General features: G+C 38.5%; 2 protein-coding genes and 1 long non-coding RNA gene across 4 annotated transcripts; all 3 read right to left on the bottom strand.

Annotated features, from left to right (window-relative positions):
- Positions 1-38704: 38704 nt before the first annotated feature.
- LOC120473341 (uncharacterized) lies at positions 38705-109015 on the bottom strand. 2 transcript variants are annotated; one of them, XR_005621575.2, is made up of 3 exons: positions 108880-109015; positions 39494-39591; positions 38705-39366 (listed from the first exon to the last, which is right to left on the bottom strand). It is a non-coding gene; the product is annotated as an uncharacterized LOC120473341 (long non-coding RNA). The 2 variants fall into 2 exon arrangements; XR_016150744.1 differs by lacking the exon at positions 108880-109015 and adding an exon at positions 46608-46921.
- A 5075-nt stretch (positions 109016-114090) lies between these two features.
- Positions 114091-120140, bottom strand: igf2b (insulin-like growth factor 2b). Its single transcript, XM_039663169.2, has 4 exons — positions 119951-120140; positions 118735-118885; positions 116491-116672; positions 114091-115021 (listed from the first exon to the last, which is right to left on the bottom strand). Exons 1-4 carry the CDS (start codon positions 120017-120019, stop codon positions 114785-114787), a joined length of 639 nt encoding a protein of 212 aa, XP_039519103.1. The 5' UTR covers positions 120020-120140; the 3' UTR covers positions 114091-114784.
- A 2187-nt stretch (positions 120141-122327) lies between these two features.
- Positions 122328-136350, bottom strand: th (tyrosine hydroxylase). The gene is made up of 13 exons (XM_039663117.2): positions 136137-136350; positions 135013-135216; positions 133427-133601; positions 133260-133348; positions 133109-133176; positions 132980-133030; positions 132752-132897; positions 129673-129808; positions 127690-127759; positions 127532-127588; positions 127356-127451; positions 127136-127269; positions 122328-125097 (listed from the first exon to the last, which is right to left on the bottom strand). The coding sequence occupies exons 1-13, from the start codon at positions 136218-136220 to the stop codon at positions 124938-124940; spliced, it is 1470 nt and encodes a 489-aa protein (XP_039519051.1). The 5' UTR covers positions 136221-136350; the 3' UTR covers positions 122328-124937.
- Positions 136351-144179: the final 7829 nt, after the last annotated feature.

Raw genomic sequence — 144179 nt, 5'->3', positions numbered from 1 at the left:
GAAAAAGCAACCGAGCTAAAGCGAACCGAGCTGTGCCGAGCCGAACCGTACTGAGCCGTGCCGAGCTGTACCAGCAGTGGAAAAGTGCCAAAACTACCTTGTAACCAATCAGGTCAACGTGTGATCGACAACGAGTGGATCTCTGAGCTGGAGAGAGTGAGTGAGTGGAGGTGGGGCTCATTTGCATATTTATAGAACGACGTATACTAAACGAGGGAAGGATGTAATTACATTCAAGCTATTTTAAGGCATGGCAAAGTTTCTTTCAAGTTTCCTCCACTTTATTGTCAGCTGAACCTCTTTGCCCTTCTTGAAGTCAGCCATTAGATTTTATGTTAATAAATTAGGTCACTAATAAAATCAAGTTAATAATAATACTAATAAATACAATTTTATCAAATCTGATGTCGGTTAATGGTCACATGACATGACATACAAATAAAATCTTTTTTACTAAATGTTTTATTTTGATTGTCTTTATTTAAAATGTTAATATTTCATCAGCTTAACAGCTTTTCATTGAACTCACGAATCCTCCACAGATCCATCATGAACCCCAGTCTAGGAAACCCTGATGCAATGTTACATTTAAAGGAGTCCTTGATTATGATTTCACGTTTTTAATTTTAGTTAGTAATGTTGCTGTTTGAGCATAAACAACATCTGCAAAGTCCATTGCAGAGCTAGGAATTTGCTTTTAAAGAAATCACTTTTCAACAACAAATGGCTGGCAAGGACTAAAATAAGCTTTTTCCCGGGTTGCTGACATCACGAAGGTTTACACAAACCCTGCCCCGGCAACACACAACAAAGGGGGTGAGGCCATGTTAGGCTGCTTTAGAGAAGAGGAACAGTTGTTGTTGCTGTTTTTTACACCCCGGAAAAAGTTTGTCCTAAGTCTGACAAAGTAAGGTTAAAGATAAATTTAACACTCTTCCAGAACATTATAACCTCAATGTTTGTGTGCTGCATATTTTACCAAGAACAGCTTCCAAAACAACTCCTCGATATTTAGTTTGTAAATTAAAATATATTTGTTGAGACAATCTATATCTATATAGGATAAACAATCTATATTTGAAAACCAAATGTATTTTATTGATTAAAATAAATGTCAAAAATAAAAAGAAATAGTTAACTTAAAGGTTACTTTTAACCCAACTGGCTTTCAACCCTATGCTTGGGGTTAAAATAACCCACAGTTGGAAAGTTGCTACACCCGTTGGGTTATTTTTAACCCAACATTATCAAGTGAGTTGAAAGTCACCACCCCTGAAAAGTCTATGAGTAATTCACACGCTGCTAAGTCTTGACAAAATAATATGGGGTCAAAGGTTACGGTCATAGGTGCTGGGTACCACACTACAGCTTTAATGAAGTGTAAGGGGCCACAAGGTACAACAATATGATAAAATGAGGAAATTCAGGTCACTTCTCAGGTCACGATTAAGAAAACATCTGTCAATCATCTTTATCTTAGATATTTCTCCTAAAAATAACAACTTTAGAGCTTTAAATGAAAGCTTCTAGCACATTGGCTGGTGCGTTTTTTCGAGGGACCAACATCTGAGAAGCAGGAGAATGTCTGGGAAAAATAACAGGGTAATTGTGATTTCTATTTCTCAAAACATAATGACTTTCAGAACTAGATTGTGCTTGTTTTTCATCCTAGCCGTGTAGCTGACCTGAGGGAGCGCAAAAAAAAGCATAACACGTCAATAACGAACGTAAAAGAGTGCAATCAGCTGCCCCAGAGACGTGGCAAATGCCAAACCGGCTTTATGTTTCCTTGATTATAATCTAGACGCTGAATTATGACAAATACAGATTGCCTTAATAGAAAAGCCATTCGGTGTGTTTTTCTTTCTGCCTTGTTTTCAAGAAATGCTGTTAAAGAGATGGGCTAACTTGTCACATTATGTGTATTGAGCTCTACACGGAGGTCCAGCTTGCTTCAATTAAAAGTCATAAGCGGCTGGTTTTGATCGAGATCCTTGGCAAAGCCAAGGTGATTCCTTTCGTAATGAAAAACAACAGAGGCCTTACACTCTAAACACTGTTAAAGAATAATAGCCCCTCTTGAGGGAAAGTAGCTAGCTCTCACACCACTTCCTCAGGAGTTTTCTTCCTTTTAGATTATATTGCAAACAAATCGGATACATGGATGGAATGAATAAAGGTTGTGTGGCGGAAGAAAAAAGAAACAGCTGTTGGGGTCTGGGAGCAAGATGTCGTTTGTGATGTTGGTCAGGGGAGATTGCTGGGTCTTTGGAGGGTTTCCCTATGAACAACTGTATGATTAACAAAAGAGAAACAAAGACTTATGAGGTCACCTCACAGGGAAACAAATTTTCCTTGATCTTTTTGGCGGAAAGAAAAGCTTGGTGGAGGAAAATACGCTAACTTTGAGAACTTAAACCTTCCTCCCGATTCCAAAAAGAGCATCTAATAGGCTGCCAAAACCACTTGTTTTGAACTTCTGCAGCGTCTTGACGTCATCGAGATACATCAATGACCATCCATGTTTACACAACAATTAACGTCTATTGCGTGATTAGAAACTTGGTCACAGTGAGGTAATATCATTAGAAATATATCCTTGGAGGAGTCATGCAGTTTCATACATAGTATGATGGAAAGGATTGATATTTTTTAATCAATACTTTATCATTTATTTAGCACTGATGCATTAAATTGACCATTAAAGGAGAACTCTGGCGCAAAATGAACCTTTGGTCTAATAAAACATTGGCACCTAGTCACTCGTTCTCTGAGATTTGTTTTCATGATAATCGAATGTAAAGAGTTTTATCTCTAAAAACTGTTTAGCGTATAATGCTAGTATATGGGGGCATTTACTAATAAAAAGAAATCGCTAGTTTGTACCACTAACAAGACTCAAAATAGTCCCACACTAATACAGTAACATAATGAGGGTCCCTACATGCAAAACGAAGCATTGAGAACTTTAGAAGTGTACAGACCGTTTAATAAGAAGATACTTTATAAAGACAGTTCACTTCGTGTATACAGACAGGAGCCATCTTGGAAAACAGTCACGATAAGTCAAACCACGAACGGCGTGCTGAGTGAGCTGAACTGTATGAAGTTCAGCGAAGCCTTTGTGTTCGTTCCCATAGTAACCCTTGTTTTTTACCATTGTTACCATCATTGCCTACACCTGTTCCTCATTAGCCCCTTGGTTTCCTTGTTTATTTAAACCCATGTGTTTCAGTTGTTTTTTTTCGGTCATTGATCCTGTATGTGTGTTCCAAGTTGTTTTTCTCCTGAGTCCTGACCTCTTTTTATGTGGGTTATGTTCTTGATTCATTCATGTGGATTTTACTCTTGTTCCAAGATTGGATTATCTAGGTTTGTGTTTTTTGTTTTGTTTTTTCAAATAAATTTTAGCTCGGATTTGGATTCTCGCTCCTTGTCCCTGTTCACACATTACAATCGGAATGATTTCAGAAAGGACAATGTGACACTGAAGGCTGGAGTAATGATGCTGAAAATTCAACTTTGCATCACAGGAATTGATTTTTTTTATCTAGAATATTTTAAAATATATAAATTCAATAATAAAAAAGTTGGTAATTTTTACAGACATTATTTTATCTAATTCAGAAAATCTACATACATACTCTGTGTATACACTCACCTAAAGCAGTAATTCTCAAAGTGTGGTCCGCGGACCACTAGTGGTCCGCCATCGACCCCTAGTGGTCCGCGAAAAGATGACCTAAACTAGGCAAGTGTTTACAATATCGTCACTTTTTCGCACGTACCAGTGTGATCAGTCTTCTTGGCTGATCCCTGGAGTGTACGATCACACCGGTGTGATTAGAACGTTCAGTGCATCACGTCAGCAACTGCAAAATTCAAACTTGCTCTCGCGCGCTGGCTGGCGCTAAGCCAGAGACGGACGCACTCAGAGCTGTCATAGAACACAACTATTGAGTGTTTTCAATGTTTATTTTAGGTTTCAGACATTTAAATATACAAGTACTAACAAAACAATGATTTTGAGTTTGTAAAATACACACTGATGTCTATGGAAGCGGCAATAATCTTTTCAGTTATAATAAGACAACAACACGTTTTATTCATATCAGATACACATTGTGTAAGTAGCTTTACATTTGACCCTATTCTTCTCCCAGTTCACCAGCCACTTACTATCATGTATTTCGTGAGAAGTGGAGGAATTGACGTTGTAAATCCAACAGATCTGATTCTCTGAACTGAAAAAGAAACTAAAAGCTCAACTAACGCGATCTTTATAAAGATGTTTAAACAATGTCAAACCCATCCACTTGCACATATTTGACAATCGGAATATCAGTGTTTCATGTTATAGCTAATACATTTATGAATATTTTTAACAAAAGATGAAAAATTACACAAAAACAGATCATCCTTCATTCCGCGCTCTGTTTTGGTTGTGCTGTGTCACGTGACAAGCAAAGACGCGTCACCATGGAAACATTAAAGTGGCAAGTTCTAAATAACGGTCGCCTTGAAAAACTCACGCTGGGGGGTCAGTTGACCCTATGTGACACTATGGGGGGGGGGGGGGGGGTGTTAGAGTGGGATTTTGTTAGGTGGTCCTCAGAAAAAAAAATGGAAGATAAAGTGGTCCTTGGGCTGAAAAAGTTTGAGAAACACTGACCTAAAGGAATACCTGTTCAATTTCTCATTAATGCAATTATCTAATCAACCAATCTCATGGTAGTTGCTTCAATGCTTTTAGGGGTGTGGTCCTGGACAAGACAATCTCCTGAACTCCAAACTGAATGTCAGAATGGGAAAGAAAGGTGATTTAAGCAATTTTGAGCGTGGCATGGTTGTTAGTGCCAGACGGGCCGGTCTGAGTATTTCACAATCTGCTCAGTTACTGGGATTTTCACACACAACCATTTCTAGGGTTTACAAATAATGGTGTGAAAAGGGAAAAACATCCAGTATGCGGCAGTCCTGTGGGCGAAAATGCCTTGTTGATGCTAGAGGTCAGAAGAGAATGGGCCGACTGATTCAAGCTGATAGAAGAGCAACTTTGACTGAAATAACCACTCGTTACAACCGAGGTATTCAGCAAAGCATTTGTGAAGACACAACACACACAACCTTGAGGTGGATGGGCTACAACAGCAGAAGACCCCACCGGGTACCACTCATCTCCACTACAAATAGGAAAAAGAGGCTACAATTTGCAAGAGCTCACCAAAATTGGACAGTTGAAGACTGTAAAAATGTTGCCTGGTCTGATGATTCTCGATTTCTGTTGAGACATTCAGATGGTAGAGTCAGAGTTTGGCGTAAACAGAATGAGAACATGGATCCATCATGCCTTGTTACCGCTGTGCAGGCTGGTGGTGGTGGTGTAATGATGTGGGGGTGTTTTCTTGGCACACTTTATGTCCCTTAGTGCCAATTGGGCATCGTTTAAATGCCACGGCCTACCTGAGCATTGTTTCTGACCATGTCCATCCCTTTATGGCCACCATGTCCCCATCCTCTGATGTCTTCTTCCAGCAGGATAATGCACCATGTCACAAAGCTCAAATCATTTCAAATTGGTTTCTTGAACATGACAATGAGTTCACTGTACTAAAATGGCCCCACAGTCACCAGATCTCAACCCAATAGAGCATCTTTGGGATGTGGTGGAACGGGAGCTTCGTGCCCTGGATGTGCATCCCACAAATCTCCATCAACTGCAAGATGCTATCCTATCAATATGGGCCAACATTTCTAAAGAATGCTTTCAGCACCTTGTTGAATCAATGCCACGTAGAATTAAGGCAGTTCTGAAGGCGAAAGGGGGTCAAACACAATATTAGTATGGTGTTCCTAATAATCCTTTAGGTGAGTTATTGTTTCAAACAGGTTTCTTGTTAGCAATTGGTCTAATACTAAATATCGCGCCATTGATGTTGCCATGTCTGGTCAAGCTGTTCAACAAAACTGTAAGTAATACAAATAATATTAAAACAAATGTATTATAAGCACCCTTTGCATGAAAAGAATATCCTTGCCATTGCATAAGAGCCTTCATTTTTTAATTTCACAGGCAATTCTCAGGAGGTCCACACATCACGTTTTGCAAGCGTGTCAAAACTCGAGAGTTCAAATTCCAGATCAACCGTAAACCTCATCTGAATCCACACTAAAATGTTGCGCACATTTAAAGCAATTGAGTTATTCCACCAAACCATAAGGCATTCGAGAGGAAACACTCGGACAACTTTTATAATAGCAATTCTACATCTGCAAAAGATTTGAAGGGGGTGTGACCAGGATTTCCACTTAACTACAGTGAGGAGCATACCAGCACAGCACTCAATTATCTCTGACAAATTCCAGTGATTCATTGTCTTATCAGGGAAATTACGGCAATTGCCTATCTGTCTCCTCTTTTCAAAGAATGGCCAATCTGCAGGAGACTGAGCCGAAGCGCACATCACAGACGCATGGACTTGGCATCCTCTCCATCGCTTTTATCTGGTAGTCTCAACCGTATCAGAGATTGGAAGCGACTCCATAAACAGAGCTAGGGAGGGATAAAGGGTTTGTTCATCTGTGTCCTCAGCCAAACGCAGAGGCCCGTTGATGAGCCATGTGGCTTTTAGATAGACGGTTGACATCAGTTCCAAAACGCAAAGAGAGAGGGGGGGATATAAAACATATAAATGTCTCGAATGATTGTGAGTGACTCTGACGTTTATTCAGTGTGAGGCGTGGCAGCAATTGTGGCGGTTACCCCTGCGTGACCTGATCGGAAGGGAAAAAGTAGTCAAACGAACAAGAAAAAGACGGGATATGTTATTCCATAGGTGCAAAAGCTAGTTGTGATGGAAGTCCGATTCACTGCCACGAATAGTTCAGAACAGTTCTGCAGGTCTTTTACGTTAACGTGTGGTCTCTGACGTCATCCGGCACGTTCATTTTATTTACATTTCTGTAGATCAAACAGTGCTAGCAAATGCCCAGATAGCAAACTGACATTGAATCAACGTGGAAACATGACATTGAAACAACGTTGATCTGACATTGTTTTGCTCATCGAATTAACGTTGAACCAACGTCAGACGCGTCATTCTTCAAAACTAACGAAAACTCAACTTGAATTTTCGATTTTCATTTAGCTTTGAAGAATGCCGCGTCTGACGTTGGTTCAACGTTAATTCGATGAACAAAATCAACGTTGTTTCGATGTCATGAGAGACGTCGTTTCCACGTTGATTCAATGTCAGTTTGCTGTCTGGGTGGTCATGGGTTTTAATGCATGAACTGATGAGAATAAATACCTTGAATGAGTCACTTATGGATAATATTGTATAATTTCATGTGCAGCCATCAAGGATTAGCTTACTGACAATAATTTAGAAAAAAGTGTTTGTACCTATATACAATAAACCATTTTGAATTCCATGTGGAACCATGATTAAAGGGATAGTTCACTTTGAAATTAATTTTTGATATGTTTCAGCTTACCTCAAGGGCATCCAAGATGTAGGTGTCTTTGTTTCCTCAGTATTTTCAATTTTGATATTTTTAGGTCTAACCGTTGTTGTCTGTCAGTCATATAATGGAGGTTTATGGGGTCCACCTCAAAGAGCATGCACAGAGAAGTCTAAATTAAACATGATTTAATGACTCGTAAATGTAAGTACACATTGATGGCCTAAGACACGAAACGAGCGGTTTGTGTGAGAAAATGAACAGTATTTATATCGTTTTTACCTCTTGTAACCACAGCCACGTCCAAGTGATGTGAGGGCGCGGGCGCTTCGGTCTACGAAAGTGCCGGAAGTGATCTCTCACACGGTTGCGAAAAAAAAAAATCAACGTTGTCTGTTGATATTGAAATCGTCTTCCATTGCAATTTCCTGTACATCTAAATATGACAAAACAAAGACACCTACATCTTGGATGCCCTTGAGATAAGCTAAAACATATCAAAAATTAATTTCAAAGTGAACTATCCCTTTAAGTTCTGAAAAAAAAACTAAAATTAATTTAAAATAAAATTTGACTTAATGAAATAAAACTTGATTCTGAATATCATTCAAAAGCAACAATCACTAAAAAAAAGTTGGAGTTTTCCCTTAATGTTCGCATAACCAATAAAAAAAAAGTTTGTAAAACATTAAAAAAATATGTTAGGAGAACAATGTGTTCACAGCTTAATGGGATTGTTAGCAAGACAGAACACATTTTTGTCATTAAAGTGAATTATTTCTCCCCCCACGATAAAATGATGGATTTGAAATAGGTCCTTGAGTGAATATGATCCGAGTTAAGAACTACTTTTCGATTCATGAACATTCCAGTCTTATCACTTTATCAACTCATCAACTTATCACTGTTTCAGTGTGAAAGGTTTTTCTCCCACCACCCAAACTTCCCAGCTGACATATTATATTGAATTCCAGAATCCTGTTGTCCAACAAGCTTGTTATCACACTGTTAATAGACTCTAGTGACAACTGTTTAGCTGCCATGTCTATGTGGGCTCTTTCACAAACCCTCACTTAATTGCTATTGAATAGTGTTTATAACTCAAAATACCAGAATAAACGGGAGGAATTTGTGACCAAAACCAATTTTTTTTTTTCATCAGTGACAGCTGTTAGCATGAAAAGTTGCGGATGATGCAGAGAAATAAAGAATTGATGTTCCTGGCAGAGGAAGACCTCTCAGCTCCGGGGAGTAGAATGAAAAGGTCCTCATGAAATATTAAGAACAATCTGAAATCCGGCCTGAAGCGAGTGAACAGGAAGTGAAAGTCATCAGAAAGTTTGTCAAGGTCTGTGTGTGTGTGCCAATGCTATTTTATATGTTGGCACAGAAGGCCCAGGGTTTAGTACTTAGCAGCGAGACAACAGTATTACAGACTTTGCTTTTGATAATTATCCTGGCAAAAATAACACAATAACAAGAATATAAACATATAAAAAGTCCACCTAATCCCATTTAAAAACCATTTTCGTGCAAGTTGCAGCAGGCTTACTCATGATCAAGGTATTGCATGTCAAAATCTTGTATAATCTGCAGGCTAAGCAGAAGTAAGGATACCTCAACAAAGTCCCTTTCAAGGCAAGTTGTAAACAAATACATGGTGATGTTTGCATCACATAACCAGCTCCATTTGTTTGGTTAAAGTTGCTTGGTAGCTTACCTGGTACAGCATCAAGGCCCGTTCACACCGAATGCAAACCGTTTATTCTAGCTTAAGTTTTTAATCCTTCATCAGTTGACAAAATCGTTCTGAAAGTGATTCTGACGATAGTTTATCTGTGCCGTTATCGTTACAGCGGTGGTGTGGACTCTGCTGTTCTTTAATAGTGAGAACCATTTTTAGTTGTTCTCTTTATAGTTATCGTCCTTGGTGTGAACAGGCCTTTACACTTGCGATGAGGAGCAGTCGGGTACGAGTCCTGTTAGGCATGACGTTAAAAGAGCTCAAAGACTCGTAGAACTTTTCTTAACACTATCGGTTATGTTTAGGGTAGATGTTTCATTATTTATAAGTTTTTAAAGGGATACTTCACCGTTTTTTCATAATAAACTGTTATTCCCTTAACTAAGAGGAGTTGATGCATACCTCTGTCATCTCAGTGCGTGCGCTCAATCGTTCTGGCGTGCGAGACACTTTGATAGCACTTAAATTAGCCCAGTTCATTCAATAGGGGCCAAGCAGAGAAGCGACCAAACACCTCCAGGTTTTCCCTATTTAAATACAGTTACACGAGTAGTGCAACTCGACCAAGAAGGGTGACACAAAATAAAACGTTGCGCTTTTCCAAGCGTGTAAAGTGGATAACTATAATGTATGGCAGAATGTCACAGCAAGTGATTGGGAGCACTTCGACTCGGCGTAACACTACATAAAAGCTGGGATAAAATACAACCAACAGAACATTTAAAACTGAATCAAAAAGTTAAAACAAACATCTTTTGTTTTAAGAAAACAGTTACAAACTGAAACAGGAAGTGCTTCTGGACCAGTGCTGTTTACATCTTGTGAAATGGTCTATATGGACTCGGCACAGTAATATCTTCACTCTGGAGGGGGAGAGGATTTTTCACGAGTGATGATATTACTACTTGCACTTGCTGTGGTATTTCGCCATACAATATAGTTAAAAAAGTGCAGCGTTTTATTTTGTGTCACCATCCTTGGTCGAGTTAAGCCTAGTTCACACTACATAATTTTAAGCCCGATTTGCAAATCGTTGAGTCACCGACAAGTCAGGGTGTTATCGCGTGCAAATCGCTGGAGATTAGCGGACGATTAACGCTCGCCAATCTGTTAGTATGAAAGAGCCAACAACGCATCAAAGACAGCTCGCAGACACCTCGCAGACAGGTCGCCGAGCTCAAAAAAATATCTAGCATGCTAGATATCCAGAGCTGTCGCGCGACTCAATCTCAGTGATGTCATAAGCTAGAGCCAATCAGAGCAAGGTATGGGTTGAGGTCACCGGGTAAATACGCGAAATGCGCGATTTTCAAACAAACACGTCCAATAGGAGTTTGCAGAAAGATCAGCAACATGTCAAGAAAGCAATGGACTCAAGATTTAGATCAAAATTGACACGAACTGTGGCAGGAGCATGAATGCCTTTATGATGTTGGACATGAGATGTACCACAACCGCATCCAGAAAGAGAAAAGGTGGACAGAAATCACAAACGCCCTCAAACAGTGAGCAAAATGTTATTGGAAATGTACATTAAATCTTACTGTAATTCTGTTTGTTGTGATATATTATATTGTGAAGAAAGAGGATATTCAGTTCAAGGATTTAATTGTCATATTCAGTTTGAAACAGAGAATTAAAACAAAAGAATTAGTGGGGGTGCATAACTGAGAATTAATGAATAATGCATTTTCTTTATTAATTCTAGACTTTACTGTTGAGGACATTAAGATCAGGGCCGTATCCCTGCGAACGCTTGTAGATGAGATTGAATTGGGTGACAGAGTTGTTGTCAAGTCCTGTAGTGCGTCAGCTCCAGTTGCGGATCAATCATGATGTGTCGTTTGGTGTGAACGGCTCAACAACTTGAAAACTCCTGATTTCACAGAGAGCAAGTCATGTAGTGTGAACTGCACAGTTCAGCCCGATGTTTTGAAATCATGTAGTGTGAACTAGGCTTTACACAACTCATGTAACTGTATTTAAATAGGGAAACCGTGGAGGTGTTTGGTCGCTTCTCTGCTTGGCCCCTATAGCTTGTTTTCACGTTGCCTTGGCGCGAAACGCAGATGAAGGGCAGGAAGTGATTTTCTACATTAGGAAGCACTATAACACACTCAACATGCCTATGTTTTGTGTCGTTTATGGTTGCTCAAATCGATCAAACCATGAGGAGTTTTTATCGTGTGCCCAAAATTGTTGTTCATAAGGGTGGAAAAAACAAGAAATTGACAGAAAAACACTGGGAGAAATGCCTTGCAAACCCAAGTGCGGTCGGGAGGAGCCGAATGGGAAAATGCCTGTGTGTGTGTGTGTGTGTGTGTGTGTGTGTGTGTGTGTGTGTGTGTGTGTGTGTGTGTGTGTGTGTGTGTGTGTGTGTGCAGTGATCACTTCGTCAAATGGGAGTTAATACATTATTTATGTGGCTTATAATTACATTATTCAGGTGTTTAAATACACTTATGTGGCTGTTCGTGTAACGTACCCGTTTCCAAACTTTGTAAAGTCAAAGTATGTCTGTAAGACGAGTTAGTTGCTGACATCTACAGCCTCGATGGCAGGCAAATCTCTCAATTCAGTTGTAAATCGGTCCTCATAACGTAAGGATCACGTCCAACATATGTTTCGATTTTCTGTTTATATATTTCTCTTGTAATAGCGTCTAAAGTAGTACAGCACGGATTTTCCTCCATCTCGTTCATTCCGCTCTTCACTCCTTGCCCTCCATCTGCATTCCGCGCATCAACACAATCACATGACTGCAAACCAGCTATTAAATGAACTGGGCTAAGCTAAGTGCTAACAAAGTGTCTCGCGCGATTGAGTGCACGCACTGAGGTGACAGAGGTATGCATCAACTCCTCTTAGTTAAGGGAATAACATAGTTTATTATGAAAAAACAGTGGAGTATCTCTTTAAGGAATAAAATTATTGTGAAAAAATATCTTTATGCCTTTAAACAGCTGGAATGTAACTACCCCCTTGCTTCATTTAGTATAGGCCTACGTCGTTCTATGAATATGCAAATTAGCCCCGCCTCACGCACACCAGCTCAAAGATCCACTCGACTCGGCCAACTTACTGAGGTAAACAATGCTGGTATCACTCTTAAAGGGGTCATGAACTGGCTTTTTAAAGTTTATTATATTGTTGTCTGAGGTCAACTTATAACGTTCGCTTGGTTTTTGCATTCAAAAACATCAAAATGAACAAGTAATAGGCTATTTTGTACCCAGGTTGTGAGCCTAAAAACAGTCGGTTTTTATGGGCGTGTCGCACTGAAGACTTGCAAGTAAACACCCACTACTGCGAGTGGAGAACAGTTTTGCATATTATAATGAGCTTAACTCACCCGTCGGCGGTGCACATGGGGAAAACGTCCAATGTAAAATGGCAACCGGAATGATTCACCCATACATGTTCGACCCAGAGTCCATGTGTTGCACCATTCCTGTCAGATCCAATATAGACGGCACAGCACCGTTCTTTTCTCTTAATCGGTCTGCAAATCCAGTCTTGTTTACAAAACAATCCTCAGTGAAACGAAGCGAACAGACGACGATGTTTTACCTCATCAGCTGGAACGTCATTAAAAATAAAGTTTATCCATGAAGTCCTATTGGAATCCAGAGGAAGCTTATGCAGCGACTGTCTTGCATAACCAGGCACTGCACAATATTCTGTATTGCTCAGTAGCGATCCAGTTTGTCATCACGAGGTAGGCATGTACGTTACTTAGCTATGTGTGTAATGCGGGAATCTGTGGGCGGGGCTAAACTTGATGTGTTGAAGCAGGCGTTGATCTTCTGCGGGGGTGGTGTTTTATCCTCTTTGTCGTCATAGTTCCCCACTTTTAAAAACAAGTCGTTTTCAGAGGCTGTGTCAATAAAAGCTTTTATTGGACTAACAAGGACGTTTTCAGTTCTGAAACTTAGAGGATATTCTTATAATATGATGACCTCTTAGATGTCAAAAGCTCAAGGAAAATTTGATTTCTCAGTTCATCACCCCTTTAACAACGTTAGACACATAACGGGAATTAATTATGATTATAGCCTTATGGCTTGACTACATTATCAAACAGGTAATGTGTTTGTTACACAAACCGTGTTCCCGTTCACCATCTCAGAGTCAGTCAGCCTTTTAACAATCAGAAGAAACGCTCTGAACAACTCAAAACGTGAAAAGGCAAAACTGTACATTATTCACGCTATATTTTTAAAAGTAAACGACTTTTCATATCCACAGGAAAATAAACTAGAATAGGCTTTATGCGGAGCGTCACGTGACCAAACCGGAAAACAGGTCTCATCGCATCCGCTTGTCATAGAAAGTGTTAACGGCCGTAAGAACTGACTACGATATCTATGGATTTTTAAGGTAATCAGCTAACCTACCTAGTTCACTTTGTTATTGGCGTTTTATTCCATTTAAATATCTAAACGTTACTGTGAAGATGAAAAAATATAAAACGTTTAAATATCAATCTGCATATGTGAGGTACATTGGTTATGCTAATCTTTGCTCGCTCCTTTTTTTAAGTTATCTTGAGTAAAACCGCAAAAAATTTCATGAAACACATACAAAAGACCTGGACCGGAAGCGATGAGACCTGTTCAAACAGAATGCGGAAGTAAGTTGTGCATAGAGCCTATACCCTGCTTCTCTTGGCTTTGTTTGAAACGCAAGAAACACCCATTTCAAACCGTGTTTTTGAGACTGTCTTGGGTTCACTGCAGTTATAAGGAGAAAACACTCCGCAATTGTGTTGACTTGTTAATGTACTCATGGTTTGTCTTTAAGGACATTAATAACACCACATATAAATAACATTCAAAACTTGATTTTCACTATAGGTGGACTTTAAAACATGATATAGCATTAAACGTTTTTAACACCACTTACAAACAATATACCAAAATGTTGAAAAGATTTACGTTTCTTAAAGAACCAAAATCTCAAAGACTGCTCCCATTTCATTTAAATATCTCAAACCTGCAATAAAATCTTACATAAATGGTATGATAAATGTTGTTTATGATAAAACACATTCATGCTCATGGTACAGTTGCATTAACTGATCTAATTGTAAAGGTCAGAAAGGGTTCAAAATGGTGATGCAAACTAAATAACTGATGAGTGATGGGTGGGAAATCCACGTGCATATCCTGACGCAAAATGCCTACATGTGCAATTCAATCAAAGCCCCTTTAAACAGTCCTTGATTCATACGATCTTCACACCAAATTTCCCCATCATTACATTCATTGTGTGAGGATCAATGGGCCTATATGATTGGACATGTCTCAGATCCTCAGAAGAATTTTAATAACTGCTGGCATTCTCACAAGCACCAGAACCGCCGAACAGAGGGGGTTGGTTGGTTTGTGGAGAGTCCATTTATGCTAATTTAAATGTGTTTTTTTTCTGCATTCCAAATGAATGCAAAATTATGGTTCTGAAACTTTGCAGATTTATGAATTCAGACAGCTAAGTTTTGTATATCGTTATGCATGATGCAAAATCCAAATTGTATTTGGATGAAAAAAAAATGTATCCAGTCAGGATGGAGTGACCTTAAAGTTCCAGGCACGGAATATCCCTGACTTGGTGAACTCTTCATCATAGTGCCCAGAGAGTAAAGTGTGCCAAGGCTTTCTTGCTTACAAGGTCAGAGAGCCAGTGAGGGAGAATAAAGGCTTTTTTGTCTTTAACAGCTAACAAGCTTTTGTGACACCATTTACTGTGGTGTTCATTATGACAAACAAAGATACTCAACTAATTGCTGTTGAACCCCTCAGGGTCAAGTTCGCCAACAGTGCAGTGTTTCACGGTTCTCCTCAAAAGTGACCACATTAATGTATTTGCTGCTTCATTTTCTCGTTTTTGACATTTCGATGAGTGGAATACAGAGGAGGTTGTTTGATGATTAATTGTGTCTCACATGTTGGGAATGCTAGTGGGATTGACCAAAAACATTCCCTCGAAAGAACCATGCTACTGATCGGCACAAAGGCCAAAGGAAATGATGTCATGTCAACAAACGCTTGTGGTAAATGGTCTTCATCTTCAACAATGCAAGTACTCAACAGCACACTTAGCAGGGGACTTTTCTCTAAGGATGAGTTGCCTCAAAAGAAATGTGGACATAAAAAGAAAAGTATGAGAGAAAACAATGTAGAAATGACTATTGTTTAATAAAGTAATGTTGCCCTGTAGCCTGGGAAATCCCAGACAACTTCCGGCAAATTTAGATTTGCTCTGAAAGTTAGTCTGGCAAAGAGCTCATTCAAGCCCATTTCCAATACGTTGAAATCGAGGCACCAATCAGAAGCGTTGGGGCGGGCTTTACACGATGATGACAGCGCTGGGATTGTGAAGCAGATTTTGTAGCGTACATTACAAAGATGGATGCCGCCGTCGAACATCACTCATTCGGATCCTCTATCGTGTCTGTTTTAAGCGATTTGAACGTTTCCTTTTCGTTAAAAACCGAGCAAAGAACAACACTCGGAGATGTTTCTCCGCCGCTCTGCATATGCCATCTCCTTCATCGCCCTGATTGGTTTTAGGTCTATCCGCGACGTCCATTGGCGACGCCCTTCTGGAAATAACTATGAAGCTTTGCCAGACCATAACTCAGTTACAACTGAGAATGTTCTGGTTTTAACCAGTCTAGTTGCCCTGCTGAAAAATCCAACATAAACCAGCATTTCACATTGGTCCAGCGGTGTGTTTATGCCGGTCTATGCCGGTCCACTAAGGACCAGTATGGTCATGCTGTTCTCAAGCAAACCTGAGCAGGTGTAGCTGGTCCGCCAGCAGCCCTGTTTCCCATTCTGGTGGCCAGCAACCAGCATCCCATGCTGGTCCCAGCATGCAAAAAGTAAAATAATGTGCTGGTGACCAGCAATGCTGGATTTTAAGCTGTGCATTTCTGTTTCAGACTCTCTTTTTCCATTAAATAAAAATAAAAATAAATAAACCCCAAAAGAGTAGCACCACAGAGATCAGAATACAAAAGTGATATATTTCAAAAGATTAGCATTTTCAGACCCACCAAGAAGAGCATGTGTCAACAGCTTGGCCAAGGCTCTTCCCCTCAGAAAAACGTTGCATCAGTATGACTAAATCAGTAAGCTGAACTCGAACAAGAACAGTTTGCTTCCAAAATCTTGTATTCTCGGAGTACAGTATGTACTTTTTAATGAGGAATTACTTTGCAACCATTAAAAAAAACCAGGTTTGTTTTACATCAGCACTCTTACCTCTGACCCTCAAGGTCCATTTTTTCAGAGTTTAGCTCCAACCCTGATCAAGCTCAGGGTACAGTGTTGGCGAAAATCACTTTTCAAAAAGTAATGCGTTACAATTTGCTTTATTCCCTAAAAAGTAACGAATTGTGTCACTTGGTTACTTTATGGAATAAAGCAAATTGTAAAACCATGTGATATGTTAATTTTGAGTAATTCTCACCTGGGCTTGCTTGTTTTTCATAAAAAAAATAAATAAATAAATAAAAAGCGTTCAATTTTGGCAAAGTGGTAAAGCAAACTCACACAGTAGAGGGCGCAACTCAAACAAAACTTTCAGCTGTGCTCCCATTCCAACATGACTTGCGTAAACATACACACCACTTTCAAGTCAAGTGGCGTGTTATCTATACACACTTTGAGCTATCCGCGTGTATGCGTGTATGTCTATGCCGTTAAATGTCCGAGTGATTCTGCGTGTATGTACACGCCATTAAATGTCGGAGCGAAACAAAGCTAAATCTAGATCTACATCTGGGGAGCGATATTTTTTTCCTAGGATGGTATGGGAAGACTCATAAATGCTATTAACCCCAGTGACAGGTAGGTTTAGGGACAGTGTTGGGGTAGGTCATATATTTATATATACAATAATGTAACGTTAAGTCAACGGCGTTCATAAACACGCTGAAAATCGATTATGCGTGTTGATAGCACGCCAAAAATGGAAATACGAATTGGCGTCTCATACATACACCATTTCATGAGATCAGTCTGCCCATTCAGGGGTGTGTTTCTCGTATAACGATGTAACTCGCTGCGTCACTGCCATAGTATGATACATCGCTGAAGAAATCAACTAGCTAGTCACGACTGTTTCCTAAAACCATATTGTCGCAAATTGGTCGTTCAACCACGTTGGTTAAAGATGTCACTCATGTTGAGGAGTAATAACTTATTTTAATGAATCTGTTTGAGATCAAATTAATGCTAGATCTTAGATGCTATAAGTTACGGACATTGCACCGAGGACTAGTTCTCTTTTTCCTCAGTTATTTTGCTTTTTCAAATTCAAATCATAGGCTTGTTCGTAAAGCACATTCGCATGGAAACGGTGCTTTAAATCTACAAACTAAAAGACATTTGTAAGTATTGTTAATAATAACATATATAGATTGTACTGAATGTCAGCTTGCTTTCTTTGCTCAAGATAAGGATGAGTCCACATGTCATGCAAACAAGAAACTATGCTTCTAAACACAGGTCGAGAGCTGTCGTTCAAAATACACTACTTTGCGATGCTGTTTGCGAGTGTTCGTTAGAACAGCATTTCGGGAAAAACCGACTACTTGAACTATGCTGATAACAATGGAACTTGCGACCATAGTTGGCAAACGATGCTTTTGGGAAATCCATCTCTGGATTGCAGAAGAATAGGACGCAGGAGCAGAAAGTTCAACACTTCAAGCAATAAAATGAAACACAAATGTGGTCTATCTAAAGTCAAGTAATTTTTACTTGTATGGTTAAATTGGATCATTGAAGGTCAGCAACTTTCAAACAACAGAAGGAAAAAGACAGGTAAGTGGATTAATAGATGTTAATTTCAGCAGAGGGTGAAAACGATAGCGGGAACCAGGTAACAGTGAGTCCCCAGACAGCAACGTAGTCTTGACCACATCTGGGCCATGTGGAATCCATGTGTGCCGGATCTGGGCAAACACCATGTTGCTGTCTGGGTCTATAACAGCAGCAATAATCAGATGGCAACTTAGCTGGATGATAATGGAAGTTGTGTCTCTTTGCAGATGGTGGAAGAAGATTGATGAGCTGGATCTGGACAAAGGAAGACAGAAGTGGCGATCTCAGGTTAGTATGGCTGGTAAGCGTGACAAGCTTGGTTGCTCCGTCTTAGGATAATGACAAGACCAGATGTGAGGGTGATGCAGGTTGATATAGGGTGTGTGGATGAGGGCGTGCAGGTGCAGTGAATCAGTATTCGTGTGATTGGGAATGAGTGGGTGGATCGTGGTGATTTGGTGATGATTGGTATTGGTGGTGTGGAAGCAGCAAAGCAAAGACTTTGGTTAATAAAGTGAGATTAAAACATTAATTATTACAGCATACGTAATATTCTGAGTTTGAATTTCACTGATTTTATTCATTTTGAGGAATACTGAATCTATTTTTTTGTGCAAGTGAGATGAGTAAATGCATGTTTACATTAGTGTAGAACACAAAAAGCATCATATTAACAGCGCACAGACAAAACGCCTCTGCACTTACTCCCTATTTCTCTCAAAGTATTGGACAGAAGAGTTTAGTCAGTCAATAAATGGGAAAACAAATTAACTTGTGTTACTTATTTGGAAAAAGTAACTACTGTATTGTTGTACAAATATTGCAACTTGACTAGTTACTTGAAAAAAAGTAATCTGATTACTCCGAGAATACAAGATTTTGGAATCTTGATACAATATGTACTTTTTAATGAGGAATTACTTTACAACCATTAAAAAAAAAAACAGGTTTGTTTTACATCAGCACTCTTACCTCTGTCAGTTTAGTCAGTCAATAAATGGGAAAACAAATTAACTTGTGTTACTTATTTGGAAAAAGCAACTACTGTATTGTTGTACAAATATTGCAACTTGACTAGTTACTTGAAAAAAAGTAATCTGATTACTCCGAGAATACAAGATTTTGGAATCTTGATACAATATGTACTTTTTAATGAGGAATTACTTTACAACCATTAAAAAAAAACAGGTTTGTTTTACATCAGCACTCTTACCTCTGTCAGTTTAGTCAGTCAATAAATGGGAAAACAAATTAACTTGTGTTACTTATTTGGAAAAAGTAACTACTGTATTGTTGTACAAATATTCCAACTTGACTAGTTACTTGAAAAAAGTAATCTGATTACTCCGAGAATACAAGATTTTGGAATCTTGATACAATATGTACTTTTTAATGAGGAATTACTTTGCAACCATTAAAAAAAACAGGTGTGTTTTACATCAGCACTCTTACCTCTGTCAGTTTAGTCAGTCAATAAATGGGAAAACAAATTAACTTGTGTTACTTATTTGGAAAAAGTAACTACTGTATTGTTGTAAAAATATTGCTACTTGACTAGTTACTTGAAAAAAGTAATCTGATTACATCTCGCATTACTTGTAATGTATTACCCCCAACACTGGGCACATCATGTGATCAAAATTGACCATTAAAGGCCAATTTATACTTCTGCGTCGAGGGTACGCCGTAGTGTACGGCGTTGGCTTCGCACGTAGGCGACGCCGTCGTGAGCATTTATACTTCTGCGTTCAGGTATTGGTTGCTCTGCAGTATTGCTCCGAAACGCTAGTTGGCGGCGGAGGGTTTTAATGTTCCACTGTGTTTAGATTTCTCGCGGCTAGGTTACTACAAGCAATAGCGACTGAAAGAGAGTGGATCATGTTGGAGTTGGAGCTTATTGGGGTGGAAAAACAGTTCATTTTAGTGAAATTACTAAAACTGAAAGGCAGAAATGACAGAAGACGTCGGAGGAGATGGTACGTGTGGAAATGCGTGAGAAGGTACGTGCGGAAATGCGTAGGAGGAAATGCGATGCTACCAAGCCGACCAATCACCGATCTTGCAGTCCGCGTCGTCGCGACGTGTAGTTACATTTTTGAAGAGGTGCGCGTCAGGCAACGCGGAAGGGTACGCGGTATGGGACGCGTCTGTGCGTATGCTACGCCGTACCTACTGCGCGAACCCTACGCAGAAGTATAAATTGGCCTTAAGGGTACGTTTACATGAAGAAGTTTTCCGCTTACAGACGACACCACAATCCTTATTCTCATGGATCCACGAAAACGACAAAATCTGTGTATTCTGCTGCCAGGCCATTAGATAGCGATGAAACACTATCCTGAACACGTAATACGCATGTGCATAATGTCAGCGTCTTCAGAGATTCATGTTTTTGTTGTTTAGACAGAGACAGTTTTCAAAAACCTGCCTTATGTGGCTGTTGGACATTTTTAAAGGGTACATATCATGCTTTTAAATCATTAATTTTTACTTATAAATCATACATTTGTGGTCTATATAAAGCATAACTGCAAAGCTTGGGTCTGAATTCCTCATTATTATAGCTCCACAGGCCCCTTTTCTACCCCTTTTCTGATGCGCTTCTGTGAGCAAGTCGTTTCGAAGCGGCCCCTTTAAATAAAAAGGAGTTTCGTCTTTCCCCGCCCGCTCTCCAGGTCGCTGAGTTCACGGTCAGTTCAACTCCCCGCGTTCGGCCATTATTGTAGTTTGATAAGAGATATATGATTACTATAGCTTCAAAGAACATTTTTATTCACACGTTAACAAAATGTCAACAACGGAAGACTTGTCCATCAAGCCTTACATATTCGAGCCAGAGCGAGCAAGTTGAAAAGATGACGACAAACCTGCAGAACAACGTCTTCATATGGATGCAGTGGTATGTAAGTTAACTATGTTGCGTTATTAGTGAAAGTCGACTATTTCTCTTGTTAAAACAAGTACACTGACAAGATAAATGACTGCGGTCTGATCTTACCACTAAAAATCTGTATTGATAATAATATGACAACTTACGTTTAGAAAGCGTCAGAAAACACAGCAGCTAAATGATAGAAGGAATTGACCCCTCATTCAGACGAAGTCGATCGGCTAACCCTTCTGTATACTGGCGGAGGTTGTTGAAGTGGGAATCCTTGAAGTGCTTCAGGTCACTACATCCTACAACCGAACATTTTGACTTGCCCTCTCGTAACTTCTGCATCATTGAGGTTGGACTACAAAATCAGAGCGAGAAATAATAATGGCGGATTGCTCGAAGTGTTGGACCGGTAGTCGATGTCCTTATTTGTCAGTTCCGCTGCAAATACTGTGACGTAATTGTTCAAAAAACGTAAAACAGAAAAATCTGAACAGGTTGAAAAATATGACCAAAACAGAATATAAAGATATAAACGAAGCACCTGAAGAGAATAATTTCATCTTTTCTGTACTTATAAACACTCCAAATATACAAGAAAATGCATTTAAAGTCCCCGTGAACCGGAAGTTGCAAATGATTTTTCTCCAGTGCTGTGACGTATTTCCAAGTGAAACGGAATATTGAACAGAGGGCAGGGTTTTACTCTAGCGCTCCTCCTCTCCATCTCTCGCTCATAGCAAACTAACGGTTTGAGGGGAGTGGTTAAGCGTTTCCCCAACCTAACTGTGAAACCTACGTCATCAGAAAAAGAAACCGTTCCAGACCGGAAGTAACTTTTCAGATTTTGATTATTTTTAAATATATATTTACTTGCACTAATTAATTATTCACCACAAGACTAGTAATATGCGCTAACAAAGTAAATAGGTTCAATTTTGATTTCACAGGGACTTTAAGGGCTAAAAAAGTGGATTTTGCATGATATTATGTGCCCTTATATTTTGAGCCTTGTTAGTGGTATAAACTAGCGATTTCTTTTTACTTAGTAAAAGTTTTTAGAGATAAAACTCTTTACATTCGATTATCATGAAAACAAATATCAGAGAATGGTTGACTATGGTACCAATGTTTTATTAGACCAAAGGTTCATTTTGCGCCGGAGTTCTCCTTTAAAGAAATGTTTACCTGGAAAGATTAGAAGTGTTAGAAGTCTGCCTACAGACCTTTTTGCCAATTTTCCTTATAAAGAGAGGTGAGGTGTGAGCTGCGCAATGTGCTGTGTCTCGGATATTGCTGTTACATATGCAAGACAGAGTTCAAACGTTAATTCTCAGGAGAGCTTTTTGCTTTCTTGAGGGGTAGATCAGACCTGCTGGCACCCGCCTTACACCAGCAAAACTCAAAATTCAGAGAGGCCCATGAGGTGAATGTGGTTTTATTAGACAGAAATGTTGAGGTATTAAACTAATCAGAGTTGAGTATTGGTGATGTTCAAGAGAAGTAAATATATTGGGGATCACCAATAAATACTAGAAAAGTGAATCACAGACATTGGAATTTTGTCCTTTGTTTAGCTGAACTTTGCCTAGCAACACAAATTCCTAATGCAGGCCAGAGTAAACGAACAACCTTCTCAAAGTTATCCCCTGCTGGCTTCTCCTTCAGTTTATATGATTTAGCCTAAGTAAGCAAACTAGGTTTGCTTACTAGTGTTGCTCCAGACAAATGAAGCACCTGTGTGTCTATGGAGGTCTGTGTATCTGCTTTGAACTACTGTAGTTATCAGGAAAATGCATCAAAACATCACATTGAGTCTATGAACTTTTCACAGTCCTCCAGTTCCCTACTGATGTCAGATTGGAGCTCAATTAGTTCATATTTTCCAATTGTGAGTTGTAATCCATGAAAAGTCTATTATATGGTTTATAGATGTACTACAAGTCACCTCATAAATAGGTCATCTGTCTGCACTGCAATGTGTCATATGCTTTTTTTCTGCTTTTATAATGACTTCTTTAATGAGTCCTACTGATCTTTCAGAAAAACACCACAATGATTTTCCAATAAAGGCCTTTTGCCTCTGAGCAAGCATGAGAGAAACAAAAGCTGTTTGTCCTTGTGGGAAATGGGGAGCTCTTCCCATTACTCAAAGGATTTATTCATAGTTTTATTGGAAATTAGACTTCCTGACTAGTACATTCAGTGTTCGTATAATCAAACAGGTCTGCCATGTTCTTTGCTTCTCAGAAAACATAAAACAAATACTATTTCTGAAATCATTGTTGCTCTATTATCTCAATGAAACACGTACACAGGCTGGACATAGTTTACAGAGTCCAAACAGTGACCCCAAAAATTTGAGACACGTGAACCATATCCATAATAAATGTGGTTTACAACACATGTGGTTGCATTTGTTTGCAATGATATTGCTTTGATATTTTACTTTGCATGCAATACAATTGGAAATATAGCTGCAAGCAGTAAGCATGGCTGCAACAATTTGACAAACTGCAACAATAACTTTTTTAGATTATTTTAGACAAAATGGCTGAAAAAAATCACATATACAATCACTGTAATATGATTAACCAATAGGTGGCGCTGTTATCAAATTATTATTGTGTGATCAGTGTGAGGTGACAATGACATAACAAGTTTAGTGTCGATATGCCAGAGTGTTGCAGAGTTGCAGCCTAAGAGTAAGCTTTGGCATCATGCCAAAACATTCGTTGATGCTTTATTCAAGAACAGTGTGGTCTGTCAAAAAGCGTTTGATAGCTTTTTGTCAGCATTTTTCTGGAGATGATCTGAACCAATTTTGGGTTAAATTGGACCAGCAGTCTTGGAGGAGTTTTAAAAAGTAGGTTTAAAAAAAAAAATGCAACAAAGCAAGTTTGATCAAATATGGCATAATTGGTATCATTGTTATCGGTATGACTCAAGGAGTCTATAAAGATCAGTTTCATTAGAATAGGCTAAATTAATCAAAATCTTTTAACCAGGGTGTGGCGCTGTTCTGACACTTTTTGAGTACATTAGCGGCTTATTCCTGATGACACATACAGACTTTCTTAATAAATCGCTAATGCATTAATGAAATTCAGCAATTAGTGACAGTAATCAAAATGGCCGACGCCAAAAATGGTCAATATGGGAAAATTGGATATCATTCAACTCAGTATGCTGCACTGAATCAAAAGAGACCTGGTTAATATTTTTGGGGGCAAACCGTTCAAAGGTTACTTTCAAGTCAAGTGGTGTGTTATCTATACGCATTTTGAGCCACCCGCGTGTATACGTGTATGTCTATGCTGTTTAATGTCCGAGTGATTCCGCGTGTATGTACATTTCCGAGCAAAACGAAGCAAAATGTAGATCTACATTTGGGGAGCGATATTTTTTTTCCGAGGATGGTAACGGGAAGACTCATAAATGGTATTAACCCCAGTGACAGGTAGGTTTAGGGTTGGGGTTGGGGTAGGTCATAGATTTGTAATGTAACGTTAAGTCAACGGCGTTCATAAATACACTGAAAAGCGATTATGCGTGTTGATAGCACGCCAAAAATGGAAACACGAATTGGCGTCTCATACATACGCCATTTCATGAGATCAGTCTGGAGGTTGCCATTTTTCATATCTCCTGACCTGAGCCAAAACCCTGCATGTAGTGTCTGGTCATGATTAGGGTTGGGTATCGTTTGAATTTGAACAATTCTGATTCCGATTGCGATTCCTTGTTTCGGTTCCGGTTCCTAACGATTCTCGATTCCGATTCTTTTAAGAGGCAGGGTCAAAAAAGTTTAGCAAACCTTGCTAACCAACGGCCTTTCTGAAAGAAATAATCCTTTCTGAAGGAAATACTCCTTCTGTAAAAATACTCCTTTTGTCACAAATTTTGCATTTTGCCGAGATTTCGTTATTTTTAGAAAAGTGAAGCCACACTTTGGATCGACAACGTAAGGTACTCATGTTCGTCTCGCGTGGTTATGCCGACACTTCCGGTAGACGCTTCTTCGTTGGTGTTGTTCAGCTGTTTCTTCTTCCGCTCGGCGGACTGTAAATATCGAAACTAGGAATCGAAATTTTAACTTCTGAACGATTCCGGGAAAAATGAAAAGTTAGTCTCGGTTCCAATCGATACTCGATTCTCGATACCCAACCCTAGTCATGATTGGTTTGTTGACATGTACCAAGACTCGCCTCCACTCGCCTTGAGGAGATTTAAAAGTGATTGGGGGCAGGATTTAAAGCACTTGGATCATCATAAATCAGCTTATGTTTTCATCAAAATCTCAATGACTATGTTGCGCAGTTTTCATTTCCTTAAAAGTGTGGTCAGATTTAGCCTGACTATGTCAGAATTCGTACTTCCACTCAATTTATTTTCGTTTCTGTACTCAGTCTGAGACAGTGATGTCTTTTAGTTTTCCTCCGGCCTGAAAACAGCCGGCCCAATCAATGAACAGAGGGCGAGCAGAGAGCCGTGACGTAGACGCGTTTAAGATTGGAGAAATCGAAAACGACCGCGGATATGGAGACATGGGATGCAATTCGCTCTGTTGTGGAGAATATTCCCGGCATTTGCAAACTGGAGCCCGACCAAGAAGAGTGTTTGTTAACATTTTGAATGGAGGTGATGTTGTGGCCGTACTCCCGACAGAGGGAATATCTCGGTCTCCTTTATCTGTCGAGCTCGAACTAGCACCCTTTTGACAGGTCAGTGTCTCCTTTCTTTTCCAGTTCTTAAATGTTGCCATGCTGTAATCTTGCACTTAAGTTGCAGCATTTCCGACAGACTCGAAATGAACAAAGAGCTGCATCCTAACAGAACTAATCCTAACTTTGACAGTTGGCTGCAAATATTTTCCTGTTTCTCTCTACTGTCAAATATTAGTTTAGAGGCCCCGATTGTGCCGTGGATGCTTGATTTACTTCACATAATCTACAAAAGTTGTTCACAGCCATGTGCACTCGGTATTTCGCTCGATGGTTTCGTTTTCGCATCATATAACTTATGTGTTTACAGGTTTAGTTTGATGCGGCTGAGCTGGCGCATAATCAAACGTTATGTGATTGTCAAAACCAATGATTTTAAACTTCAGACCATAGACATATACACTAGACCTCACCTTGGATACGGCAGTTCATTAGAACGAATGTGTCAATAGAGCCGCCATCTTGAAACAGGGGAGCCCCTCCACTTTAATGCATCAGCGTCAATGTAGTAGACACAGGTCTAACGCAAATAAAATCACCATAAATCATCATGAATGCGATTTTTCTTGTTTTTTTGGTTTGTTCCAACGGTCAGACATGCATTTATCATTTTTTTTTTTTTAAAAACATTCTTCCTAGTTCAGATTTCATCCGTGAACATCATACGCTGCACAAAAGTCCGCCACCATCAATGAATTCGAAGTAAAGGCAGAGATAGCAGCCTTACCTAGCTACTTCCTATGACAAGACCCCTGTTCCAAGATGGCGGCGGTTTTGACGCATGCTTAGAGCCCCAAGGTGAGGTCTAGTGTATATGTCTATGACTTCAGACAAGCACCCCCCGTGATAAAGAAAACCCCTTCAATGATGCCACTCCAGACTCTGCCTACGAAGCAAAGCAAAGTAGCAGAGTTTGGTATTACCAAGCTAGATCAGATTTGCAAAGTTTCAGCTAAATTTAATGGGTGAAAAATATCAATTGACTATTGTCGATAGTGTAACTCACTCAGAAGTCTCTTTCAAACCAAGCAGTTTTTTTATTGGTCAACGGAGCAAATTCGCCTGACCAACTTGAACCCGATGCGAAATCTGCATGGGGAATACTTATAGTATATAATAGTACTGCTAGAGTAACAGGACGATTATGTGTTTCAGTGTCTATCTGGAGCTGCTGTCCTGCTAGTGACTAACAAACAACCAACTCTTGCTTGTACTCTTCAGTACTGTATGTTCATTTTTTGTTCTTCCCTGTCATTCACTTGTCATCTTCGCTTTATTTTTTCGTGAAGCATCAATTTGCTCTACTTAAGCTGTGATAAAGAGACACTTAAAACGCATGTTTGTGGATTTTGGGGGAGGAGCAATGTTTAGTTTCATTTCAAATATCAAATAACCGTAATGTACATTAGGGTATTATACCGCATCCTTTGTTGTTATATTAATGTTTACTGCATTATTTTAGTGGGTGTGTGTGTGTGTGTTCTATGGTGTTTTGTATTTGTGATACAGTAAACCATCTACACTCTGTATATATATCAGTATTTACCTTGGCTTGTGGAAAAACTACTTGCAAGGAACTTTGCTAGATACCCTGCTGAAAAATCCAGCATTGATGGTCACCAGGAGTCAAGTCAAGTCACATTTATTTATATACAGGGTGCCCACGGGGTTTTAAAAAGTATTAAAAAGTGATAAATCAAAATTGTCAAATTTAAGGCCATTAAAAGTGTTAAATGTAGTCTGAGAGGTATTATTTTTTAAAAATTAGTTTTTTTTTTCAGACTATCAGATGTCCTATTTTGTGTTTGCGTTAGTCTGTATAAATATGGGCTTTAGCTTATATGGGCACAATCAAAGATCTTTCATCTCTGTCTATGTTTGATGCTGACGTCATATTCAGTGGCTGGACGATATATAGAGGCTATATAACCCTGATATAAGTGATCACCGGGATTTAGACCTACCTATATTGTATTTATAAAGCGTTCACAGGCAAATTTGCTTTAGCCTATGTAGATCTATATATTGCTTTTATTTCCCTTTTATTGAAATCAGGCAAACATAAATGTCAGGCAACACGATTGCTGGCTGCATGTCAATATCCATGGATCACTGGATCTTTAGAAAGTTGTTAGGAGTCCAACTATATTGAGTCCAACATTTAGTTTAAATTGATCAAATTGTTAGTTTGGTAACACTTTAGAATACGGTTCCTTCGTTAATGAATAACTACACAAGAACTAATGAGTAACATTAACAATCTAGTAACTATTATTAACTGACAAGAAACTGATTAACGAACTAGTAAGTAATAGCGCACAGACGAAAGTGGTAGTTCACTATTAAGTAATCAATAACTACTATTTTTTTAATACTTCCCAGAGAACTACTGAAAAAGTTTATTAACTATCTAGTAACTACTATTAACTAAAAGAAACTCTTATTAACGAATTAGTAAGTAATAGCTCACAGATGAAAGTGTTACTAGATACTTCTGTGGGAATTACTAATTATTTGGATTCGTATTATAAAGTGAAGATCGTTGGAACGAACTAGTAATGATTTAAGTGTCACTACATGATCTAGTCATGATTTGTGCAACCGTTTGAGATTTTTGGTGAACTTTAGTATACTTTTAGAAAATGTCTTTAGTATCACTTGAGTAATTACTAGTTAGATCCAATGATCTTCACTTTATAATACGAATCCAAATAATTAGTAATTCCCACAGAAGTATCTAGTAACACTTTCATCTGTGAGCTATTACTTACTAATTCGTTAATAAGAATTTCGTTTAGTTAATAGTAGTTACTAGATTGTTAATAAACGTTTTCAGCAGTTCTCTGGGAAGTATTAAAAAAATAGTAGTTATTGATTACTTAATAGTGAACTGCCACTTTCGTCTGTGCGCTATTACTTACTAGTTCGTTAATCAGAGTTTCTTGTTAGTTAATAATAGTTACTAGATTGTTAATATTGTGTTACTCATTAGTTCTTGTGTAGTTATTCATTAACGAAGGAACCGTATTCTAAAGTGTTACCAAACTAACAATTTGATCAATTTAAACTAAATGTTGGACTCAATATACTAGTTGGACTCCTTTCGTTTAATAGTTTCCCCTATTAAATCCAGTCACGCAACAGATCTTTTGCCCCTCAGTCAGGTTGAGGGGGGTTGTACCGGTGGGAAAGTGATGTCAATGCATTCCCTCTATTGTTTGGTGTGTAAAAAAACATCAATGTCAACTGGATGGGAGCTAATGCACTTCGGCCGCAAATGCAATCCACTAAACACAAAAATGGAATGCGTGCTCTAAATCTATTCATTTTTGTATGTTATAAATGTTAAAATCTGTGTAATAGAAAGGTCGCTGGTTAACACTTGCAATTCAGTGTCGTGATGGTTTTAAAAAAAATTCTGAAGGTAATAAAAAAAAATTGAAAAAAATTTTTTTTTTTATATTAAAAAGTAGTAAATTAAACTTAAGGATTACTGTATATACCCTGATCTAGCGCTTTTTACAATAGAGATTGTTTCAAAGCAGCTTTACAGAGATAACAGGAAAATAATGCAAAAAGTTTGTTTCCACAAGAAAATGATGTCTCAATCCAGCTTAAATAAGTTCAGTGATGTTTCATTTTTGTTTAAAAAAAGTTATTTAGTTCATTTATAGCCGCTCTGGAGTAAACCGTGATTTCATTGTCAAGCTCAGTTCAGTTCTTGCATAATAGTGACAGTGCAGGCAGATCAATATTATTGTTTAATATTAAATGTTAAATTTTATGTCCCCAACTAAGAAAGCCAAGCCAATGTCAACAAAGGTGATAAAAGGCGAAAGTGGCAAGGAACCAAAACTCTATCAGATGGCAGAATGGAGAAAAAAACCGTAGGAGAAACCTGGCTTAGTTGGGGGGCCAGTTCTTCTCTGACCAATGAACAAACAGTTTATGATAATGATTCAGGAAGCATTATAGGTCAAAAGTCAGATTGGTTTGAAACGATCAGAATATTATCCAGTTGGTTGAAGATCGGAGTCACACTGGTATGGAGACGAGTTTATTGAGGATCAGTGTCGTGTCGATGAGGCCTTTCACAGGGGAGAGTCTAGTTGACACAATCTCTGCTGACATTCAGGGATGCGTTGTGGTCGTGTCTAGGCGCAGGTCCTCTGTCTGGTCTGGATACGGCCCGTATTCAGCTGACTACATCATGCGTCGTGGTCATGTCTAGGCGCAGGTCCACCATCTGATCTGGATACGGCCTGGATCCAGCTGATTACAGTAAATCTCGGAATAAGCAGAAAGACTAATATTAGCGCAGATGCCATTCTTCGTATGATGTAACGGGTACATCGGGTGTTATAGGAAGTGTTCCCGGCTCCGGCTGACCTAATTTACAGTATGCAGCCTAAAGGTCCTTTCACACTGGACGCGATTTTGACGCACAAATAATTTGCGCGATGGTTTTATTTTTTGGTCAGCTGTTTGTTTAATGAGTGCTTCCGCACTGAACGCGAATGTGCTGCGGCGGAAAAAACGACTTTTATTTATTTCGCTTCGATGTCGATTTTTTTTTTTACTTTTAAGGCGAAAGAAAAGGCTTCAGCCAATCGCGTACAAGGAAACAAAGGTCACGTGACTGCAACATTGACGGATCTTCTGATTGCTTTTGTGTCGAGTTGTCTGTGAATGAAAATCTGAAACTGGTGGGACGTTGTCCTCATTCGTTCGTATCGAGTCCAACCGGGTGTTTACAAGGCTTTTCAGTCCATTTGAGCCTTCAATCCATTTACTAAAAGTGTTTATTTGATTGCATGTAAACGTAGCCCCTGATGAATGGGACAGCTCACCTTAAGCAGAACGCCATACGCCTCTGCCATATGTTTCTAGCTCCGGTAGCATAACGTTACTCTCTGTTCTATAAGATTGGGTGCACCCAAAACCTTCTTTTCTGCTTTTAAATAAAATGAAAAGCTTGTCTTCGTTGGATGATAATGATGGTGATGAAGAAGCTATGTCCTACAGCAAGTCATAGCATTGTCCCGCATTTTATTTGTCTGCATCCTTTTATTTAATCGTCCTTTAAATTACAATTCTACAATAAAAAAAATGTAACAAGAAAACAGAAAATGTGCAGCACATACGTTACTGGAGCCATCACAAACAAACTTTTCGTGGACAAAACAAACTCTTTCGCTTTGATGAATGCTGTGCAGACAAGGAACCGCGCAACTGTGGACCTCTTTTAAAAAGTGAACTGGTGAAAGTGAGCTACACCTGCCAGTAGTTACTGACATATGTCCATAATTAATGAGAAGGCCCTATCGAAGCTGCCAGATCAGACAAACAATCTAAATTCAAGATGCACTGATCGAATCCGGTAAGAACGCATTCATCTTTAATCTGTCCTAATGGATTTATGTGCTTATTTGGAAATGTGCTATTTAGCGATTGGGATTTTTTTTTTTTTTTTTTTTTAAGCCTATTAACAATTTAAAGCATCATGTTAACATCACTGCAAAAAGACATCTAATATAAAATATATATTTATTCACCAAGTAGGTTATAATAATAAGTATATAGTACGTTTTCTCCCTAGTGTTTAAAATCAGGTCTACTTTCCTGTAACAGAGCAATAGCCACTAGGGGTTTCATCAACTAGTCGACTAGTCGACTGTCACAACCACTAGTTGGCGCTGTTGGCCTTAGTCGACTAGTCGGAAACAAAATGATGACATATATATAGATATATTTTTTTTGTTAACTATCCCTTTAAATACAAGCGGCAGTATAAGGCGCACCTTCAATGACCTATTTTAGAACATTTTTCAAACGTTTGACTGGGTTTGCAATGCATTATGCATCCACTAGATGTGCTAAAGGGAATGCAGCGAGTGCGCGGCGTCGGAGGTGAGGCGTTTATTTAAGCGTGAGCGCGCGGGGCGGGCACGTAACTTACATTCGCAGCCTGCTGACAGCAGTGTCTGTTCGTGTGTGTGTTAGAGAGAGCGCTCGTGAGCGGGAGATATTTTATACGAGGTTGAACTGGCCGTGTGACAAAGCGGGCATAAGATGGACACGAGCGCGAGCAATTGATCCATATATAATGTGCTCCGGATTATAAAGTTTGAGAAAAGGCCGGATTGAGAAAATTAAAGGCTTTTAAGTGCGCTTTATAGTGCGGAAAATACGAGTAGCCTACTACTCTCGCTTTTAGACCAGCACGCGACGTGTTTAATATAGACGCATATTAGCACCAGATTTTCTCTCAAATGTTTGCTTTCACTTTCTATATGGGGAGGCTGCACTTTAGACATAACCAATTCTGTTTATGTAAAAATTGTGTGTATTTAACAGTATTAGCATAATAAGACTTGAAAGATAACTTAGTCCAGTATTCAGGCGCTGTTTGACAGGCTTCTAATGCCTGTGAGCGTCGGGGATATGCCGCGCGCTCAGGAAAGCGCACGTTAGAACAGCGCGTGAATTAAATGTTTAACCAGCAAGGCTTATGCAAACAATGAACTTTTGTGAATTGCAGTGTCCCGTACCTATTCCTTATTGTGTGATGTGTAGGCTACGTCGCGTTGTACAGTTGAGAGACGCCAGAACTGATAGAATGCACTGTAACACGATACTACTACTACCATATTTCTTCAAAAGCAGATCGTGGAGTCATTTACTATTCGTGTTGTCGCACACCCCTAGAATAAACCATTTAACGACTAGTCGACTAGTCGTCGACTGTTATGCAAAACTAGTCGACTAGCAAAAATCAGTAGTTGTGAAACCCCTAATAGCCACCCTATCCTCGACAGGTAACCTAGGTCACCCTCGCCTCGACATGTTTTGGAATGTTGAAGCTCAGAACGTCGCAAATTCGCGTCGCTGCTGATGTGAATGGTTTTGACGCAAACTATTCCCACGCGAACTATTCGCTTTTTCGTTACATGTCCGGTGTGAAAGTGCCTTAATAATCATTTAACTGATTTGAATATTGGGGATGTATAATTTTATATGTATGCCCAGACTGATCTCATGAAGTAGCATGTGTATGACATGCCAATTCGTTTTTTCCATTTTTGGCGTGCTATCAACACGCATAATCGCTTTTCAGCGTGTTTATGAACGCCGTTGACTTAACGTTATTACTGTGTCTGTATATATAAATATATGACCTACCTCAACCCCGTCCCTAAACCTACCCATCACTGGGGTAAATGGCATTTATGAGTCTTCCTCTACCATCCTAGGAAAAAAAAAAGATTGCTTCCCAGATATAGATCTACATTTTGCTTCGTTTCGCATGGACATTTGACGGCGTGTACAGACACGCGGAATCACTCGGATGGGCATAAATACATGGAAATGTATTTAAATACAAATACAAAATACTGTGTGGAAAAATGTATTTAAATACAAATACAGTATTATTTTGTATTTTGAAAATACAGAAAATACATGTGAAATTGGCAATTCAGTGCAGGCATCCCTATTAGGCTGAAATCTATCTGGGCCTATTCTGAATGCCAACAATTATTTAGATGTGTGCAACTACTTAGAAACTTTCGTTTTCATTTTAAATACCTCTTGCCTTCCCCAGCCCTGTAGGAACAAAACTAAAAAAAAAAAAAAAAAAAAACTAATTTCAAACATCTTTATTATGTTTTATCACCACCATTACCTCGCACTCAGTAACAAGAACTCAATAACAAAAAGTCAATTATATTTTAAATAACTGATGGTACTGATGTAACTGATGTACTCCTCCAGGTGATGTACCTATGTGTTTCAGACATCCATCTATTCGATTCCCTTTAGCACCACCAGCTTTTCAAAAAGTTTGGGTTTAAGACGTCGTCTGTGTGGCCTATTGATTAAACGGTAACACTTTATTTGAAGGGGTGTGCATAAGACTGACATGACACTGTCATAAACATGACACTTTTAATGCAAAGTTGACATTGTTTAAAATGTCTTTGTTATGACAACTTGACATTAACCAAGACAAAAATGTCTTGATTATGACAACTTGACATTAACCAAGAAATCATAACCTGTCACAAATATGTCATAACAGGTCTAATTATCAAACTTAAAGAAGTTATTTAGCTTTGCGTTAACATTACATTACCCTGTCATATGTGGTTGGTTTTGACTTTGGCCGTCATGACACCATTATAACTGTAACATGAATATTTTACTTGTCCTCAAGTAAAGTGGAGCACATTGTACTAGTTATAAAGATGTCATTAAGGGTTATTACACTGTCAAATTTTTTAACAACAGTGTCATTAATATTTCCCCTTACCTCAAGTAAAGTGGAACACGTTGGACTAGTTATAAACATGGCAGGTTGACAGGTTGACAAATCCTTCCTCTGATCTTCTAGGATTCTGGCCCAAAGTATTTTGAGTATTTTGAAAATACAAAAATACTCAAATGTATTTAAATACAAATTACATTTGATTTTTTCCAAAGGCTTTAAAATACAAAATAGTATTTTGTATTTCAAATACGTATTTTAAAGGAACACTCCGACTTTTTGGGACTTTAGCCTATTCACCTTACCCCCCAGAGTTAGATAAGTCCATACATACCTTTTTCATCTCCGTGCGTGCTATAAGTCTGTTTGACGCACCCACCGCTAGCCTAGCTTAGCACAAAGACTGGATGTGAATGGTTGCAGCTTTCATACTAAATCCAAATGAGTGACAAAATAACGCAAACGTTTTCCTATTTACATGTTGTGGTTTGTATAGTCACAGAGTGTGCAAATATCAAGGCCATATGAGACACAGACATCTTTTGACCGTATAAATACTATATTTTCTGAAGGGGAAGCACTGCTACTTGGGCAGAGTGATAACAATCACCTGAGACGCACCGTGACGAGGAGCAGAGAGTTCGCTTCGCTCAGCGTTGAAATAAAGAGTCAGCAATTAATAACGTTAGATAGAAAAGCATAGTTTATCATGGGTGTTTGTTTGCTTTATTGTATGAGCTGTGACAATAAACAGGGGAGACCAGGTAATACAGTACCATGTTTCATTGATTTCCAAACTAAAAACGCACCCAGATTTATAAATATCACATGAATAAATAATTATTATTACAGGAATCAATATATTTTAAATGCAATTTATTAGCTGAACCAAATGTATTCAACAGTAGCCTATATAATATACAGTATTGCATTACTATAGGATAGAATAAGGGGAAAGTAATAGCACAAATTGTTTTTGCACAATGAACTCACAGCCTATTGTACCCTTTTGCACGCTCAAGTTCGTTATTTCCATGGTTATTTCAAATTTAGGCTACTAGGCGCGCCACTCGCAGGGTGCAAGTTCAACGCGCGCAACGCGCTCGTTTTTTTTCCCCAAGCGCGTCCGCACCGCATCAAGATAAAAACATATTCATACCCTAATCATATAATAGTGTCACTAACGTTACATTAGATCTGGCTAAAGGCACTGTTACAGTAGGTCATCTAAAAACATAACGGAACACTTACCTCAGCCGCAGGTCCACTTGTCCTGTCTGTGCTATCGATGGGATATGGCCGTATCCTTCAGCACATTATGGTCCGTGTGGCAAATTCCATTTTTTCAAAATAGTCGTCCTCATTGAAATGTACCGAGCAAACATAATGTCCCTTGATAATCTTAGGTGTGTTTGGATAAATATCCAGAGTAAGTTAGCCATTTCTTCATCCAGTCAGCGTTTTTAGTTGGAATTCTGTGAACCATGGTATTACCTCCCCTGTTTACAGTCGCAGCTATTTACAATAGAGCGAAAACCCATGACTCTAAACTACGCTTTTACTATTTATAAATTGCTGACTCTATTACCCAAACACCGAGCGAACTCTCCGCTCCTCACCACGGCCGGCGTGTCTCCGGTGATGCGGTTATTACGCCGTCAAAGTAGCAGTGCTTCGCCTTCAGAGAATAGTTCCCAGGTTTTATACGGTTAAAAGATGTCTGTGTCTCATTTGACTTTGTTATTTGTACATTATGTGACTATACAAATCACAACATGTAAATAGGAAAACGTTTGCGTTATTTTGCCACTCATTTGGATTAGTATGAAAGCTGCAACCAGTCACATCGAGTCTTTGTGCTAAGCTAGGCTAGCGGTGGGTGCGTCAAACAGACTTATAGCACGCACGGAGATGAAAAAGGTATGCATGGACTTATCTAACTCTGGGGGGTAAGGTGAATAGGCTAAAGTCCCAAAAAGTCGGAGTGTTCCTTTAAATACATGTATCTGAAATACTGCCCATCCCTGCGTAGACATACACGCGGATAGCTCAAAATGCGTAGAGATAACACGACACTTGACTCGAAAGTGGCGTGTATGTTTACGCAAAAGTCATGATGTCATGTTGGTATGCCAGGTCAAAGAGATGTGATTTTAGTCTAGATTTGAACTGACAGAGTGTGTTTGCTTTCCGGACAACGTTAGGAATATTGTTCCAGTGTTATGGTGCTAATTAGGAAACCGCCTGCAGTCGATTTTGATATTCTAGGTATTATCAACTGGCCAGAGTTTTTGAAATCGCAATAGATGTGAAGGACTATAATGCATTAAGAGTTCGCTCAAGTACTGGGGAGCTAAACCAATTAGTACTTTGTAAGTAATCAGCAAGATTTTTAAATTTATACGATGTTTAATAGGGAGCTAATGCAGTGTTGACCGAACCGGGCTAATATGTTCATACTTCCTGGTTCTAGTGAGAACTATACCTACTGTGTTTTGGACCAGCTGTAGTTTGTTTATTATGCATGCAGGGCAACCACCCATAAGAGTATTACAAAAATTTAGATATATATTTTTTTAAGATGGAAGAATGCTGTTTTACAGATGCTAGAAAACTGGCTTTCAAATGAAAGATTGGTATCAAAGTAAACACCCAGGTACTAATGACGAAGACTTGGCAGAGCAGACATCAATTGTTAGACAGAATTCTAGGTTAGTGTGTGCAGGGTTTTTGGCCTCTCTTTCAGTAGCTTAGTCGGTATAGGGTCAAAACATACCAGAATAAGGTATGTTTTGCATGCTGGTACCAGCATGGGTTCCTGGTTGCTGGTTTGCTGGTCCCCAGCATGAGAATGAAGCAGGAGTGCTGGTGGACTAGATAAACTAGCTCAATTTCGCCTGAGAACAGCATGACCACCAGCTAGACCAGGAATATACCAGCTCCAAACAGAATAACCCAGCTTGGACTAACATGTAATTCATGACAGTTTTTAGTGGATTTTTCAGCTGGATGGCTGGCTGGCTTGATGGATGGATGGATGGATGGATGGATACTGTGCCTAAGTAAATCAACATAATAGAGACTAATATAACGCTAATGTGAAATTGGTAATCTTATTACTTGTTAGATGAGCAGAAGTAGAAATTGATGTAAACAAGTCTCAACTGGTGAAGCAGAGTTTGTGTGCTGATGTCTTTTGGCGCTGTTGTGGTGAACATTTGCATTTCATGTCTTTCCCTCCATAAACAAACTCCCCCTTCCCTTCTGTACACTTGTAGTCCATATCTCAATCCAGAAAGAGTGTGTGTGTGCTGGGAATGGGGTTAGCGGTCAGTCTGACCCAATTTTCTGCATGAACACTTTCCTTTTGAACATTGCCAAAGTGAGGATTAAAAGTTAGTTTTAAGTTTGACATTGTAGTATGGGTTAGATTAAGGCTAAAGGTCTTAATGGTTTAGCAGAAAATGGTTTAGCATGAAAGGTCCCGTTTGTCAATTTCCACATTGAAGTTGAATATAAAGGCCTATTACATGTTACAGTTACATGCTAAAGTTGAGTATTTGAGGTTCAAACATATAACTCCAATTATGAGCAATAAAAGTGATGTTTGCTTTTGGAACCAATGCTAATAATGTCTGAATTGACCTTATTCAGAGCAGCGCCATGACAGGTATGAAAGTGAGGCTGTGAGGGATAGACTTACCGTGTTTCCAGTGGCATCCGCTGTAAAAAGCTGAATAAAGCGGCTGGATTACTTACAATTTTCCACAGCTTACATTATCGGGATTTTTTTGTCAACTGACATTTCTTGGAAAGATATTTTTCCAGTGTTTCATGAGCAGAACAATCCGAAAACACATTAAATAACAGTACAGCCCATTGAAGAGATGCAAGTCTATCCCTCACAGCCTCGCTTTCATTCTCATTAAAAATCAAAGATGGCGCTGCCGTGAATAAGGCGTATGTCACGTTATTTTCAATGAATGCATTACCACCCACCTTCTCTTTTAAATGAATAATTGTCATCTCTTACTCAAGAGGAAAGATATTGCACTCATATGGAAGATCAGAGAAGATCCAAATTTATGAGTAATTATACGATTTATAACTCGTAGTCACGTCTGACACATCATTCAATGTGTTATTCATCATATCACTGTTGCAAAACAAGTGTCAGTATTTGTTTTTCACACACGGAATTAAACACACTTTTCTCACACTGGATCATGGAGGACCTCCATTACACGAATTGACACATTGACCTCCAAACAAGTATGGGGACTGCGAGGCCAGGATGAAAGGCCCCTATTTGGGCACTGAGCTCATTTAACTCACGTTGTGTATGATGTGCGGGGGGCCCCATGGCCCAACATGGGGGAGAGGGTCACATGGTGTTGGGGCCTCCAACAGCTCAAGGGACTTCTGCGTGAGAGAGGACATGCACTGCCAGCCTCCAACGTTGTGAGTAAAAGGGACCTTTTGGGTCAATCCTCATTAAAAATGGAAGCAGTTTTCATCTTAGCAAGCCAAAATGACCCACTGTGAACTTTTGTCCACTTCCTTTCAGATGCAGTTCTAGCGTATACCAGGGCAATTAGACAAACGTTACAACGGTGCTTCATTTTAGAGGCGGGAACGACGAGCTGTCTCATTGGTCTGCCAAACCATCAAAATCTAACTCATGCATTTCAATAGGATGTTTAGAGCCAAAAAACAAACAAAAAAACAATGCATCTCAGGACAGATGGCAAAGAAATACCAGGCTTTCAGTCAGCAAACAGTAGTTAAGAGTTTTTTTTAATGACTGAATCAGTATTAATACAATAAGCTGTCGGCTACTGGGACTCGAGATGCTCAATGCCATATAAGAGTGACCACAATAACAACAAGGGAAAATCTAGTTCTTAGAAAGATCGAGTTCTTAGAAATGTTTTAATGTTGGTTTCTCTTACCGATTTCAAGGTATGTTTATATTTAATGATTCTAAAAACTGTCATGCGGTGTAACGGATATGAGCAAGATGGCACTGGTGTTTGAGTCTAGATGTCTGTCCTGTGTGTTGTTGTCGACTATTTTAATGTTATTTTTTAATATACTAGGTCTACCTCATTAATCTATGGCCGTCAAATCCTGCTTAAAATTGCAAACTTAGTCTCTTTTTCGACTGATGCCGTATGGAGTGGAGTGTGTTAAAGGCCTGTCGACGTTCCTCGGAAGAGGCGCAGCAGGAGACAAGGGAAGCAAGCAAGTGTTGCCTTCAGGGTAAAGTCAGGTCTGGATTTCTATTCACCGGTGTTTGAGTGTTTGAGACTTTTTTCTGGCTACCATGTGGCAAGGTGCTCATTGGAGCTGCCTCATCAGTGGATTCGACCGATTGTGTCCGGGTTGCTGGACGAGCCTGTGCATCCTGTTTCTCCCCAGATTCGCGGGGAGGAGTGAACCATGAAGTTCTCCATCTGTTAAATCAAGTTCGCCATTAGCCTAGCAAGATGGCATTATCAATGTTCGTTCTCTGGTCAATAGGACTTTCATAGGCCCCTTCCTTAGACTAAATCCTGGGGAAGCATATTCAGCTGATCCTACCTGAAGACGAAGGCAGGGGTGGAGCCTACCCCAATGGATGGACAGGAGCCAACCTGGTGGTGGCGGGGGAGGATGGAGGGGTACGTCAGCATCATCAACTGTGAACATAAAACAGAGAGTTCAGTGCTTTTATTCGCCAGGTGTCAAGCAATGATTGGCCAGACCTATTTTTATGAATGAATGATGCGGCATTAAAATTTTCCTGGTAGAACTTAATGCTAAAAGCTCTCATTTCCAGGCTGGAGAGTTGTGTTGGATTGTAGATCACTGTTTTAAAGTGGTTTTGTTCTTTTTTAACAAACAGATGTTCAATGTTTCTATTGGTCAATATATTTCTTCTGTCCTCTTGCATGCGCTGTACCCAAGGGATCAATTCTTGGTCCGATTCTATTTTCAGTATGTTGCCTATGGGTGCTATTTTTTAATAAATATGTCTTTAATCTATTTTTAAGTGTAAATGTAGTGTAATTTCATTGTTATCCTGATGCCACTCAGTTGCATCTTCCTTTGCAACAAAAAATACAAAGAATATTTAGGACCACTTTAGCCTGTTTAAACGAACTACAAGTACTGTATCATTATAAGAAACCATTTGGTGCTAAATCAAAACAATCCTGAAGTTAATTTATTTGGTAAACTTTAAAGTGTCCTTAACCATCTTTCTTGCTATATAACACCTTGTGAAAAAACGTCTCGGTTACGTATGTAACCCTCGTTCCCTGAAGGGAACGGAGACGTTCCGTCGGATGACGACGAATGAGATTTTCGCTTAGAAAGCCTATCAGCTTCAATCAATATAAAACGATCCAATGGCAAAGAAATGCCATGGGTCTGCAGAATTTGCATGGCGTAACTCCGCTCACCTCTGCCTTATCAGCTGTGGGTATTTAAGGAGGACGCTGAACGCAAATCAGGCATGTTTCTTCGCTGAGGTCTGGCGATCCCCGCAACACAGCGGAAGGTGGCAGGAAGACGTAACGAGGGTTACATACGTAACTGAGACGTTCCCTTTTGTTGTCACTCCGAGTTCTGTCGGATGACGACGAATGGGATTACCAGTCTAATCTCGCCACCTTCTCAGCTGTCTTCCAGTGCCCTGCGTAAATCTGAGAACCCTGTCACACTTAGCTTGGCACGGACGAAGGACTCCTATTTAGCACAGGAATACCAAGGTACACTGGGAAGCATATTCCATAGTTTAGAGGGAGATATGCAATTATTGCCAACCCGGGGGGTGGGCGGACTTAGAGAATACACATATGAACCGAAGGATGCATATGGGGAATCACTGGGGTGTCCAGCCGCAGGTGGAATATTTCAATCCCAGGAGTGGCAAGGTGGCTTGCCGAGGGAAAGACACACGCTCAGAGAGGCTTGCAGTGGAAATACACATGTGGGGGTCTCTCAGGGGAGGGAACCTGCACACGGAAGACACCTAGCCGATGCCCAGGCAATAGACACTGGCGCCAATATCCAGGCCGGGGTCTCAGGATCACTTGAGAGTAACCCGGCCCGAATTCCAGGCACGCGTCCTCAATGGAGAATGCGTGCAGGTCCCCTACCCTCTTGATGGAGGCCAATGCAGTCAGAAGCGCTGTCTTCATTGACAGGAACTTAAGCTCAGCTGACTGCAAAGGCTCAAATGGAGCACTCTTCAGGGCAGTTAGAACCACTGAGAGATCTCAAGAGGGCACGAGAGGAGGGTGAGGAGGATTCAGTCTCCTCGCTCCTCTCAGGAACCTGATCAGGTCGTGCTTCCCCAAAGACTTACCATCGATAAAGTCATGGTGTGCGGCAATAGTGGCGACATAGACCTTAAGGGTGGAGGGAGACAGCCTTCGCTCCAACCCTTCTTGAAGGAAGGAAAGCACGACACTGATCGAGCATCTCCTGGTGTCTTCTCGGTGAGAAGAGCACCAGTTGACGAAGAGGTTCCACTTCAACGCATAGACGTGTCTAGTGGACGGCGCCCTAGCGGAAGTGATGGTAGCCACCACCGTTGGTTGTAGGGTACTCAAACCTGCCTCGTCCCGACCAGGAGCCACACGTGGAGGTTCCAAAGATCGGGACGAGGGTGCCACAGGGTGCCCCGTCCCTGAGAAAGGAGGTCCTTCCTCAGAGGAATGGGCCAAGGGGGTGCTGTCGCGAGGAGATTGAGTTCGGAGAACCAGGTCCGGGTGGGCCAATACGGAGCGACCAGAATGACCTGCTCCTCGTCCTCCCTGACCTTGCACAGGGTCTGCGCAAGAAGGCTCTCTTGGGGAAACGCATGTTTGCGGCCCTGCGGCCAGCTGTGCGCCAGTGCATCCGTGCCGAACGTGCCCTCGGTCAGGGATAAATACTGGGCGCAATAGGTCGAGTCGTGAGAGGCAAACAGATCTATCTGTGCGTCCCCGAACTGGTCCCAAATCAGCTGGACCAACTGGGGATAGAGTCGCCATTCTCCAGGCTGAAGGGACATTCTCCGGGCTGAAGCCGGGACACTTCGTCGGCTGCACGGTTCAGGGCTCCGGGAATATGAACGGCACGTCGTTCTCAGCGCGCTCGTTCGTAAGCTGCACTGACATGACGACCGAGTCGATATCCGTACCGAGAAAAGAGATCCTCTGCACGGGGCAAAGTTTGCTCTTTTCCCAGTTGACCCGAAGACCCAGACGAGCTAGGTGCCGGGGCACTACATAGGTTCCTGTGTTCGCAAACCTGATCTCGAGAGTGAGCTAGGATCAGCCAGTCATCGAGGTAATTCAGGATGCGAACCCAGTGTTCTCGGAGGGGAACAAGGGCTGCCTCGACGACCTTCGTGAAGACGTGAGGAGACAGGGCTAGCCCGAAAGGGAGAACCGCGTACTGGTATGCCTGCCCTCCGAAAGCAAACCGCAGGAACGGTTTGTGTCGAGGAAGAATGGAGACATGGAAGTAGGCGTCCTTCAGGTCGATCGCTGCAAACCAATCCTGGGGCCGCACGCATTCAAAAATGTGTTTGGCAGTGAGCATCTTGAACGGCAGCCTGTGAAGGGAGCGGTTCAGCACACGCAAGTCCAGGATTGGCGGTAACCCACCGGTTTTTCTTGGGGACAGTGAAGTACGGGCTGTAGAAGCCGGACTCCATTTCAGCTGGAGGGACAGTCTCGATCACACCCTTCGCCAGCAGGGTAGCAATCTCCGCTCTCATGATAGGGGCATTGCCACCGACCAATGTGGAGCGGACTCCCCCCTGAAGCGGGGAGGAGACCGCGCGAACTGAATCGCGTAGCCGAGCCTGATCGTCCGAGCGACCCAGCGGGACAGTCTGGGAAGCTCTAGCCAGGCTCCCAAAAACTGTACCAGCGTGGTCATACGGACCACAAGCTTCCCACCTGAGGTGCAGCGAAGCAGAATGACTGGCCCGGACACGGACGGTGTAGCGGCCCGATGTGGGTACACAGTCATTGACCGCGTCTTGATAGAGGAGACCAGGGGAGGACGAACGTCCCACGGGGGTCTGCTCTGCCAGGGGGCTGGCGACAGAGGGGGATGAGAGTGGTACGGTCCGAGGACGGCTCGCACTGTCATCCGACTCTGGGACAGAGGAGGACGAGGGGTGCACGACCCGGAGGCGGCGCACCGTGTCGTCCAAGAACTCTGTGTGCTCAGGGATGAGTGTGCTACTTCTTTCTTTAACCAATTCAGGATGCTACCCACCCGTGGGTGAGCAGCGGGAAAGAACAAAAGATTCTCCCCCGGCCCTCCGGGGGAAGGAGTGGTCCTGCTACCATCTCCTGTGAAGTAGCACTTATCGTCCCTGAGCAGCCCGTCTCAGGAGCGCCGCTTGGCCCGGCGTTTAGCGGGGCTGGAGAGGGCTGGGGCGTCTTCTTGCGACTTCCTCCACGACCGGGCCCGGGTGAAGGCTGCTGCTTGGGCCGGGCGGGAGGGGCGAGAGTTGTGGGAGGACACCCTCGGCGGCGAAAAGTCTGTGGCGCCTGCCCGGCCGACTGGGGCAGGATATGCTTGATGGCCTCAGTCTGTTTTTGAGCAGTCAAGAACTGTTGGGCGAAGTCCTCGACTGCACCGCCGAAGAGGCCGGCCTGGGACATGGGGGAGTCGAGCAGCAGGGACCGCTCGGCCTCCTTCATGTCAGCCAGGTTCAGCCACAGATGTCTCTCCTGGACCACGGCTGTGGACATCACCAGACCCAGAGAGCGCGCGGTCACGTTCGTCGCCTGGAGGGCAAGGCCAGTGGCGGCGCGCAGCTCATCGAAGAGGCCCGGGTCTGTCCTGCCCTTGTGCATGTCCCTGAGTATCTGGGCCTGGTAGACCTGCAGAATAGCCATGGCAATAGCCAATAGCCGCCGAATCCTCACTCGACGAATCCTGCCCGCCTTGTGATGCCGCGACAGACATCGCATCATCCTCTGCAACGCCAAAGGAAACCCGGGGAACATCCGAAGATGAACCCGTGAGCGCCCCCTGGACGTTGGATGGCATCGTCACGGGAGGGGAAGGTGTAGAGCACGGACGTATAGTCGGCGCATGGTTCCACACCGTCACCCTCAGATCACCCTGGCCACCAGCTGAAGTACTAACTCTATTTCTAGAGTCAGTAGATCGGGGTGTGGTTGAGGGGACTCTCACTCTCACAAGCTCATTGAGTCTCGACTTTAGTGACGCGATGGTCATGTTCCCACAGAGAGAACATGACTCATCCACAAGCGCTGCTCTAGCGTGATCAATGCCCAAACACACTAGACAGCGATCGTGACCATCAGAGTCAGAAACGAGTCTGCCGCATCCAGAAGTGCACGGGCGAGGCATCTTTAAAAAGACGTGCCACGCGCAAGCTCTTTTTGTGAGAAAAACTCGGTACCCGTACCGGGTACCCAGTACAGTACCCGGTACTCAAGCACCTGGGGAGAAACACACTCTCTGGCAATCACAGCACAGACAGCAGGAAGCGCAAACTCGCCGGGAAATTGCCGTCACACCAACACAAATCTCTCTAAGAAGCTGACAGTCTCTGTAGAGAAGTGCTTGGGGAACGAAGAGTGAACTTGGCTCCAAAGCGAAAACATGCCTGATTTGCGTTCAGCGTCCTCCTTAAATACCCACAGCTGATAAGGCACAGGTGAGCGGAGTTACGCCATGCAAATTCTGCAGACCCATGGCATTTCTTTGCCATTGGATCGTTTTATATTGATTGAAGCTGAAAATCCCATTCATTGTCATCCGACAGAACTCGAAGTGACAACGAAAGGGAACCCTATGTGTTCTTTTTGAATGGAACCTGAAATTTGAGAAGCAAATTAGTGCTGTGGTCAAATTTTGTTTTTTACATCTATGACTTTTAGAGAAAATTAAGTCTTCTTTCAGCTAGACATTGTGAAGAAATCATTTACTTATGTTATCTCGCCTAGACTATTGCAACTCTCTATACTGTATAGTAAGTCAGTCCTGTCTAATGCATCTCCAGATGGTTCAAAATGTTGCTGCCCGGGTTGTTCACTGGCAGACGAAAGTTCGATAACATTACAACCATTCTAACTTCGCTACACTAGCTACCAATTCAATTTAGAAATGTTTTAAAAATGCTTTTTTTTTCACTACATAATCAAGCACCTACATATCTTTTATATGTAAGTGATCTCCACCCACAAGCCAAACAGGTCCTTGAGATCTAGAAATCTTGGTATCCTTCACTCCACTTCAGAGTTGTCCTAGTCTCTGGAATAACTTACCAATTTCTGTTAGGACGGATTCCTCTTTACCAAGTTTTAATATTACTTGCTTAAAAAACATTTACATTCAACAGCTTTTAACCATGTATAACTTATATACTGTATTGTTTGTATTGTCTTTCTATTTTGTCTGACTTTACATGTATTGTGCAGCACTTTGGGTCAACCATGAGATTCAAACATGCTTTATAAATAAATGAAGAAGAAATAAAGAATCAGTTATGTTCAGTTAGTTTGTTTTTATGGACTTTCGGTTTGTTTTCATTCTTCAAATGTGTTCGTTTGTTAGATTTTCCCGCCACTCATCAGTAACCATGGACATTCTTTCATCACAGCGCCACCACCATGTATTTAGCTCCTCTCTGTTCACTCAATTTCGGTGTGTTTACTCCATGTTTTATGCACTGTCAAACCTTCTGCCTGTCCCTGTGTTTGTTGTAATATTAAAATCACTTTGTAATGGATACTGTCTACATTCGTCTGCATCTTTTTTGTCTTGTGACAGAAATACTAAGTAAAAAGTAAAAAATCGTGATTAATCGTTTGACAGCCCTAATTAAAACCTGAATCACCCTTTCCTCACCAAATTAACTTAAAATTATAATTAAGTTATATTTTCAGAGAATTGCTGACCTGCGTGATATGCTGTTCTATGATAGAATTTCCTGTCTTTTTTTTTCCTGAAAGTTGGTTGGACTGTGAGAAAATAAGACAAATGTTTTTAAGATATTAAACATAGCATTTAGTTTTATTTTGTAGTTTGAGAAAAACAATAATAAAATTGTAAAACAAGTATTACAAATTTAATTAAATAATAGAGTTATGCCAAGCTACTTAAGAAATTATTTTCAAGACTTTAATTCCTTTAATAAGGCCTTTTTTCTTCATAAGATCAGGAAAGTTTCAAAATTTAAGAAAATAAATAAAACATAAAAAATGTATTTTAATGCTGAATTTAAAAATTAAAAACAGATTATTAATTTACTTATTTGCATTTAATTTTTTAAAAACAATAAAAAAAGTAATAATGTTGTAGTCAACTTTCTCCTTGTTTGCTAATGGATTCTGAGTGGGTGCTGTTGTTTTGAGTGGCTGCTAGGGTGTTGCTAACTTATTGTTTTCAACCCCGAGTCAGTAAAGCCTACCCTCCAGTCTCTATTATACTCTGGTCTCCAAATATAGAGTTTTATAGTCCGACAGGCGAAAATTGGAGGTCTGAACGCTTTTAAAATAGCATCCCTCTCCTCAACAAGCCGCACGATTTGAGTCGTAGCTCCATGAATGAACAAAATCTGGAACCAATATCCATGAAATTTAAGCTCAGAGTCAGTGTCCTGTTTTGCCTCTCTAGCAATGTGCATCAGATTGATGCAACCGCTACAATATAAACTCTTGTGACTTACCCTATTATCTAACTTTGAGGGCTTAAACCTTCCTTGAAGGAGGTCTGAAACCATTCATAGCTTTTGAAAAACACAGATGCTTCCAAAACACGGTTCACAAGTTTATATTGTTGCACAGAGTCAGACGGATAAACAGTTTTCAAGGGCACGTCGCCGTAATACCGGACGGATTGTTTCTGAAGCTCGCTGGGGGATGTCAAGGCAGCAGGTCTGGGTTCGGGCAGACATCCCTCTCTTCTGCTCTTTTCCTCCACCGGTTATGCGATACTTGTTTTTGGGGAGAAAAACAATGAGAGTATTTAGTCAGATGTCACGCAGAGTCTAGTTTGTCTCTTTCGCAATTCAAACCTTTGTTCATTGGGGCTTTCTCTACCCTCCCCTGGTAGCTCAGCTTCTCTGACTCAATGTGTGTTTTCAATTACAAAGCTTCAAATCGGGTTTTTTTTTTTTTTTTTCCCAAACCGGAGAATCTTTCAAATCATTGCTTCCTTATACATTTGTTACCACATGAAAAACGCAGAAAGTGGGGGAGGAAAAAAAAGGAGGAAGCAGCAAATGAGAAGGGGGTCCCGATAAGGACGCCCGCCGCACAATGAAGCTGTTGTTTTCATCAGGTCATGTGTGGTTCTCTTAGTTTGATCTTTTGTCCTCGTCTCCGACCGCCGCCACTCACGGCTCCCGCTGCGTACGCAAACTCTCCGAGGTATCAGAAGAGAAGTCTTTTCCAGGAGACTCTAAGAGTTCCTTTGGGCAAGGCTCAAATGGATTTTCTTTGGAAACTATGCCTTTGTTGTGTTTATTGTCTGCTTCGCGGCATTACCTGTGACTTGGACGTCTTAGAAAGCCAAATCTCCTGTAATCACGCCGAAGAGGATTGCTCTGGAAAACAAAAGTACTTTGCAATAAGATCTTACGGTCTTGGGAAATTCAGGAGATAAATCACAGAGGGTCCATATTTTGAATACGTCAATTTATGTCTTAGTCAAAACAAAGAAAACCTGCCTACACCTCAGTTTTCTAGGGATAATTAAGGGTTGCAGAAGTAGCAGAAATGTCATAATTTCAGCATTGCAGGTAATGAGTTTGCTTTGTTTGGGCCCTGGATCTTTATCAAGGTTTATTTTCCAACTTCGTACAGTAAGTCTGAGGTGCAGGTAATCCAAATGCCGGCTGAGCCACTGAACAGTGTAAAGAATCTTAATCCTCTTATTCGAATTAAACATTTCAGGTTTTATGATCTAGCCAATAATTTTGCACCACGACTATAGTGGAGGAAAAACAAGAAAACCAACATGCCCGCATTCCCTCTGAGAACGTATGTTGGAGCCGGTCCCTTGACAGTCGGCTCCATTTTAACATCCAAATAATCCGCTGTCCCTTGCGTGGGTGGATGTAATCTACAGAACATTTCTTACCTTCAAACTTCCACATGGGAAATTAAAATATGTCATAGAGGTAAGTAGATTAGAAAGGCCTGGTCAAATCTATTTGCAGTAAGTTATTCAACACAGCTTTGGGGTGGGCTAACTTCCTAGAGAACAGGCTGTACAGGTCACTGATGGGCTTAACATTTGCCCCTACACTCAACAAATGAACTGGGGACTCCAGCCGGTGGGTGGGCCAAACCCTTGACAGTTCACATAAGCACTTACCCACATGCTCAAGGCTTCTGCAATGGTCATCTAGGCCTTATAAGCACTTGGCCCCTGCCCGATCCAGGTAAATCACTCTACCAAGGAGGCGTCGTTTCCTTCTGATCAATTAGGAGGGAATCCATTAAACAAGTGATTACTACTACAGATCCTCTTTCTGGTATAAATGAATGATATAAATAGTGTCTTTCAACCCATCTGTCATTTCTGTAGCTTACTTGAAGCAGATGTGAGGGATTTTGTTGACGTAATAATACTTTCTCAAATCCCGATTTTATGTTTGGAGACCGTAGGCCAATCGTGGAATATTTTCAGCGTGAGACTGCACACCCACAGTCTGATGCATATTGAGCACACATAACTGGAAAGCACTTTCACAATCTGGCAAGCTGTAATCTGATTGGCTGGCTTCCACGAGAAAGAATGCAGGGAGGTTTTTTCATCAATCTCCTTGAAAATAAGACTATGTTTCCAAGGTACTGAGGGGATGCAGTAAACTCTTTTTATTTTTCCAAACTTTGCCCGGGTAGTACCATCAAATCATCTTCATAATCCAAAAATATAGTGTTGTTACATTTTTGTAATACAAAATGTTTGACCAAATTATGTTAATTATAATTTAAATCGTTGGTATTTAATACAATATCAAAAAAACTCAAGTTAAGGCAATAAATGGTCAATTTATGTTTTTTATATACAGTAAAAAAAGAATGTATACATTCCAAAGCTCTACATGAACGACATGAGGGTGTAATTAGTGACAGAATTTTTAATATTTAGTAATTTGACTAATTTATTTCATTTTTTTTTTTTTTGACTGCAGTGACACGATTAGATGAAAATAAAATCTTGAACTAAACTTAGCTGGATGAGTTGCTCTCTTTTATAGAGTTTCTTTATAATTGAATCGACTTTGTTTCATAATTTACCAAATTGAGAAAAAAAAAATCAACACTTATTGAACTGAAATGAACAAAGAATTAATTGGCTTCAGCTGCATAACAACACTATTGTTGTCATGATTCCTTTCTTGAGTTCCCCTTGTCTTGTGTGGTCTTTTATTGTTTTCTGTTTTGTGCCATGTGGTTGTAGTCCTTTGTAGTATTTCATGTTGATTAGTCTCCCCAGGTGTGTCTTGTTTCCTCATTTCCTAGTTAAGCTTGTTTGCCCCTGTGTATTTATAGCCCTTGTGTTTCACTTGTTACTTGGTCAGTGGCAGAGGTGGGAGTAAGTCACTAAATGCAAGTCTCAAGTCAAGTCCAAGTCTTAACATTGCAAGTCAAAGTCAAGTCAAGTCGCAACTTGGTCATCAAGTCATACCAAGTCGCACACAGGCCAGTTTTACACATTTTTTAACTCTGGGACTTTTATTACTTCATTTAGACACAGAGGGCTGATGTGTTACAAAAATAAATCAATTAACTTGTGTGTAATAAATAAAATATCATTAAGAAGCAAATGCTTTAAATGCTCTGAAATAAAAATAAATTAAATGAACAAGAATTAATAAAAGTTTTCCCATCTTGTAAAAAAAAAAAAAAAAGATATTGCATTCTAAATTAGTACTGTGTGCCAAAGTTTGTATGTTCTCACTCTAAATATCCATTTGATTCCATAACACAAAATATTATATGGAAATTAAGAAAACAAATCTAATCATTTGTGTTGTCAAGATACCAAAATTATTGTTTCGATACCGATACCAAGTCAAGAATCGCGATTTCGATAAAGGAAAAGTATTTCTTACAGGGCGTTTCACATGCACATCCTTTGCGTAGGTCTGTGCTCTTTAAATGCTGTCTGACAAACATGCTCATGCTCTTCTTATAATCATACAGCCTATAGATCATTTTAGCTGATGTTTTGTATGCTTTATTTTTGCAGCTTGCAAATTATTTATGCTATCTATGAAAGTTGGGGGGAAAGTTATACAGTTAATACAAAAATAAATAAAACATCTCCAGTTAAATAGCAGATAAATAATTTATTTCGCTATTAAATAAGAGATCTACTGTAGCGCTAAAATCTGTTGTTTTTTAAACCAAGCGGAGCGCTCTTTTTCGCTGCTATCATTGCATGGTCTTTTGCAGCTCGCGCACCGTCTTCATTCAGATGCGCGCTTTAATCTATCGTGTCACAGAGTCTATTGCGTACAGGCTGCTGGATGGTGTATTGCTAAGAACTTGCGAAGTATAACTATCAGACCGGTCCTCATGGTCTCGAAACACTACCGGCCCACCGGGGAAAGTCCTGAATCTCCGGATTGCCACTCCGCTACTGACCGGCGGCCACAGTATCATCATTTAAATGATTTAAACCCAGCTATTTTTTTAAAACGTGGGTCGTTGTGACTGACGTTCTCAACTTTCAATATTTCTTTCTCCCGCCCGCAACATTTATGTTTCGTCCCGCTCCTGCCCGCAAAAAGCCTTTTTTCTGTACCTCCAAATACTTTCTAGTTAGCCTAGCCTGTGTCGTCACCATACACAATAGCATAATTGCTCCTGATAAATTACTTGTTATTAAGGCATTAACACACAAACCATTGTTACAACATAAAAGCAAGCAGCTCCTGCGTGCATGGTTTGGCATGACTGTGCGCTCCTTTAATGATTCTTAAAAAGTTGACAGTTCATCGCGATCGCACACACCTGTTATTATCAATGAAGCTTTCATAATACATACACTCCGTTGGTTATAGAGGATTTGCCAACATACAGAATTCAGCACTGAACAAAAAGTCAGTTTTGAGCGGTGAGGGAAATCTATCGTAAATGCTTCTGATTGGCCATTGCGTTCAAGAAAACAACACACGTCTGTGATTGGCTACATAGCTCAGCGCTTTATTCTCCCTCAACCTGCACACACAGAATGCATTACCGCCTGCGCTCGGCGCTCCCTCTTATGACGCATAAAAAAAACACAATAACAGATTTTTTTTTTCCACAAGTCATTTCAAGTAAATAGGCACAAGTCCGAGTCAAGTCTAAAGTCACAGGGAGCAAGTCTAAAGTCAATTCAAGTCTTTTCAGAGATCTAGTCAAGTAAGTCTCAAGTCCAGAAAATTGCGACTCGAGTCAAGTCATATGACCTGAGTCTTCCACCTCTGGTCAGTTGTTGTACATGTTATGGTTGCTTTCGTTCCTCGTGGTTTTGTTCCTTTGTTCTGTTTTTTTCTGTTATTATTTCATTAAAATTCTTGCATTTAGATCCTCACCTTCGCCTCTGTTCCTCAGCACGCAACAGAACAACTGACCAAGTAACAAGTGAAACACAAGGGCTATAAATACACAGGGGCAAACAAGCTTAACTAGGAACTGAGGAAACAAGACACACCTGGGGAGACTAATCAACATGAAAAACTACAAAGGGCTACAACCACATGGCACAAAACAGGAAACAATAAAAGTCCACACAAGACCAGGGGAACTCAAGACAGGAATCATGACATAGCTCCCCACTTAAGGAGCGGATTCCAGACGCTCCTTAGTAAACAGTCCAGGAGGGGGGTAGATCGGTAGTGGCCTTGGTGGAGGGATGGAGAGCCAGGCCTGTGCAGGGGAATGGGACCAAGATATGGTAATGGCAGACCTGGGTCATGGACCATGGGTGGACCTGGGCTGTGGAACGTAGGTAGCGGAGCCAGCAGCACAGCCAACTAGGGTGGAGCAGACAGTTCAGGGGAACAGGGCGGAGCAGGCTGTGCAGGTGGCCAGGGCGGAGCAAGGAGTTCAGGGGACCAAGGCGGTGAAGACCCCTCGGGCAGCCAGGGCGGAGTAGACCCCTTGGGCGACCAAGGCAGTGATGCCTTCTCAGGACCAGACGCCGGCTCGGGACCAGACACCGGCTCAGGAACAGACACAAGAACTGTAACATCCACAAGAACAGACACAAACACAGGAATAAACACTGGCTCTGGCACTGGAACAGGCACTGGCTCTGGAATAGACATTGGCTCCAGCTCTGGAACAGGCAACACACACTCTGGCTCGGGGACTGACAACACACACTCTGGCTCGGCCATCTTTTCCATAGACACTGGCTCGGAGGAAGTGACGTGAACAGTCTCTGGATTGGCCATCTTGTCTGTTAACACTGGCTCAGAAGAAGTGGCGTGAACGGTCTCTGGCTCGGCCATCTCGTCCGTAGACACTGGCTCAGAAGAAGTGACGTGAATAGTCTTTGGCTCGGCCATCTTGTCCACAGATACTGGCTCAGAGGAACAGACATGAACAGACTCTGGATCGGCCATCTTGTCTGTAGATACTGGCTCGGAGGAACAGACATGAACAGACTCTGGATCAGCCATCTTGTCTGTAGATACTGGCTCGGAGGAACAGATATGAACACTGGCTCTGTAGAAGTGACGTGAAGCGTCTCTGGTTCGGCAGAAGTAACGTGAAGCGTCTCTGGCTCGGCAGAAGTGACATGAAGTGTCTCTGGACTGGCAGAAGTAACATGAACAGTCTCTGACTTTGAAAACAGTGAGACCAGTGAAAACCTCAGAATAGCAGCTGATCGGACAGATGTCAGTGGTGGATCGGTCAGCTTAGACGCCAATCCTCTCCACCCTCGAACGGGTCCAGTGGACGCAATTCACCCTTTGGCTAAGCCACGCCCTAGAATGTAGATTGACCAATCACAGTGCAGCCAAGAACGAGCTCCCACACAGACTCCGACACTTTTTCACAGCGCTCCATTGACTTTCAACACAGGCGTCTCATATTTTTGGTCTCGGCAGGCTATTACCGTCGAAGTTTTATCCAAAATATGGTTAAACGTTGTGCCTCGGGCATTTGCAACACAGATACGTGTTTCCCAGAGAGGTTGGAGGGGGGTGTCCGTTTTTTCCCTTCCCAAAACCGAAGTAAAATCCTGACAGTGACAAGTGTCGTGTTTGGATTAAACTGTATGGACGTCCTCAGTCAGCTAAACCCCGCAAAGATCAACAAGCACATCTTTTTTTTACGTCTAACCTTACTGTGAGTGTGAAGTTATACTAGTTAGACCGTTTTATAATGTTTTAGGTTATGATTTCAGTTCTCATACCGGTTGTTGATACGCTAGCACACGCTGCTAATAAATGCAATGTTATACAGTACTCGTGTAGTCCGTTTGCTTTGTAATAACGATTATAGAAGTGAATAGAGACCTACCCAGCTTTACATGAACAGTGTTGCTCCCTGATATTGTTAGTCCCAGCCTCCGTCTCGATTAGTAGGAAATGCAGTGGTTCATTTTTTGACTGTGACTGGTAACGTTATGCTTTGCCTCTATTTGGATGCCTTGTTGTTTCTTGCGTTTCACCTGTATGTCTTGAATATCAACGCAGTCTCATCCCAAAAAGTCATATAACTGACGTTTTGGGACGTCTTTTGACCATACGTCAATATTCGCCTTTTTAGGGTCCCCTTAAACGTCGGTAGATGAGGTTATGGGATCCTAACTCTACCCCAGACCTAAACCTAACCTGTCACCTAACTGACGTTAAAGGTAAAGCGTCAGTTGTATGACGGCCCGGGATCGCCATCTACCGACGTTTAAGGGGGCCCTAAAAAGGCGGATATTGACGTATGGTCAAAATACGTCCCAAAACGTCAGTTATATGACTTTTTGGGATGAGAATGTGTTGTGAATATAGCCTTCGAACACATATTGCAGCCCCTTTTGCCTACTTCTATCGGACACTTTATTTGCTGCTTTATAAAAGTTTGATAACATTTCAGCAGGAAGAGATGTTACAGCATAAGCCATGCAGAGCGCAGATGAAGTTTGACGGATGTAGCAACAGTAACTAAGGTGGGCGGGGCTTAGCCAAAGGTGAATTGTGCTGGCTGCTGGTGCAGTCGGCAGTGGACCATGCTTCACGACCGACAGAGTTTTGGCTGAATAGCCTCCCCTCAAAAAAAGTTTTAAGGGTGGATCCTCCTCAACTTCACCCACGGTGAAGGAAGATCCGCACAGCTGCAGAGCCATATACAGTATATATATATATATATATATATATATATATTGGGCCAGGGTCCAGCCAGTATTGTCCTCCAGCATCATTAGGGTGATGTTCTCATCCAGTCCGCTCCAAAAATGGTCGTCATCTAATGGTGCTAGATAACAGCAAGCCAAAAACTCCTCCACATACCTTTCAATGGACTGACCATCCTGAAAAATGGAGCAAAGCAGTCTAACAGGATCCTGTTTACTTTCTGCTAGATCTATATTTTGGTCAGTTGTTCTGTTACGTGCTGAGGAACGGAGGCGAAGGTGAGGATCTAAATGCAGGAATTTTAATGAAATAACGAGAATAACGAGAAAACGAAAAAGTGGCGTTGCGTCATCACTTTTTATTCTGCATTTAGACAAGTGTTTTGTGTGGGAAATCCGTGTGCAAATGCTGATGCAAAAATGTGTGTAATTCAATGTAGTATGCACTTCAGGCGGCTAGGAGTGCATATTACAACAACACCAAGTCCACGCGCCTGCATACAACCTTCACTTTCAAGCAGACTTTTGTGTTTTTACCATTTACATGGGAACGCGGCGGTGGAGCGTTTTTAAGATTTCCACTCTGGAGGGTGGTTTCACTTTTTTGCGTTTTTAAGCCCCAAAAACGCCGTCGCCGTGTAAACGAAAGGCACATCCGATAAAATATTTTTACGTTTTCACCCGCAAGAGTTCTCGTGTAAACAGGGCCCAAGTAACAAGTGAAACACAAGGGCTATAAATACACAGGGGCAAACAAGCTTAAGTAGGAAATGAGGAAACAAGACACACCTGGGGAGACTAATCAACATGAAAAACTACAAAGGACTACAACCACATGGCACAAAACAGGAAACAACAAAAGACCACAAAAGACAAGAGGAACTCAAGACATGAATCATGACAATTGTCTTCTCTAGAGCTGCAAGTTCTTTAGAGCAGAAGTTGAATAAAATAAAAGGGACTTGACTGGAAATACAGTAGTCAACATTTGAAGTGGACAAAAACCTTTCATCAAAGTTATACATGAATTATGAACAATACCCAGTCTTGTCTTAGGACAACTTTAGTCAACATTTGAAGTGGATCAAAAAAGTTTAAAAGTTGTCCTTTTTGTTTAACTCTGTCAATGTTTAGCTTTATGCTAAGCTAAAATCCTATTTCAACACCCTATAATGCGCCTGTTATTAGATATCCGTTAGAATGTAGTGTCCCAATTCAGAGGCAGCATCCTATGAAGGACGCCGATTTCAAAGTGTCCAATGTCCATCGAATGTCACTTCAGAATCTCGACGGAAGTAATATGTCAGTCGGGGATATTTCGCTTACTGTTTTTCGAATACCATGTATTTCTAAATATACCTGATTTTTCATATCAACAGAAAAAAATGTACCAGGATAACCTGGCTGGCTTCTCTTGAGACTCCCTGCTTCTCAGCATATTTAACTATATGCTAAATCTCGCCCCCATCGTGTCAGGATTGGTTGCAACATATTTGGCACGTAGAGAACAACTGCAATTTCAAACAAGGTTTTTGAGACTGTCTTTGGTTAACTGCAGGTTTAAAGCAGCATTCTGTTATTTTTGAAATTCTGCTCTCGGGTTCCCCCTACAGTTGGGAAACAGTATTGTCTTCTACCACTGTCGTAAAATCTGTCATGGTTACACAAGTGCATACACGTGTGCATTTGTTGACAAGCGATACCCCGAACTCTGCAGAAGGAAGGAGTTCTCACATCTTGGGCAGACTCCAGTGTTGCGTGTGAAATGTCTTCATCTCAGCTACATTGGCATATATTTCAGCATGTCTTATGAATATAGTGTCATGGGCCTTATTTTTATCGAACGTCAAAAGATCGCGTAGCTCACGTTTACAAGCCAGCGTCTTTAGTAACGTTAGCCTATTGGCTACTGTTTTACATAATGGATATGCTAATTCAATTCAATGTTTAATAGCCATGTCGTCAATATTATAATATCAAGCTACCATTGATGAATCTGTAAATTTGAAAAATTGATTCGGATTATAGCCTGAGGCAAGACACTTTCACCAGAAAAATAAGTACCAAACATAGACCGATTATTTTGTTCATCTAATCGTGTATTATTTACTTGCAAGACTGTAGCCCCTACCAAACTCAGTAATCAGTATACTTTCACGTCTCGAGCTGGCGCGAGCTGCCCGCCCCGGCTCTACGGGGGTGCTTGAGTATGTTAAGCGCCCTCAGAAGAAAGCAACGCAGTCCTACATTGGATGCGGTGAGGGGCGAAGCTACGCAACACATTACCAACAGTAAACTGATCTCCCGCACGCTCTGTTTCTGACGCACTTCACATTTGGTTTTACTTGTTGCTTCAGCCATGACAACATACAGAGGTAAAAAGAAACGCTCGTTGGGCTCTCGCGTCGGAATTTGAGGAAGCGATGTATGCCGTAAATCAGTCGAATTATGTAGTTCTTTTTGTGCTCGGTTCCTACCCGCTCCCCGAAGTTACAGATTGCCAGTGTAAAAGCGATACAGACCACGTCAGGCTATGGCAGACCTGTCATTCAACCTATTGTAAGTCGATGTACCATCTCAAGGGTTTTGGAAAAAATATTATATAGGTTGAAAAAACTACATAGTGCTGCTTTAAGGAGAAAATACTCAACAATGGTGTTGACTTATGAATTTGCACATGGTTCGTCTTAAAGCGTATTAAAAACTCCACATAGACATATAAACAACATTCAAAACTTGATTTTAACCACAGAGGGGTCTTAAATGTCAAAAGGGTTGAGCTTAAAACTGTATTTGTAGTTTCCTGGCACAAAAAAAATATCTCAACATTGTTAAGACACAACTGGCCAGTTCCTGACATAGCGCAGCTTTCACAGATATAAACCAGAGTCAGGATGTTGACTGGATGATTCACTAAAAACCACACAAGACTGTCTATCCACTCCTGACCAAGACACACACAGACAAAAATGGCCACTAATGTTGTCGTTCAGCTGTGAGATGCGCTTGTGGTTGCTTTTGCAATGTCTTTGGGTTGGCACAGCCCCACTACGATAAAAGGAGGCCAGTTCTACCTGGAAGAACACTCAACTGTCTCCATCCGTGTCACGTCTGGTCTGACCAATGTGGCAAAACCACTAAAAATATCAAATGCCACATAAAACGGAAACATTTGTCTTTCTACTCATTCTTAACTGCATGTTGTAACACTCATTGTCTGCTTTTCCATAAGTCAGTTCACCCCCACAGTCTGAAATGATTCATTAGACTCCATGAAAATGTTCACAGCTTCTTAAAAGGTGAGTGTAATTGAGATATGTCAATCCTCATTGGCTGTAAGGGCCTTTAATGCCATCCAGAGACAAAACGAGTCATGGCTGAAGTCCCACAAGGAATATTTCACACATTCAGAAAGGATCTTTACTCACAGCTTCCCTGGTTCTTATGCGCATTGGTCACACTACATTAACACATTACATGAATTTGTCTCTTTTTTACAATCACTCTTTATATATCTCTTACATTTACTGGAAATGTTTTTGGCGAGTCCTAATCCAACATTTGGGTCCACTTAGGGAAAAATTATATGTGGCCAGATGCAACAAGATTAAAGAAGTCTATGAGAAATAAACACAACAAAACTTCAGAGTAAAGATCGCACTTGTAAAGGGGGGACAAAGTAATTTGTTTTAAGGCTGGTTGGTAGCAAATAACAACCAAATGGTCCACAGTCATGTAATCACACAAGTGTTGAAAGATCCTTTTCGATGATTATTTCACCACTGATTAAACGAATCAGATCGACTGCCGTTAAGCTGTTAGCTTACTTGGCATCATGCTTTGAATAAATAACATTCCTTAGAGATAAATCACGTACCGTTGACCGCAAAAGCATGTTCATGTCCCAGTTGAATGCACAGAAATGTGACAAACAAGATTTGAATAATTAATCATTACAGGATCAGACGTACAGCTGAGTCCTGGACCGTATGCAACAATGACATGAACAACATCGCTTAAACAGGAAGTAGAAAAACAACAGTGCAATTACACCGTCGAAGATCAAAGCCAGTTATGTAAGAGAGAGTTGATGGTTCAAATGCGTGTCGTTACTAAGCCGTGAAATGACTCCATGGCGAATATAATTATTGTAAGTAATTTGTCTTAATCAGGGTTGCGCATTTAAATCCCGTTCCATTTTCAATAATGAATTTAAATTTAATTTGAATTAAGGTTGCAATCAGAATGCAGAATTTCAATGTCAGTTAAAATAAAAATTCAGGGAAATGTATACAAAAACATGATTATCAACGCTACTATCGGCAAAACCTTTCTTACATAGTTTGTTTTGGTTTTTTTTTTACTTCAAATTTTGAGAATAAAACAACTAATTACCAACCAAAAAAAAAAAAAAGTCCTATTTAACTTATTCTTTATTCATGAGCAACAACTACATTTGTTTTTCTCTAATTTTCCTCTCTTGTCTGTTGATTTTTCTTCAAAGCTTATTTTAACCAGTAATTTACATGCTAATTAAGTAATAGAATTGTTAATTAAATATTTGGTATTGATATTATGTTACTTTAATTGTATTTACCAATAGGGAAAACACTACATTTCCCAGAATGCTTCAATTTATTTTTCAATATATTATAAAATGTGCAGAAAATAGATTAGATTGCAATGTTTTTTGTGATTATATTAAATTATACTACAGGGCTGTTGAATGCTTGATTCTGATTGGTTGAGAACGTTCTAAGGTGTGCAATTATTTTCAGGGAAACGCACGGCTAAAGTATACAGCTTGATGTGCAATTTTCGATGTCTAACTTCAAAATCAATGGACACATACAGTTGGACACATACAGTAGCCTATCTATGATAGGCTAAATAGAAAATTAAACTGAATAGGCTGTATAAATAAATTAATAGTCCTGCTGCACGGATTAACGTAATTATTCCAGATAATATAACAAATAAATAATAATTGATAGGCCCATTATAGAAAACAAGAAAGAACGAATGAATTAAAACAAATTTAATTAATTGATAAATATAATAATAATAAGAAGAAGAAGAAGAATATTGACGCACATGCTTTTCTGTCTCATTATTTCAACATCTCTTTCTCTCTCTCTCTCTCTCCCTCTCTCTAATAACTACATTAATAACTGCATAAAGCATGAGGCCAGTTATGAATGTACTTTGATACTTATAACTGATCACACCCAAACGCGAGTTTAGCGCGTTCCTTCTGTGATCACAGTCTGCACTGAAAAAAAAAATTGGAGTAGGATTTACTTGAAAAAACCTAGGCAACTTTTTTTCACTCAGAACATCCTAGTAAATTTACAAAGATTTGCCAAGTAAAAACCTAAACATATTTATCAGTAGCTTTAATTAGAAATCTTGAAGTTAAATTTACTCAGCGCAGTCTCATCCCAAGACGGGACGTCTTTTGACCAAACGTCAACATCCGCCTTTTTAGGGTACCCTTAAACATCGGCTAGATGACATTATCGGATCCTAACCCTACCCCAGACCTAAACCTACCCCTAAACCTATCCCGTCACCTACCGACGTTAAAGGTAAAGCGTCAGTTGTATGACGCCCCGGGATCGGCATCTAACTGACGTTTAAGGGTACCCTAAAAAGGCGGATGTTGACGTATGGTAAAAAGACGTGCCAAGACGTCAGTTATATGACTTCTTGGGATGAGACTGTGCTAATTTACTTGGAATATGGAATTAAGTAAACTTTACAGAAAATAAGTTTAACTCGATTAATATCGATTTAGTTGAAATTATCTTTGTCTTACATTTCACTAAAACAATAATATTGTTAGTCTAATATCTAAGTTTATATTACATCATGTCAGATGTAAAGCATCATGCAAAGACCTCAATACTTGGTAGCCAATACACAATGTATTTTTACACAATGTAATGTACAAAGTCTCATTTTGAGAATTGAAATGTCACATGTCGAAATGTCACAAAATGGCAAGTTACTAATACTGACAACAAAAATCAATGATAAAACAGTGTAAATACAGCTGGAAACCAGTGAAAAATGAACCTCATTAAAGGTCCAGTGCATGATGGGAATCAGAAAAGTTGAGTAATTTATACTTAATTCAAGCGAGTAGAAATTAAAGTGTAAATAGCAACTCAATAAAATTAAGTACTGATGTGGAATTTACTTACTTTTTTTAATTCTTGCCTGAACTAACTTTTTCATGTAAATTACATTTTTCAGTAGTATTTACTTCACCCGAAAACATTTTTTTACAGTGTGTGTTTACAGTTGGTGTTTAAGACCTGCTACAGTCGATGGAAACAGTCGGTCTTCGAATATTTCAGCGAGTCGTAAGTATGCCCCCCATCATTACATTAATCTGCGATCAGTGGCTCAAACTTCCGTTATACCTCTAAAATGACGTTTTGGAATTAGCAACGGAGGCATGGTATTAGATCTGCGTTTTAATGACAAAACTTGACAAACGTCTTGATATCCATCATCTGAACAATGTTTTGAGGTGTGGTAACTGTAGTATAAGCGGAATAATTGACTTCAGGGCGTTGGATTGTTAGAAAAATAATGCACAGCCACTCCGCTTTGTGTCGTGACCACATTACCACCTCGGGCTCTGCACCAATATGACATTGGCTGTCATGAGGCCATTATAACTGAACTGAACTGTGTGATGAATATTTTTTGTGGTCTCAACTACAGTGGTACTAATTGAATTTGTCATTAAAAAGTTATAATGTAACCAACCACATCATAGTTGAATGTAATGTTAACCAATAAAACTAAGTGGTTTCTTAAGTTTGATAATTAATCTGCTATGTCATGTATATGACATAGCACTTGACTTAGTACACTGTAAAAAATTTGGAGTAGGATTTATTTGAAAAAAACCTTGCTAAACGATCTCACTCAGAAAATGCTAGTAAATTTACAAAGATTTGCCAAGTAAAAACCTAAACATATTTATCAGTAGCTTTAATTAGAAATCTAAGTTAAATTTACTTGGAATGTGGAATTAAGTAAACTTTACAAAAAATAAGTAATTTTAACTCGGCTTGTAAAAGGTTGATTAATACCGATTTCCTTTGCCTTTGTATTACATTTCACTAAAACAATTATCTTGAATTTTATTAGTCATTTATAGTATGTTCTTTACTTAGATCATCTAAGTAATTTATATATACATCATGTCAGACTTTAAGCCTTATGTGAATGCAAACACCTCAATACTTGGTAGACAATACACAATGGTGGTAACATTTGATGGATCGTTTATGTGTTTGAATGTGTCGTTTTAAGCAAAAAATGTACTCGAAATGTCACAAAATGGCAATTTACTAATACTGAAAACAAAAATCAATGATAAAACAGTGTAAATACAGCTGGAAACCAGTGAAAAATGAACCTCATTAATTATTCAAGGTCCAGTGCATGATGGGAACCCCAGTATCAGAAAAGTTGAGTAATTTTTACTTAATTTTATTGAGTTGATATTACACTTTCATTTATACTCGCTTGAAATAAGTACTGATATGGAATTTACTTAGTTTTTTAAATTCTTGCCTGAACTAACTTTTTCAAGTAAATTACATTGGGTTTTTTCACTAGTATTTACTTAACCAAAAAACCATTTTTTTACAGTGTAATGTCAAGTTGTCATGACAAAGACACTGACAGGTTAAGATGTTATGGTTTATGTCAAGATGTCATAACAAAGACATCTCAAACAATGTCATATTTGCATTAAAAATGTCATAACTGAGCGAATGACACTTAATGACAGTTGTCATGAACATACATAAAATATGTCATATGTCATGTCATGATTATGAAGATGTCATGTTAGTCTTATGCACACCTCTTCAAGTAAAGTGTTACCCAAATGTCACATCTTTTTCGTCAGCACCTGACCAATTAATACTAGCTCTTTCCTTTTCTATTCTATTAGTTTTGTTTGTCTGATAAAAAATAAAAATAAAAAAGGAGGAACAGTTCTGTATGGGTCTTCTGAGTGACTCCTGAAGAAAAAAAAGTATTGAAGACTAAATCAAACAGCATGTTATGGTCTTCTTAAAAACACAATGAAATATACTTTACAATAACTGTTGAATTATGCGTTGTCAACACATTTTGTTTTATGCAGGTGTGTGTGTGCACGTCATGAGTGCTTCCACATTAACTGCCGTCTATAAAATCGATGTCATTGTGACTTCAAATGTCAAAATACTCTATAAACAGAGGACTTTTATTTAATTTAATGCTTGGTCAAGGAAAAAATTTTTATTTCAGCTGTCCACAGGTCTGGACTGAAAACTAACAAAGAATGAAGATGGAAATGTATGATCCTACAAATGTTTATGTGTCCCAGGCAGGACATGATGACTTCTCTGAAAACAAGACACGTCAAACATGGATCTTTTTTTTTATTATTATTATTATTATTTTTTTTTATGGATCACATTTTAATAATGAAGCAAAGCAATTATGGTCAACTAAATGCAAAGCGTAAACAAGTTACAACATGTGGCATGTGATCCATTTGCACTCGATACAAATAAACAATTACTTTAGCATTCTTGAGGATTTGAACATGGTTCAACAGTCTGGAGTAACCCAGATTTACTGTGAACCCATGCACCGACTGGGAAACCACACCATTTCTTTAATGTCCTCCACATAGACATTCTTTTAGGTAAAGGGGACTTCTTTAAATTTGGTTCAATTCTTTATTGAATATGTTTTAATAATAAATCATTGATGGTGTGTAGCAAGGGTCGGTCTTAGGCCCCTTTTGTTTCTCGATTATGATTATTTATCATGTGTTTTTTTTTTATTCACTGCTTTCTCCGTCTCTCATGTTGTTTTCTTACATGTCTGCATTTCTTTTTGAAAGCACATTGAACTAAAAAAACCTTTGCCGTCAGTCTTAAAGGAACAACTGATGTATGTTATTAAATGTTTGTAACAAAAAACTGCAGATTGTAGCACATTGATCAATTTAGATACCAGTGGATAAAAACTCTATTAAGACAAATTTAATCTAGCACACATTCAGAAAACAGTGTGTGTGTGTGTGTGTGTGTGTGTGTTTACATAATATATGTGGGTGCACCATGTATAATTTATATATATATATATATAGAAATGTAAATATTTTGTATATAAATAATATTTTTTTTTCTTAAATATACATGCATGTGTGTGTGTGTGTGTATATATATATATATATATATATATATATACACATACACAAAATAATTATACACAATGCACCCACATTTATGTAAAGGCAAACTTTTATTTTGTATGTGATTAATATATATATATATATATATATATATATATATATGTAAAATGTGTAGTGTATTAAATCTGTCAGTTCCTTTAATTCATGGTTTGATTATTCTTGTGTCATGCATACATTTATATGATTTATTTGTCTTTTCTCAACATGATATTTGAAATAAATTTTGAATTATTTCTGTATTTCTGTGCATTCCCTAAATAAATTATGCTATTTTCCATCCTGAACGCGTTATACAAAAATTAAAGGTTAAATTTTAATGCTTCCTTGGGGGAAAGCATATTATCAGTAAATGTCTTGTATTTCTATAGCTGCCAAGTTTCATGTTTCTCTCATTCAGTTTGAACTTGTTGACTTTGTCAGTTGAAATATGTTCCTGTTCACCATTCAGATTGGTTCACTGAGTTTATGAATGACTGTGTGATGTTGGACCAATCACAGTCAAGGACAATTTTTGTTACTTTCACTGGAAGTTGATAATCATTAGAGATTGGAGGTTTGCCCTTCTGAATAAACCCATTTCACGGTATAATCAAACATCCAATAAATAATCTCTAAATTTGGGTAGATGCCTCATTTTTAGGAAGCAAATACTTTGCACTCCATATGCAAATAATATTAATGAATATGATGATGATGATGATGATGATAATAATGTTGACTATTCACAAACAGTGCACAGTAGCTTTTATTTATTAAACCACATATTGATGAAAACATGATTGTAGCAGTTTGATTATAAATAATACTCATGTATTATTTACAGTGGCTAAACAGCAAAAAATAAAATAATTGTATTTAATTTCACTTAAAAGCTGTAAAGTGACAAAACTAAACACCAATATACATAACATAGCCTATATTTATTTTCTTTTTGGGGGAAAATTAATACTATTGATTTTAAAATATATGAAATATCTGATTATTATAATGTATAAATGTATAAAATATCTGACTATTTTAATTGGGAATAAAAAAAATAAACTCATTTGAATGTACAATAAATATTATCGCCAAGAAATATACCTCATATTATTTAATGATATTAATACATTTCATTAAAAAATTAAAAATGTAAATACCTTTTTAGTAGTTTTTATTTTTAATGTATTTATTGTATTATATATAATGTTTATTCTGTATGCATTTCATATGATTTGTTTACATTTTTGCTAAACTAATTTTGATAAGAAGTTATTTTTGTTGTAAAGTAATTGTTCATTTTTTACAATGGAAATGTATAGTAATAAAAACAAGGGATACATCTAATAAATGTGTGGTGAAGAACATGCAATGTGGATAACTGTACGCTGTGTGCTGCTTCAAACTAGAAAGAGTATTTCATAACGTAATTCTGATGTCAATGCTCTGCTGTAGTGTTTGAGTTGAGCCCTTATCTGTGCTCTTTCTCTTAAAGTTATCTCTACCGAGTTAAAATGTTACAGATCCATTCGCCTAAAACATTGACTGACCAAATGTCAGTCTCCATTAAGTCCTCTTAAAATTGCCAGCAACCACAGAATGAACAGCAGTTTGAAGATGCAATGTCAATATTAACAAATCTTTGTCATTTTCAGTGGAAATATGCAGAGTGTGTAATTTACTGACATCTAAAAGTTGAATGATGATGATAAGAACATCAGGCATTCAGGGGTGTGGTCCTGGTCAAGACAATCTCCTGAACTCCAAACTGAGTGTCACAATGGTAAAGAAAAATTAATTTAAGCAATTTTGAGCGTGGCATGGTTGTTGGTGCCAGACGGGCCGGTCTCAGTATTTCACAATCTGCTCAGTTACTGGGATTTTCACTGCGACTGATTCAAGCTGATAGAAGAGCAACTTTGACTGAAATAACCACTCGTTACAACCAAGGTATGCAGCAAAGCATTTGTGAAGCCACAACACACACAACCTTGAGGCGGATGGGCTACAACAGCAGAAGACCCCACCGGGTACCACTCATCTCCACTACAAATAAGAAAAAGAGGCTACAATTTGCAAGAGCTCACCAAAATTGGACAGTTGAAGACTGGAAAAATGTTGCCTGGTCTGATGAGTCTCGATTTCTGTTGAGACATTCAGATGGTAGAGTCAGAATTTGGCGTAAACAGAATGAGAACATGGATCCATCATGCCTTGTTACCGCTGTGCAGGCTGGTGGTGGTGGTGTAATGGTGTGGGGGTTGTTTTCTTGGCACACTTTAGGCCCCTTAGTGCCAATTGGGCATCGTTTAAATACCACGGCCTACCTGAACATTGTTTCTGACCATGTCCACCCCTTTATGGCCACCATCCACCCATCCTCTGATGGCTACTTCCAGCAGGATAATGCACCATGTCACAAAGCTCGAATCATTTCAAATTGGTTTCTTGAACATGACAATGAGTTCACTGTACTAAAATGGCCGCCACAGTCACCAGATCTCAACCCAATAGAGCATCTTTTGGATGTGGTGGAACCTCCCGTTCATTCCCTGGATGTGCATCCCACAAATCTCCATCAACTGCAAGATGCTATCCTATCAATACGGGCCAACATTTCTAAAGAATGCTTCCAGCACCTTGTTGAATCAATGCCACATATAATTAAGGTCGTTCTGAAAGCGAAATTGGGTCAAATACAAAATTAGTATGGTGTTCCTAATCCTTTAGGTGAGTGTATATATAAATATACATGTACCATCCCACTGAAGTAGGAACTCTACAAGACTCCTGAAGGTGTTCTGTGGTATCTAAAACCAAGTTAGCAGCAGATTCTTCAAGTACTTTAGGTTGCAAGATCAAGCATGTGCAGATCTTGTAGGCTCAGAACATCCCACAAAATCCTCAATTAGATGAATATATGGGGAATTTAGAGGCAAGGGCAACACACTGAACTCTTCATCATCATGTTCCTCAAACCATTCCTGAACAATGTGTGCAGTGTGTCAGGGTGCATTATCCTGCTGAAAGAGAAACTTCCACCAGGGAACACTATTGTCATGAAGGTGTTTAGGAAGGAGACACTAGTCAAATTTAGGTCCACATGAATGTACGAACATCACACTCCCTCCCACCAGCTTGATGTTTTCCCACAGTGTATTCTGGTGCCATCACTTCCTCAGATAAACAGCCCACATGTACTCTGTCGTCCATGTGATGTAAAGGAATACGGCCCTCATCGGCAGGTGAACTTCTGTCGCTCACGTGCCTATTGTGAGTGCTTTCGACGGTGGACAGGGGTCATCATAGGCACTCTGATTGCTCTGTGGCTACATAGCCCCATACGCGCAGCGTGATGCACTGCGTATTGTGACACATTCATCTCATAACCATCATTAAATTTTTGTTTGAGTTGGCTCAGACCAGACTTTATTGGTTTTGTTGCCCTCATGCATTGATGAACCTTGGGCGCCCTACACCCTCTCACTGATTTTTGGTTTGTCCCTCCTCAGATCACTGTTGGTCAATTTTCACCACTGCTGACCGGGATCAACCCCCAAGCCTTCGCATTTCAGATATATTCTGACCCAGTCACCTTGCCATAATAATTTGTCTCTTGTCGACATCGCTCTGATCTTTATTCCTGCCTATGTCTCCTGCATCCAACACATTGATTATGATAACTTATTGTTTGCTTACCATCTAATCCACCCAGATCTTAAAGGTTCTCTAAGCGATGTGGGGCCAAAACATTTTTTGTCACATACATCAAACGTCTCCTCACTATCGGCTAGCTGCCTGTCCCCTAAACACACTGTAAAAAAACGCGGCCTCTGTAGACACCACAGGCTCCACAAACGGCAACAAAAACAATCATCTCTCACCCGGACCACGAAACCTAACAAACAGTGTTCCAGCCAATCACTGGCAAGAAGTATTTGAGGGTGGGTCTGGGGGGTTAGTGCGCGTGCACATGAAGGGTGTGTGTGTGTGAAGGAGAGCAAAGCATCAGAGGGAAGTTTGAAAAATGGCCGACACACGACCAAAGAGACGTCGTTCTGAAGAGTCGGATAAAGAACGTGCGAAGTTCCGAAGTTACATCGGTAGCAAAGCTTTTGAACGATGGCGAGAACTCCGGCGGCAGAAGGGCTTCCAGTCCGACATTCAGGTTGCTCTGTTTTTGCTGGACAGGTGGGTAACGTTAAATTGTTTTTTTTATTCTAAATTGACACTTATGTTCGCCAAACCCACACAAGGATATAATTAGCTAGAACTATGCAGTCAGCGAAATGCACGTTCACAATTATTTCAGGAAGCACGGAAGGGAGGGGGAGGAGATGAGATGCGGAGGAGGGAGGGTCTAGCTAGCCTCCGATTTGTTTGAAAATATTCCGAACGTCAACACCCAGGATCGCTTAGACAACCTTTAATATGTGGCCTTGTGAGGAGATAATCAACAATATTTGCTTCACCTGTGACTGGTCAGCATGTTTTGGTTCATCACTGTACATACATCATTACTTTCACAGAAATGTGCATCTCAATCATTTCATGTCACTTCCGGTGTGAGTACGGAAGACTTTGTCTGTTTTGGTCTTGTCTTCTTATTTAAAACGTGTTTTATACAGTCATGAAAAAAAATAGACTTCGAAGTGTCTTCAACTGAAAACGCTTTGAGCTTGGGAAAAGCGCATATAAATTAAACATATTATTATTTTAAAAAATAAATAAATAAAATAAGAAATCTTGGGTGGATTATTCCAAGATAACCCACCAAATTCCACCAAACTTGCCATGTCATTCAAAAAAAAAAAAACCATTAATAAATTAATAAACAGACACAATCATAAGGGTCTAAAATATAACGTTGATATATTTGGGCATGATAACGTTAATGGTTCCTCAACGTAACCTCAGTTCCCTGAAATAACGGGAGCAAGCATTATGGAGGGAAACTCCTGCAGCATCCACCACACGGTTCACTTCCATTGCGTCAGTTGTAAAATCTGGAGAAGGTGGACGATGAGGACAAACTGGCCGCGGCACAGATGTCTGCGATAGAAATTCTGCTGGACCAGGCACAGGAGGAGGCCATTCCTCTAGTGGAGTGGGCCCTAATCCCCAATGGGCATAACAAATCAACACAATCGCTGCCACAGTCCATCGGGAATGTCTTTGCTTATAGACTGGTAGACCTTTAATGTGGCCTCCGAAGCTGACAAACAGTTGCTCTGATTGCTGAAATTGGCCAGAGCGTTCAGTATACATCCTCAAAAACGGTTAAGGTGCCTGCACGTCTTTCGCGAGTAGAAGGGCTGAGAGCGATATCACCTGTGTTCTAAACAGGGGGGAGAGCACTTTGGGCACATAGACTTTCCTTGGCCTAAGAACAACTTCACAATCATTAGGACCGAACTAAAGACACGAAGAGTCTCCAACTCGCTTGACATACTAGTGCTAGCAGGAGGGCAGTCTTTAGCAAGACTCAAGTTAGTCGAATCGAGCGGCTCAAAGGGAGGACCCTAAGGACTGTGGAGAGGTCCAAGGATGGGACCAAGCAGGGGCGGGAAGAGTTCAGCCCCCTAACCACTTTAAGGAATTTAACGACTAAGACACGTTTCCCAATTGACTGGTAGGCCACTGGGGAGCTTTCCGAGCTGAGCAAGAGCTTGAGAAAAGGGACCATTTCTGGGCATATAGACCTTATGTAGCCCCTTTTCAGCACTGCTCTCATTGTCTTTTGTCTTTCGGTCTGCATTTTTACAGCAATCTTGCGTATTTATGAATGAGCGGCTCGTTTTAAAATCTTCCCGGTCGACTGAAATTTGTTAAGGCATGCTTTAAACATTACAATCCTCATGATAACTTTGGTTAACTTTACAGTAAGTAAATCCACTTCAAAAGACAGCAGCACTACTGGAAAGCAAGACCATAGAAATATACAGAGCGGCCGCAAAAATGGAAGTTCAAAGCAAAGTTATAAAGATGGCTGCACCCTTGTTTCTCTGGTGCGTAAGGTCTAGGCGCCTTGTAATAGAGTCCCTCACCTTTGTTATCGTTCTCATGACTCCTTGGGGAAGGCCTGACGACTCCCATCCAGAGGCCAAACATGGGCGTTCCGCAACTCCAGATAGGGGTGGCATATTGACTCCTTCACTTGGGAGAGAAGGTCTCTCCTCAGCGGTATTGGCCACCGGAGTGAAGGAATTAAGGCGCCATATCGTTTTGAGTCAGAAGGTGGAGTCTCCATTTGCCCGTGGAAGGTCTGCTGTGAGATGGCATGTCTGGTCCTTTGTTTAAGAAGCCTGACACATGAACCACACTCACTGAGCTGAGGTTCTTCTGAGCCCATAGAAGTCGGCTCGCCACTATGTGTAGAGGGCGAGACCTCCTTGTTGGTTTATAAAGGCAACCACCATCTCGTTGTCCAAACCGTGAGACGCGTCTACGCACTACGTAAAAGTACACAGAGCTAGAGAGAGTCCGAACGAAAGGACTGTATACTGGTGTGCCACCCCCTTGAATGCGAATCTCAAGAAAGGTCTGTGATGGGGGGATCTGGATATGAAAGCGTCTTTCAGATCCACAGATACAAACCAATCCCTGGGACGAATTTGCGCGAGGATTTGTTTGACATCTCAAATTGAGAATGGACTTGAGGCCGCCATCCTTCTTGGGGACGAGGAAGTATCGGCTGTAAAAGCCTGACTTGCTGCTTTCCATGAGGAACTCTCTTCATGCCGCCTTTGTCTAGCAGAGAATGAACTTCGCGTCTGAGGACATCGGAGCTGTCGTCTGACTCCAAGGTATGAATCAGGTCTAACTGCAGCCTTGGGGCAAGGCCGCTTTGGGAAAGGGTAGCATTTGGCCAAGTGGAAGCGTGGTTTGATTTGCTCTTTTAAGTTCGCCGGATTGCCCAGGGAAGACGCTGCGTCAGTTTGCTTGCAGAGCGTCCGCTTCGATCAGCCTGCTGAGCGATGAGGATCAGTTGTTCGCCGAGCAGTCAGCTGTAGCAGAGCGCTGCTAAGTCAACTTGCTTGCAGAGCATCTTAAACCGCTACGAGGGCATGATTCAACGGCGAGAAGAGGCGAGTTCAGACTTCTTCGGAACAGCGGGATCTTCACGCTGAAGGAGAAAGATCTGACGAGTGGGCATTTTTGTACGACTTTATAGGCAGCAGAACCCACCTGTTCTGGCGGGCTGAAATGCAATTTGTCTGTGAAAGTCAAAGACATGAACCAATAAGGCATCAGAATTCGGAGAAAACAGGAGTTACCCCCCATAAGCGTCAGATAACTGATGCAATGCGAGTGAACCACATCGAAAGAGAACGAAGCATGTTGGTTGGACCACACTAATTGGCTTTATGCCCAGCTGCACTACTTCCTGAACTTCAGCCAGCTCCTTGTTTCCTGTCTGCCATTATTGGCCAAATTTATTAATTCATTCAGGTGTGTCTGATTATTGTTGCCATGACTACTGAGGTCAGGTACACCTGAATCAATCAATTTGGCCAATAATGGCAGACAGGAAACAAGGAGCTGGCTGAAGTTCAGGAAGTAGTGCAGCTGGGCATAAAGCCCATTGTAATTTGGCAAATTAAAAATATTCAAACATTACTAATATATTATTAATATATTTTAAAACAAAACTTATTCACTGCTTATTTAGACAAAAAAATCATAATGTTTTACTAAGCTTCATAAAATATATCAAAATGTATTTTAATACAGAAACTGAAAATATTCTCATCATACGAGATGTGTATTTAACTTGTAAGTTATAAAATAACTTATTAAAAGTATAAGAATTGGCTTTTAACTTCTTTTAGAATAGTTTTAGCCAAAGTAATTATTTTCTCCTAATATGTCATTATACTTGTATTAGCAATATGGACTTTTTTTGTTGCTGTTTTTTTTTTTGTAGCTTGCAATATGTGGGCACTATGAACTGCTATTGGGTAAAAAAAAGGTGTTTCGTTTCAAACAAAAACAGCAACGCAGGTTTTAAACAACATGAAAGTGAGTAAAATAATGACAGAATATTCTTTTTTAGGGCGTGAAATGCTTACATACATCTCCTAAATGCTAATTTTGACATTGTTGTGGAACACACCAGGTTATTCATAACCTTAAGGCTAATCCTAAAACCAAAAAAAAAAAAAAAAACTTTGATGTCAGGGGGCCTTTAAGACCCAGGGTTTACACCAGGGGAAAATGGCACAAAGAGATGTACAAATGACAATTATTATTTGACGTAAACTGGACAGTAACACCCAGTTTTCACTAAGAAGATACAATGTCTGTTTGTGCACGATCGTCTTTATGATAAAATATCAAGGCCATTTAATTCGATTTTCAAAGGGTCATCAAAAGGATTCACTTCCTTTACTGTAATCTACTCAGGAGATCACTTTATGAAAAGCATTATGCAAAGCATTTGATCCCTGTGCGTCTCTGCCCAACCTACCATATGTCAACAGGATGTTAGTCTCCCTAGGGCAATCCAGGGGTGAATGAGAGCATTTTTACAGACTGTTCCTTTTACTGAGAATTGTCTATGAAAACTGGCCCAGACACTGGAAATTCAGAGGTGTAGACTGTATTTTGCGCGCCAAAAAAATTGTGCAACCGATGGTAGGTCTTGCCTTAGACCAGAATGTGAATTAAAACACTGGCATGCTGGTATTTAAAGACACGCTGTGTAAACGCGGGAGCCAGACTGCCCAGGCGGGAATTTTGTGGAGACATGTTCAGAACCACGGACAGCGCATATTAGTTTGACTGCTGAAGGATACACTAGAGCTGTCTGTCAGGAGTTTGACTTTGTTTCCATGGGAGTTATGCAATGGGGAAGAATTTAAACATGTTAAATAATTCAACAGCGAGAAGAGGGACTTCAGTCTTAAATTGAATTATTAATTATTAAAGTTATATGTCAGAAATATACCTTTGATTAAGGCCAGATACTGCAGGTAAATAGGGGACTTTTTAACTTATTTTTTATTGTAAAGGTCTTGCATTGAACTATACCAGTAAATTACATATTGCAACTATTTTTTTTTTTTTTTTTTTTTGCATCACAAGTTTTGGGAAAATGTATGTTTAGATACGCGATTTGTTAAACATTATGAATATAACTTTTTATTATCTAGATTTTTCACATATTTATTATTTCATATTAACAACATATCAGAGTTACACGTTTTTTACAGAACAGATTTTGGATATCTCCATTTTTTTACAATTAAAAATATCAGAATTATACATACTACAGTTTTTCTCAGTCACTTTGTAACATTTCTCATTCATTTGAACAAATTGCTAATGCTTTGGTACATTCATGCAATTGATTATCTACAATTTTCTGCTGTTTCCTACATTATCATGTTGATCAAAAATATATATTACACTGGTTCTCTGCTGAATAGTCTTAGCCCCAAAAACATCTAGGCATTAGTTCATTGTGTTAGTCGTTAAGTGCAAAATGGTTGAACCAGTTGTCATAATCTCTCAAGCGTATTTTCTACACATTTCTTTTAGATTTTTTGTAAATGTGTCTTGGGGTAATAAATTGGTGAATCTTAACACCAATGAAGGGAATGTACAGTATTAGATCAACCAGTTCTCTAAAATTGCACAAAAGTGCATCTCATGAGTTGACAAGCATATGAAGAGTTCAGATGCAAATCCTCTAAGTGCCATTTGAAATATTCTTCTAGAATGATCATTTTTATCAAGCTTGTATATTTAAGTTCCGTAATTTCACTTAAATGGCAATGATGATTACCTATTAATTGTTATTTAAGTGAAATTGCTGAACTTAAATATACAAGTTTGATAAAAATCATCATTAAAGAAGAAAATTTCAAATGGCATTTAGAGGCTTTTGCATCTGAACTCTTCATATATAGACAGCACAACACGGTTACAATTTCTGACAATAGATGAACAACCAGGAAACCAACAGGGTCAACAGCTGGGAGGAGGAAAAAGATTAAGGATGAGTGGTGGAAGGGTAGGGAGCCAAAACAGAGGAAGAGGCAGAAGGCTGTATCCAGATCTGATTAAGGACCTGTGCCTGTACACGGCGACAACGCAATTCTGAAGCGTCAACTAGTCTCTCCCCTGTGAAGGCCTCCTTCTCCTTCCTTTTAAATGTACAGATAAAACATTGTCAAAATATTTCCGGTTCACATGGCTACTCGGAAACAATAAATAATTCTGTATTATACATTTTTAAGGCCAGACAAGTCATTTGTTCAGGTCAATTTGTAAAGAAAGACTACACATCTGTGCATGTATTCAAACGCGCATTCCGATAGACTAAACACATAATATTTCACAGGTTTACGTTTTTAAATATATATATATATAAATTTATTTTTATTTTTTTCTTCAAGGCTTGCACCTTGGAACCTAAGGTTTGCGTTCTCAAGTCCAGTTCTCAGTATATTTAGGGTAACGGCACTGCTGTTGTGCGAATGAGCGGCTGGAGCGCGTTAAGGGTTTTCCGTTAGAACGGTGTCATATCAGCGGCCACCTAAGTTAATAACTAATGATCTTTGCAACGGAAGTGAAACAAAACTGACTTTAACTGAACAATAACTTTATTCTAGAGCTGCTGTAAAGCCAAAACAATCTCTGTTTTTTTAATTTCCTGTTATCACTGTAAAGCTGCTTTGAAACAGTTCATATTGTTAAAAGCGCTATGTAAACGTACTGATTTGACATTTGAAGTCACGTCACCTTTATTTATGTAGCACTTTATACAATACAGATTGTGCAAAGCCCTTTTACATTGATATTTCTATAAAGCAGTTCTGAACAAAATGATGTCATCATCTAGCTCTGTTTAGTTCTCATTTAAAAGAATCAGTACAGTCAGATCAATAATATTGTTGAATATTAAATGTCCCCAACTAAGAAAGCCCACGGCAAGGAACCCAAACTCCATCGGTGACAGAATGGAGAAACCAGGCTCAGTCGGGGTGCCAGTTCTCCTCTGGCCAACAAACGTACAGTGTATGATTATGATTCAGGCTGCATTTGCAAATCAGAATTCAGATAGGGATTAGTAGCATTCAAATATTCATCCATTTCCTTTTGGTTAAAGATCAGATTCATTAAGCTGGAATGGAGCCGAAGCTGGTCTGTGTGGAGGACCCGTGTGGAGGTTCTAGTGGTCTTTGTTAAGGTTCAGTGCTGATGGCTGTTATGTCGACAAGGCCTGAATGTCAGTAGAGTCTAGTCTGCTGACATTCAGGGCTGCGCTTGGTTCGTGTCCAGTTGCAGGTCCACCATATGATCTGAATATGGACTGGATCCAGCTGACTGGTAACCTCAGGATAAGACAGACAGACTAAAATTAAAATCCCATTCTTATTATGACCTAACAAGTACATCAGGAGGTGTTACAGGACATGTTCCCGGTTCCGGTTGACGTAATTTATGCAGCCTAACAATTAGATTGACATTATGTCAAATTGTTTCTGCTTTTTCTTCACGTGTCTTTTGTTCAGGAGATTCAGTACTCTATAAGAAGATGTGTCATAGCGTCCCCCTACCGCATAACAGAGAAAATGCGTAAAGTTGAAAATTTGGCGGGGAAGCATCGTCTTGTTAATGACAGAAATTATCGTCAATGGCTGGGAAAAAGTTCAAATAAAAAAATTTGGATTCAAGATGCTAGAATCTGGCTTTCATATGAAAGATTGGTCTAGAGCACACCCAGGTTACTAACTGAACAAGGCGACTTGACAACACCCATCAAATGTTAGACATGCTGTATTCTAGGTATTCTAGCACAGTATTCTATGACATGTTGAAGTTTTTGGTCCAGTTGTAGGAAATTATTAGTCATTCAGTTTTTATATCAACTATGCATTCCATTAATTTTTGTGAATTGGTATGTGTCGTTGGGGTGCAAGGATATATAGAGCTGTGTATCATCAGCGTTACAGATAAAACTGCTTCCTTATGATACATTATCTCCCAAGGGTAGCACGTACAGGGTGAAAAACAGCGGCCCTAGTCCTGAACCAGCGGTCCTAGTACCTGAACTTGTGATTCATAAGACATCTCATCATTTACTGCTACAAATTGGGAACAGTTAGATATTGATCCATGTCAATGCAATTTCACTAATGCCAACATAGTCTATTCAAAAGCATGTTATAGTATCAAATGCAGCACTAAGATGTCGTAACATTATTAGAGAGATACAACCACAATCGGATGATAAGAGCAAATCATTTGTGACTCTAATGAAAGCTGTCTCAGTACTTTGGTACAGTCTAACTCCAGACTGAAAATCCTCATTTCTTTCTTTCTAAAAAAAAAAAAAAGGAACATAGTTGTGAGGATACTGCTTTTTCTAGTATTTTTGACAGATTCGAGATTGTCCTGTAATTGACTAATTCTCTAGGATCAAGTTGTGTTTTTTTAACAAGCGGTTTAATCATAGCCAACTTAACTTTTTTGGTACAAAGGTGAATTAATGACATTAAGAAGAGGATCTTTGATCTCTGGAAGCATCTCTTTAGTTGCTTAGTCGTTATAGGCTCTAAACGTGTGTTGATTTTTATGATTTAAAACATTTAGCCTATAGCAAGGAATGAATACAATTGTTCGTCAGGAGGTCTATAACACAACGTCTGATGCGATACTATAGTAGAAGTTTGCACGGTAATAATCTTCGCTCTAAAAGTATCAATCTGGCGAGTAAAGACATTCATAAAGCCATTACTACTGTGCTGTTTGGAAAGACCTGAAGTTGAAGCTTTATTTCTCATTAATTTAGCAACTGTGCAAAATAAAGTCCTATTGTTGTGTTTGTTTTCTTCTGAGAGTCGAAAAGTAAACAGATCCAGCAGTGTTTAAGGCCTTTCCGTATGCAATAACACTATCCTTCCATGAAATGCGAAATACCTTGTTTTGTTTTCTTTCAGCTACGCTCGATCAAATGAAATAAGGGCCACAACCGTGTTGAAAATCATGGCCTGACATTAGCAGAGGCGACCCGGAGAATGCAGCCCAATGTTGGGAGAACAATCGCGTCCTCAATAATACAAACGTTTTGTTGACACAATATATCCACCAATGTGCAATGCATGTGTGTAAAATAGTGTGTTTTGCATTGCTGCATTTTTTCCCAGATAGGACAGCGAGATTCCCTCACAGGAGTGGCAGAGGACCCACTTTCACACCTTAAAAGGAGGAGGCTATTGGCACAATGGTCAGAGCAAACAATGCCATTAGAGGGAGATACAGAATGCCATTACAACAATGTCTTTGAAAACATCCAATCTGTTAGCATCTATCGACAGGGTTCGGACTATCGACCATCTGTTAACTATCAACAGGGTGCTGAAAAGACACACTCACAAGCATGAAACAGCTGTACAGACTACCATTCGAAAGGAATATCAAGTCAAGTCAAGTCAAGTCAAATATATTCATATAGCGCTTTTCACAATACAGATTGGATCAAAGCTGCTTCACAGTATCAATCAAGACAACATCACAGTGTTTGTTTATTCATGAAAAAAAGATAATCAAGATTGGTCCTGTGTGACCTGTCAACATTTGCTACGACTGTAGAAAAGAACATGCGATTTGTATAAGTTTGATGTTCGACTTACAATTGCAATATATGTCAGAGGTCGCACACCTCTGGAGCAACTAGGGGTTAAGTGTCTTGCTCAGGGACACATTGGTGTCTCGCAGTGGATTCAAACCCGGGTCTCTCACACCAAAGGCATGTGTCTTACCCACTGCGCCATCACCACCCTGGAATTAAGGGAACCATCTCATAATTTCATATCCGTGGATGAGGCGGCTTCAACCTGACCAGAAGCAGAAGGTATGGTCGAAATGTCATTGGCCACAGAGAGAACTGTTGATTTGCCAGGCTAGGGGAAATCCAACCCAATCCCATGGCAATTCGTACATATTTTACGAAGCATCTTATTTAATTTGTATGAAATCATACGACCACACTTGTAAGAATTCGTATGATATTTGCTAAATCGTACATATTTTACGATTTTTCGTACAAATAAACTACCCCTGACCCCGCCCCTAAATTCTACTGGGGTTTAGACAAATTGTACAAATTCTGATATTTAGAAAAATATCAGTAACCAGACAGTTTATGGTCCCATAGTATATTTTTGTCCTACTATGGAAGTCAATGAGACCAGAAACCGTCTGGTTACTGATATTCTTCTAAATATCAGAAAATCGGCTGAATGGATTCGAAAACGGTAAAACTCAATTGTTTAGAGTTGTGAAATGAGCATATTTCCAAAAAAAAAAAAGTGGAGTATCCCTTTAACCCAGTTGAGGAGTTATATTTAGCATTGAGGTGGAAGGTCCATGATCGCCAGCCATAGGTCTCTTCCAATCAAAATCCCTTACAGTAATGTGTAAATTTGTAGTGCAGCCTTGTGCATTTTCTATAATTGGTCAGGCTGTTATATTGACAACATGGCTACGCATTTCTTGTCTGTGAACAGTGAGACATGTTCATTGACATGAATACTTGCTATTGAATTAATGATTTTGAGTAAGTTACAGGTTTTTACAGGTAATCCATTGAGTGACAGACTCTCATACATTTCATTTGTACAGAGAGTCTGGCCTCTCTCCATTGAGAAATATTTACTTTCTCTGTTAAAGTTCAAAACTATTGGATCTACCCAGAGTCACTCAGGATCTGCCATAGCCAATCACTAACATGTGGTCGTGACATATGTCCGGCAACACAGTCTCATGAAGATGCATGTCTATACCACGAGTGTCATTTCTCGTGGCATTTATACGCCAAAAGTGTTTTTTTCGTGTACATGGTACGCACTAAAAAACCCTGGGTTAGGTTTAGGGGGGGAGGGGGGTGGGGAGTTAATACGCAAAAAAGTGCGTATCATGTGTACGCGAAAATCGCGTGCCATATACACGCAAAAACTGTTTTTGGCGTATAAATGCCACGAGAAATGACATTCCTGCCATAGATACTAACTTTCATGAGATCGGGCTGGTCCGGCTGGAAACAAGTAGTCCGAATGATCAAAAGGATTATGTTTACAATAAGGTGTCTGTCAACGAGAGCTACAGGTTTTGTTCATCTAAAAACAATTATTAATTCGAAATGTATATTTGACACTAAGGACAGTGATGTATTTATTCAACGGTCGAAGTTGGGTCTAATCATTACAAATACGCGGATGCCGCTACGGTCGTTTCTGATATATCGCAAATGCGGTGCAGTGAATGATCTGTCTCTATCTGCAGAGGTGTAATAAACAACTATTTTTCATATTATGTCATATTGTTTCTTTACCTTAATTAATTATGGTCTTCAAAGTACTGTATGTGTTTGTACATTTTTATTTATGACATTTAGTTTTTTTATTAAAGGGATACTCCACTTTTTTTTGGAAATAGGCTCATTTTACAACTCCCCCAGAGTTAAACAGTTGAGTTTTATCGTTTTTGAATCCATTCAGCCAATTTTCGGATATTTAGAAGAATATCAGTAACCAGACAGTTTCTGGTCTCATTGACTTCCATAGTAGAAAAAAATATACTATGTAAGTCAATAAGACCAGAAACTGTGTGTATACTGATATTTTTGGTTCGGAAACTGTACAACTCAACTGTGTAAATCTGGGGGAGTTGTAAAATGAGTCTATTTCCAAAAAAAAAAAAAAAAATGGAGTATTCCTGGAGTAATATGGAGTATAATATGGAAAACAAATTGTGTTTTCTCATTTTTATTTATGACATTCTTTTATTATTTTTTATTACAACAACTTTTAATGATTTACAACATGTAAAACTGACACACCAACCATACTCCTGCACGAGTACACAAAGGGGCTCAAAGTGTCCTATTCATCACAAGAGTCAGTAAATTTACTGTTCAGAATCTGAGCTACTGACATGACTCCCGAGTGCATCTTCAACAACAGTTTAGCAGCCAAGACTCGGGGCTTCCGAACACCAGGCTTAAAGCGTCCGGCCAAAATGTCACAGTCATCGAGCCCGCCGAGCTGCCCAGCACGAACTCCTGACTTTCCTGCGTCCTTCACTTGGTCCTCCGTTAGGGCAGCACGAGGGGAGATGACAACAACTATTGGCTTTGCATCCCTATGGTTCACCTTAGCTAACTCATTCACCACTAGCAGAGAGAGCTGGAAAATCTAACTTTTCCCAAACCCTGTGGGAGGAGGGCCACAACACCATGGCCACCAACAAAACTTAGCAAACATTGTTCTTGCTCCAGCAAAAAGTAAATGCCTAAAATTTGCTTATATATAGGGGCAGATGACAGATGATAGATGATAGAAAGATAATGAGTATTGAAGCCTTCCTTGAGCGAACCTATCCGTTTCAAAGCAAGTGAGAGGAGAGAACGGGAACGAACAGGAAAGTGTGAGGGAACACAGAGCAGAGACAGTGCTGACATTTCACATACATCTTCCTCTGATGGACCATCACACCATTCCTTAAATATTCACGTCCCATCAACATTGACAGATAGGTCAAGGTGAGACTGATAAGAACACCGCACTGAAGTTCAACCCAGTGTTTATGGGGTGGATTTCTAATTTTGAAACTATCTGACCCTTGCGTATAAGAAGTTAACTCAATTGTATTGAATGTGCACTTGTAGTGTACTTCAAACCTTAAAAGAGTATTTAAAAAAAAATCTGTACTTGAAGATAATACAATATTGATGAAAATAAAGACCATTATGTGTTCTTGAAAAGCAGCCTTCTATGACCGTTCCTTAACACACTAAACCCTTTAAAAAAAAAAAAAAATGGAGTTGTCCAATTTTTTCAAATTAAAAGTTTTACTTCAAAATACATAGGGATTTTTTTTTAAATCATTGTGCTTTTTGAGGTGTTGATGAAAATACTTGTGCAAAGTACTTGATTTAAATTTTTACTTTTTATATCATGTTAATCATTTTATTACATTTAAATTCAAGATATTTGAAATACAATACACTGACAAATTCATCATTACAAATATATTGAAACGCATGACATAAATTTCAATACAAATGACAAAGATTTTAAATAAAAGTATATTTTAGGTAACTTAAATGAGTAGTTCACTTTAAAAAAAAAAAAAAAAAAAATTTTGCTGATAATTTACTCACCCCTATGTCATCCAAGATGTCCACGTCTTTCTTTCTTCAGTCAAAAAGAAATTAAGGTTTTTGATGAAAAAATTCCAGGATTTTCTCCATATAATGGACTTCATTGGGAACCAAATGGTTCAAGGTCCAAAAGACAGTTTCAGTGCAGCTTCAAAGGGCTTTAAATGACACCAGACGATGAATAAGGGTTTTATAAAGGACCCTTCGAGTCATGACTCAAAAAAAGATTTGTTCATTTTGATGAATGGGTTTGAACAGGAGAGTCACAAACGTGCATCACAGAACAGAGCAAGGCGAGCATTTGTGCTTATAAAACTTTTATTTATTTATTATTTTTTTAATTAAAAAAATGTATTTATTTTTTAAATGGCTGATCGTTTCGCTAGATAAGACCCTTATTCATTGCATGGTGTCGTTTAAAGCCCTTTGAAGCTGCACTGAAACTCTCATTTGGACCTTGAACAATTTGGTTCCCATTGAAGTCCACTATATGGAGAAAATCCTGGAATGTTTTCATCAAAAACCTTAATTTCTTTTCGACTGAAGAAAGAAAGATGTGGACATCTTGGATGACATGGGGGTGAGTAAATTATCAGCAAAATTTTTTTTTTTTTTAAAGTGAACTACTCCTTTAAATGTTTGTCAGTATTCGACTTTAACCATATTTCAAAGAAAACAAAAGTAATGAAGTCCTAATTAGGGGGGTATAAAAAGGACCATTTCGTCATTGCACTTCCTTCACACTCTATTTTTAAAAGTGTATTTTTTATAATAAGGAGTGACATGTTGTGTTAAAGCAAAACATTCCTGACACATTAAGATTTCAGAACTTCGTAAACAACTTTTGACATTCTTCAAACCTTTCCAAAAAGCGCCCACGCTGAACTTCAGCACACTTTGATTTAAGCTAGACTAAATTAAGCCTCCAAAGAGGAAATGAAAGTGCTGGCTTATGTTTAAAGAAGGGTGGATTTCTATTGCACAACTTTGCAAAAGGACCAGGACATTTATTTTAAAGGGCACCTATGCCCCTTTTTACAAGATGCAATATTGGTCTCGGGTGTCCCCAGGATGTATTTGTGAAGTTTTAGCACAAAATACCCCACATTTCATTTATTATAATCATATTAAAATGTCATTTATCGGGCCTGTTTTAAAAATAGCTGTTTTGGTGTATACGACCTTAAATGTAAATGAGCTGTATATCCCCACCCTGCCTTTGGACGAGAGCGTCACTTGATACCTATAGTACTGGTAAGTCCCGCCCATCCGTAAAACTCCAAGTGGACCTCTAGGTTGAAAAAGCGTCAAAGCAAGTGAATGAGAGAAAATAATTATTTTCTGATCCTGTTTGAATTGTGCCATGAATGTGAACATATGTTGTCTGTGAATTTTTTTATCTAATTTCTCATGTAATGATTGACAGTTTATTGTATGATTCTTTGGCTAGCAGTTGTGGAATAGACATAACGAGAAAGGCTACACGTTGTATATGTGACGTCATCGCATAACACATTTTCCCTCCACAAATCTGTGTGTTTTGTACCCAAATGTTTACCATTCAAACAATGGTTTGTTTAGCAGGATCCGTGTACTTGTGGTGGTGATCTCTCACACAAAGTCTAACCGTATGAAAATTCTACCTGCTAAATTGTAGCTTTCTTTACACTAAAAATTATATAAAAAATTCACAGGCAACATATGTTCGCATTCATTGCAAAATTCAAACGGGATTAAAAAATAATTATTTTCTCTCATTCACTTGCATTGACGATTTTTCAACCTACAGTAGAGGTCCAGCTGGGTTAGCGGAAGGGGCGGGACATACCAGCTCTAAGTCAGTCGGTAAGCAGAAGGGCTGAGAGAGTGAGAGACCCGCTGTTTTGAATGTCATTCAGCCGAACATGTTCGAATCGGAATATATAAATAGTCCCTGATCAGACCCAGATGACGAAGTGACTCCGGCAGAATAAACACAAATGAGAATGGACCAGTACGTCTCGGTATGGTTATTTGATACATTTATACTTACAGAGTTGCAATCGCGTCCCCTCTGAAATTATGAATGTGCAACACACACACACACACACAGACAATTTTTTAAACTACAAACACATAACGTTACTGTGATAAAGTTTGCTACGTACAAGCGGAATTACATTTATGCGAGGAACCTGTTGCGTCATGTTTACTTGTCATACAGGTGCTTCTGTGGCAAATGTAAGAAGATGGCTAACTTACAGAACAAGAACATATATGCCGTTTTTAATACAATATCTTTATAAATATTTATAAACGTGTGGTTACACACTATACAAACGAGGTTTAAATTATATACACAGACATCCTACGACGACAACAACTTTAGACGCATTTGTTGTTGAATTGGCTGCATCGACTGAAATGATTTGCTCAAAAATCATAAAACACACTTACTGTTACTGGAGGTGTGGGTGGATCGCAAACAGTAGATGACGATCCACACTTGAGGATTAACTTTGAAGCAAGACCTGCTTTGAATTGACCCTCGTTCACAAAACAGTCAGTCAGAAAATGATTCGCTCAAACAAACTTATTTACGAAGGAAAGGCGCCACTTAAACTTCCAAAATACAATACATCCACTGTGTTTTCAGTGGCTCTGATGTCGGAAATAAGTGAAAACTACTATGTATGTCATTATTACATCCCATCCCACAACAGAAAACTTATGTTTCCAAGAGACATTACCGGCTGTCGTTGAATCAATGGAGGATGGTGTACAGATCACCGAGGGCGGGGTCTATGCCACAACCACACTGTCAATTCTACGTCACAAAGCGCTGAATCTTAGAACAGCTCGTTCTGAGGCAGTGCATATGATTTATTGAGATTGTAAAAAAACACTGGATGGATTTTTATCATTCTAGGGTTGTTTTGCTCACTCACTGCCAACACACATTTATGTTCAAACACCATGTAAAAGTGAATTTTCCATAATGGGTGCCCTTTAACTTCAATTATAAATCAATAAAACAAATCCAAGCCCTTTTTCCTTTATTCAATAAAAAGTTAAAAGCCCAAAAAATGTAAATCATCATGTTATTCCAAAACCATAACAAGGTAAATCCTGGCGTAAAGAAAGTGAACAAGGGCTGAGGCTTCAAAACGGCATAAAGCATCATAAAAGCATAAAAGACTCAATCCAGTTAAAAGGATTCAGATCTTTCAGCACATGGCCGTCACCTCACAGCAAAAAGCTCCTGGTCATGATTCTGCTTTGGTGTTCAACACAAGAAAGAAAGTCATACAGCTTTTGGAACAAATGCGAGTAAATGGCGAATGAATCACTTTTTGGGGTCTAAATCTATGTCAACATATGGCACTATTTCCAACCTTGCCCTCTTTATTGCACAGCATTTCCTTGTATGAACCTTAAATATACATTACACAGTGGTCCATCTATATTACAGATGAGCAAATGGCACAGGCGGCTACTGTAACCTCACAGGTGGTGCTTCTCCAGATATAAGCAAAACCGCACCTGCCTTATTTTCCCAAACCCTTTACTGGCTCGGAGAGCACAATTTACTCATTTTATCAGACATTGTAGCTCTTTGTGAGCAGAAACGGCCGCTGGATTCATTACCGCCGAACATCTGCACTCAATAACACGCTGACTGCTGCATGTATTGTGACAGTGTCAACTGAACGGCACGTCAGCGTCCATCTTTATTAGTTCAGAAGATGCCGATGATACACGACACGTCAACACGGAGTCAGAGCCACGCTATGGATCAAAACACAAGAGCCTCTGTGAGAGCGCGATCCACAATCCTTCTGTCTGATCACTACAATGTGAACGAGCAACAAATCACAGATGTTTGAGACGTCCTCTGTTGACGCAAGAGCATGTCTGAAAAGCATACCGCGAATTCTCGCATCTCGCACACCTTGGAGTGTTTACAAACACACTGCGCTAACACGCTCTTTTGTTAACCGGGCCGAATAACGTCTACTTCGACTACTTTGACTAACAAAGCAGGGTCTTAACAACGTATTTGAACTCTTAAGCACAGCCAAACACGACTGTTTGCTTTCCCTGGAACGAGCGAGAAAGAGCTGTACCGTTTACAACAGAGATATGCGTGAACAATGGAGAACGGCCAAAAAGGATGCTGGGAAGTGACCCGCATTCCCTCAAGAGTCTCAAAGAGAGACGTTTTTCCCGTTTCGCTCCTGATAAGCTCGGGTCAGGCCCCTGTGATCTGGTGTTTACACTGTGGCAAACACTCGAGCCATTTCCCTCTCATTTCCCCTTTCGCTTCCCTCCGGAGAGACAGAGAAAACATTCCTTCATGTTTCCAACTCCAGCTGAGGTGGGTTCAAACTCGGGAAAAGTGATGTAATTTCTCGCAGAAATAATGAGGTTGCTGATGTGGACGAGCACTTAACGATGCCACCTGATGGAAAAGACGTGTCTCGGCCGGTAGGGGTCTGATAACCTTGAAAGGGCGAAGGAAAAAACGAGCGAGATCGTCAGTCACCTCGTAAATCACCCGAAAACAACACTTAAATAATTCGAAAGGTATTTCTAATGGTGCAAAGGGCACGCAACTCAAAAACAACATCGTGTGATGGTTTTTAATGGAAACCCTACATGGTTACATGAAACTTTAGTTCCTCTGGATAACCACAGGAACAGGGAGATTTATTACCATTCATTAACTACGGGTTGTATTTGTCGACTAAAACATGAAAGGCACAGCGTGTAGGCCTACTACAAAAATGTTTTTGTTTTCTGTTCCTAAAGTGGAATTTAGGACGCGTACAATTTTCTTAACTTTTGGATGGATTCCTGAATGTATTTCAAACAGGATTGGCGGCTAGAGACAAACGTATCCACAAAAACCACACAGGACGCTCATTCACTTAGACAGAAAGGTCTTGTCTCACACATTCGCCGCCTGTGTTTTTATTTTATTTATTTTTTTTTTACTATGAGAGAGTTTCACCGCACTCACGGCAAACAAGGTGCCAGACAGATACCAGTTGACAACCCAAAAAAATAAATAAATTGTCTGCACACTTGAGTCCTTAAAACAAAATTTAATGCCAAGCTTTCGGTAATACAACCATCCTCAGGGCATAATTGGACAACATTTATTTCCAGGTCACATTTCTATAAAAGTTTCCATTCTGCTTCATTCTGAATAACATTTATTATAATAAATTGACTGAAATTTGAAAAAATATGCCCCATTGTGCGATAGAAAGTCACAAATACAAAAAGGAAAATTACAATTGTGAAAAATAAACTTGTAATTGTATGATATGAAGTTGTAATTGTCAGATATAAAGTCTAAATTATGAGAAACAAAAAATGTTGCAATTGTGAGATATAAAGTCAAAATTACTAAAAGTCAAGCTACAATTGTTCCAAATGAAGTCGTAATTGTGTGATGTGAAATTGCAAGTGTACAAAATTAAAGGAGTAGTTCACTTTTGAAAAAACCTTTGCTGATAATTTACTCACCCCCATGTCATCCAAGATGTCCATGTCTTTCTTTCTTCAGTCGAAAAAGAAATTAAGGTTTTTGATGAAAACATTCCAGGATTTTTCTCCATATAATGGACTTCATTGGGAACCAAACGGTTCAAGGTACAAAAGACAGTTTCAGTGCAAACTGCAAACTGTTCAAAGGGCTTTAAATGATTCCAGACGATGAATAAGGGTCTTATCAAGTGAAACGATCGCTCATTTAAAAAATAAAAAACAAAGTTTAAGTTTTATAAGTACAAATGGTCGCCTTGCTCTGTTCTGTGACGCACGTTTGTGACTCTCCTGTTTGAACTCAAATGAACAAATCTTTTTCCGAGTCAATTTGTTCGTTTCGTTTGTTGAATCAACCAAATGACTCAGAAAAAGATTCGTTCATTTTGATGAACGGGTTCAAACAGGACAGTCACGAACGCGCATCACAGAACAGAGCAAGGCGAGCATTTGAACTTATAAAACTTAAACCTTGTTATTTATTTATTAAATGAGCGATCGTTTCGCTTGCAGTTTTGCAGTTTGCACTGAAACTGTCTCTTGGACCTTGAACCGTTTGGTTCCCATTAAAGTCGTTTATCAAAAACCTTAATTTCTTTTTGACTGAAGAAAGAAAGACATGGACATCTTGGATGACATGGGGGTGAGTTTTTTTTTTTTTTCAAAAGTGAACTACTCATTTAAATTAAAATTAAGAGAAGAAACAATTACAAGAAATAGTCACAATTACCTTTTTATTATTTACTCTAAAGTAGAAATGTGCTTCTGCTTCCGTACTGTACATTTCACCAAAACAGAATTAAAGAAAGGAAATGATACTCAATTATAGAAATTATATACAAAAAAAAATTAAGCCTGTTTTAATTACGATTTTTTGGCATTGTGTCTTTATTTGCATGACGAATTCGTATATAATGCATCTGGATGTATAATGTCATTAGTTTTATCAGATTCTCATTAGTGTACAAGTAGTGAAACTTTCAATTTGTTTCATTTAAATCATCAGAAATTATTTATTTTAGTTTATCTTTGTTTATTTTAGGATGAAATGTGCGCAAGTTCTTGACAGGTGTCGTGAGAAGCGGTTAATAATAAAAATGTCATGTGAAGATCATCTCCTCAGAAAAGAGAGGGCTCTTAAGCCCGGTCTAAAGAAACCAGGACCAAAGACGGGATTACTTAGTCTCAGCTCTGTTCTCAGGTTTTCTGTTCTTCTGCATTTTCCCCTTTCCTCCAGCTTTTGTCTCCTTTTCAGCCGCCTGGATTGTGTGTCAGACAATGAAACGAGGAAGAAAAAAAAGCGGTCAAAGGTCACTCATATAGGAAACTCGAGTCTTCAAAGCATGCTTTCCCATTTAAAAAGACGAATGGAGATTTGGAGAGCCCACCGCAGACTTTGCCCTCTCTGAAACAGACTGACTGATGTCATAGGTCACATTCCACTGCAGAACTGGGCCGGTGGCCTGTATGATAGCCGGTTGCTGATTCATCAGTGAGGATTGGATGGGGGAGGGGGTTGAATGGCAGAAAAGAGCCACTTTATATCATTACTTCATTATTTTCCACGGACCGGTGCAGTTTGCATTTCTTTCACTGGGCCAGGACACTTTCAATCTATACCTGCTTTAATCTCCTCTCTTGATTTGGAGTGGCACAGAGATGTCTTTGTTGGTTGAAATATCCAAGCCCTGGCATGCTTGCCAAGAGGCAAGACTGGCAAGGTTGTGCAATAACAGAGTGATTGAATTATGACCTCGTAACAGGGGTAATGGGCCTTCAATTGTCAGCACAGGAGGGCAAGAATGTTTTCTGTCAAGACAGGAAAACAAGTGGTTTTATCGCTGGAATAAGGGAGCGGAAAACTAAAATCATGATATAACTTTGGGGAACTTTATCAGTAAAAAATTGTAAAAGATTTTTGACATCCATTACACACCATCATGTGGATTCAGTTCTATTTGTTCTGTAGAATATGAATGGGGTAAAAGCCATAGCCTTGTGCCTGACGTATGGAGCTGATGCGACCCAGGTTCGAGTCTCGTCTTCCAATTTGGTCTTATCAAAAATGTGAAAAAGGAGAGGTTTTAGGAAGGGGAGGAAAGTTTTTACGATAATGTCCCGGCTGCTATTTTCAATACAATGAAACCAAATTGGGATGGACACTACTGAGCTTTATACCGTTCAAAAGTTTGAGGCTGGTAAGATTTTTTTTGTGTTTTTTGAAAGAAGTCTTATTGAGGAGATTATTATTCAAAAATCACTCTGTTTGATTAGCTGCTCAAGAAACATTTCCGATTACTATTATTATCAATGTTGTTCTGCTTTTACTATACTTTTGGGGAAACTGTGGTACTTTTTTTTATCAAGATTCTCTGATTATTAGAAATTTCTAAAATTCAATAGAACAGCATTAATTTGAACTAAAAAAAAACAATATAAATGTCTTTACTTTTGATTAATTTATTGCTTCCTTGCTAAATGAAGGTATTCATTTCTTTAAAGAAAAAAAATCTTAATGGCTTAAAGGAGTAGTTCACTTTTAAAAAAAAGATTTGCTGATAATTTACTCACGCCCATGTCATCCAAGATGTCGAAAAGAAATTAAGGTTTTTGATAAAAAAAAAAAAAAAAAAAAAAAAAAATCCAGGATTTTCTCCATATAATGGACTTCATTGGGAACCAAACGGTTCAAGGTCCAAAAGACAGTTTCAGTGCAGCTTCAAAGGGCTTTAAACGATTTCAGACGATGAATAAGGATCTTATCTAGGACCCTTCGAGTCATGACTCAAAAAAAGATTTGTTCATTTTGATGAACGAGTTTGAATAGGAGAGTCACAAACGCGCATCACAGTAAGGCGAGCATTTGTGCTTATAAAACTTAAACTTTTTTATTTATTTATTAAATAACCGATCGTTTCGCTTGATAAGACCCTTATTCATCGTCTGGTGTCGTTTAAAGCCCTTTGAACAGTTTGCACTGAAACTCTCATTTGGACCTTGAACCGTTTGGTTCCCATTGAAGTCCATTATATGGAGAAAATCCTGGAATGTTTCCATCAAAAACCTTAATTTCTTTTCGACTGAAGAAAGAAAGACATGGACATCTTGGATGACATGGGGGTAAATTATCAGCAAAAGTTTTTTTTTTAAAAGTGAACAACTCCTTTAATATAATACACATAAAAAGTATTAGAAATTGAAATTGCCAAACGCCATTGGTGAGTTTCTTTACGTAACCTAATGTGAAGCAGTAGTTTGAATACATTAACACAATGTCAATAGTTAAAGGTGGGTTGTGCAATGTTTCTCATAAATGCTTATGTGTAGTCATGTGAAAAAGATAGGACACCCTAATTGAACTCTATGGTTTGATGTATCACGATAAAATAAAAATCACCTGGTCCTTGGCAGGTCTTACATTACAGCCTCAGATTACACTAATAGCTTAATAATACTGTATATATAATACACAATTAAACATATTACACCGTGTCATTATTTATTGAACAAAAATTAGACCAAAATGGAAAAGCCAAAGCCATTTTTCAACTCTATTAGAAGAAAATAAACAAAAGGTCTTTATTTGAAACAGTGGCTAAACTAACGAAAAATAAAGTTAAGCCCAGAAGTTTTTAAGCAATAAAAGTTTTGGGCAATAAAAGTTGATTGATTGATTGATTGACAATATCAGACACAAAATTATAACTATGCAACCGTCTACTACAGTAGACTCCATTCATTCAGTACTATAGGAGAGGAAGAATTTTTTAAACCTTACAGAATTAGTCAATTACAGGCTGATCTCGAATCTACCTTTTCTGTCAAAGATACTAGAAAAGGCAGTGTCTTCACAACTATACTGCAAGGATGTTCAGTCAGGATTTAGACCGTACCATATTACTGAGACAGCTCTCATTAGAGTCACAAATTATTTCCTCTTATCATTCAATCGTGATTGTATCTCTCTATTAGTGTTACTCGATTTTAGTGCTGCATTTGATACCATCGACCACAACATTCTTTTAAATAGACTCGAAAATTATGTTGGCATTAGTAGAAATGCATTAGCATTGTTTAAATCATACTTATCTGACTGTTCAGTTCATCAGTTGTAGCAGTAAATGAAGAGATGTCTTATCGATCACAAGTTCAGTATGGTGTACCACAAGGCTCAGTACTAGACCCATTGCTGTTCACTTTGTACATGCTACCCTTGGGAGATACCATTAGAAATCACGGCCTTAGTTTTCACTGTAATGCTGATGATATGCTGATGAACAAATTTAACTGAATGCATAGCTGATATAAAAACTGGATGACTAGCAACTTCCTACTACTTAGTTCTGAAAAAAAAAAATACTAATTATTATATTATATATTATATATACTAATTATTGGACAGAATAATTCCAGAAATTTCAGTGAAACCAAATTTTTTTTCATCTTTAAAAATATATATATATATATATATATATATATATATATATATATATATATATATATATATATATATATATATTAGGGCTGTGCAAAAGTTAATTGCGATTAATCGCATCCAAAATAAAAGTCTGTGTTTACATAATATATTTGTGTGTGCTGTATATAATTATTTTGTATATATAAATACACACACATGCATGTATATATTTAAGAAAATATGTTATTAATATATAAAATATTTATATTTATATAATATAGATTATGTATTTATAAATATATACAGAATTTAAGCGCAAATAATTCTTAAATATATACATGCATGCATAGGTATTTATATATACAAAATAATTATATACAGCACACACAAATATATTATGTAAACACAGACTTTTATTTTGGATGCGATTAATCGCAATTAACTTTTGCAGAGCCCTAATATATATATATATATATATATATATATATATATATATATATATATATATATATTAGGGCTGTGCAAAAGTTAATTGCGATTAATCGCATCCAAAATATATATATATATATATATATATATATATATATATAAATTGCGTCATAAGCTCTCAATGAAAAATTCAGAACAATTACTTCAAGCGTTCATGACATCAAGGCTAGATTATTGTAATACTCTTATGGGTGGTTGCCCTGCACACTTCATAAACAAACTACAGCTGGTCCAAAATACTCAAGTTCTTACCATGCAGAACCAAGAAGTATGAACATAGTATAGCGCGGTTCTGTCAACACTGCATTGGCTCCCTATTAAACATTGTATACATTTTAAAATATTGCTGATTACTTACAAAGTACTGAATGGTTTAGCTCTTCAGTACTTGAGCGAGCTCTTAACGCATTATAGTCCTTCACGTCTATTGCAATCTCAAAATTCCGGCCAGTTGTTAAAGGACAACTCCGGCGCAAAATGAACCTTTGGTCTAATTACACATTGTTACCTAGTCAACTGTTATCTGAGATTTGTTTTCATGATTGCTGAATGTAAATAGTTTTATCTCTAAAAACAGTTTAGCCTATAACGCTAACAATAAAAATCGCTTGTTATTACCACTAAAAAGGCTCAAAATACCCCCATAGTAATACGGTGGCATAATAAGGGTCCCTACATTCAAACCGAAGCATTGAGAACTTTGTCAGTGTTCATACAGTTTAATAAGAAGATATTTTATACATACGGTCAACTTTGCGAATACAGGAAGAAGCCATCTTTGAAAAATAGCCCCCACCAGTCGATCTACGAACGCCGATCCAAGTGCGCTGGTGAGATGTGAATAAGGTGATAAGGTGAGCGCGAACAGTAGGCTACGTGTACATATTGAAAAGAAGAAAACGGTTCGTGTTTGTGTTTCTTCCGGAAACAACGGACCATATGAGATTCTGCACAGTTCAGCGCACTTGGATCGGCGTTCGTAGATCGACTGGTAGAGACTATTTTTCAAAGACACCTTATACAGTTCCTCGCTTCCTCAAGAAATGTTAAATCACAATTCAGAGGAAGAACGAAACGGTCCTTCAGTTCCCACATTTGAACTGTACGTAAGTATGACTTAAAACTGAGCTACATTTGTTATGAGAAATAACACCGTGGAAACCTCAAATATTTACTTGAACCATTTGATAAAAGCTAAACACAGAATATGAATAATGAATCTTAGAGCAGACTTTAAATGCTGTGTTTTGCCAGTTAGAGATATACTAGAGCGGTTTGGAGCTCATCTGCTCCACCCATGACCTTAATATGTTTCTCTTGGCACCTGCCGAATACTACATTTACGAAACAAATATAAAACGAGAATTCTCCTCATATTTTCTCTGATCCTCTATGCTATCCCCAGTTGTTTTCCCCCTCATTTCCTTCACATTCTTTAATTGCTGAAATCTGCGAGGGATCATGGATGATGTTTTCTGAATTCCAGATTTGGAAACGGTGACTGACGCTGGCATTACTGGAACTTCTGGCCGCTCTGGAATGTGGAGCCGAACGTTTCGAGAAAGTGATGTGCAAAAGCAAGTCACCCTTATCCGTGCAGTCTTGGAAAGGAAAACACGGAAAACTGATAGGACTCCTGAGAATGTGAGGATATTCGCTGAGTAATATGTTTTTCTTCTTGGCTACCACTGATTGTTTTCACAGAAGGGCCAACATTTTTTCAACATGCCTGATATTATTTTATTTTTTTTTGGCTGAAATTAAAATGTAATGTTTTCACAGAAATAGTTGTGCATTATGGATGGATTTTACTTGTTTTGAACATAATTCGTGGGGGACAAATTTTCTAAATGCACGAAATGATTTTTTTTTTTCCGGGTTTGTTACTGGAATCCACGTCACAATAAAACAATATGTTCAAGACAAATTAAAGTAAGAAAAAAAAAACACACACATATATACTGGCAACTACATTAACTCTTTATGAAGCTAGCCTTTGCAGCGGTTTCATTTTCATAACCTTCCTCTAATGGGTTTTAAAGGTACAGTCTATAATGACTATAACAGCACCACTTGCGCACCGGGACCTGGATTCAAGTTGTGAATTTTGACAGCCCGCCATAGGAATATATGACACTGATGTTCATTTTAAGGTTATACGTCATTGTACTACCAGTAATGACCTGTCACTTTAAGCATTTATGCATTGGTCCTTTAAATATACGACCTCATTTACACAGTGTTTAAATGTTACCTACATGTGCAGACGGGGTTGAAAACCAATATGCGAATATTAGCACCAGATTTTAAAAAAGTGTAATATACAGATATCATCATCATGAATTGCGCACGAAAATGAGCTACCACCCATGGCCACCATTTTCTAAAGTTCTCCATTCTACTGATCTTTAGTTTGTCAAAACTCTTATTGTGAAACCATCAAATTGACATCATAAATCAATAAATGTACAATATAAAAGTGTGTATACAGCTTAAATGTCTTCAAATAGGCCCCTATCATATTGTTAGGATATATAATAGGTTTGTAATTGCAGAATGGTTTAAGGCAATGATTAAAAAAAACTATTAACACTGATTCTGCACTGTAATTGTGAATTGCAAGGAGGTGCTGAAAAGATGGATAGATAGATGGATAGATGGATAGATGGATAGATAGATATAATGAGCTTTATAATGAGTTTATAATGAGCTGTCTAAGTATTTAGAGAAGTAAATTAAGGAAAACACAAAATTGGCCTTTTAGAGTTTAAATGTTAGGTTTTACCATTAAGCAATACTATGGGACAAAACAACGTGCTTTGCAAAAAAGAAGGAAATGACCACTGTGATTTTGTCGTCCCTTGTCCCTCAGAGATAAACTGACTGACGTTAAGCATGCTGAGACTGATGTGTAAGAATCAGCAGTTTTTGAATGTCTGGTTTTCATTCACATTTAATACCATCTACGACAGCACTGGCTGACCTACTCCAACATGCAGTAAATAACACAGCGTAGGTTTGGTGGAGACGAGTAAATGTTCACTTAAGGCCCAAAATTATACGCCACATGAACTGTACACACGCACAGTCTGTCTGCAATGCAGGAAATAATACATGTTTACCTGCCCTGAAAAACCAGTCACATTTTGGATTGATTGGCTTAATAACACAACTGTCGTTGGGTACTGAAAGCTCAATGAAAAGTCAAGAAGACTTTTAATATCATTGGGTGAATGTGGTTTGTGAGAAAATTTAAAGCAAAATAAATTTCTTCATTAGCTGTGCAAAGGTTGAATGGTTTTACAACTGTGTATGCCTCTTTATGATATGTTTGCTGGTAACCAGTGTTGTAGTACTCGAGACTCGGACTCGTCTCGGTCTCGAGACCATATTTTAATGGTCTTGTCATGGACTCGTGTGCATTTGGACTCGGAATTGACTCGTACCACTCGAGTTCAATTCAAAATATTTTTCATGATTGCACTGTAAAAAATATTTTCAAGATTTGTTATCACAACATATTTTCTTTTGTCAAATCAACTTTATAATAATTTATTTAGTTGAAATAACTTATTATTTTGAGTTTCTGATGGTTAAATTAATCTAATTCATTGTATTAACTCACTTTTTCCAGTTCAATCAAATTTTAAGGCAACCCAGGTTACTTACTTTTTTAAGTTAAACCAACAATATTTTTTTACAGTGTTGTAATCACAACATTTTTTCTTTTGTCAAATCAACTTAAATAATTTATTTAGTTCAGATAACATATAATTTTGAGTTTCTGATGGTTAAATTAATTCCCTTCATTGTATTAACTCACTTTTTCCAGTTCAATGAACTTAAAATTTTAAGGCAACCAGGTTACTTACTTTTTTAAGTTAAACCATCAATATTTTTTTACAGTGATATATGTTAATTTCTTTAAATTGATTGACACGCCCAGTGATTGGTGATTTTCTAGTGCGCAACTGCGCATGACAAATTGTAATAAAATGACTTTTAACACCACCTACTATGTGGCCTTTTTACCTTAAACTGATCATATTTTTTAAACTCTAAATAAATTCAGTAAAAAAAAAAGAATTTCTCTAAGTAAATAAAAGTAAATTAGGTAATCAACCCTCACTGGTCTCGGTCTCGACTCGGACTCGACTCTCCATGGACTCGGTCTTGACTCGGACTCGACTCTCTATGGACTCGGTCTTGACTCGGACTCGACTCGGACTCGACTCTCTCTGGTCTCGGTCTCGACTCGGACTCGAGTGAGGTGGTCTCGACTACAACACTGCTGGTAACGCTGCAAATAAAAGATGAATCAGACTATAATTTTAAACCTTTACTTTAATGATGATCATTCATTATTCAAAGTGGCAGTTTCTGATCAAATAAAAACAAAACTTGTAAAGAAACCTAATCACAATCCGTGTGAAACAGTTTAAGCCTCGTTCACGCTACATGATTTTAAAACGTCGGGCTGAACTGTGCTGTTCACACTACATGACTTGCCCTCGGTGAAATCAGGAGTGCTCAAGTTGTTGAGCTGTTCACACCCCACGACACAACGTGATTGATCCGCAACAGGAGATCCGCAATCTTTAGTAGCACATGTGATAGATCTAACATATTTGTAACATGGAGTTGGCTTTGCAGCCTTGGCTAAATTAACTATAAATGAGACCATATACTGATCTGATCTCACTCTCACTCAACATTGATTCCATGTGATAATATTAGATCTAGAGTATAATTGCGAGTGAAACAATGAGTAGGTCCTGACGCATGTTGTCTAACTCCAATAGAGTGCAGAATGTCTTTAATCTGCCCATGTTTTTTCGGTATCTACATGTATATTAAAATCACCAACAATTAGGACTTTATCTGCAGCCAGTACACTGGTTGCAAGTTGCCACTCGCATTAAAGTCAAGTCACTGACGATGGCCTACAGTAAAACCACGGGCACAGCTCCCTTTTACCTAAACTCTTTACTTCAGACTTGTGCCATCCAGAAACTTGCGCTCTGCAAGCGAATGTCATCAGAAGCACAAAAACTCTTTCTCTGACCTTTATCACATCTGTTCCCTGCTGGTGATCTGCCCAACTCAACCAGAGCTAAAAGAAGATGCTTCTTTTTCAACAGCACTTGATCCAGTCACACTAACACTTTCTCTTCTACTCTATCTATATAAAAAATGCTCATGGACTGTGTTAGATTATATTGAGAGGGGTCATAGTACTTGCATATTGTTGTCCTACTGCTAGTTTAACTGCTCCTATTGTTCTCATTTTAAGTCGCTTTGGACAAAAGCGTCTGCTAAATTAATAAATATAAATGTAAATGTAGAAAGTACCACACATTGAAAGAAGTCCTACATGAAAAGGGAGGGACTTCTACAAGTGCAGAAACTGGTGGCAGAGATTTTGGATATACATCATCACATTGGACTACCATCAGGGAATTACTACAAACCGAGCATCTGGCCCAAGTATATACAGTAAGCTGACCTGGAAGGGCATGCATCATGAGTACTGGGCCTGGCTTGAATTCCTCCACCAAGAAATTACTCCACTCAAGTCCAGGGCCAAAACATACCACGGCGGCATTCTAAAGCAGTCTCGTAAGCATAAACCCGAACAGTGTTACCACCGCCAAGGACGCCATATGTCTCAAGAGTGTCTGAAATTGCTCCCCCTGGGGGAACCTCCATCAAGAGTTTGTGAAGTGGGACCGGTCAGTAAAAGGTACCTTTCCTCATGCACTTCTGGGAAGAAAGGGTATGGCTCAGAACCCAGACACCAATCATTCAATCATGGTCGACAACTCTGTGTCAGACGTATACTGGGACACCACATTTAAGAGTGGAAACCAGGCCTAGTCTTCCAAGTCAGAAGGCACCCTAAGATGTTGTTATCGACAGCTCATCCTCATCCAGAGCCCTGAAAGAGAAATCAGGTGTGCCATGCAGCGCAAAGTCAAACTCAGCCGGGAAGTCCACCGTGCGTGATGAGGGAAGGGAGGCCCACTGGGATAGATCCGGCAGAAAGTGTTGCCCTCATATCGTAGCCCTCAATTTGCATTACAGAAGGACCAGCACAGGGGAAGGACGTCTTTTAAAGGATATTATTATATAGTTTACATTGCTTTTTAGCAATCCAGACAAACATCTGAGAGCATGGCACTGGTGTCACTGGTCCCAATCTTTGTGGCACTGGTGCCAATCTTTTGGTGCCACCAAAAGATTTGGTACCTGATTTTGTAGCACCAGTGTGGTTGGGATGTAAATTTATTTTAAAAAAATAGATCCAGATCAGTCCATTATACAGTAGTGAGGCGAGAGTCGAGGTCAGACAAACAGAGAGATCAAAAAAGGGGCAGATGGTATCAGAGAAATCCAAGCTCAAAGTTTTAGGCAAGACGGTAAAAGCAGGCAAGCAGTGTACAGAGACAATCCAGACTCCAAAACCAGACCCAGATCAGATGGTCAAAACCAAGAGAGCTGTACAAGACCAGAGAGTACTGGGGGGGCAAAAGTGCTATATAGCATCAAGCCACGTTTCCAACGCAATTACCAAGAACTATTTGTCCCAGGAACTTTTTTCGCCCCAGATCGCTTGCTTACTGCATTTACACCGGGGACTAAAATTACCGGCCCAGGGCGGGAAGATTATGTAGTGACGCTGAACTAAGTGCGACTGCTCCTCCCAGTCTGCGCGTTTGTTTTGAGTTTTGTATGGAGGAGATTCCAGCTGTGCTGCTTTTGTGTGTGATCGGTTTACTAACGAGGTAATTAATAAAATGGCAGAAAAGAGACGAGCAACCAAAGCGTATTCAGAAAGCTCGTTATGCTAGATATAAAAGCAGACGTTTGTTATCAGCGGACATTGACCGTGAGATGGATGGGGCGAACGCACGCCATCGGGCAGAAAGAACAAGTGGTAAGAACCAATCAGCATGTTCAGCGCACAAGGTTGGGGGGATTTTTACCAGGATCTTCATTTAGACCCTGGTTCCTGCGGTGTAAACCCACCAAGTACCACCCCAAAGTTCCTGGGCAAAGTTCCTGCGGTGGACATTACATTAACTGTACATTACATTAACAAAATAACAAGATTTTATATAATGAATATCCCACATTTCCACCACAATATAACATGGTTACAGTAATGGTGTGGTGATGCTGTCCTGTCGGAACAGGCAATAAAGAGAAGAAGGATCTAAACAGTTTTGCCAACACCAAAAACAGCTAAGATAATCCAAATAGCAGAAATCACAGGAGCAAAAACGTGGCAGGAAAAAACACCACATGACAAAGAAGTGAACAAACTGAGGACATTATATATGCAGAAAAACTAATTAAATAAACTAGAGACAGGCATTTACAGTTTTTCACAGTCACTTTGGTGAATTTCTCAAATCACTTTTTACATTTGCTCAACAGTTAATGCAGTTCTCAAAATAATTAAACCTTGTTGCACTGCAAACCCTAGTTGATAACCCGCAAAAGTTTGTCACTTGCTCATTCCTCAAAAACAAGTATTCATGTCAATTAAAATGTCAGTGTCATCAAGATAAAAATCCTGACACCACCGTTTATGAACAAGATAGTCAGTCAAAGGGCTTTGTCATGTTTTCATTATGACAGTTTAGTCTGTTAAAGTTTTCCATTGCAAAAAGTCAGATCTTGGAATGCTCAAGACAGCACTATATACTATTTGCAAAGTTACACATTATTTAGTGAAGTAACGGAGTACAAGACACTGAATAACGTATGTTTTACATTTTTACTGCATATGCTCTTTGCAATTCTAATTTGTTCACAGCATTGTGGAAAAGAAAAAAAATACACCTTATTTACAACAAACATAAACTCCCTAGAGTTTGGGTAGAGCTGTGCACAAATGTAAACAATATTGCAGTACATATTGGAACCAGTGATGCGCGGTTTGATCCGAAATGAGCGGGTGCCTGCGGTCACCCGCGGTTACCCGCAGTTACGGGTCATCCAAAAATGTTTTTAATGATATTCGGGTCGCGGTCGGTCGGGTCGTTTGAAAAAAAGATGCCAATTAAACATTTGTATTAATATAGTACTAGACACAATTTTTTATGAAATATAGCCTACAGCCCTACACATTATTGGCTGAATAACTGGCACGAAACTGCCGCTGTCCCTGTGCGTTCGGTAGTACGCAGTATGCGCAGTATCAGCTGCTCGTGCTCATCACTTCTCTCAACAGTGGCACCAACATGTCTCGGTTCAGTGAACTGTTGGAGTTACTGGAGTAAAATATAATTCGGGATATTGATTTATTTCGTTTCGGAGGGACTGTCAGGCATGTCTGAAACTGAAAGTGAGTAACCTTAGTAACTTGTGGATCAGCGCTGACGCAAGACGCCAACTGTTTCGAACGATTCAGTTCTATTTAGTGCACTGGTTCGACCGGTTCACTAAAAAGAACCGGTTCAAAAGAACGATTCGTAGACGAACCGGCCATGTGATCACTACAGCAGAGAGATGGAGGCGGCAAGAGAAAGGTGAAGACTGTGGAGTGGAAGCTCCGCAAATACACAAATAGAAAGAGTAAAAGTGTGGGAGACATTTGCTGAAATAATGAAAGATGATGACCAAAGTGCTGGCTTTGCCATTGTTATATGTAGGCTACGTCTTCTTGCGATGCTGTGTTGTTACACGAGATGTCCCAATAACGCTCCGATGAGCATTTACTACTTTTAAAAAATGCGGTCAGGAAGCGGGTCGGGTACAATATTTTTTTTACTTTTTTTTTGCGGTCCGAGTTGCGGGCGGGTAGTTGAAAACGTCGGTCGGTTGCGGGTTGTTTATACATTGACCCGCGCATCACTGATTGGAACTGAACATACAACATAAATGGTATTGTAAATCATTCATGCACATCCAGACGTTCCTCTCTGTCTGGCCACATAGCTTCATCTACATCACAGCGAATATCATCTCTTGCATTGCAGCGAGGAAAGTATCTCGTTCTACCCTCTGCAAGGACTCTGCTGTGATGTCAACACATGCTGCATCCATGGCCGCTAGCAGGGCCATTTGGGTATGTGGATGCCGGTCATATACCTTCCACCTCCAGGAAGAGGAAAAACTCCTCTATTGGACTTAGGAATGGTGAGTAGGGAGGGAGATAATCCACCAACATCCTATCATGTGCTGCAAACCACTGTCTGACGACATCGGAGTGGTGAAAACGCACATTATCCCAAACAACATGCTTGTTCAGATGGTCTCCAGTTAGACCCCTCTCATTCTCAGGGATTATAGACCCCTTTTGCGCCGACGTCACAGTTACGTCACGGCGCTAGCTGGAGGCAAAACAAAGTGAAAACTGGAGGCGGCCAATACAAACCAGCACAGATTCGGCTACATAATAAGGAGCTTAAATTAGTGTTACTATTATTAAATGTCATCTTGTTGTGTTGTTTGGTGCAAGAATTGATGAAAAATTAATATGCTGTATCTGGAATTTTTATTTCTAGAAAATATTCACATCATTAAAATCGTACTGTAATGTCACTCTTTACATTGTCGTGGTCTCGGCGCTGGCTCGGCAGAACTGCCGATCATACACACAAGTCTTGTACAGGACCATATAGTTATAGGCATCTAAAGATTTATATGCCCTCAGTTTCTATTTACAATCGGGTTCTCTATAAGGTAGGTGTAGAAGTCAGGCCACTCAACCGAGGTAACGTACGTTAATCCCGTCAAATCATCCATGCATTGAGTGAATGTGTAGGCGGCTACGGGTCGGCCAATCTGGTTCCGTCCGTTAAAGATAACTTTTGGAAATAACAATCGCGGTCCTGGACACTGATTGACCTTACACATTAAGATAAAATCGGATTTTCTCCAGTCATTGTTAAAAAACAAGCTAACAATACTTGCCAACTAGCGTTAGTGAAGCGGCCAGAGGGATCTTTCTGCCTCCACCTAAGCTCCGCCCACAAAAAAATGTCACCATGTTTACCAACTGAAAAGGGGTCTATATCCCTGCAAAGAGCGTCTAAAAAAAAGTCAGCAGATGTTGTATGAACCAAGACAGGGGATATGGATGAGGACGCTGTTTTCTGAGATGGCTACACACATGGGACATCAATGGTTGTTCTTTCCAATGTGATTCCTTCCACGTCTTCTACCATTTGCCAGATTTAAACCCGCCTCATCAATGTATATGAATGTGTGCAGCTGTTCCCTGGCCTCCAGCTCCAGTACATGCTTTATTACAGAAAGGGAGCGAGAAAACGGATCTCCTTTACTCTGCCGCTGTTCCATTCAAATGCACCTCCTGTGTGGTGCAGAGTAAAATTACAGTAAATATGGCAAATCTATACTGCACTAAAAATGTGTGATGCAGTAAAGCTGTACGTCTAAATGTAAAAAGTAAACAGATACAAGTTCTTGTCCCACTGCAAGTGACAGAAGTACAAAGCAGATTGTTTAGTGCTGAATTACTGTCCATTTATACATACCTGTTCCCAGGCGAAATTTTTGAATAATTGAATTTACAGTGGTTCTCCCAACGACCAGCCTCAGCCATTTAAGACCGTGATTGACAACATGATCCACAATTGTAGCACTGATCTCATCAGGAATCCACCTATCTACTTGGCCTCTCCTTTCTCTTCCCCTGTTTTGTTCCCTTTCCCTTCCTCCCTGCACCCTCACCCCTCTTCGACAAGGCAAGTACTCTAACACTATGTCCTGCTTGGTTCATATATGCTTCTAAAGTGGGGGTTTATGGGATTCTGCTCTGAGTGATTGCAGCGAAGTGGCTTATCATTAAATTGCAACTAATGCGTCACACACCCCCTTTTATCATTGAAAGCTGAGGTTCACCTGAGAGAAATTGCTCAATTTAGGATAAAACAAATAAATAGTACAGTTAATTTTGACTGGCATGACATAAGCAAAATATAATTTTATAAAACAGCAGAGAGTTGTTTGAAAGCAATTGATGCATGTCCAAAAGCAATTGAGAAGCTGCTACTATGATGTGCACAAATGACTATATGTTGTGGAGGTTGAACTAACTGTTGTGCAAATTTAAGTAGTGATGTGAGAAATACTGTAACATAATCAGTAACCATGGACAAAAACTAGGATTGGGAACTTGGAACAGAACTAATCCAAACCAAAACACAACGAAACTAACATACTCCCAGAAGGCACGTCCTTGTGTCGTTAACTGCAAAGTCCAAAAAAAGAGGGAGGGCAGGGTGCTCTGGAGGAAGACGTGGAGTTGGAGATAGGCTGTCAGGGGAAACCATCATGGAAGAGACAATGGAGGGAAAAGCCAGCTGGCGATCCTTTTTATCCAGGACGAAGGCCCATAGCATAACCAATGGTTGGAGCAAGGGAAGAGTCAGAAATCCGACCTCCAGCGGTGGAGCCAGGAGATCTGGAGACCAAGACAGAGCCAAGTAGACCATGGAGACGTGATGAGCAGCTGAGGTGGAGCCAGGGTGCCCGGAGGACTGAGGCGAAGCCAGAGGGACGAATGAGTCCGATGGAGCCAATATGTAGGCACAGCAGAAGGTGCAGAAGTCCATGGCCTAGGTAGAGTGATGACTTACCAAAGTGAAGCTAGAGGGATGAGGGAGCCCGGTGGAGCCGTGTGGATGGTGCTCCCAGGTGGAGCCGAGGGAGCGAGAAGCCAAGGCAGAGCCCACTGGTCGACGGGCCGAGGTAAAGCAACGGGTTGGGAGACCTGAGGCAGAGCCAGGAGATCAAATCCAGCCACTTTGAAATGTTGCCGTTTTCATGAATACAAAATTTGACCCTCCCCCTAGACTAAAAAAAAGCTGAATCCCCTCAACAAAGAATAAAAACACATGATCCTTCCCTTTTTTCCTCTTGTGGTCCATTATATAAATACCCAACTAAGTGAAGAGCTGAATGTTTTGGCAAAAAAAACAGCATCATAGGATTATACACATGGATATTGGCTTGTTTTGAGTTAGAATGACAGTCAGGTACATCTGACAGAGTTTTGAATGGGTAACCTTGTTTTAACTGATTAGATCCCACCTCTTCAAGCAGGCCAGGGCACAAATCAGCGTACCATACCCGGGCATGGTAAGGAGTTACCAGTTTGAGGACACGCAACAGGAATGAGTGCAAATCTTTTTCATCTTTTTCGCTGCAATCTTTTTCAAAGATCCCTCTCTGTCGGGTCAAATCAAACCAGCTTCCTTACCCAACAGTCACGTTGTACATTGCGACACCCTTAATATACGCAACATGGCTATAGACTCTGGAGGTCAATCAGAACTCCATATGGATTTTTCATTCCATACTATAGTTCCTTAAATTTTGAAATGGTTATTAAAATGGCTTGAATGTCAAGAGACTGAGGAAAAATATGGGAAGAGAAGAAAACCACAGACATGGAACTATAAAAGAGATGTGTAAGGTTTTGCACAAGTTCTTGGTTGCACCAAATATTATTAATGACTCGTCCAGTGACCACATGAGTTGTGGTCTGACAATTTAAACTGAGCTAAGACATTTTAAAATACCATTTTACTACTCATTGCTATGCTGGTAAAGTAGAGGAAACAGCCATAATATCTATCTTACAGTTTTGTTTTAAACATTTCATGACCTTAAACAGAGTTACACAACTCTTTTTGTATTTATCTAATATCTTTACACCGTCATTGAAAGATAAAAAAAAAAAGCTTTTAGAAAGTTACTGGATACTCTAAGTTTCTGTACAATCATAACAGATTGGCTGACTACCTTATCAACTTTATTTTGTCCACTTAATGAATCCGTTTGCTGCCAACTGGCCAAGGTTATGCACACAATCAGAACAGATACCAATCACTACGGTACCCTTCACAGCTCAAGAGGCATGTTGATATTCAATCCAATTTAATCTAGATTAATTTAGAATGTGGTGCATAATACTAGACTCTGCTAGCTGATTAATTAACTTATCAGCATCTTCCATAAAAACAACTTTAATATATCATTGCTTCTCCAGAATATGAAGAAACCAAATGGAGCCTTGCTTTGTTTTTTTGTTTTCGTTTTTTTAAGAAACAACTATATTCAACTGGCATCTCATTGGGAGATTCAAACTATTTTCAAATTCACCAAGTCTGCGAACAAAAGACAAAGAATTCAAAATGAACTCAGTAGCATTTCTCATCATGTTCTCACAAGACCAAATGTCTTCCTGTATGCCAACAATTGTCTCATGTGTGGGTTTTTATTTCCCCTATTTTAGAAGAAACATCTGGGACAAAGTTCATACTTAAAAATTTAACACATCTGAGAGCCAAATGAATTCTCTGGAGCGATGAATGAGCAAACTCTGAGCAATACAATGCTCTTCTGGGGTCAGTATATGGGCACCAAAAATGCTATTCATCTTACAGTTCAAGCAAACAAACTGAGCAAAATAAAAATGAATGCCTTCCTAACAATCAGGCAGTATCTAGTTCCCGCTAAAAGTTGCAAAATATTTCTTGAATTACAATCGCTCAAGTTTTTGTAGCTTTGCACAATAACTCTATTGTGATCTACCCTTTCATCTCACCTGTTTATCAGGGTAATGGTTAGACTATAAACCAGTTGGTGATGTCTCTGGAATCGCACGTGTTGCTCTGTGACCTTGCAGCCCTGGCGTCGAGCCACTGTACAGTATAACCTTCAGTAGTTGCATTAAAGTGGACTTGTAAACATAGCTAGCTCATATAGCTGTCACACACTGTCGGCCATGACAAGAAATGTTTCGATTTCATGAGTGACGCTTTGTACTCCACTTATTTTTTTCTTTTCCAGAACCCATATAGATCCTTCATTCGCGGCTGGTATTTTGATTGTGGTTAGTTTCGTATTTCCACAGCATCATTTTTAATCATAGTGTTTTTGTGTTGGTGGCCAAAACTATGGTTACTGTAAATATTTTGACCATGTTTGGCATGTTCACCTACATTTCATTTCTCGTATCAAAACAATTCCCGGTTATTTAACCACAGCATGGCAGGTAGACGATAACTAATCTTGTGGTTGAATTTTAGGTTAGCGCTAGATTAACATCAGTGGTGTAGTGGACTTATGAAATGAGGAGCCAAAGTATACTCTCTGCATTTAGGTTTTTTGTAAATTCATGTTACACATACAGTACAACACAATTTTATCTTCTAACATTAAACATTAAGTTCAAGTCAAATCAAATTCTCAACGTTTTTTTTTTTGTTGTTTCAAAAATAATTACAATAATGCAGTAACAAAAGCGACTAAAACCTAAAACCTGTTGGAACATTAGTCAACAAAACTATTTGTGTAGCTGAATAATGGCTTTCGAAAAAATAGTAAGCAGGGAAATCGTTTCGATAATATTAAGAAATATTTCTTGAGCAGCAAATCATCATATTAGAATGATTTCTAAAGGATCATGTGACATTTAAGACTGGAGTAATGATGCTGAAAATTCAGCTTTAATAACAGGAATAGATTACATTTTTAAATATATTAAAATAGAAAAAATTTATTTAACTAATATTTAACAATATAAATATTTTTACTTTCTATTTTTATAAAAATGAATGCAGCCTTGTTGCGCATAATATACTTTTTTTTAAAACGGTACAGTGTACACACTACAACTAAAAATATTTGCAGAATCTTTGGTAACATTTTTACATTGACAGAAAGATGGTGGAATTGCTTTACATACTATTTGATTGCATGTTTTTTTCTTGAGATTTTTTTTATTAAATTCCACTACCTCTCTTTCCACTGGAGAAAAACTCACCTGCTCAGCAAGTTCTTTTTTGCAGCACATTCAGATTTAAAACTGCTGATTAGGTTACTAGAAGTATTCCACACCTGTTTATCACACAGGTGCATACTACGCTCAATGTACCTGTGAAAGTGACATGTCCCCATAGAAGAGCTAGTGGACCAATTTTTCCATTCGTCATAGTAGTTGGAAGGCTGCCTTCAAGTATAAAAAGTTGCACCAGTTCTTTGTATGGAAAACAAACAGAATGCACGCATATGGGCAGCCAGCCTGTTCTCACGTAAATGCATTTCTATAACACGCATCGTGTATTGTCGTGTAATTTATTCGCGAAAATGAGTTATTACGTGCCTATAAGGAGCAGTTTTTCGTGTGCATTTGATACGCAGTTCATTTTGGGTGTAATATACACACACCCCACACCACTTATTCCACCCAAACATATAAGGCCTGGTTCAGATTACACGATTTTAGCCCATTTTGGCACGATCCGTTTGACGTAGGGTGTTGTGGGGATTCGTAAACGGCAACGGGTGTCGGGACGCAAGATTCGATTGTAATATCTTGTATAGTGTGTCATAGTGGGCAAAAACCTACGTCGCGTCTGCGATGCTTCACGTCATCACGACAAAAAGCATGTTTAATTTTTTTAACGGTCGTCCACGACGGTTCCATCACATGTATGAGGTTGACCAATAGGAGCACAGAAGCTTTTCCGTACACAACTTTCAAAAATGGCGAGACGAAAGAGAGACAATGGTGCAAACGTTAAAACTAAAAGTAAAAATATATAAGAAAACAATATTCTACCTCAAGTTCTCTTTGGAGGATTGACAGCCCATACTGTCCTCTTCGAGCAATCCAGGAACGTGTCCATTGTCGGGTTTTCTTTCTTTTTTACTTTTTTCTGAACACAGGACAGCCAATACAACACTCACCGCTTCATCCATCGTTTGTTTACGTTCGTTTCCGGAAGTCACTCGCTACTACAGTAGTTTCGCCATCTCGATGACATCATGTACGCCGTTAAAGACGGCATGCAATGACTGGTCAGGAAGCAACGTAAAGTCTGACATGCGTCTTGTCCACGACACGACAAGATTTTAGAAGTCAAAATCGCGTAAATCTGACACAGTGACTATCGTAACGGACAAAAAAAAGAAATCGTGTAATCTGAACCAAGCATAATACACACGCACCCCACCCCACACCTAAACCTACCCTAACCAATGCGTATCATATGCACGTAAAAACTCACTTTAGCGTATAAATTACACGACAATAGACATGCGTGCTATAAAGACGCATTTAGTGCGATCGGGTAAGGGCAGCATGAATCATCACACTTTCTGTCAACTTGAGGCTGTGGCATAGAGGCTCTGGCCACTGATAAGACTTGGCCAAAGCGCAACCTCTGAGAAGCGTTACTTGTGGTTGGTTGGATGCACGGGATGCATTGGAGTTTCAGCCAACTATTGAAAGTGGATTGGCAGCGGCGTTGGACAGGTCTTGGCCTGGCCAGAAAGGCCAATGCCAGTTTTATTGAGAAGAGCATGGCCAGGCATTCCTGTACAAGCAACAACTCCTCTAATTACTCCCGTCTGAAAGGAAGCAAAAGGGGGTCACTTCCCTGAACCGAGCAAACTCAAACCGCCATGTTTTTTTTTTTTTTTTTTTTTTTTGCTCTTCCGCTTGGTTTAAAGATTAATGCCTCAAATTTCTTTTCTTTTTTGTTGTTGTTTTTTCTTTTCCTTTTTACATTGTGGGCCTAATTTCATAATGAAATCAATTTCACTCCACATCCCAGCGCAGGAGCACCACATAAAGACGAGATTGTGTTTCTTCAGTGCTCCACAAAGTGATCTAATTGTCAGTTCCTAATCAACCAGTAATGTGAGGAAGGCTTTCTAATTATGTAACCATGGTTTCTGACTTGTAAATAGATGGACATTCAGTAGTTTTGAATTATCTTTGAGCACTATGGGGCATACTTTATATTTATTGGGTCATGCCCTTGTAAAAGATACGATAGGTTAAACAAAACAGGGTAACAGTAGGATCAGTACAGAAGGTTTGCTATAAGGCCAGTATCACTACTACTATTACGTATACATAAGCTTGGGAATTTGAACAAACACATTAAATATTAAATAAAGTTATACACTCTCAGTTTGTGCTGTGAACATGAATAAACTATGAAACAACCGTGGGGGCGGTGGGCAAGTATGGCCGTGTAACAACTACCTGGCAACCGCATAGTAACACCATAAAATAGGCATCACCTAGCAACCCCCCCAAATAAACCTACATAAATGACCTGGAAAGGGCATAGCAACAACCTAGCAACCACCTAGTTACACCATAACTAATACCTAGCGACCCCCTATGGAAACCTTATAACAATATGGTAAATCACTCATATGCAACAGCATTAACAACTTGGCAACCACCTAGAAAAATGCTTTGGAAACTGCCTTCTAACACCATAACAAACATGTAGCAACCTGAAAACACCCTAGCAACACCTTGACCACCATCTTGTAAAACCCTAACCTAACAACTACCCATACCCACACAAGATAGCAAAAAACCTTCTTTTTTTCAGGAAAGTTAAAAATAGCCCAATAGTGTGTGAAATTAATTTATCTGTTTGTTTCAAACTATTTCAATCTACTTGCACAGGTTCATTGAGTTCACGGTGAGCGTGAACTCACGTGATCTTGAATTTCAGTTTACTTCTTGAAATATTCATTCATGTTGTAAAGACTTCACCGATTGAAATCTATTGCAGGGAAATGGAATTTTGCAGAAGCGGCTGTTAATATTTAAACCACCACGGTGCAATAAATTAAACAAGCAGCGCTAGGTTAACGTCGTGCAACATTTAACGTTTTCTTTAACGACATTCATTCACGTGGCGTCTTGAGGGGATACATCGAGTGCATTCATCATTTTAGCAGACACAAATACTCACTAAACACACGCCAGGTTGCCTTCCGCCATGGTTCACTAGTTGATGTGTCACACACTAGTGCTCTGTGCGTTAATGTGCAGCCTCTGACAGCTAATGAATCTTAAAGGCATCAAGGAAGCGTTTTAGTCAGCTGTTCTGGACTCGGCCGATCAGCGGGATAGCGTGAACAAAGCTGATCATTTAAAGAAATATTACACCTAAAATAAAATGCTGCTAAAGTCACTAAAATGAACCCCCTTTAACATTGCCCTTGTAATCTTTAATCAAAATAACTTACCCTCCCTCTGATGACAGTCACATACTGTTGTTTGGTAAATTTTCATGGGTGAAATTCAGTTGTTTTGTTCGGACCTTTTTCACCATTTCCTGGGTTCTCTGAAGCATAAAGGTTTTCATAGTTGGGTAAACTTCTGTAGTGGTGTACAGGAGATGACAACAAATATAGTTTTTGTATTCCCATTAACTCCAATAGTAAAAGAATTTAAATAGAATTTACACAACTTTTCCTAAGGAAAATTACAACAGAAGAGAATTATATCAAATTTTATCAAATAAATGCACCGCAGTGATGTGAAAGTGTCTTCTGTGTAAGTTGTGCTTCATATATCTCTACACTATATTGATTGACAAAAGAAAATGAACTTTTTTTTTCCAATTAAATTACAATTAAATTGGTTGTGTCCACATTGGCAGCCATTTATAGTGATAAATGGTAAATACCAAAAGCCGACGTGGACAATGCACATGAACACCCGCTCGTGTGGTATTTTCCACTGGGCAGCTTGTAGAATATTTTGATGCACGAGTTGCTGAGATGAGATAACCTTCGACCTTTTCAAAATGGCGGACAGCAACGAAATATGTACTATTCATGATTTAGATATACAGCCTATTATTTACCGTTTGAGTTTTGATAAATCATTTTCTTGCTGTAGAAGATGACTTAAGCAATCTAAAATAGTTTTAGCTAAATAAAAAGTCTGGATCTCCATCTTTTTACCACATTACAACAACAAAAGCACTTGGACGCAACACACTGGTAAATACCAGTTCACAAGTGGAAAATATCATATTTTCCATAGCACGTGAATGCACCATAAGCATAAAAAAAACACTGTTAAAATAGTGTCATTAAAAAAGCTGACATTATTATGCTAATGAAAAATACCATTAGTTATTTGTTGGTACTGCTTTTATGATTAAAACAAATATATTATTAATATTATTTGGAGCTTGACCAACATCACAATGAAATGTGAATTTTCTTGCTTTGTGTTGCATGGAAAAAAATAAAAGCATATAGGTTTGGAACGACATGAGGGTGAGTAAATAATGACAGAGCAGTCTGTGACAGGTGACATAAGATTACATTAAGTAGCCTATAATTAATGATTTAATTAAATAAAGATCATTTAAAGCTGCTTTCTACATTGCTAATCACTTATTGCACGTTTGCAGAGTGAAGACATGATCAATCATGTGTGGATGGTAAGCAGACCTTAACCTTTGGCAGCAGCACATGCAAATGAATTTCACAGAATTAGGTTTATTATCTTAAACATCCCCATTATGATCACTTGATATAGGTGGATAAATTATTGCGGGGGTCCAAATATTGAAAATCTGGAATTCAAAGTCTTATTTATACCTGGAAATAAAATACTAAGCAATATTATGTTGTAAAATCAATAAGAAATAAGGTTCTGCACTGTTATGTCACTAATCAAATAAGGAAATGTGTATAGCAAATAAGCACAATGTGCTCTTTGGAACATTCACATGCTGGATGATAGTTTTGCACAAACCTGGTTAATCTAATAAATGATCAATTCTGAAATGTTCAAAATGTCATGTTTATAATAATATAATAATGTTTAAAAAACAAACAAAATAGAAACTTTTTTCACCAGACTTTTGAACTCAACTGTAGATGAAAAAAGTCTAAAATATTATTTAAAGGGATAGTTCACTTTGAAATTAATTTTTGGTATGTTTTAGCTTACCTCAAGGGCATCCAAGATCTAGGTGTCTTTGTTTCCACAGTATTTTCAATTTTGATATTTTTAGGTCAAACCGTTCTTGTCGGTCAGTCACATAATGGAGGTCTATGGTCACCATCTCAAAGAGCATGCACAGAGAAGTCCAAATTAAACATGATTTAATGACTCGTAAATGTAAGTACACATTGATGGCCTAAGACACGAAACGAGCGGTTTGTGTGAGAAAACGAACAGTATTTATATCGTTTTTACCTCTTGAAATCACAGTCAGGCTTGCGCAGACCGAAGCGCCCGCGTCTTTAGATGCCACTTGGACGTGACTGTGATTACAAGAGGTAAAAACGATATAAATACTGTTCGTTTTCTCACACAAACCGCTCGTTTCGTGTCTTAGGCCATCAATGTGTGCTTACATTTACGAGTCATTAAATCATGTTTAATTTGGACTTCTCTGTGCATGCTCTTTGAGGTGGTGACCATATACCTCCATTATATGACTGACAGACAAGAACGGTTTGACCTAAAAATATCAAAATTGAAAATACTGTGAAAACAAAGACACCTACTGTACATCTTGGATGCCCATGAGTTAAGCTAAATATCAATATATCAAAAATTAATTTCAAAGTGAACTATCCCTTTAATACCGCTAAATCAATCTAAATTAGTTCATTTATAACAACAAAACTCAGGTAGACATATTCCAGGTTACCAGTTTTTTACACTCTACACAATGCTGGGTCGTTTTAACCGAAAATTGGGTAAAATAAGGGCAAACCCAAATGTTGGATTAATAATTTAAAATTTGAACCCAACTTCAACTTTCACTTTCAACTGTACATTTTTTTAATTACATTTTTAAACCAACATTTGTCCATAACTGACCCAAATTTGGGTTTTTAGAGTGTACTGTAGCTTGAATTCTGCTGGATACAAAGTTTTCAAGAGCTTGCTTGACTTCATCAGAGCTGAAGCCTAGCGTGCATCTGCTCCCATGTCAGTTGCTCACTGTTTGGTCACATTTTAGTGCATTTTCATTCGTTGGCACGCTGCAGATCAGCCAGGGCAGAAAAGATGCTAAAAGCATCAAGGAAATTCTTTGTAGGCCTCAACGTCTACTAAATCATTTACAGTGCAATAAAAACACGTACACTTGCACATGACTGAAACATGTTTGATAAAATGGTTTTTATTGATATTAAAAATGAAAGTACATGAGTTGTGCATTTCGGACGTTCTAACGTGCAGAGGTTAAATCAATTAAAATACACACAGGATGCGTGGGCTACTGATATTAAACTGTTGCCAATGAAAGACAAAAGATCCCGTCATTTTCAGCGCACACACGCCTTTTTTTTTTCGCACGGAAAGATAAGTAACCAGTTTGGAAATGCAGTCCTTGCAGGAATAACATAATAGACAAATGGCAATGCCCCTGGAAATATTGGATGTTCAAATAATACAAATAATGATAGTAATTATAATAATTGCACTGTCACAACTGATATGAATCAGATAAATATTGGGATTATCAAGGCAAAGGGATACACCGCAGGCCAGGCACTTAGACCTTTAGGTTTCAAGATACTAAGCGATACTTTAGTATACGTTTTTGACCTTAAGATGGGGCTTATACACTGTAAAAAAATATTTTAATGATTAGTAATCACAACATTTTTTCTTTTGTCAAATCAACTTAATTTATTTAGTTCAGATAACATATAATTTTGAGTATCTCCTTCATTGTATTAACTCACTTTTTCCATTTCAATGAACTACTTTTTTAAGTTAAACCAACAATATTTGTTTACAGTGTACAAGAAACGATGTTAGCTTGTTGTCCTTGTTTGAGAAACTGGCCTTGTTTTGGGTTTTTCACATAAATCCGCTGATATTTCCTGAGTATTAGGGTAAATAAGTACGGTAGCCCTTCAACAACTGAGATGAAGATACATGGAGGACTTGAAGGAAATAAGAGGATTTAGGGCATGGCGAGATTCAAGGGATGAACATTCCACTCTTTGTGACATCATAATGGATTTTTACTTTAACTTATGACTGCAGTTCAATTACTCAGCAACAAGAACAAACATTGAACCAGGGACGGACTCTTCTCAACGCCCAAAACATGGCATCCCTTAGAAAAATGATGATACAACAATGACTGTAGTGGTTTTGTGTACAATAGTGGAATATAGAGACCGCGTTTATTTTTTTTTTCTAATTGTTTTTGTTTTATTTTACAAACAGAAATCCATTTGGTAGATTAAAAAGCCATGCGGGAGAGAGAGAGAGAGAGAGAGTATTCTGAGTATGTGCCTATTTTTGTATTACAACATGTCTAAGCAATCCAGGCTACAGCTGCTGTTAAAATATTGATTTTAAAATAGCTCTGTGGCGAACCAAACGGAGAAAAAAAAAAAAGGAAAATGTTTTTTGGTACAAAGCATCTACAAAAAGCATTTACATGTAAAATGGGAAAAAAAAGAGAGAGCATATAAAATAAAATCCATCAGTTGAGCATCAGTGCTATGTATATTACTGTATTTGGACTGATTTTAATATATACTTTTATAACAAAATAAATAATGCCTTTATACAGTGCCCATATTTGTACTTAAACAAACAAACAAAAAGAAGCTTGGCGGCTCATTACGCAAGATACAGCTCAGACTAAAAGAATATTACATGATGTCCCTGGAAACTAATTATAATATATATTTCCATATTTATTCAATATATAGTTTTACATATATTCAAGTATTTGTTTCTCAGGCAAAAGCATGTGAATACTACGGATAAACGTTTAAAATATATGTTAGTTGACATTATTGCGTTTTTTCCCTTTGAATTGATATTTGTGCCTTTTTTTTTTTTTCAGAACTGTAAAATAACGTTACAAAAACACAAGCCTATTTTGCAACAACAACAATGTCACGGTACCAGAAACCAAACTGGGCTTTTCTTTTTCTTTTCTTTTTTCTTTTTTCCTTGAAGCGTTTTCACGAAATAGAACATAGAAAATACAAACATCCCACTTTTTCAAGGTCACAATGTTCCTGCAGTGCAAAGCAGGGGTTTTGTGCAGCCACGCTCGAAAGGAGGCGAGTTCTTCACGTCCAGGCGTTTGAACGTGATCCCTTCCGGGACCCAAGGCATACGTCGCGCGTGTCTTACGTATACGCATCTGATATCCCCGCGGCCAATATGCTCTCGTTCGCTCTTTCCAAAGTCACACTTTCCTTAAAACGGAAAGTTTAATAAAGTTTCAAAGGAAAAAAAAAAAAAACATGCTTGTCAACCCCTTCTCCTTTGAGTCCATTCCCAAAGCTAGCACCATGACATTTTTTGAGCTACATGTTCATAGTCCATAAAAAAATAGTGCCTTTTTTATTTACTTAACAAGAACTTTGACGTAATCCGTGGCGATGTGCAATTCGCAGACTCTTCTCTGCTTTTCGTTTGTGATTAACAAGGTGCTGGAACAGGAATCTAATTTTACAACAATTCCTTACAGTGTGGATGTCCCTTTATAGTTACAGGTGCAAACTAATATTTAAAAAGGACTAAAAGAGAGATACGTTTGTCTCGGGAGAATGCAGTGGAATGGGTTCGTTCATGCTAGCTCTAGCTGTTCCTCGCGTTCTGACGTCCTCCGGACTTGGCGAAAACGTTCGACGTTCCGCCGCTTCTTCGCTCTTTCTTTTGCTTCTTCACCTCTCGCTTATGATTTGCCTTTTTGTCGGTGAACGAAACAGCAAGAATGGAAACTCGAAGAGCGTGTGAGCACGTCTGGTGGGGAAGGAAGAAGGGTTGTTGAGGACTGCCACAGAAATGACGTCAGAGACAAAAAGCTTTGATCCCCTAAGTCTTTTTTTATCGACTCTGTGCAAATGATCCTGGTTTCACTTGTGGCTGACGTAGTTTTCTGTGGGGAGAAGGATGGGCGGCAGCTTGCTGGGAAGTGTGATGAGAGGCCTGTGGTGGTGCAGTTGCTCCTGGGCCTTGATTCTCTCCGCCTGCCGCCTATACTTCTTGGCCCGCAGGATGGCAGGGATGCCCCTCCGTAGCCTCTGGGCGGCCTTCTGCTGCCACACGTCGTATTTGGGATATTTCACGGTCACGTGCTTTCTTGGGACCTCCTGTTGCGAAAGTAATACAAGTGTTAGAAACAGGTTGAAATTCTCACCGATTTTCAATAATCTCTGTAAAGCTGTATTGTAAAAAGCGCTATGTAAATAAATGTGACTTGACTTGACAGATATCTTCTACGATTGCTTGGAAGATCTCTGAAAATGACTTTAAACTCTCTTAAACTCAAAAGTTTTGAGGCAAAATTTTAATGATTTTGCAGATATTTTGCCAAAAATAATTCACTTTTAAAAGAACTTTTGCTGATATTTTACTCACCCCCGTGTCATCCAAGATGTCCATGTCTTTCTTTCTTCAGTCGAAAAGAAATTAAGGTTTTTGATGAAAACATTCCAGGATTTTCTCCATATAATGGACTTCATTGGGAACCAAATGGGAGTTTCAGTGCAGCTTAAACGACACCAGACGATGAATAAGGGTCTTATCTAGGACCCTTCGAGTCATGACTCGAAAAAAGATTTGTTCATTTTGATGAACGAGTTTGAAAAGGAGAGTCACGAACGCGCATCACAGAACAGAGTAAGGTGAGCATTTGTGCTAATAAAACTTTAACTTTTTTATTTATTTTTAAAATGGCCGATCGTTTCGCTAGATAAGACACTTATTCATCGTCTGGTGTCGTTTAAAGCCCTTTGAAGCTGCACTGAAACTCTCATTTGGACCTTGAACCGTTTGGTTCCCATTGAAGTCCATTATATGGAGAAAATCCTGGAATGTTTTCATCAAAAACCTTAATTTCTTTTCGACTGAAGTAAGAAAGACATGGACATCTTGGATGACATGGGGGTGAGTAAATTATCAGCAAAAGATTTTTAAAAAGTGAACTACTCCTTTAACTACTGTACAAAGACAACATTTGAATTTCTCTTGCCCAATCCTCGTCTTTTTTAAAGTCTTAGTTCAGCCAAAAAAATAATGAAAAATCTACTATTATTTTCTCACTCGCATGTCATTCCAAACAGTCTCCTACTTTTAAAATCAATCCAATGAAAGTCAGAGTTATTTTGGACCCCATTGACTTTCTTTATATGGAAAACATTCTTCAAAATATCTCCTTTTGTGCTCCGCAGAAGAATATATTTGGAAGGACATGATGTTGAGGAAATTATGAATTTTGGGCAACCTATCCATACCAGATGTTATTTAAAGGGCTATCCAATACCCCCCAATGACCAACCAGCTTGTCAACATCCAGGTCATTTTGTTTTGTAACCCAATCCAAGTATGTGATGTAAATCTACAGGAAAATGTCAACCTTGATATGACCGCTCACTTCACTATCATATCATTTTCCACTTGGTCAGCAGTTTTAGAGCAATACTTGCTTACTAGTTCCTTACTCTGGCTCATTGTTTTCTTTAAACCCACATGCCAGGATGGACAAGTTTGGCAGAAAGCACAGGACAATCAAGATGGTGCGGGTGTGATAAAGTGTTGTTGTTTCCCACGGTCGACATACCTGTTTTAATGGGGGCATCACCGGGATGACCTGTAGGGATGTGGCTGAAACGTCCCTCTCTGACTTGGCAGGTTTAGCGCAGTATTGTTCCAGTAGAGCTAGGTTACAACTGCTAAAACAACACTCTTCCACAATCCCACGATTTTGAGAACGCCGACTATTCGACCTACTAGTTGGTCGACCTGCAGAGATACAAATAAAATACGTTTATGGATGACAGGGAGAGAATAGACACAATTGATGAAGTTCACCCAATGTCATTGCAAACCTGTGATGAAAACCAGTTTTTTGTCCATGCAGTGAAAGTCGGTTGCTTTGGACCCCATTGACTTCAAATTGCATAGTCAAAAACAGTTTTTCAAAATGTATTATTTTGTATTCCAGAAAGTCATACAGGTTTGGAAGGTCATTAGGGGAAGTAAATGTTGACAGGATTATACAATGTTGATTGAACTATTCAGGCCTAAACTGGTTTGCTGGTTTCCCAAGTTTGGGGCACTTAATGACAAATACTCCATCTGGCTGACCAGGTAACTCTAGTTGGTTTGATTATTTTTGAGAAAATGAAAAAGCTGGTGTTTAGCTGGGTAAAAAATGATGAAGTTCACCCAATGTCCTCATGTCATTGCAAACCTGTGCTCAAAACCAGTTTTTTGCCCATGCAGTGAAAGTCAGTTGCTTTGGACCCCATTGACTTCCATTGCATAGTCAAAAACAGAACGCCTAAGTTGGTTTGATTATCATTATTTTTGCGAAAATGAAAAAGCTGGTGTTTAGCTGGGTAATCCAGCCTGAACAGCTGAAAGTTGGGGAAAAAAAATCCCTAATTAAAATCAGCCAACAGACGAGCAAACTAGCATAGACGGATTTATTTTTTTATTTTATTTTTTCAGCTGGAGATCCAGCTGCACACCAACATAGCCATGCTGAAAAGCCATTTGACCATCTCAAACCAGTTAAGACTGGGGGGATGCTAGTTTTGTCTGTTTTAACAAGAAAGAAGAAGAGATTTGGCTCAAACTCTCCAAACAGTTGCCATTAAACATGCAAACACATTTAACAAAACCCTACAAACAAGTCAATTTAAATCAAGCTCCAGTGGCCTGATTCCATTGTCAAAGCAGATTTCATTATCGATTCATTGTGTTTTGACTGGGGCGCATCTGCGGTATATAATAAAGGCAAAATCTGTGGCATAAAATGGAGTCTGTTTATTTGTTTTCTCGCCCGGACTGATCTCGTTATGCCGTCTAATTGAGCCGTTCGAAATCTGTTTCGAAGAATTCGCCGACAACCCGGCGACACGGATCCCAGTGGCGGGCGGAAGGCCGAAGGCATGCAAATAAGACAACTAGAGTGTTTGGAGGGCAAAAGTCTTCGCTTATGTTTGGATGAGCAAATGGTGGATATCCTTTGACCTTGTCCTTTGCCAGCTCAGCAGAGATAAAGAGAGCATGAAAGAGAGGAAGGGGGAGGGGTAGAAGAACAGACTTGGCACGAAAGAGAGAAGATACAGGACACAGTAATGGAGGTGGGGGAGCCAGACCGGGGAAAAGGAAGGAACAATTGATTTTCAGTCAAATATTATGCGAACGATTGCCGCTTCTCACAACCGCAATGATCTGAAAGGGAGTTCTTGATTGTAGGATGGGAAACATTGAAGAGTGGATCTGGTGGATAGAGGGGGGGAAATGTGCGCTGGCCCAAATTGGATAATGATCTTTCGGGGTAGTTAGGCTTCTGTGGACAAGAGAACACAAAGGCCTTGTCTGTTTTGTCAGTGCTGGCGCGAGGAAGACGACAAATATTTAAAAAGTCGTGCTCTCGACCCTCTCCGTGAACGGACGGATCTGGATCGAACGATCCGGCGCTCGTCGCGCGGAACTAACGCCAATCAATCGGTTAGTATCTGTTACGCTAAACTAGTAATGAAGCTGTCTCAATCCATCCAGCCGTGTAAGAGGACAAACAACTTTTTTTCAATTGAGTGTAGCCTGGGAACATTTCTGCAGAGGTGAATGGAATGCCACTTGGGTACTATTACTTTCCCTGGCGGAATGTGCAAGTAAACAACCGGGCCATTGTGGCTCATTTAGCATCCCTTTCATATGCAATCACAGATATCGCGAGAGAATGCGCTCAGTCAGCACAATCTGCAGAGACTTCGCTCGTAACTCTGGCCGTTCGCGACACGCAATTGGCAGGGTTTGCGACCAGAGAAAAGGGATGTCCAAATGTACGTACTGAAATAGAAGCCTCTGTCTTCGCAGACAAACTGTAGCGCGTCCACCAGCTCTCCACCACATAACGTTTCAGCTGAGGCCACTTCGAAGGCAGACAGGGTTAAAAGCAGTATGCATATGGGCATCCGTACGGACCAGTACATCTTTATGACCTGCAAAGATAATGTGTTTTAGTTAGTTTAGATTTGGAATGTATGAAGCTGTTTTTTATGCCATTTTTATAACGATAACACAATACTAAACAACTATAATTAGCTTCATCAAGGCATTTAGTAATGCAACACAAAGTCTGCATGCATGACTTGCTTGATCACAATGTTTAAACCAGTCAATGTACAGAATGGAAAGCATGCAGTTTAGTTCACAATTTGATGTACATGCAACTCGGGAATTGTGTTTTTCTCTCTCTAATGCCTTTGTTTTAGCATCAACAAAAAAAAAAGAGTTCCCATTTTTGAGTAACTACCGTTTTATTTCTTTCTTTGATGCATAGAATTCACTAAATGCAATAATACACCCTGCATGGGGAAATTGTGCATTTTGTAGTTAAGTAGCACTAAAAAGATGATATTTTAAAGTCCTGCAGATCATTATCTTTACGAACTTCCTCTGGTAATAGCCATTAGTTCCTTCAGTGCATTCCAAATCGCCAATGCAATTCTTCAAACACGCTGTGATTGTACTTGCATGCATCGACCTTTTAATTAACGCTAGATATCCACGTCAAAAAGAGCTTTTATCTCCCTTATTTAAGCTATACTCTTACACAACGTTCAACAAGTTGCAAGACTGCTGAACATACCCAGCTATCTCATTCCACACAGCTCAGCATATAATTTTCCCCAAACCAGCTCATTTAAAGTGCTGTCGCCCCCTTGCGCAACTTCTTCCCCGTGCGCGCGTACCCTGATAGCTACTGAATGAAGTGTCAAGTACATTTATTTTTTATTTGTAAAGCGCTTTTCTACACATTGCTTGTCCGAAATTCATGATGTAAATGTTAGTAATATTTTATAGTTCACATTTAGAGCTGTCAAGATGTTTAGAGCTGTTAGCGGTTTACAGTGTCAAAAACATCTCTCGTGCAAAAGACTGCATCTAAAATCTCTTTCGTTTCCAAACGTGTCAATTTCTGATGTTTATTCAAACCAATGAAATAGAGAATATCTTCAGATGTGTCCAAGATTTCCTTAAGGTTGTCAAAATATTTTCTTTACCTTATTTATGACACTGTCTGTTCTCAAGCAGGTATGGCAAACAGAATGATGTTTTAGTTGGTCCTCCATGGCAACGTAAAAAAAATAATAAAAATACGCGGTGCTGTTGTATTTGGTTGAAAAAGGTCTGTTAGTTTCCCCAGTTGGTGTTAGGATGTTGTGTGGAGCTGTCCCAAAAATCAGGCGACAGGCAAAAGTTCTGTGAGAGAAGTATTATATACCCAAACCCGCCCCTTAACACCCCCCCTCCGCCCCTCTCGCGCGAATGTCCGTGAGGTAAAACTCGAGGTGGTCAGTCAGTGACTCTCCAGCAGTTTTCCAAGAATTCCAGATCACAAAAAGGTCAATGAGCATTAAAAAAAAATAGGCTATGCTTTCCTAAAAAATGATGACGGCTGCAACCTTATTTCACAAACTATTTTAACACCACCTCAGACATATCAACATATATATTATAGCCTAAATAAACAGAAAACGTTCGACATTTCAGAAACCTACACGTCATCGGTCTCAGTGTAGCCTACAGAGTTCTGTCAGGACAGTCGAAGTGTAAAATTTTACAATGGAAAGGATGATAAGGAGTGAAGACGAAACGCTTTACGCGGTCATTTCCTCTGATATCCACCTGACTTATCGATCTTCACGCGAATAGTGGCTGTAATGATGGTAATTCACTTTACAGGCTAACCATTCAGAGCACTGAGAGGATAATGAAGAATTAGCTCGACTTGAATTGAACTTAAATTGGTTTGATTGAATTACTTGGAAATGTCATCCATCACCTGGCAAAGCAATAAGGGCCATGATGTTTTTCTTCGTGGACACTAGTCTCCATCTGATATGAAATGCTGGGTCCAAAATGTCTACTGCCTTACTAAACACCTTTTGAAATTGTTTTAAATCATAATTATCATGTGGACAGTAAATTATGATCAATGAGTTATGACAACATGTTTTTACATCAAAATAAGTTAAGCAATTTTCACCAGTTTTTTTTTTAATTAATTATTACTTATAGGCTACTGGATTCAAATAGTTTATTATAATTTACGTTTAAATGACTTAAATATCCAAGTTAATTGTACTTAAAATTTGTATATATATATATATATATTGTATTTACTTATTATATTAAATTATATTATTACATATTATTATTAATAATATTATATTATTATTATATATTATTGTCTATTATATTATATACAGTTTCCTATATATTTGTTCAATTTGTTCATTGTTTTAATGTCATGACCATTAAGATGAATGTAAGCTACTTTTTTTTATTTTATTTTTTAAATGGTGTGATTGGATTGGCCATTGAATATTTGATGAAAACTCATTTTAGGGTTGGAAATCATCAATGAAATTCCGTAGGCAAACATGACTGGCAAAATGTGGAAATCACAAAACCGTGCATTGTAAAATGAACAGCTTCTTGCCAAAAAAAACATGACATGAAAGTGACGATAAACAGAAATTGATGAGAAAATTAGAGGAAAGCAATGGCCTTGTATTCTTTGACTCAAATGGCGCCCCTGCTGGTAAGAAAAAGTATAGCGGAATCGCGTGAAAAAAAGGGGGGCCTGCTGCTGCTGGCATGAATTATCAATGCACTCTGTTACTGGAAGCACCATTATAAAGACATTAAACCTCTCTTCCTCTGTCTCCTATTATCCATCAGATGAAGGAAGCAGGAAACCCAAAAGATCTGTAGGGCCTTGCAATAAATCATTCACTGCATTCAGTAAGCTGCATTTTCATCTTAGTCACATTGCCATGCACAACAATGTATAAAACTGCCCGACCAACCAGTCCAGAACAAAACCTTAGAGGTCATCAGTAAAAAGCAGGTTTTGTGATAGCCAATATGTAAAGTCAGCAATATCTAATATTTGACCTGAATTGCTCTCTGTTATAAACTCAGTGACCTCAGTTTAATTGTTCAAATTGTGCAACTACTATAATATATCAGTCTTCGTTAGAGTAATATCCTACACCTACTGATTTACTACATGACGTATTCCACTGTGGGATTTTTAAAATGTATTTAGTGGTTGGTTGCGTATTCAAATGGTAGATCTTCGGATCCAAAATCAGAACCCTCGTCCCGATAATAACCTCTAACCTCATGACACGACCCTTACAAAATCCCTAGTCATTATGCCATCCTTAATATAAAAGCTCTCATCAAAAAGTGCTGGTGTGGGACGGCTCACCTATATGCTTAGACTACCATCTGGTGGTGGTTGTTTTATTTAAGGTTCAGTCAGGCAAATAGTCTTCTGAAACCAACTTACTTTTCCTGTAAAAAGCATTTATGAACACGTTGATTTAATATAAAGTCAGGAAAGTAAACCACAAGAACAGTTTGGGATGTTTTTAAATAATTTCTTTATCATATAGCACATATCCAATTTGCACAACAAAGTTTTCTTGCAACTTTATTTATGCCTGATAACAGCAATGGTATTTCTTTTTATGCACTGTTTGACTTTGCAGAGACTATTCATATTTATATTTCATATTTTCTGAAGTTGAACATCAGTACAACAATCAGTAGGCCAGTGTTTTCTTTTTATGAATGATTTGCTGTTGATAATAGAATATTTCTATCTTTAGAAGAATCGGCACAATGTATTATTTTAGGAATATATTTAGAATACAATTTGTACACATTTAATTATACATTGTAGTTGTTTTTATTTTTGTATTTTTATTTTTTGTATAGTTCTTAATCTGGTGATATTTCATAAATAACTTTTGTCTTCAATAGCTTCAGGGTACGTTTACACAACAATGATTTAGACAACGTTGTCGAAACGATCCCGTTCACATGATCCGCAAAAACGTCTAAAAATCGCTCTATTATTCATACAAGGCCAGTAGATGGCGCTGCCACTCTGTAAAGAAAACTACACGCCTATATACTGAACACGTTGTTCGCATAATAGATGGTTCGCATATGCATGACGTCACCATTTTCACAATTCAAATTTTGTAGTTCACAAAGAGACGATAACTATGGAAGCTTGTTTCCGCCACTGGATAAAATAATAATAATAATTGTGACTTTTTATCTCACAATTGCGAGATATGAAGTCAGAATTGTGAGAAATTAAAGTCACAATTGCCAGATATAAAGTTGCGGATATGAAGTCAGAATTGTGAGAAATAAAGTCGCAATTGCGAGATTTAAAGTCGCAATTCTGAGATATAAAGTTGCAAAGTTGCGAGATATGAAGTCAGAATTGTGAGAAATAAAGACACAATTGCGAGATTTAAATTCGCAATTGTGAGATATAAAGTCGCAATTGCGATATATAAAGTTGCGAGATGTGAAGTCAGAATTGTGAGAAATAAAGTCGCAATTTCGAGATATAAAGTTACGGATATGAAGTCAGAATTGTGAGAAATAAAGACACAATTGCGAGATAGAATGTCGCAATTCTGAGATATAAAGTTGCGAGATATGAAGTCAGAATTGTGAGAAATAAAGTCGCAATTGCGAGATATGAAGTCAGAATTGTGAGAAATAAAGTCGCAATTGCGAGATATAAAGTTGCGGATATGAAGTCAGAATTGTGAGAAATAAAGACACAATTGCGAGATAGAATGTCGCAATTCTGAGATATAAAGTCGCAATTATGAGAAATAAAGTCGCAATTGCGAGAAAAAATACAGAATTGAGACTTTTTATCTCACAATTCTGACTTTTTCTCACAATTACTTTATATCTCATAATGATATCTAGTGATGATATAAATGATATATAAATGATATCATTTTCTCATAATGATATCTTTTCTCGGAATTGTGAGATATAAACTCACAATTGCAAGTTACCAGGCCAATTTTAAGGAAAACACAAGACTAATTTTTTCTCCTCAGAATACTTTATATCAATCAATTCTGACTTTATTACACGCAATTGCGACTTTATATCACAAAATTCTGACTTTATATCTCGCAATTCTGACTTTATAACACGCCATTGCGACTTTATATCACAAAATTCTGACTTTATAACACGCAATTGTGACTTTATATTACAAAATTCTGACTTTATATCTCGCAATTCTGAGTTTAGAACTCAGAAAAAAAAGTCCGAATTGTGAGATAAAAAGTCGCAAATACCTTTTTTATTGTTCATTCTGTGGTGGAAACAAGCTTCCATAGATAATGGTATCGTTTTCAAAAACATTCACTTTGAATCCGACCGAAATGCGTAAAAAGTGTTACGTCAAGTATATTTATATAGCGCTTTTCACAAATATAGATTGCATCAAAGCAGCTTCACAGTATCAATCAAAACATAAAAACAATGTTCGTTTCTTAGTGGAAAAAACATAAACGTTTGGTAGAGCTGATCAAGGGTATTACTGATTGGTTAATTAATTTGAATATAACGTTTTTAGTTGAAAACGTTGTCGTATAAACGCCCCCTATTAGCTTAATTTACAATGGGCATGACAAAAAAAATTGAATTCATGTCATGCTGACACAGCTTTTGTTTAGTAGAGCATCACAGAGAGATCCATTAATCCAGAGATCAAAAATAAAACTTGTCATCATTTAATCGCCCTCTTTTAATCTGTGTGACTTTTAATCTGTGTGACTTTCATTGTGGAACATGAAAGAAGATTTTGAAGAATGCTGGTTTCGGTTCCCATTGACTTTCATTGTATGTTTCGTCCATACGAACCAAAACCGTTTGTTGACAGACTTTCTTCAAAATATCTTTTTGATGTTCTACACCAACGCCAGCGCCGTCTCAACGCATACAGGTTTGGAGCGACATGGTAGAAATTTCATTTTGGGGTGAACTATTCCTTTAAGCTTTCTGGTATAGAGTTCCAACATGAAGTTTTAAAAGCAACGACGTCAGTGTAGCAGCAGATGTAGACGTAGACGCACAGCATAACAATGAGACGTCACATGTGAAGCAGAGAGGAACAGGAGAGTCGTTCGGCTCCTGGAGACAGAATCAAGCCAACACATTCAGGGCATCCGTGAGGATCTTCAACTCGTCTTTAATGGTCTCCAGCCCCTGCTGGATCTTCAGAGGGTTGTCCAGCACTTCTATGCTGTCTGTATACGGGTCGAACCGCACAGAAAACGGTCTCTTGATGCGCATCACGTACGCTCTGTTGTTTAAAGAAATAGTTTTATTATTGTTGTTATAAACACCAGGAATTATTTAACAGCAGAGAGTTTTAAATTACATGAAAATGCCAACCCGATCTCACGACCAAGTCGTACAAATTCGACGAATGATTAAAAAGTGGCTTATTCGTAACAATTCATACAACCCCACTCGTACGAATTAATACGATTAATACGATATTTTACGAATTGGCCAATTCGTATGAATTCGTACGAATGACCTACCCCTGACCCCGCCCCTAAACCTAACCATCACGTGGGTTTAGACAAATCGTACGAATTAGTACGAGTGAGGTCGTACGAATTAGTACGAATTAGACACTTTTTAATCATGCGCCGAATTCGTACGAATTGGTCGTGAGATAGTGCAACCCGATCTCACGACCAAGTCGTACGAATTCGACGAATGATTAAAAAGTGGCTAATTCGTAACAATTCATACGACCTCACTCGTACGAATTAATACGATTTTGCTAAATTGTACATATTTTACGAATTGGCCAATTCGTATGAATTCGTACGAATGACCTACCCCTGACCCCGCCCCTAAACCTAACCATCACGTGGGTTTAGACAAATCGTACGAATTAGTACGAGTGAGGTCGTACGAATTACGAATTAGACACCTTTTAATCATGCGTCGAATTCGTACGAATTGGTCGTGAGATAGTGTTGGATAGTGTTAGTGTTGGAAAATGCAGTAAATTCCTTATCTTGTATTAGTAAATACTTGCTAGATTTTATAAGTTCTGACTAAGTTAAGTTTTATAGAGTAAAATAAGTTGAATGAATGAAATACTTTTAAAAGTTGGCATGTCCCGTGGTGATGAAATGATAGCATTCATTTAAAATTAGTTATAAATATACAATTTGCCTTGAATTTTCATTAATATTTTAACCAAAGGTCTTGTTCATTTTGGAGAAATTATGAATGAAAATTGTTCATTAAAAAGTTGGACGTTAGGGTTAGAATGTTTCATTCACATATTTAATGCATTACATGTCCATGAACTTTTTAATGAAAAACTTTTTAAAACAAAAAAAGTTTGTACCAGTAACAAACCGTATATTACTTGATTGCAAACAATAAAGACAAAAACGATGCAAATGTATGTAATATCCTATTTTTATTTTATTTGTGATCATTTGTTTTATTGACTATTTATTAACTAATATAATTAATTAGTTAGTTTGACACAACGTAATATATATATATATATATATATATATATATATATATATATATATATATATATATATATTCAGTTTGATTCATAATTTAACTTTTCATTACCGAGAATGTACTTATTCGCTGTTATATATTTCGTTGTCATAAATGCATTATGTAAAATTGTTTTATAAATAAACAAGTAACAGTTGATATTATTCGCAAATAAAATACAGACAAATTTATGCAATGAATATCCTAATTTTTTATGGACCACTATAGAACTTATTTTCATTCACAGTAAATGATACACTGTAAAAATGAATATTCTTTATCTAATCCAAAAAAATTGTGGCAACAGATTAAAAGCAATATTATTAATTAAATTTAACAAATTTGAATTGAGTAATAATTAATAAAATTAATTACTTAAAAGTTAACCATTTAAAATGAGTAAAACTTACAAAAAAAAAAAAACATAAATTGAAGTCACCATTATGGTGATCTGTGTTTGATTTAGATTAGTTTTAAAATACGTTTTTCTCCTTCAGTGATTCTGCTTGTTAACATCAGGTGTCTTCAATGTTGATAATATAAAATAAAGAGTTCTCAATTAATTTTTGCTGTCTGTCTGTTAGTGAGATATTTTCTGCATTTTTTTTTTTTTTGGTGTAAACTTTAACTTTTTAGGAATAATTTGATTAATGATTACTCAATTCTAATTTGTTAAATTTAATTAATAATATTGCTTGTAATCTGTTGCCCCAATTCTATGGATTAGATAAAGCATGTTCATTTTTACAGTGATGATGAGCAAACCTACAGCACAGAGTATTTTTGATGCAGTTCACCTCAGTTTCTCTGTGGCAACTATGAAGCTCTCCGACACAAAATAGACGGGTTGGTACGTCTGGTCTTGGTACGGCTGAACAGCCACAATGTCGGGGTCGAATTCCCGTCTCTCTGGCTCATCTGAGAGAGAATGCTGAGAGAACATTGGCCAACATTAAAGGTCAAATGCATTCATCATAAAAAGCAGCCAAAACTATTCATTCGATAAACGCCACCGACCACCAGCTCTCCGAAAGACGACAGCAGTCCTGCTCCGTACGCTTTGATCTTCCCTCCTTGCTTGCACAGTCCGAACTCCACCGTGAACCAGTACAGCTGGAACACACATTCAGAACAAACACAGTCAGGGTCTCTAGTGTACAGGAGCAGAGCTTAATGAGACACTTTGTACTCACTGTTGACAGTTTCTCAATATCTTCATCAGAAGCTCCAAGAGAGGCCAGGCCAATACTCTGAGAAAACAGAGAGATTTCAGGACATACATCCAAGATCAAAGATGTAAGGAATTATGGGATTTGTACATAAAATATATATATATATTTTTTTTTTTTACCTGAGAAAACTGTGCAAATGTTCTATCAGCCAATATCGGCACATGTCCAAGAAGTTCATGAACGCAATCCCTGGAATGGAAAAGAAGATACAAAATAATTATGATTATTTGTGACTATATACTGTGCCATCATTTTCATTAAAGCAGACTTTACTTTGTTTACCCGCACTAAAGTAGGACTTAAGAATAATGTTATATGTCATTTTCATCATTACTTTCATTACTTTTAACTGTATTGTCTTTGAAATATGGTTAAAGTGTACTGCCAAAATATATTGACAATTTACAATGAACTAAAATTTAATTTAATGTAACCACACACATGAAGTTTTGTAATTAGATACATATGCTTTATTATGTCAGTCAAAATTTGTGTTCTTAGTAATACCATTGTACATTGTCCATGTTAAATGTACTTACAATCTAAAAAATGCTGGGTTGTTTCAACCCAAATTTGGGTCAAATATGGACAAACCCAAATGTTGGGTTAAAAATTTTAGTTTAATAAATGTACTGTTGAAAGTGAAAGTTGAAATTGGGTTAAAATTTTAAATTACATTTTTAACTCAACATTTGGGTTTGTCCATATTTGAAACCAATATATACTATATATATATATATATATATATATATATATATATATATATATATGTATATATATATATTAGGGCTGTGCAAAAATTAATTGCGATAATCGCATCCAAAATAAAAGTCTGTGTTTACATAATATATTTGTGTGTGCAGTGTATATAATTATTTTGTATATATAAATACACACATGCATGTATATATTTAAGAAAATGTGTTATTCATATATAAAATATTTATATTTATACAATATAGATTATGTATTTATTTATATATACAGAATTTAAGCGCAAATAATTCTTAAATATATACATGCATGCAGGTATTTATATATACAAAATAATTATATACAGCACACACAAATATATTATGTAAACACAGACTTTTATTTTGGATGCGGTTAATCGCAATTAATTTTTGCACAGCCCTAATATATATATATATATATATATATATATATATATATATATATATATATATATATAACTACACGGTAACAAAGACACCTACGGTTACACTTTATTTGAAGATGTCATTGTTACATTGTAATAATATATTTAAGTACTGATTAATATTAATTAACTACATGTACTTACTGTATAGGGTTAGGGTAGGATTAGTAGTTGGTTGAGGGTTAGTTACAGTATGTTATTATGCATACTTTACTGTTATTGCTATTGGTAAGCGCATGTAACTATGTAACAAGGACACTGTAAAAAGTTTAAGTTACATTTTTAAGTGTATATGTTAATTAAATTGTAGTTACACTGAAAAAAAAAAAATAAGAACAGCCTTGGCGAATATGTTACGTCTTCTTACCTGAGTGTTCCTTGGCGAATATTTCAATATTAACGTGAGCGGAGTGGAATAAAGAAAGTGTTTAGCAGGATTGATCTTCATAACGGTAAGCACGCGCTGCTTTGTTTACGTTATGTGTATCTGCAGCCGGCAGCGTCAGTTTTCCACTTTGAATGACGTATATAGACTAATATATCTGCAGAAATAGACAGTTGTCTCTGTCTTCTGGGCTTAATATATTTGAGTTCAGCTCATGAAAAATGGGGGCAAAAACAAAAGTGTTGCGTTTATAATTTTGTTCAGGTAACATGCAGTTAAGTGTCCAAAAACTTAAGTATATTCTTTTAAATAAAGTAAAGTAAAGTAAAATTTTAAATAAAGTACATTCTTTTAAAAAGTATTATTTCTGTAATAAGTACTATGTTGAACTCCTGTTTCACTACAAGCTCGTTGATTTTATTTGACATTCAATTTTAATGGGTTGCAATGTGTTTCAGCGTGTACTAGGCAGTCAACCTAAATCTGGATGTAAATCAAATGTTTAATAAACAGGAAGTGTCTTCATAAATATAAAATGTGTGACATTGTGTCTCTTACGGTTCAGGCGAGTGCATGGGGGAGGAAGCGTGCCGGATGTACTGCGTGCACTGGAACACACGGAAGGCCAAGCTAGCCAAAAAGTCTCGTGCGGAGAGGAGACCTGCCACTGGCCTCAGCTGGAAACCTGTGCGCTCTTTATACATTAGAGAGCGAGAGAGAGAGAGAGAGAGACTGTGACTGTGCCAAACTCATCACCGTCCTCCTGTCTGGTTGCTAGGGTGTTGCTATGACATTTCTATGCAGGTGTTCTGAGAGGTATTGTATTGCCATTGTCATTCCTAGGGTATTTTGGGTTGTTGCTAGGGCGTTGCTATGTGGATGTTCTGGGTAGTTTCTATTGGTTGCAAAGGTGATTGCTAAGGCATTACTAGCTAGCACAATGTTATGGAGACGGTAAGGTTTCCTGAGTGTTTGCCATGGTTTTGGTGTGTAGTTGCTGTGAAATGCCTATGACGTTGCCAAGGTGTGCCAAGTGGTTGTGAGGAAGTTGTGGGTGGTTGCCAAGGTGTTGCTAGGGTGATCTAGGTAATTGTTATGACATTGCTATCCCGTTGTTCTGACTGGCTACTATGGCATTGTTCTGCAGTTACTAGGGTGCTCTGGGTGGTTGCTAGGGGGTTGCCATGAGGATCATCTGGGTGGTCGCTATGGGCTATGTGGTTGCAAGGGTGTTCTGGGTAGTTGATCCGGCGACTGTGCAACAGTCGGGTTCTGGGTGTGATAACTCCATTCATGTTCTCTGAAGGGAAATTGATTTGGAATGATAACTTTAAACAATAACAGATCTACTGTGAGCTACAAAGTTGTTAATCAATGGTATTTCCCGAAACATTTCAGCTTATTTTTTTTTATTTAAAATAATCATGCGCAACAGCAGAATTTCTGTTGTAAAACTGCATTACCCATGATGCTCTTCAGAAGATTACATCAATCAGAGAGTCGAAACAAGCGATACCTGCCAAAAGATCTCCACCCACTCCCATGAAGCATTGCAAATGATGTCATCAACTTTGTCTACACTCTCAAAATACTGAAATGTTAGTATGGATATTTTTCAATTAACAAAGTATTTGTTATTTTTATAAATATACAGTACATATGTATATATATATGTAACCCCGCCATTTTGAAATAGTTTGGCCAGAGATAGTTACTAAACTTGCTACGTGGTCAAACGAGGAGGTGCAGACTTTCCTTTGTTTGGTTGCCGAATAGAGGATCCAGTGAGAGTTTGAGGAACGAAAGGCGTCGCTATGACTAACACAGTCTCATCCCAAAAAGTCATATAACTGACGTCTTGGGGCGTATTTTGACCATACGTCAATATCCGCCTTTTTAGGGCCCCCTTAAACGTCGGTAGATGGCGATCCCGGGCCGTCATACAACTGACGCTTTACCTTTAACGTCAGTTAGGTGACGGGTTAGGTTTAGGGTTAGGTTTAGGTATGGGGTAGAGTTAGGATCCCATAACCTCATCTACCGACGTTTAAGGGGGCCCTAAAAAGGCGAATATTGACGTATGGTCAAAAGACGTCCCAAAACGTCAGTTATATGACGTCTTGGGATGAGACCGGGTTGCTATGACGGCCGGGTACTATTTGTGGCGGTGCTGTCTGCAATGGAAAACGGAGCGAAAAGCGAGTCGAGTGGTACTAGTAATGGAAAAGCGCCATTAGTTGATCCTGGTACAACATTGCAGTCAATCAATTAGATTGGAGGGACACGTTTATGGTTTACGTCAAGCTTAAGATTACCACCAGGGTTATGTGCTTCTAGATCAGTGTTATTCACCGATCATTTCCTTATTATTTTAGGCATATGGGCAGGGTTAGGTTTAGGGGTAGGGATAGGGTTAGGACTATATTTTTGGCACAGGAATGTTGTGCCAGGATCAACAAAATATGAAACAAAAAACAAACAAAAAAGGCTATCGGCTAAATCGTTACAATCAGGACATGCGGTAACTTGGTCAGGAGCTTGTTTCCAGCAATTGAACATGTTGAATCAGAATTAGACTATCTGAGAAGTGATGAGCTATGATCTGGTGACTCTTGGCATTGGTCTGTGTTTGTCGGTGCAGTGTGAATTGGCCTCTAGGGATATGTGGTAGCTAGGGTGTTGTAGGTAGAACCAGACAGCAAAATAATGTTGGCCCAAATTCGGCCCACATCTGGTAAATGTGGAATCCATGGGCCGACACGATGGTTTCTGGGTCACTAGGCTGTTTTCTAATGCATTGCTATGGGTGTTATTGTTGACTTATAGGTGGTTGCCAGGGTGTTGCTAGGTGGTTGACGTGGTTGCTAAGGTATTCTAGGTGGTTTCTGAGGTGTTTTCCGAAACACTTAAAGGAGTAGTTCACTTTTAAAAAAAACTTTTGCTGATAATTTACTCACCCCCATGTCATCCAAGATATCCACGTCTTTCTTTCTTCAGTCGAAAAGAAATTAAGATTTTTGATGAAAACATTCCAGGATTTTCTCCATATAATGGACTTCATTGGGAACCAACCGGTTCAAGGTCCAAATGAGAGTTTCAGTGCAGCTTCAAAGGACTTTAAACGACACCAGATGATGAATAAGGGTCTCATCGAGGACCCTTCGAGTCATGACTCGAAAAAAGATTCGTTTATTTTGATGAACGAGTTTGAAAAGGAGAGTCACAAACGTGCGTCACAGAACAGAGCAAGGCGAGCGTTTGTGCTTATAAAACTTAAAGTTGTGTATTTAATTTTTAAATGAGCGATTGTTTCGCTTGGCAAGACCCTTATTCATCATCTGAAATCGTTTAAAGCCCTTTGAACAGTTTGCACTGAAACTGTCTTTTGGACCTTGAACCGTTTGGTCCCCATTGAAGTCCATTATATGGAGATTTTCATCAAAAACCTTAATTTCTTTTCGACTGAAGAAAAAATGACATAGACATCTTGGATGACATGGGGGTGAGTAAATTATCAGCAAAAGTTTTTTTTTTTTTTAAAGTGAGTATTTCCAATAACCAAACATGATTTGTTATATTCAATAGCATGTTGAATGATGCACTGGTTGCACTGTTGTCTAATTAATTTGATTTGTACCTTTTAAGAAGCGGGACACATCCTCAAGCTGAGGGATGTTATCGGGACTGTAGCCACAGTGTTTCTCCAGCAACTGGAAAGCCTCTAAGTGTTCACTACAGGCGTGGGTCGTGTACAGGTCTCTGAGGGTGGAGTACACTTCTCGCCTGCACACACATTTGGTTGCATGTGAGAAATTAGAACTAATTTGTTCATCAAGGATTGGTTGTTTATTTCAGCGCAACGCACCATGTTCCGATCTCCTCTTCCGTATACTCAACTCTAGGAATCGAATCTCCACTGGAAAGAGACAAGAGTCAGTCAAATATCTGCGCCTACATGTCCAGAGAGGCAAACATAAACACTGTTGCAACATACTGTCTATATTTAAAAGCAATGTCTCCAATCATCTTTCGTCGTTTCCTGTAAACAGGGTCAGTGAATCCCTGCAAAGACATAAAAAAACGCATATAAGAAATTTGGGTAATCGAATGTAGTTATATATTGGAGGAACCATTCCAACACTTACTGGATGATCCTGATCCAGATCGGGATCATATTTGGTGACAAGATGATGGCATCTATCCAATTCAGCGATTTTTCTGGGAAACCAATGAACTGAAGAAAGACAAAAGTACTAAGCGTAAATGAGATTCAAAGAAGGAAAAGAAAAACATGGCAACCATAGGAACGTACATTTGACCTCTTTTGTGGTTTTGACGTCCTCTGCGCTTCTCTTCAGAGAGCTGACCAGCGTGCTGACGTCCGACAGGTGCACCTCACACTGCACATAATACTCCAGATCCTCCAAGCCGTCCTTTGGTTTTCGGCTGGGTCTGGTCTCAAGATGGTGGATCTTGGCTTCGAATGTCTGTGGTGGTCAGTAGTTGAACATTACAATAAAATCCCAAAGAAAATACGGGAAATGAATGTGGCGCATATTTTTAATTTGGTGAACTCTCAAATGTACAATAAATGAAAACGCTGACCAATTCTCACCATAGTTGCTTATTAGCTTGCATATCACTAAATGATTGAATATGTTAAAATCTAATCAATAAAATTGAGGCAACAGATTACAATCAACATTATTAATTAAATTTAACAAACTCGAATTGAGTAATAATTAACCAAATTAATTACTTAAAAGTTAACCATTTAAAATGAGTAGAATTTACACATTTTTTAACAAAATATCGGGAAAACAGACTGACGTCAAAGACTGCCATCATTGAAGACGCCTTCAAGCAGAATCACTGAAGGAGAAAACCGTCATTTTTAAGTCACCATTATGGAGATCAGTGTGTGTTTTAGTTGGCCTCTTGACCCTTAAATCATTACTTTAGATGTTGTTTGGCTGTTTTATGTGAATTATAACAGCCAGATGAACAAATAAATGATCCGTGTTGGTTGTGTTTTAACATAATCATTATGTCAGTAATTAATTTGGTTAATTTTTACTCAATTCTTATTTTTAATTAATAATACTGATTGTAATCTGTTTCAATTTTATTGATTAGATTTAACATATTCTATACCTTACCCTATATCTACTATTACTAACTAATAATAAGCAGAAATGAAGAGTTTGTTGAGGCAAAAGATGTTATTAATTTAAAAACTATTAATAACATTCGACTTTCAAATGAATTAGCATTTTAAATACATTTAAATAAATATCATAATAAACATAATGATATATTCTCATGTGAATTATTATTACATATAAAATAATGTCATACATTAATAAGTAGAACCTTTAATTTGCAATATTTTTGCATTTTATTGTTGCTCAAGAATGAAGAAAAACAGCTTTAGATTAAATGTTAGACAAAGATTTGGGGTTTTCTATTCTTTTTGTAACTCATGTCAATGTATATTTTGATATTTAACCTTATTGATTAATAACTGATATTTAATATTTCAAAAGTACGTGAAAAAAATAGCTAAATTTGAAACATCATAATTTCAAATATAAAGGATAACGCGAGAATAAGAGAAGCCCTCAAATCGCTGTTTTTCAGGATCTTAAATGATTCACAGTGTATATTACAGTTAATTCGTACCCATTCCACTCTAAAAAACGCCAAAGTTGGGTCAAATATGGACAAACCCAAAAATGCAATCAAAAAATTTACAGTTGAAAGTAAAAGTTGAAGTTGGGTTAAAATTTGTAACCCAATATTTGGGTTTGTCCATATTTGACCCAAATTTGGATTCAAACAACCCACCTTTTTTAGACTGTATTCTATATTTTTTAAATAAAATCTCATCTGCCTTACCTCAAAAACCTTGAGAGTGCGGGACAGCGCTGGGCTCTTTGAATTCCTCAGAGAGAAGAAGAGACTGAGCAAGGCTTTTCCATCGCTCTCCTCAAACACGATCTGCTCGTTGAGTCCCGCAACCTCCGCCGCCGCCGCCGCAGCCTCGCGCTCCTTACGCGCATCCTCGATCAAACTCTGCCGCCTTCCCACAAACTTCTGGGACTGTTCGAAGACAACACCGCACATCATTGAAGGCGACAAATTCATGTCTATTCATTTTTAGGATGCACCCAATCCATAAATAATTACGTAGACCTGCTTACCTGTTGGACATCGGATGGAGGTGATTTACATCTCCAAACGCGCATAAGAACTTCAATGCAGTGTATGTAAACCTGCCATATAGCTCAGACTTAATCATTTGCACTTGAGCCACTGTTACAGCCACTCAAAGACTTCTTTTCAAAACGTTTGCGTTTACTAGCCTAATAACCGCGTAATGCTGTGCGTAATTCTCAACGGAGATTCGTTTTACTCTCAGCAAAACGGTGTTGGTGCATCCACATATGACTCAATATGCCAGAAGAAGAAGTTAATTGTATTATGTCTTAATAAATTATTAATTAAGTTAATGAAATATATGAATTTGATTGCATCAGATAATAGCAAACTAACTGGCATCTGCAAACAAATGCTGGACTTTTTTTCTCTAACTTCTTAAATGCCACTCTGTAGGTTTTCTCACTTTTAAATGATATATATATATATATATATATATATATATATTATACAGTAATATGTGTGTAATACAATGTATAATTCCATTTATAAACATTAATCAATATTATTATTATTATTATTATTAACTGATAAATAAATGATCCTTGGTTTGGTATCTTGTTTTCGGATAAAATGAAATTCATACATTTTAAAAAGAGTCTTAAGTGTTACAATCTGCCCATCTCTATGAATTAATGTAATCGTAGAAAGTCCTTTTCAAGTTACATGAAGTTTAATGCGTAAACGCATCTCGGTTTTATAACAAAGATTGACGAGGAGGAAATGTCAAATTATTTTTGCTTTCTTGTCCTTCATTCTAAAGCTATATAAGAGGAGCGCACACTGAAGTTAAAGGTTCTCACCGTGATAGAGTCCGAGCGCTCGAGTTCAGACGCAGCTCTCCGGATGCTCTTCGTGGAAGATGTGGAGCCGCTTGAATTCGGCATATTCAGATGACGCGCGGACGGGACAGATGAGGGTATCTTATTTTGCTCTCTTGGGAGTGCTCACTTACTTCCATCTGCAGCTTTCTTTGCCCTTTATTTATAGAGATAATTTCTCTTGACTGACGTCAAACTGACCCCCTCCTTCTCCGTCAATGATCATCTTGAAGCCCCTCACAACACGTTCATTGATAATTTGATTCTTTGCTACGTAACTGTGTTTCATTTACATTTGTCACTTGTTAGTGTATGAATGAAAAACCTGCAATTGTTACCTTAAAGAGCGATTACTTCAATTAGCCCATTACACTGTAAAAATGAATAGAATCAATATGTTAAATCTAATCAATAAAATTGAGGCAACAGATTACGATCAACATTATTAATTAAACTTAACAAATTAGAATTTAGTAATAATTAACCAAATTAATTACTTAAAAGCTAACCATTTAATATATATATATATATATATATATATATATATATATATGTGTGTGTGTGTTGTAACACAGTCTCATAAAAAAGGCGGATATTGACGTATGGTCAAAATACGCCCCAAGACGTCAGTTATATGACGTCTTGGGGCGTATTTTGACCATACGTCAATATCCGCCTTTTTAGGGCCCCCTTAAACGTCGGTAGATGGCGATCCCGGGCCGTCATACAACTGACGCTTTACCTTTAACGTCAGTTAGGTGACGGGTTAGGTTTAGGTTTAGGTATGGGGTAGAGTTAGGATCCCATAACCTCATCTACCGACGTTTAAGGGGGCCCTAAAAAGGCGAATATTGACGTATGGTCAAAAGACGTCCCAAAACGTTATATGACGTCTTGGGATGAGACCGGGTTCGGAAAAACAGACACTGTAAAAATTAGTATGACTGAATATTAAATCTAATCAATAAAATTGAGGCAACAGATTACAATCAATGTCATTAATTAAAAATTAGTATTGAGTAAAAATTTACCAAATTAATTACTGACATAATGATCATGTTAAAACACAACCAACACCATCAGATCATCTATTTGTTCTGGCTGTCAATTCACGTATAACAGGCAAACAACATCTAAAGTTAATGATTTAAGGGTCAAGAGCCCAAAACACAAACTGATCACCATAATGGTGACTTAAAAATTACAGTTTCCTCCTTCAGTGACTCTGCTTGTTATCATAAGGCGTCTAATTATTACTCAATTCTAATTTGTTAAATTTAATTAATAATGTTGATTGTAATCTGTTGTCTCAATTTTATTGATTAGATTTATTCAGTCGTATTCATTTTTCCAGTGCATGCTAAATAATATCAGTGATGCTTGATGCTAAATAATGGAATTTGTTTTTCTAATTCAAATAAAACCCGGTAATTTAGATATTACCATTTTTAGGTTTATAATTTGTTTTGAGTTTAAAAAAAAAATCTAATGACAAAAATGTCTGTTTGCTTTAGAAGGAGTTTTGTAGTAAGTAATTTTATAGAATTTATTCATATTCTTTTCATACAATTTTCTTTTCTTTTTGTGCTGAAAAGCATATAATATCATTGGAATAAAGGTACATAAAATATCTTAAATTTGTTAATGTGATTTTTAATTAATTTACAGCGTATAAAACAAAAAATTGTTTTGTGACGTTTATACCAAATACTTAATAACTCTACCACAATCCAGTTTTACTAAAGCCTTGGTTTAATGTTCCCCTTTTTTTAAATCGTGCTCATGCTCTTCTGTAGGTCTAAAGACTTGGCATTTAAGATTTTTAATCTAAAGTGACTTATAAGGCACCAACTGCATTGACAGTCAGCCTAGAGCAAGCTGTGGTCAAGGGCATGATGATGATAGAACAGGACTTGGTACTTTGGATTGAACCTCCAACCTATGTTTTAGCAGCCCAGACCCTCAAACATTATCCAGTCACCCTGAGGGTCTAACATTTATGTTAAATGACATAAGCCAGAGCTGGACTGGGCTACTTTAAAATGTATACCCTGCTGGATACAAATCAGTTTGCAACGATTTAAAAAAAAAAATATATATATATATATATATACACTTCAGATATCCCAGAGAATAATTTATAGTGTCAGCCGGATATGGGCCGGATCTGGGCCGACACTATGTTGCTGTCTGGGATATCTCATAAAGGATTTTTTAGGGATATCTTTCTAAAAAATGTGCCGTTTTAAAAAAAACACACTTCTAATGCACCATACAACAATCAAGTAACGTGCCTGGCACGTAATAAAACATCTTTCCTTCCAACAAAAGAAAACAAAAGTCAACTGTGGTAAATTGAGTCACTTTATCAGCTCAACCGAAAATCCATTGTCATTTTCCTCAGCAGATGTAATTGCGATTAAAAACTGCCAGTTGTTTTCTGTCTTCTACCTGAGCATCAAGTGATCCCTCCAGCCGTGAACAGTTTGATGTGTAAATGGATTAAAGTCATGAAGCACCGAGCCCTGCGGTCCGGATTACCAGCAGTTTCAGCCTCGGATGCAGCAACAGCTGGAAAAGCGCTCGGTCACAGGGGGGTTTGTGTCTCTAGTAGGATGAGATGAAATGCTAAAGAGTACTTGTCTACCCTCGGGGCTCTGTGCCGAAAGAGTGTCCTTTACTGGGAAGGGCGGAGGACAGGAAAAGATAACGCTCAGTGACATTAAACGAAAGCACACAGATTTTCTGGATTGTTCACAATCAGTTTGAGTATGAAATGCTGAACTTATGTTTCTCTGATCTCTCCATGGAAGGCACTGGATAGAGATTTGGATAACAGCTCTTAAGTGTTTTCTGTTTTCAAATTGTGGCTTCAAAAAGTGACTTAAGTCACTTAATAAGTTAGTTCTGGACCTTGAATCTGTCAAACATCACTGTTCGTTCAAGTTCTGTTATGTTCCCTTATGGAACAAAAATATATTGCAGTATATTGGAATATACCATGTGATATTAGGCAATATATTACCATATAGGATTTAATTATATTGTCCAATATATTGCAATATATGCATAGTCCATATATTTATATATATTGATACATATATTGCAATCAAGACCAAAAAAGTCACTATATATTTTTTACATATAGTTTGTTTTTAAAGTTTGCCTTTATATGCTTTAATATATGTGCTATATATATATATGTGTGTGTGTGTGTGTGTGTGTGTGTGTGTGTGTGTGTGTGTGTGTGTGTGTGTGTGTGTGTGTGTGTGTGTGTGTGTGTGTGTGTGTGTGTGTGTGTGTGTGTGTGTGTGTACAGTATATATACATATATGTATGAAATTATATGGAAATATATAAATAAAATTTCTATGTGTTCAATTTATTGTGGAATATATTTTAAATATATTTAAAATTGTATAGAAATATATAAATAGAATGTACGTAAAGTTATGTGTTCAATATATTGTAGAATATATTATTATATGGAAATATATAAATAAAATATATGTATAGATATGTGTTCCATGTGTTGGAATATATTTTAAATATATTTAAAATTATATGGAAATATATAAATAAAATATAGCAGACAAGATATTGCAGACAATCTCAGAGATTTGTATATACACACTACTGGTATTCAAAAATCCAAATTTTTAGATCATTAAGATTTTTTATGTTTTTAAATGAAGTCTATTCTGCTCACCAAGGTTGCTTTATTTGATGGGAAAAAAATGACAAACAGTAATATTGTGAAATATTATGACAATTTAAAATAAAAATTCTATTTTAATATATTTTAAAATGTAATTTGAAAGCTGAATTTTCAACATAATTACTGTTGCTGATTACACATCAGTTTTCAGAAATCATTCTAATATGCTGATTTTATGCTCAAAAAACATAAATTATTATTTTCAATTTTGAAAACAGTCGTGTACCATTTTTACCCTAAAATTCTATGATGAATAGAAAGTTCAAAAGAACAGCATTTATTTCAAATATAATATTTTCTAACATTATAAATGTATTTACTGTAACTTTTGATCAATTTAACTCATCCTTGATGAATAAAAGTATTTTCTAATTTCTTTCCTCAAAAAAATAAAAAATAAATTCTTACTGACCCCAAACTTTTGAATGGTAGTGATTAATGTTAGAAAAGCTTTCTTTTTCAGATCAATTCTGTTCTTTTGAACTTTCTATTCATCAAAGAATCCTGAAATAAAAATGTAAAAAACTGTTTTCAACATGGAAATAATCATAAATGTTTCTTGAGCATCATATTATAATAATTTCTGTAGGATCATGTGACACTGAAGACTGGAGTAATGATGCTGTAAATTCAGCTTTGATCACAGGAATAAATTACACTTCACTAGATATTCACATAGAAAACCGCTGTTTTAATTTGTAATAATATTTCACAATATTACTGTTTTTTTTTTTTTGTTTTTTTTTTTGTCTTTTTGTATTTTTTATCAAATAATTGCAGCCTTGGTGAGCAGAAGAGGCTTATTTTAAACACACACACACACACACACACACACACACATATATATATATATATATATATATATTGTATATACTGTGTATATATATACATGGGCTATATATGATATGACATGCATGGCTATTTAGCTCAATTATTAATTTAATAATTTACAAATAATTACTGCAACTGCATTACACAAATATGTTTTATTGAAACATATATGCTTTTCCACAGTTCCCTAAGGTCCTTGAAAGTTTGTATATTATTTATTTATTCCTTATTATTTGTGCATTTTGTTTACATATATTTTATTTATATTTTATAAGAGCACTGCTGAAAGATTGAAATAGACATTGGTCATTGAAATTCCTTTAATTTATAATGTTTATTTTCTGTTCAATTGCACTCTTTAAAAATGTTGCACGGTTAATAAATGTAGTCATTGTTCTATCCTGAGTTCCCCGTTCCTGTTCTGAGTGTTCTGTCGTTTACCCTGGTTTACCTGTTTGTTTGTTTGTTTGTTTGTTTGATTGTTTGTTTGTTAAAGTGCTTGCAATTGAATTCAATCTCTGCTTCATTCCTGCCTGCATCGTTACAGAATGTGCATGTTCTCAATATATATTGATATATGTACAATACATGTACATATTTCGATATAAACAATGTACTGTACATGTATTTCAATATAATTTTACATATATTTAAAATATATTCCACAATATATTGAACACATATCTATCTATCTATCTATCTATCTATCTATCTATCTATCTATCTATCTATCTATCTATCTATATATATATATATATATATATGCATATATTTCCATATAATTTTAAATATATTTAAAATATATTCCACAATATATGGAACACATATCTATACATATATTTTATTTATATATTTCCATATAATTTCATATGTATATTGAAATGTATTCTACCATATATTGAACATACATGGGGCATTATATCTTTACATATATAACCAATACATTATTTCATACAAATTGTAATACAAATTATAAAATTATATAAAATTTTATATATATTTTCGGATATATAAGTACACATATTATACATTCATTTACCATATATTTCAATATATTGAAAGCGGCAATCATTTGTATATTTTGCAATATATTTAATATATTGTATAATGTATGTATCATCAATATATTACTCCATGTATTTCCAATATATAATATACTGGAACATGGAAAGGAAAATAATATATTACAATATATTACAATATATTTCAAGTAATATATTGGTAAATATATTTTTCTTTCATTAGGGTTTGCATTCAAGTCATGACAGACTGAGTAGATTTAGAAGTTGAACGAACGAGCACGAACACCACCACAAGTGGGAAACTCAAGATTTTCTTTGAGCCCAGAGGATATTTCAGTAAGAAAACATGTCAGAAACAATGGCTGTGGTTGATGGCAAAATTTGTTGAAATTACAGTTTTATTATACACTATGGACAAAAGTGTTGGGACACGCCTCTTAATTCTTGAATTCATCCCAAGACGTCATCTAACTGAAGCTTTTGACCATACGTCAACATCCGACGTTTTAGGGTACCCTTTAACGTCAGTTAGATGACGCAATCTAACCCTAACCCAACCCCAGACCAAAACCTACCCGCGTCATCTAACTGACACTGAAGGTAAAGCGTCATAAAAAATGGTTCACTGCAGTTTTAAAGAGAAAATACTCAGCAATGGTGTTAACTTATGCAAGTGCACATGGTTTGTCTTAGTATATTAAAAACACCACATTGACATACTATAAACAACATTAAAAGCTTGATTTCCACCACAGGGGGTCTTTAATAGTATAGGATTTGCGTTGTATTGACTCTTTCTGTAGGTTACATCAGTACATCAATGTGGTTCGATTATTAAATGGTGGCAAGCCTTTCTTTTGAATCATTCAGTCAAATGATTTGTTCAATAACTGTCTGAATTCAGAATAACACACACCACTCTTACTATTTCTGAAATAGTATGTGTAGTAGTATGCTATTCCGAATTCAGCCACTTTCTGAGTGAGTCATTCAAAAATGCTGATCAATTTATTGAATTTAAACAAATGAGTATTGATATCAGTGAGTAATGGAATCACTGATTGAAAAAAAAATCAATCAAATCGATTCAACTGACATTGACTATTGAACTACTGTTGAGTTGCTAGGAGAAGCGCAATGTTCTCTGGGTTTTTTTCGGATTTTCTTGGGGGATCAAATATATACACAATATTTCCAAAAGTTTTGGGACGTCTGCCTTTACATGCACATGAAATTTAATGACATCCCATTCTTAATCCGTGGGGTTTAATATGGAGTTGGACGACCCTTTTGCAGCTATTACAGCTTCAACTCTTCTGGGACGGCTTTCCACAAGGTTTAAGAGTGTTTATGGGAATTTTTGACCATTCCACTAGAAGCGCATTAATCCCCCCTCCACCAAACTCTACACTTGGCACAACTCAGTCAGGCAAGTCCAGTTCTCTTGGGAACCACCAAACCCAGACTCGTCTACCGGATTTCCAGACAGAGAAGTGTGATTCGTCACTCCAGAGAACACGTCTCTACTTCTCTAGTCCAGTGGCGTGCTTTACACCACAGCATTCGACTCTTTGCATTGCACTTGGTGATGTAAGGCTTGGATGCAACTGTTTGGCCATGGAAACCCATTCCATGAAGCTCTCTACACACTGTTCATGAGCTAATCTGTAGGCCACACAAAGTTTTGACTAGAAGTTGGCGACTTTTGCACACTGTGTGCCTCAGCATGCCACTTCATGGCTGAGTTGCTGTTATTCCCAATTGCTTCCTCTTTGTTATAATACCACTGACAGTTGACCATGGAATATTTAGTAGTGAACAAATTTCAGGAATGGACTTATTGCACAGTCAAAAATATATAAAATTAACTTTATCAAAGTGTTGTATATTGATGGCTCTGCTCACAACATAAATATTACCATAATATATACAGTAAAACCCCCAAATTGTGTGTATATAAGACCACTTGATGGAACATGTCCCGGTTTGATTGCCGACACACAGATATTAACAGACGGATGTAGAAACAATGGCTACCCATCAACCCTGCGCTGACTCACCATCGTTCACAACCCATTTCCCCACACTGCATATTGAGAGCCTTTGTTCTAAATGCCGTTCCAAACTAGGTGACATCACTTTGGCATTCAATGTGCACTGTTTATTCATTTTTACCCCTTTTCTGTAAGTTACAGAAGAACCTACACCGGCACACTGACAACAATTATCACAATTACGCATTGATTGGATGGTAGCCTCCTCTCGAAGGGGCCCGCGGCATAATTGTTAGACTTCAGACAGAGTAATTGCAGCACGCTCACAGCTGGCCGATTATTCTTCGTCCCCCACAATTCTTTTCTCTTTCCTTCATCGTCCTTTCTCTCATTTTTCTTCATTGAATGTTACCTTTCATCAGGGGCCATTGGAGCGACAACAAATAAATATTCTATTAAA

This window comes from Pimephales promelas, chromosome 25, assembly GCF_988280905.1.
Source record: "Pimephales promelas chromosome 25, fPimPro1.hap1.1, whole genome shotgun sequence".
In the NCBI taxonomy this organism is placed as follows: domain Eukaryota; kingdom Metazoa; phylum Chordata; class Actinopteri; order Cypriniformes; family Leuciscidae; genus Pimephales; species Pimephales promelas.
The sequence above is the reverse complement of the archived record's forward strand: the minus strand, read 5'-3'. Positions and strand labels throughout refer to the sequence as shown.

Excerpts from the sequence above, each read along its gene's own strand:
- th (XM_039663117.2), bottom strand. The coding sequence starts at position 136,220 with ATGCCGAATTCAAGCGGCTCCACATCTTCCACGAAGAGCATCCGGAGA. Across the intron at positions 133,349-133,426 it reads AACCACAAAAGAGGTCAAAT|TTCATTGGTTTCCCAGAAAA; the intron begins GTACGTTCCTAT and ends GTCTTTCTTCAG. Across the intron at positions 132,898-132,979 it reads GAAGAGGAGATCGGAACATG|GCGAGAAGTGTACTCCACCC; the intron begins GTGCGTTGCGCT and ends ATGTGTGTGCAG.
- igf2b (XM_039663169.2), bottom strand. The coding sequence starts at position 120,019 with ATGGAGGACCAACTAAAACATCATTCTGTTTGCCATACCTGCTTGAGA. Across the intron at positions 118,886-119,950 it reads CAGACAGTGTCATAAATAAG|GTCATAAAGATGTACTGGTC; the intron begins GTAAAGAAAATA and ends TTATCTTTGCAG. Across the intron at positions 115,022-116,490 it reads TGATGCCCCCATTAAAACAG|GAGGTCCCAAGAAAGCACGT; the intron begins GTATGTCGACCG and ends CTTTCGCAACAG.